Consider the following 144,179-nt stretch of genomic DNA (forward strand, 5'->3'; position numbering starts at 1 on the left):
TTTAAGTACTTGTAGATCAAGAAGAGAAATCGAAAAAAAAAGAGGAAGAAGTAAAAAGTGACTGGGGAATTTAAAAACGAGTAGGTAGATATTTAGTTTGGTGTAGGTACGAGGCAACACAGGGTCCATAACACGTTGAATGCACCATTTCTCGACCGATCACTAATGTTAAGCAAACTTGTGCGTGGTTGGTAGGTGAACGACTGATCGTCTGGGGTAACACGCGCTGCTGATACTGAAATAACAGGACTTAATCTTAATTACCTATGACCACTAAGGGTACTTTTCTTTTAGAGGTTTGGTAGAGGAAACTGTAACTACCAAAGCTATGTCCACACATAGTGGACGGCCGTCGACGACTGATCGTCTGGGGTAACACGCGCTGCTGATACTGAAATAACTGGACTTAATCTTAATTACCCATGACCACTAAGGGTACTTTTCTTTTAGAGGTTTGGTAGAGGAAACTGTAACTACCAAAGCTATGTCCACACATAGTGGACGGCCGTCAATCGACATCGTTCGACGAGCTGAAGAGGTGAATCTATGTTGTCGAGACATTGTTTACGGTTTCAGTCGACCACGTGTGGACACATCTTAAGATCTCATCGTCTTAGCGCTCGTAGAGTCAACACCTCTCTCGCGATCTTGGTCTGACGATGGGAATCTGAGTATTCCCGAAAGCTCACCAAACTTTCTTTAGTTGAATGTCGAATCTCAATTGTCTTTTAATATTTATTTTTTAATTTGTGAAGATTCTTTTCTAAATAATTATACTGATAATTATTTGCATTTATTTTGTCTTATTTTTACTTATTCTTCTCCCTTTTCCGCCTAAGCACCTATGCTGTCTCAGTTTCTCACCCCCTGTTATCACATTCTCCAGCCTAAATGAAGTCTCTTTCTACCTCCCATATACTCCCCCCTCTAACCCCGTTCTCAACAGAATACTATGTCTCCCTCCTTTCTTGTAAAGTATGTAGCTAGGTATGCGTTTTCCAGTCTATGTTGCTGCCACACTCCCCAAGGGGTCCGCGGGTGAAGATAAGTTGAAAATCGCTGCTCTAGTGCATTATTTTTTACGTTGGAGCACTCACACACTTCTCAACGTTATTTCTCTTCTTATATCTCCGAATCCAAGTTCTGCTCTTAAAAGTGCTTGTGGATCTCATATCCTAGATGGCCTGAATCTTGTCGTGTGCTCATGTGTGGGAGTTGGAACTGAGAGGAATTTGGTTTGGGATGGAGAAGTTTGTCTGTGCAAGGATAGAACTAGGCAGAGGTTGTATTGTAGCTGTCTGTCATTAGAATGCACGGGAAGTGTTGTTTCAGAAATAGGATCTGACCTGAACTCAGGCTTGGGTCAGAAGCCCAAGTTAGGGTGGAAGAACTCTATTATTTGGTTACTTCCCCTGATTTAGGTTGTTGGAATGCTATATTACAGTGTCGAGCTTCCCGATATAGAGTTCCGGAACCCTAGTTTTTTTTTCTCTCAGTGTGGGATCTAGCCTATACTCTTATTGTAAACCAATCTTAGGGGCTCTCAGCCCTACATCGTGAACTAAGTAAATGAACTAATGCTATTCAATAGTTGTTAACAATAGAACATGGATTTCACGAAAAATCAACACATGTAGGAAATTTCATATATTCTTTCCAATTTGTTTCTTTCGATCGCCCGAGGTTCAGTTTTGGACCGCCCTGCGAGTTCCAAGCGTTAATGCGGTTATCAGAAAAGAACTGGTTGTGTAGACAGGGAGAGGGACACATTATGTTACGGCGTGGGACGCACATGGTTGTGCCATAGGAGTGGTTCAACCCGGGCTCTCCACAGCCAGTACAAATGTACTAGACTTGGAAACCGGTTGTATTGTCTGGTACTTTTTGTACAGTCTTCTTAAGATTTCTTTTCTTGGAGGAGCTCTTCTACCCAACTGCGATTTTCCGCTTTCGTTGTGTCTATTTTATTTCGGTTCTACCACACAGTGTCATATTAATTTCATATTAGACAACCAGAACATCTTTCAAGTTTTTTTCCTTTTTTCCGAGCCCATGTATCAAGAGTTCTTAGTTTGCTTGAAATGAAAGGATGGGCTTGAGCAGCCCTGGTTTGTTGGTATTTTTTATTTAATTAAAAAATAGATAAAAATAACAATCTTATCTACATCGTAAAATTCTTATCTACCTCATATTAACATTTATAGTATCTATCCTTATCAGTTAGTCATAGACTAGGAGCCTCATTAGGTGGTCAGTACATTCAGTACTTTTTTTCCCAAGTCTCGAAGACTCACCATTTCTTGGTATCAGAGGACCAGTCACACTTGCTGTACTACGGACATGCCAGATATCAGTAGGTAGTAGGTACGAGTGTCTGGCGCCTAGGACCAGAAATTACGAGACTCAAAATTGCTAGTAAAAAATAAGCAGAAGGTATTTTGTGGTATTTTTACGCGTGCGACACTTGTGGCGGTGTGATCGATATTACTGCTATCAAGAGTTTTTGTAGTTTTGGTCTTTTATTTTTTAAAATGTAAATTTTTGAATTTTTATTTTTAAGAAGTTTCAGTTGATTTTGGAGCCTATGCTTCAGCAAAGGTTGGTGATGGAGAAAAAAGTTTTTGTGTTTTTTTTTTTGTGTTTTTTTTTGTGTTTTTTTTTTTTTTTGTTTTTTTTTTTTTGGAAATTTAATTAAAGACCCATCTAACTACTTACACTATTAATTATGTATTACCTCCTAGGTTTCAAAATTCCGGTTATGTAGTAATAATTTTTATTGGTCAATTATTGACAGCCGTTATGGTCGGGGGTGGTCCGTGCTCCAACTGGGCTGTTCCAGGGCTTTTCATATTGATATTTCTCTTAAGTGTCTACCGCGCTCTTTCTACCACCTAACCTCTTTCTGGGCTTTCCAACACAGTAACGAGTATCCATTGATAAAGTAACTAAGTCTATAATATGATATTATTGATAACCTATTTGGTATGTTCGAAACCGTTTTCTGATCTTCTATGTTTCAGTATGGTCTCTGCTCAGGAGTATACTCTGCATTTGCCTGCTGTCCTGTCTATGTCTTGTATCATGCTACAAACCTCTGCAGCCTGAACTATGGCATACCGACCACTTCTACGTTTGTCGGCAAAGCTGTTCTTTTTCAGTATCCTATTCCCCGATAATGCCGTTCCTCTGGAAACCAATATCCGATACAAGGTATGTATAAGTGCCCAGTTTTTCTGTGTCTTATATATGAATATCAAGAAGACGCGGCAGCTAGTAAAATGAATTTACATCTTTCTTATTATGGCCTTTATTACCTTGCCATACAATCGGTAAGAACGGCGCGGTGCACACTACAGCCATCTAGTCCGGGACAAACAAAGTTCTAAAGGATAGTTTCTTAAGGAAAGTACAACTTTCAAGGTGCCGCATCAGTTCGATTAATATTTGTAAAGAGGTTTGATGGAGGGTACTGTAGTAATAAAGGTCTTATTGTCCTGAATTCGAATATTGAAAGAGGAGAGAATAGGAGAAAGTCAGCCTTTCGAAGAACAAAGCTTAAGGGCCGCCCGGGCGGAAACCTAGCACTTACAAGGATACAAGGCAGGCAGGCTACTCTCCAGGCTAACAAGGCTGGCTCATTACCTCATTGGTCTTAGGAAAACTCTCTACTACTCCCTTGTAGAACCGAAATATTTCATTATTTATTATTATTTTATATGTAGATCGAAAACCATGTCGGCAAATTCCTACCGTCCTGGTTGATATTTGACGAGCGGCACAAACTTCTGGAGGGAGTACCCACACCGGCAGACCTGCGAGATGTATATGTCCGAGTGAAAGCTAGAGATGAAGAGGGGGATGAAGTAAGGGATGCCTTTGCCATACAGGTTCAGCCGGGGAGTTTGCTTGAACCTAACTCCAATGATAAGGTAAGGGTCCTTAGGCCAGCCAATCACTATCAGGTAAACCTGACAGGTACAGCTGATCAGGTTCACCTATCGGGTCTACCTGATACCGGATGAGCACACACATTGCACTATCAGGTAGACCTGACAGGTACAGCTGAAAAGGTCCGCCTGTCAGACCTACTTGATAGTGAGTGGCTGGCCTTAGAAGATAAGTGAGGTAGAGTTATGAGCTGAATGGTTGAATCATACGATTGATTGTCCAGATTGTTTTGAGGAGTAGAATCCAAGCCTTGGGGAGCTAAAATCCCTCTCTTTGCGAGAACACCTTAGCTATTGAAAGTGACTTTTAGCCCTTGAAAACAAAATCTGGACTCTATGTATGTAATAAACACTAACTTGAGGCAATATGCATAACTTTACTAAACAATACTCTCTTTACTTATTCATTTGCAGAGGAAGTGTAAGGTGGGTGAGAACATTGCAATGCTCTCTCTCGTCATAGACAAAGCCATGACTGATATTCCTCCCAAGCAGCGAGTGCTGTCGATGAAAAATTTAGCCGGATATCTTGGTGTTGAAACGGTAAAATATTAATATTTTTTTTTTTTTTTTTAATTTAGGTAAGTAGGTATTTAAATATTTTCAGAAATAAATAAAACGTCAATGGAAATATTTCATTTACTTAAATAAGACATTTGATAGGGTCACCTGTAACTGCTGAGGTCTTATCGTCCTGAAAGCGAAGAAATATGGGACAGGAGAAAGCCAGCCTTTCCAAGAACAGACCTTATTTGTCTAGTTTAATATAGGATAAAATTATTTAGGTGAACGAGCTAAAACTGTTTAAAGTCAGTATGAACCCCGGAAATCATCTGATGTGGGGGGTTTGAATAAAATGCTGAATACGTGAAAATAGTAATAATAATTTCTCTATTCCTATTGTCATTTTGTACATACATAACTGGTTGACCTCAGCTGAGCTTTCTCCTACAGCTTCCTGTATGACACCACTGATGTAATAGCAAAGCTTTCTTTGTTTTTATAGACAGAAGTTCCCGAGAGTAGGAAAAGCTTTGTTTGAAAGATCTAACTATACAATGGGTAACAATAGGACTAAACTTGACTAGAGATATTGAATTTCTATTTCTATAATCTGCCAAGAACCCACTCGGATCTGAGTTTCCTTTAGATATGAAATATTGGTAGTAATTCACGTTATTCATGTTGTAATAGCAAAGCTTTGTTTTTATAGACAGAAGTTCCCGAGAGTAGGAAAAGCTTTGTTTGAAAGATCTAACTATACAATGGGTAACAATAGGACTAAACGCGGGGGTTGAACCCATGCCACCAGGACAGGTAAACATAAGATCAAAAATTCCTAGTGTAGGATCATCAGGATATTAGTCTGAATATTACATCATTACATGCTATAGATATCTGTAACTATGTTGGAAATTTTGAGAAATAAGAAGACAAAGTAATATCATTTCCAATGTAGATAGGAATATTTACACTTACATGGTTCCATTTTATTCAAATGTAGACCTACACAAATAAGTAACTAGTGGTATATGTTTTCCTTTAATAACTTATTTTATTATATATAAATATTTTATCTGTTGTCAGATAAAATGCAAAATAATAATGCATATAATCATTAAAAAAGATCAATGTACATTGTACACCCTTTATAGTAAAAAAATCACCTATTATTTTGTACACCAGAAGTCTATGGATTATTTAATTTTTTTACAGGTTGCAAGGATAATAATTTGAAATCCATGGTTTTCAATAATCATATTGAGGGCTAAGATCAAAAACCTCATTTGTGGAAAACCCAACTTTCCTGGAGGGAGAGCATCAATGTACACTATTGTACACCCTTTATAGTAAAAAAATCACCTATTATTTTGCACACCAGAAGTCTATGGATTATTTAATTTTTTACAGGTTGCAAGGATGATAATTTGAAATCCATGGTTTTCAATAATCATATTGAGGGCTAAGATCAAAAACCTCATTTGTGGAAAACCCAACTTTCCTGGAGGGACAACAAACTTATAATTAATTTCTTACTAGGTAAAACTTAAGTGTGACTTATTTTGATTTGTAATGGGGCTCAACCAAATGACAATTTTTTTCGAGATAGAGTCTTATTCCGATGTAAAAGTACCCAAAAAGTGCATTGGCGCACTCAAAAACATCCAAAACGGTCCCTAAATCCCCTAAAATGTCGCTCAAAGGTCGCAAAAAAATAACGTTGAAGCAGCCATGGTTTACGACCTCGCATGAACTGACGTCATCACGAAAAAATGGCTGCCCGCGAAAATTTTGTGCGTTTCAAAATTCGAAAATTTCAAACGAAGATTTCTCCTCTTAGGAAGCCTCAAATGAAATTTTAAGCATTTCTATTGCAATCAGCGTGTTTCGAACTTCCTTTATCAGCGAAGAAAAAAAAAAGTGGTTGAGCCCCATTTGATATAGATTTGAAATTCCCTCTCATGATACCAAAAATACATTTTCAAAAATTTGTTCATACAAGGTTGTTGATCTCAGCCATTGATATTTAAATAGAATCCAAATTGTTCATCCGGGAGTTTGTTGTCGATAACTTTCATTATTCTTTCATTTAATATTTTAGTGTAGAGCTTATATGCAGTATCTAGTAATGATATTCCTCTGTAAGAGTTAGCATCTTTGGTGTCTCCTTTTCCTTTATACAAAACTTTCAGGTATCTGATTCTAATTTTCATCCCAAACCCTAAAAAATATCACAAGCTTGATACCTAATATAAAATGGATAATTAGCTGGATAATGTAATTTCAAAATCAGGCTGGCAAGAAATGACTTCTGTCTGTTTATAGTATTATCCTCTGAAAAGGCAATGGTCAGTTATTGCCATCATTCTTGGTCTTGCAGTTGAGGAAAACCTCACTGTACTATTGCAAACCATTATACATATTAATCATGTAGGTAGGTACCTAAATGTCTATCTGTCTGATTCACAACATTGTGTTGTAATAGATGTACTTAACTAATACTAAGTTTGTACTTCAACAGCATCTGTTTTGATTTTTTCATCATCAAATTTCCATTCTATTGTATTCACTTCAACACTTGAATTAAATGTATCATTTATATTGAACATACATTCCAACTCATTATTGATCTCACAAACATTTGACTCATTTAAACTCAGTGCTGGCCTCAATAGCTCTGGTAGCATTACAGAACATTTCTTTGTTTGTTTGAAGAAAGCATGTTGCAATAGATTACATGCTAATGGTCTTTTATCAACATCTCTTGATAAACATAGTTCAACGATTGAATGGAAGCTGTCACTGAATCTGCAAAATAAACAGAAACAAAATTTTAAATAAAATCTACAAGCATCTAACTGAACTGAAGGCAGCAGTACCTACCTATTTACTTATGCCCAGTGGCCTAAATCACCAAAGTATGGAATAGTATTTACAATTCCATATTTCAATATGATTCGTCCAAATTCAAAATTCTGCTTTTCCATTGGCTATTACACTTGTAAGATACTTTTCCATACTTTGGTGATTTAGGGCACAGATTTGACACCTCCATTAGCTTTCCACAGAACTCACACAGCTTCATCTTCCTTGAACTGATCTCGTACCAACACAGACACACGTTAGATATCTCAAACAAGGCAATCCAGCAGGGACTATAGAGAATTAGAGACACTGACTACTGACTTGATGACAGTAGACAAAAAAGAGTAGGTACTTTATAGTGGTAACAGAAACACTCACTTGTGACTTGAATTAGCGCAAGAATAAAAAGAGGTTGAGAAAACTAAAGAAAACTCTACGAAAAACGAAATTTTACTTCAAATTCTTCAAAAGTTGTGAGGTCTTGACAAACAGAAAATAAAATTACAAGTCAAAAATAAACAAAGAATTTATGGTGGGAAAGGGACGTTTTATGAAAAATAAAATCCCATCCCCCTACTGTTGTCATGGGATTTTTCTCGAAAAATCTCGTCCTCAACACGCTCCCCTGTGCTAGATCCGTGAATAGTGGATCCAAAAGTTAAAAAAGTTTTTCATTTGGAGGAAAAACACTTTTTCCGAAGAGCTTTTACTGTTGATTATTCTTTGAATTCCTTTTCGTATGAAGACAGACCGACTTTAATTTAAGGTGTTAATTTGTGCTTAAAATGTAAAAAATGTTCATGGGGTGTTTACTGATTTTGATAAATCAACAACTGCTATGAAAATTTAGAATATCATTGGAAGGAAGGTAAGGGTTGAATCAGCTTTTCTTATCTTATCTTTTGCACTTATTTGTAATGCATGTGAATCATGTTTCCTATGTGCACTCACTAGTTGTTAAGCTGGATTATCAAGGATGTACCTAGGTTAGTGTGATTTGCAGTAGATCATACCTATCCAATAACATTAATTTCCGTTGGAGCTTTGTGGAAAAGGTCACTCATTTTTATTTCTGTTGCAAAGTCACAGTGAACTCAGTTGAGTTCCTTCCTAAATAATTGGGTTAATGAAAAGAAAAGGGGAATGTAAAACTTTTCTTTTTATTTAAAGATTATCCCCCAGCACCACCAGAGAAACTTCAAGAGAGGATGCTATTTATTGTTTACTGTTTGATGGTTTGGTCAGGTAGCCCCAAAGTAGGTTCTAGCTAGATCAATCTTCTCTAGATCTATCTAATCAATGTTTACCTGTTGGTTATTATAGTTAGAAAAAAAGCCCAACAATCCCACGCTATCCTCGCTTAAGTTACCACTCCAATGCAAAACTGTAGAAACAATATCGTCCGGAGTTTATTGTCTCTGAATTGTTTACTAGTTAAGTTATTTGAAATTTGAGCTGAAAACTAGTTCCAACTAGGCACCCATGTACAAATTGGATCGTAATCTACATACTTAAACACTCTAAACAGTTCATCGATCTATTTATAGCTAACCTTTTCATGTATTTCCTAATCCGTCTTTATTTTCCTGTCCTCATACCCAGTTGCTTCCTCTCACTACTTGTGTCGACTCTGTCCTATAAGAGTAGAGCCTGAGAAATTCTTTTAGAAATGGCTGCCTGATAGGATGGACCAAAATTGGACCATACCTAAACATTCCCAAAATTTACTAACCTGTTTTTTGTAAGTGTATTCTGGACATGATGATTCCTTGAGATTTGAACTTGGAGTCAAAATAATCTCAAGTCAAGTTCCTCTGGTATTCCTCGAGTTATTTTGATTTGGTTGTGATTCAAAAGAAACTTTGATCTTATCTGATCCAGAATAAGTACCTACCTTGGTAGATACTAAAAAGGTCAATTTCTTAAATGAGTAAGTAGGTAGGTACCTATTAAAAAGGTCAATTTATTATTATTACTGAGTGACACCAAGGACAAAATTCCAAATCTTGGCAAATATTGAAGAATGGACCCCATGCCTTCCTGTTTACATCAGACAAGCACCTTAATCACTACAATGCCAAGGCAGGTAAATGCCTAACATAAAAAAAAGAAAAAAAAAAAAAAAAAAAAAAAAAAAACCCCCTTTTTGTCCCCCCCTGCCTAACAAAAAAAAAAAAAAAAAAAAAAAAAAAAAAACATGAACACACCCTGTATGTACCTCCATAGTAATATACTCTCCTTTTGATAGCCCATCCTGTATAATACTCTCCTTATGGTGGAGGGTGGAGGTATTAAAGCATCAAAGCCAACATCTTGCTTTGTCATTGTTGTTATGATTTCATTACTTCATCACACAGAGTTGAACAAAAGCCTTATTTCAACACAATTTTATTTTTTATCACTATTTTATTTTTAGAAATGAGAAATAACCATTTGAGTAGGTAGGTATAAGTACTTGAAACAAAACATGCCTAGGCAATACCAAAGAACATTACCAAATATTTTTTGCCTTTTAAGTGACAAGGTTCTCTCTTGAAGGAGCTCTTCCACCCAACCACTGATCTTTCTTTCATTGGGAGCTTCAAGAATTTAACAGGAAGGTCTTAAACGTTCAATGCATTTTAAAGGAAAGGAAGAAAGAAATAAAGAGAGGAAGAAAAAATGAGACAAAAGAAGAAGAAAAAAGAAAAAAGTCTGTGTCATTGCCATTCTTGTGTTGCACCTTGCAACGTTTGTCTTTCCCTGTACACACATTTTACATTATCTAGGCAAAGTAAGTATGCTGTTTTAAGCTCATTTTATTCTCCTTTATCCAATGTGTATTATGCTTGTGTAGGGAAAGGATTTTCTTTCTCTTCCTCCTCCGCTATCTTTTTATGTGCCTCTACCCGGTAAGTCTACCTAGCTAGTAAGCTTGAAATTTTATTCTTTTCTGAGATAAATCCCTGGAGTGGGTAGATAGGTACTTTGATAGAAAGTGATTGAGAGATTCGTTGAAAAACTTTCAAGTTTGAGTACTCGTAGATCAAGAAGAGAAATTGAAAAAAAAGAAAGTAAAAAAAAAAAAAAAAAGAAGGAGAAGAAGTAAAAAGTGACTGGGGAATTTAAAAACGAGTTTAGTTTGGTGTAGTTAGTTTGGTGTAGGTACGAGGCAACACAGGGTCTTTAACACGTTGAATGCACCATTTCTCGACCGATCACTAATGTTAAGCAAACTTGTGCGTGTTTGGTAGGTGCACGAGTGATCGTCTGGGGTAACACGTGCTGCTGATACTGAAATAACAGGACTTAATCTTAATTACCTATGACCAGTTGACCACTAAGGGTACTTTTCTTTTCTTTTAGAGGTTTGGTAGAGGAAACTGTAACTACCAAAGCTATGTCCACACATAGTGGACGGCCGTCAATCCACATCGTTCGAATAGCTGAAGAGGTGAATCTATGTTGTCGAGACAGTGTTTACGGTTTTAGTCGACCACGTGTGGACACATCTCAAGATCTTATCGTCTTAATTTTACATAATTTTCCCTCTTTTCCGCCTAAGCACCTATGCTGTCTCAGACTCGTATTTATGAACAAGAATGATCGTTCTTAGATCAGTCTCAAGTCAAAATTGACCAATCAAATGCCTTGAGACTATGCTTGGCACGAACTTAAGAGCCAGCATTTTGTTCATAAATATGGGTGTCAGTCTCTCACCCCTTGTTATCAAATTCTCCAGCCTAAATGAAGTCTCTTTCTACCTCCCATATACTCCCCCCTCTAACTCCGTTCTCAACAGAATACTATGTCTCCCTCCTTTCTTGTAAAGTATGTAGCTAGGTATGCGTTTTCCAGTCTATGTTGCTGCCACACTGAACGTAATTCTGTTATCATAATGATAAATACAGGGAGGTCCTAAAGCAGACACGTTCAGTTATCAGCTTATCGGTAAATATCAGGAAGTTGCAAATGTAGGTAGTCAATTTTATCAGGAAGGCAAGGCAATACTCATGTTGATGTTTAAAATAAAGTAAACTAAAAGCACCATTTATGTCTAAAACCTGTTCCAACAATCCCTCAGTTCCTATGAAGGAAAAAAGTATCAATCAACAATTTTCCTCGCAAGGCTGAGTGCACCCGAAACTAACCACCAGAATTAGATGACCTGTCCAGATATCATCCTCTTGCCTCACTTCATGTATTGAGTTCTCGTTTGGCTATTATTCTTCTATGATTATGTATCTCTTGTTGGTAATTTTGAGTCCTTTTCCCATGACCCTTGGTAATTTCACCCCGTATAACGTATGGAAAATTTGATTGAAGTTATGCACTTACGTAGGATATTGTGGAGGAGAAGCGCCATAGTTAGGGTTTAGGGGAGGTAATGTGAGGGCTTAGGGGGAGGTAATATCAACACACACCTGTCTGACTTGATTTTAGAGGGGAAAAGGGTAAAGGTAGGGGGCGAAAATTGAGCTGGAGTAAATTTTGTAAATGTTATTACGTTACGAACATCTACCTTGCTGTCATCCAAAGGCTGAGGAAAGCTAAACGTGTTAGTTTTTGAAGCATAAACACCGAGAGACACATGTCTTTACGTTCGAACGCTTGATAAGTTTGCCTCCCCTTGTTAAATTGGCAATCACCTATGTTGGTAGGTACTTACAATTAAGTACTCACACCTCTGAGTAATAGGAAATAGGGAAAATATAGTGATGAATTTAACTCCCGAAGAACCGCAAAGTGACTTAATAATCCTGGGATTTTCCTTTTTGAAATGCACTGAGAAAAGAAAGACTGATAGGATGTTTAAATTTTTAGGATACTTAAAAGTTTGCAAGAACTCTATTATTGGGTAATCTCCCCTGATTTAGGGTGTTGGAATGTTCTACTAAAGTGTCAAGCTCTCTGTTCCGGTGGGTTCCACTCGATTTCGACACTTAATTTTTTCAAGTTCATTTACTTAAGTACTAAATTTAAAGAAATTTAAAATAAAAGAAAATAGATATTTCATCGATACCCACCACATCATTACTCTTCTCCTTCTCCACAAACGGCCCCGTGATGTTTACTCAAACTAATTCGAGGTGTGCTATGCCCGCGGCAGTTCGAGCCTAATATGGCAAACCGTTTGATTGCCAATTAGACCAAATTTTAGTCATAAGACCGAATTACAGTCATAAATAAATCGAGGCGTTGAAATTCACTAGGGATTACAAAAAAAAAACTCACTTTTGGTGAGGTGTTCGTCACGGGCTGATTTTAAATTGCTGGGCCACAGAAATCTTTCTGAGAATGCCTCTAGTGTTAGGCCGGCCACTCACTATCAATTATACCTGACACCTGATGAGCGCAAACACTATCAGGTAGACTTTGATGTACAATTGTCATGTAAGAGCCAGTGAGCTTAATTAATAACTTTGCAGTTTTGATACAGTTGTTACAGTTCCCTCTGTCAAACTCTTAAAAAAAGCTACTATTATAGAGACCTGACATCTGATGAGCACACACACTATCCGGTAGACCTGACAGGTACGGCTGAAAAGGTCCGCCTGTCAGGTCTACCTGATACCTGATGAGCACACACACTATCAGGTAAACCTCACATTTAAAGTGTCAAGCTCTCTGTTCTGGTGGGTTCCACTCGATTTCGACACTTAATTTTTTCAAGTTTATTTACTTAAGTACTAAATTGAAAGAAATTTAAAATAAAAGAAAATAGATATTTCATCGATGCCCACCACGTTATTACTCTTCTCCAAACCAAACGGCCCCGTGATGTTTACTCAAACTAATTCGAGGTGTGCTATGCCCGCGGCAGTTCGAGCCTAATATGGCAAACCGTTTGATTGCCAATTAGACCAAATTATAGTCATAAGACCGAATTACAGTCATAAATAAATCGAGGCGTTGAAATTCACTAGGGATTACAAAAAAATCTCACTTTTGGTGAGGTGTTCGTCACGGGCTGATTTTAAATTGCTGGGCCACAGAATTCTTTCCGAGAATGCCTCTAGTGTTAGGCCGGCCACTCACTAGCAGGTAGACCTGACTGGTACACCTAATCAGGTAGACCTGACAGGTACGGCTGAATAGGTCCGTCTGTCAGGTCTACCTGATACCTGATGAGCACACACTGACAGGTACACCTGAAACCTGATAGTGTGTGTGCGTGCTCATCAGGTCTACCTGATAGTGAGTGGCTGGCCTTAGTACGGACCGATCTGTTCTAGTAGCAGCTGCTGCTCAAGAAGCAGTTATTAGTTAGACACTCGTACAATAGAGAATTCAGATCATCCGCCTACGACGGAACTTTATCTTCCGTTCTAACCTCACATTTACACCAGATCAAGTCCGCTTGTTAGGTCTACCTGATAGTGTGTGTGCTCATCAGGTAATCAGGTAAACCTGACAGGCGGACCTTTTCAGTCGTACCTGTCAGGTCTACCTGATAGTGGGTGTGCGTGCTCATCAGGTCTACCTGATAGTGAGTTGCTGGCCTTAGTACGGACCGATCTGTTCTAGTAGCAGTTGCTGCTCAAGAAGCAGTTATTAGTTAGACACTCGTACAATAGAGAATTCAGATCATCCGCCTACGACGGAACTTTATCTTCCGTTCTAAATCATAATGCTACTCCTGAGCCAAACAGTCATAATGAGCTTTATCCCCTGTAGTACGTGTGCGGACTGTATGGTTAAGTTCTATAGGTACAGTAGCTCCAGCAGGTCTTTGCATTAGGGTCCGGAGTTTATTGTCTCTGAATTGTTTACTAGTTAAGTTATTTGAAATTTGAGCTGAAAACTAGTTCCAACTAGGCACCCATGTACAAATTGGATCGTAATCTACATACTTAAACACTCTAAACAGTTCATCGATCTATTTATAGCTAACCTTTTCATGTATTTCCTAATCCGTCTTTATTTTCCTGTCCTCATACCCAGTTGCTTCCTCTCACTACTTGTGTCGACTCTGTCCATTCCTGTTACAATTGTTGCCTTATACCCTTTCCTGTTAAAACTGTATTCTACCTTTTCCTGTTACACTCACTTCGCACGGCACTGCCTCTGAATTGTTTACTAGTTCAGTTATTTGAAATTTGAGCTGAAAACTAGTTCCAATTAGGCACCCATGTACAAATTGGATCGTAATCTACATACTTAAACACTCTAAACAGTTCATCGATGTATTTATAGTGTATAACCTTTTCATGTATTTCCTAATCCGTCTTTATTTTCCTGTCCTCATACCCAGTTGCTTCCTCTCACTACTTGTGTCGACTCTGTCCATTCCTGTTACAATTGTTGCCTTATACCCTTTCCTGTTAAAACTGTATTCTACCTTTTCCTGTTACACTCACTTCGCACGGCTCGCGACACGCTTTATAAGCAAAAGGATTCTTGAGCTATAGGTATCTAGTTCAGGCAACTAGAACCATGAATTGACTCTGGACCCTGATACAACTCAAACCAGTGCTGCTCTTCAAAATCTCGTAAATCAAGCAGAAAACAAACAAACCGTGTCAAAATTTAGAAATTATGTCTGGTCTGAACTTATGAAGCTGAAAAACATCTACGGTTTTATGAAGCTAAATATTCATCTACCGTTTTAGCTGCAAGATGAATTCCGGAACTAATCCGGGGTCTTCAGCGGTATGATTTAGTAGGCCTATATGTTACCGCTAGGCGAAGTGGCCTATTTCCATTTCCAGTGTTTTGCTCTGTACTGCTTTACAGAAGATCTCGGGTTGGATCCCCCTAGTCAACAAAAATAGATTCGAATTTCAAGTGCGAATATGTTTCTGAGCTACAGGCTTACTTTCTGGGTTCATTCCTTATACATATATATTTTGTTACCCAATCGCATATATCTTACATGACAACAGGATAGGTAATTCATTATCATAAACATTGTTTTCACATTTATTTTTTCTATTCATTAGATTATTATGCACTCAAGTACCCAATAACCCGACGATAGTATTCTTCATGTAACTTGCTCTTAAAGTTTCTTCCATGTTGTCGTCTACTTGTTCTTCTTCTTGTGGATTCCTCTTGTAGACCGTGTTCGTAAAATGCGTTGGCAGCACTTAGCCTGCGTATCGTATCTCTAGTGCAGCGGTTTTCAACGGGGGGTACGCGTACCTCTGGGGGTACACGAAAAAAGCGTGTAATGGCGGACACGAGCAAATTTTGAATTTTGGCGGCCAGTGCAGTACAGTCCCAAAAAGTACTGGATTTTGAGCTCAAGGTACTGAAGTACTGAATTTTTTCAAAAAGTACTGAGTGTGTTTAGGACTTAGTAGTAAAATGGTACACATCATCCGAGGTTTGGGTACCCGGTACTCATTATGATGGTGGCGGGGGTTCTACCCAAGGGGTCCGCGGGTGAAGATAGGTTGAAAATCGCTGCTCTAGTGCATTATTTTTTTACGTCGGAGCACTCACACATTTCTCAACGTTATTTCTCTTCTTATATCTCCGAATCCAAGTTCTGCTCTTAAAGTGCTTGTGTATCTTATATCCTAGATGGCCTGAATCTTGTCGTGTGCTCATGTGTGGGAGTTGGAACTGAGAGGTATTTGGTTTGGGATGGAGAAGTTTGTCTGTGCAAGGATAGAGGATAGAACTAGGCATAGGTTGTATTGTAGCTGTCTGTCATTAGAGTCATTAGAATGCACGGGAAGTGTTGTTTCAGAAATATCTCAACAGGATCTGACCTGAACTCAGGCTTGGGTCGGAAGCCCAAGTTAGGGTGGAAGAACTCTCTATTATTTGGTTACTCCCCCTGATTTAGGTTGTTGGAATGCTATATTACAGTGTCGAGCTTCCCGATGTAGAGCTCCGGAACCCAGTCACTCGATTGGGCTTCCGGCACCCTAGTTTTTTCTCTCTCAGTGTGGGATCTAGCCTATACTCTTATTGTAAACCAATCTTAGGGGCTCTCAGCCTTACATCGTGAACCAATGCTATTCAATAGTTGTAAACAATAGAACATGGATTTTTCACGAAAAATCAACACATGTAGGAAATTTCACATATTCACATATCCAATTTGTTTCTTTCGATCTCCCGAGGTTCAGTTTTGGACCGCCCTGCGAGTTCCAAGCGTTAATGCGGTTATCAGAGAAGAACTGGTTGTGTAGACAGAGAGAGGGACACATTATGTTACGGCGTGGGACGCACATGGTTGTGCCATAGGAGTGGTTCAACCCGAGCTCTCCACAGCCAGTACAAATGTACTAGACGTGGGAACCGGTTGTATTGTCTGGTACTTTTTGTACAGTCTTCTTAGATTTCTTTTCTTGGAGGAGCTCTTCTACCCAACTGCGATTTTCCGCTTTCATTGTGTCTATTTTACTTCGGTTCTACCACACAGTGTCATGTTAATTTCATATTAGACAACCAGAACATCTTTCAAGTTTTTTTCCTTTTTTCCGAGCCCACGTATCAAGAGTTCTTAATTTCCTTGAAATGAAAGGATGGGCTTGAGCAGCCCTGGTTTGTTGGTATTTTTTATTACTTTCCTTATCCTATAGGAAGGAAAGTAATGTAATCGGGTCAAAATTTCGATGGTCAGTTTTTAGTGCCAAAACACGTTTTGAGGTCCGAGCCTAAATCCAAAGTTTCAGCCATTGGTCCGGTGTGTCTGTGTGTCTGTCTGTCTGTCTGTCCGTCTGTAAACAAAATATCTCGAGAACGGTAAGAGCTAGAGACTTGAAATTTGGTATGTACATAGATGTCAAATGTGACAAGGATGCGACACGAAACTTTTGGTTAAGACCGGTGCAACGCTTGGCGGCATTTTACCGCTTTTTGGCGGTTTTCGGTGTAATTTAACAATATCTCGGGAACGGTATAAGCTAGAGACTTGAAATTTGGTATGTAGCTCACAAATGTGACAAGGATGCAACACAAAGCGTTTGGTTAAGATGGTTGCTGCGCTTGGCGGTATTTTGACCGCTTTTGGACAGATTTCGACCGTTTTTTGGCGGTTTTCAGCTTAGCTACAAAACGGTTAGAGATATTGTAAAAATTAGGGTAAAAGAACACTCAAATAAGAATCATTCAATAGGATAAGGAAAGTCGTGTGTTGTACAAGAAAGAACACTCAAAGTAAGCATCATTCAATAGGATAAGGAAAGTCGTGTGATGTTCACACCAGATTTTTTAATTAAAAAATAGATAAAAATAACAATCTTATCTATATCGTAAAATTCTTATCTACCTCAAATTGACATTTTTATCATCTATCCTTATCAGTTAGTCATAGACTAGGAGCCTCATGAGGTGGTCAGTACATTCAGTACTTCTTTTCCCAAGTCTCAAAGACTCATCATTTCTTGGTATCAGAGGACCAGTCACACTTGCTGCACTACGGACATGCCAGATATCAGTAGGTAGTAGGTACGAGTGTCTGGCGCCTAGGACCAGAAATTACGAGACTCAAAATTGCTAGTAAAAAATAAGCAGAAGGTATTTTGTGGTATTTTTTTACGCGTGTGACACTTGTAGTGATGTGATCGGTAGTACTGATATCAAGTGTTTTTGTAGTTTTGGTCTTTTATTTTTATATTTTAAAATGTAAATTTTTCGAGTTTTATTTTCAAGAAATTTTAAGTGATTTTGGAGCCTGCGCTTCAGCAAAGGTTGGAAAGTGTGTTTTTTTTTGTCTTTTTTTTTTGTACGAAATTCAAATTAAAGACCCATCTACTTACACTTTATTATGTACCTTCTAGGTTTCAAAATTCCGATTATGTAGCATGTTTTTATTGTAATTATTCGACAGCCGTTATGGTCGGGGGTGGTCCGTGCTCCAACTGGGGTGTTCCAGGGCTTTCATATTGATATTTTCTTTTAAGTGCCTACCGCGGCTCTTCTACCACCTAACCTCTTCTGGGCTTTCAACACAGTAACGATTGTCCATGATGAAGTAAGTCTAATTAATATTGATATGTTGAACCGTTTTTCTCATCTTCTATGTTTCAGTATGTCTCTGCTCAGGAGTATACTCTGCATTTGCCTGCTGTCCAGTCTATGTCTTGTATCATGCTACAAACCTCTGCAGCTGAACTATGGCATACCCGACACTTCTACGTTTGTCGGCAAACTTTTTCAGTATCCTATTCCCGATAATGCGTTCTCTGGAACCAATATCCGATATAAGGTATGTATGAAGTGCCCAGTTTTTCTTTTCTTTATTATTAGGGGCAATAGGAAGAAGACGAAGGAGAAGAAAAAGAGGTTTGATGGAGGGTACTGTAGTAATAAAGGTCTTATTGTCCTGAATTCGAATATTGAAAGAGGAGAGAATAGGAGAAAGTCAGCCTTTCGAAGAACAAAGCTTAAGGGCCGCCCGGGCGGAAACCTAGCACTTACAAGGATACAAGGCAGGCAGGCTACTCTCCAGGCTAACAAGGCTGGCTCATTACCTCATTGGTCTTAGGAAAACTCTCTACTACTCCCTTGTAGAACCGAAATATTTCATTATTTATTATTATTTTATATGTAGATCGAAAACCATGTCGGCAAATTCCTACCGTCCTGGTTGATATTTGACGAGCGGCACAAACTTCTGGAGGGAGTACCCACACCGGCAGACCTGCGAGATGTATATGTCCGAGTGAAAGCTAGAGATGAAGAGGGGGATGAAGTAAGGGATGCCTTTGCCATACAAGTTCAACAGAGGTTTGATGGAGGGTACTGTAGTAATAAAGGTCTTATTGTCCTGAATTCGAAGATTGAAAGAGGAGAGAATAGGAGAAAGTCAGCCTTTCGAAGAACAAAGCTTAAAGGCCGCCCGGGCGGAAACCTAGCACTTACAAGGATACAAGGCAGGCGTGCTACTCTCCAGGCTAACAAGGCTGGCTCATTACCTCATCGGTCTTAGGAAAACTCTCTACTGCTCCCTTGTAGAACCGAAATATTTCATTATTTATTATTATTTTATATGTAGATCGAAAACCACGTCGGCAAATTCCTACCGTCCTGGTTGATCTTTGACGAGCGGCACAAACTTCTGGAGGGAGTACCCACACCTGCAGACCTGCGAGATGTATATGTCCGAGTGAAAGCTAGAGATGAAGAGGGGGATGAAGTAAGGGATGCCTTTGCCATACAAGTTCAACCGGGGAGTCTGCTTGAACCTAACTCCAATGATAAGGTAAGGGTCCTTAGGCCAGCTAATCACTATCAGGTAGACCTGACAGGTACAGCTGATCAGGTTCACCTATCAGGTCTACCTGATACCGGATGAGCACACACATTGTACTATCAGGTAGACCTGACAGGTACAGCTGAAAAGGTCCGTCTGTCAGGTCTACCTGATACCGGATGAGCACATACATTGCACTATCAGGTAGACCTGACAAGTACAGCTGAAAAGGTCCGTCTGTCAGGTCTACCTGATACCGGATGAGCACATACATTGCACTATCAGGTAGACCTGACAAGTACAGCTGAAAAGGTCCGTCTGTCAGGTCTACCTGATACCGGATGAGCACATACATTGCACTATCAGGTAGACCTGACAAGTACAGCTGAAAAGGTCCGTCTGTCAGGTCTACCTGATACCGGATGAGCACACACATTGCACTATCAGGTAGACCTGACAGGTACAGCTGAAAAGGTCCGTCTGTCAGGTCTACCTGATACCGGATGAGCACATACATTGCACTATCAGGTAGACCTGACAAGTACAGCTGAAAAGGTCCGTCTGTCAGGTCTACCTGATACCGGATGAGCACATACATTGCACTATCAGGTAGACCTGACAAGTACAGCTGAAAAGGTCCGTCTGTCAGGTCTACCTGATACCGGATGAGCACATACATTGCACTATCAGGTAGACCTGACAAGTACAGCTGAAAAGGTCCGTCTGTCAGGTCTACCTGATACCGGATGAGCACATACATTGCACTATCAGGTAGACCTGACAAGTACAGCTGAAAAGGTCCGTCTGTCAGGTCTACCTGATACCGGATGAGCACATACATTGCACTATCAGGTAGACCTGACAAGTACAGCTGAAAAGGTCCGTCTGTCAGGTCTACCTGATACCGGATGAGCACACACATTGCACTATCAGGTAGACCTGACAGGTACAGCTGAAAAGGTCCGTCTGTCAGGTCTACCTGATACCGGATGAGCACATACATTGCACTATCAGGTAGACCTGACAAGTACAGCTGAAAAGGTCCGTCTGTCAGGTCTACCTGATACCGGATGAGCACATACATTGCACTATCAGGTAGACCTGACAAGTACAGCTGAAAAGGTCCGTCTGTCAGGTCTACCTGATACCGGATGAGCACATACATTGCACTATCAGGTAGACCTGACAAGTACAGCTGAAAAGGTCCGTCTGTCAGGTCTACCTGATACCGGATGAGCACATACATTGCACTATCAGGTAGACCTGACAAGTACAGCTGAAAAGGTCCGTCTGTCAGGTCTACCTGATACCGGATGAGCACATACATTGCACTATCAGGTAGACCTGACAAGTACAGCTGAAAAGGTCCGTCTGTCAGGTCTACCTGATACCGGATGAGCACACACATTGCACTATCAGGTAGACCTGACAGGTACAGCTGAAAAGGTCCGTCTGTCAGGTCTACCTGATACCGGATGAGCACATACATTGCACTATCAGGTAGACCTGACAAGTACAGCTGAAAAGGTCCGTCTGTCAGGTCTACCTGATACCGGATGAGCACATACATTGCACTATCAGGTAGACCTGACAAGTACAGCTGAAAAGGTCCGTCTGTCAGGTCTACCTGATACCGGATGAGCACATACATTGCACTATCAGGTAGACCTGACAAGTACAGCTGAAAAGGTCCGTCTGTCAGGTCTACCTGATACCGGATGAGCACATACATTGCACTATCAGGTAGACCTGACAAGTACAGCTGAAAAGGTCCGTCTGTCAGGTCTACCTGATACCGGATGAGCACATACATTGCACTATCAGGTAGACCTGACAAGTACAGCTGAAAAGGTCCGTCTGTCAGGTCTACCTGATACCGGATGAGCACACACATTGCACTATCAGGTAGACCTGACAGGTACAGCTGAAAAGGTCCGTCTGTCAGGTCTACCTGATACCGGATGAGCACATACATTGCACTATCAGGTAGACCTGACAAGTACAGCTGAAAAGGTCCGTCTGTCAGGTCTACCTGATACCGGATGAGCACATACATTGCACTATCAGGTAGACCTGACAAGTACAGCTGAAAAGGTCCGTCTGTCAGGTCTACCTGATACCGGATGAGCACATACATTGCACTATCAGGTAGACCTGACAAGTACAGCTGAAAAGGTCCGTCTGTCAGGTCTACCTGATACCGGATGAGCACATACATTGCACTATCAGGTAGACCTGACAAGTACAGCTGAAAAGGTCCGTCTGTCAGGTCTACCTGATACCGGATGAGCACATACATTGCACTATCAGGTAGACCTGACAAGTACAGCTGAAAAGGTCCGTCTTGTGTACGGAGTTAAGCTGAAAACGATGGTACATAGGAGATTTTTTTTATTCATTTCTACAGAAAAATTTAGCCCAGCCACCATTAGTGTAAAAAAAGGCATCCATTTAGAATTGACATTTCTTCTATTCCCGTAGGTTGGTTGTGAAGGAGAGATCTGGGCCGAGAAGATGCCACAGGCTCTAGTTCAGGCAATTAGAACCACGAATTGACTCTGGACCCTGATACAACTCAAACCAGCGCTGCTCTTCAAAATCTCGTAAATCAAGCAGAAAACAAACAAACCGTGTCAAAATTTAGAAATTATGTCTGGTCTGAACTTATGAAGCCATTCCTGTTACAATTGTTGCCTTATACCCTTTCCTGTTAAAACTGTATTCTACCTTTTCCTGTTACACTCACTTCGCACGGCTCGCGACACGCTTTATAAGCAAAAGGATTCTTGAGCTATAGGTCTCTAGTTCAGGCAATTAGAACCACGAATTGACTCTGGACCCTGATACAACTCAAACCAGCGCTGCTCTTCAAAATCTCGTAAATCAAGCAGAAAACAAACAAACCGTGTCAAAATTTAGAAATTATGTCTGGTCTGAACTTATGAAGCTGAAAAACATCTACGGTTTTATGAAGCTAAATATTCATCTACCGTTTTAGCTGCAAGATGAATTCCGGAACTAATCCGGGGTCTTCAGCGGTATGATTTAGTAGGCCTATATGTTACCGCTAGGCGAAGTGGCCTATTTCCATTTCCAGTGTTTTGCTCTGTACTGCTTTACAGAAGATCTCGGGTTGGATCCCCCTAGTCAACAAAAATAGATTCGAATTTCAAGTGCGAATATGTTTCTGAGCTACAGGCTTACTTTCTGGGTTCATTCCTTATACATATATATTTTGTTACCCAATCGCATATATCTTACATGACAACAGGATAGGTAATTCATAGTTCAACCGGGGAGTCTGCTTGAACCTAACTCCAATGATAAGGTAAGGGTCCTTAGGCCAGCTAATCACTATCAGGTAGACCTGACAGGTACAGCTGATCAGGTTCACCTATCAGGTCTACCTGATACCGGATGAGCACACACATTGTACTATCAGGTAGACCTGACAGGTACAGCTGAAAAGGTCCGTCTGTCAGGTCTACCTGATACCGGATGAGCACATACATTGCACTATCAGGTAGACCTGACAAGTACAGCTGAAAAGGTCCGTCTGTCAGGTCTACCTGATACCGGATGAGCACACACATTGCACTATCAGGTAGACCTGACAGGTACAGCTGAAAAGTTCCGCTTGTCAGGCCTACTTGATAGTGAGTGGCTGGCCTTAGAAGATAAGTGAGGTAGAGTTATGAGCTGAATGGCTGAATCATACGATCGATTGTCCAGATTGTTTTGAGGAGTAGAATCCAAGCCTTGGGGAGCTAAAACCCCTCTCTTTGCGAGAACACCTTAGTCATTGAAAGTGACTTTTAGCCCTTGAAAACAAAATCTGGACTCTGTGTATGTAATAAACACTAACTTGAGGCAATATGCATAACTTTACTAAACAATACTCTCTTTACTTATTTATTTGCAGAGGAAGTGTAAGGTGGGTGAGAACATTGCAATGCTTTCTCTCGTCATAGACAAAGCCATGACTGATATTCCTCCCAAACAGCGAGTTCTGTCGATGAAAAATTTAGCGGGATATCTTGGTATTGAAACGGTAAGTAAAATATTAATATTTTTTTTTTTTATTTAGGTAAGTAGGTATTTAAAATATTTTTATAAATAAATAAAATGTCAATGGAAATATTTCATTTACTTAAATAAGAGATTTGATAGGGTCACCTGTAACTGCTGAGGTCTTATCGTCTTGAAAGCGAAGAAATATGGGACAGGAGAAAGCCAGCCGTTCCAAGAACAGACCTTATTTGTCTAGTCTAGTCTAGGATAAAATTATTTAGGTGAACGAGCTAAAGTCAGTATGAACCCCGGAAATCATCTGATGTGGGGGCTTTGAATAAAATGCTGAATACGTGAAAATAGTAATAATAATTTCTCTATTCCTATTGTCATTTTGTACATACATAACTGGTTGACCTCCTCAAAATTCCAAAAAACGAAGATTAGCTTCAAAATGAGCCCTCAAAGTTCAAACGAGAGAATAGAAAAAGAAACTGAAAATGCCAGAATGTGAAACGTAAATAGGAAATAAAACAAAATTCAAAATTCAATCACCCGTGTTTTCATTTCTGTGTTCAATACCTGGATAGGATACCCATCACGATAGTAGGGACTAGGCAGTAGGCAGCCCCGGATTAAGACCTATTCAAACTATTCCCGCGAACAAAGCCCCCATCTTAGAAGCACAAATTAAGCTTAGGATAAGAAACTCTTTCTAAAAAAATAAAAATAAAAAAAAGGTGGCACGCTGGGAGGGGGCGGCAAGGCAATGCGAAGCGTCGGCTTGCCCCTTTGTTACTCCCAGTGTCCTTTGCCGCCCACTTTTTGCCATACTCTGTCCTTTAAAGGCCCCCAACGCCCTTTTCCACACTCTCGCCAACTTTGGCTGCCCTCTAACGACCTTTTCCCCCACCTCCTGGAACTTCTCTATTACTATTTGTACATTTGTTTGTAAACAACACATTATTTTTTTCCTCCAGATTCCTGAACAAATCGTGCCGGAAATCCCTTACGGGAATCTATCCGATTTACTAGGCCATACTCTGCCCAGTCTGTCTACCATATCTTCTGCCGAGAATGAAATCGCTTCTTCCTTTCAGTCTTCCCCTACTCTGCCTCCTGATATGGGTAGTACTCGAGGTAAGTACCTACGGAGTTTAACCATAGGTCACATAGTTCATGTTTCAAGTACAGGCGCTATCACTCCAAAAGAGGGGAAACAAACTTGATAAGAGTTGAAATTTGGGAAAGTAAAATACTCCTAAACTGAATGCAAAGTTCTCTAAACAGATGACGGTTGGTCCCGGAATAGCTGGTTTCCTCCTATCCTATTACTAGTATTATGTATTATTATTATTTTCATTTTTAGTCCGTCCTTCCTTTATTATTACAATAGTAATAACAAGCAGGGTCCGTCCCTCCGGGAATTTTTTAGCCCGTAGTGATTAGAGAAAATAAGTACCTATGTACCTACTTAATTTGTTTAATATTCAGTTTATTATCATTCTTGATTTGATTTTTTGATTTTACTTTTATGTAATGATTTAAAATCAAGACTAGAGCCCGATCTCCCTTTATTCCCAATATAATGTTCAAGTCACCCATCCATTTATTGGCCTTCCTCGGCGTAGCTTAACATAGGTAACGCTAAAACCGGTCTTAAATGATCGACTGAAGTGTTATCAAAACTTTCTCGCTTTGAGTTCATAGGTCGTCGCGACAAATTTCAAGATCAGATGTTATCTAAAACTTTCTCGCTTTGAGATCATAGGTCGTCGCGACAAATTTCAAGATCAGAGCTCATTTGTGTGAGAAAATGTGAAAACTGAAGCTAGAATTCATCTTCTGTTTTATGAAGCAATATTCATCTACCGTTTTAGCTGCAAGATGAATTCCGGAACTAATCCGGGGTCTTCAGCCAGGAATCTCGTATGATTTAGTAGGCCTATATGTTACCGCTAGGCAAAGTGGCCTATTTCCATTAGCAGTGTTTTGCTCTGTACTGCTTTACAGAAGATCTCGGGTTGGATCCCCCTGGTCGACAAAAATAGATTCGAATTTCGAGTGCGAATATGTTTCTGGGCTACGGGCTTACTTTCTGGGTTCATTCCTTATACATATATATTTTGTTACCCAATCGCATATATCTTACATGACAACAGGATAGGTAATTCATTATCATAAACATTGTTTTCACATTTATTTTTTCTATTCATTAGATTATTATGCACTCAAGTACCCAATAACCCGACGATAGTATTCTTCATGTAACTTGCTCTTAAAGTTTCTTCCATGTTGTCGTCTACTTGTTCTTCTTCTTGTGGATTCCTCTTGTAGACCGTGTTCGTAAAATGCGTTGGCAGCACTTAGCCTGCATGTCGTATCTCTCTAGTGCAGCGGTTTTCAACCGGGGGGTACGCGTACCCGCGTACCCCTGGGGGTACGTGAGAGACCCTCTGGGGGTACGCGAAAAAAAAAGCGTGTAATGGCGGACACGAGCAAATTTTGAATTTTGGCGGCCAGTGCAGTACAGTCCCAAAAAGTACTGGATTTTGAGCTCCACGTTATTCTTACATACGGTATTACTTCGTCTAAGTTCATTTTTTATGGCTTGTCCTTGTAGTAGGAAAGAGTATGAATTAAGTTGTTGTGTTTTACAAGCATATGGGTGTAAAACCAATATAAAAACTTGCAGTTTTTTATGTGTCAAGTGGAGGTTGTCTCACTTAAGGTAATTTTAAATTCTCCCAAGGTAAAAAAAAAGCATTGTTGGTATAGTGTATTTTTTAAACGTAATCAACATAATATGTTCTGTATTATGTAAAACAGAGGAAAGGACGTTAGCTATGTAGTTATCTACTTCTTAAATTTTTCATATTTTAAAGTTTAAACTTAAACCTTAAAATCTTACCTTTCTTCAACGCTTTATTTAAATGTCTACAAAGGTACAAAGTCTACACTATTGTCATCACTCCTTTGATTTCAGAATCAACTGACCATGTTACCTCAAAGGTATCAGGATTCAAACTCGGACTCTATTCTAGCCTCAGGACAGGGAGATGTGAAGATACGTTATTCTTACATACGGTATTACTACGGTATAAGTTCATTTTTTATGGCTTGTCCTTGTAGTAGGAAAGAGTGTGAATTAAGTTGTTGTGTTTTACAAGCATATGGGTGTAAAACCAATATAAAAACTTACAGTTTTTTATGTGTCAAATGGAAGTTGTCTCACTTGAGTTAAATTTAAATTCTCTCTACCTAAAAAAAAGTCTCGTACTTTGGTGATATAAATAGAGGGAACTGTAACTGCCGACGCGACGTCTTATCGTCCCGAAGAGAGAAGAAGGATAGGATAGGAGAAAGCCAGCTGTTCCGAGAACGAACCTTATCCGTCAGCTTACTTTTTAGTCAGCTACTTTTTACATTGTTCATATTTTAAACCTTGAAAACTTGAAACCATGTGTTTATTTCATGTAAATACAGGTCGAACGGCTCTTTGAAGTCTTGACGTTCGCGCGCCTTCCGGCACGCTTAATACTGTCTACATCTCTACATGATTCTCATCACTCCTTTGTTTTCAGAATCAACTGACCATGTTACCTCAAAGGTATCAGGATTCAAACTCGGACTCTATTCTAGCCTCAGGACAGGGAGATGTGAAGAGGAAAAGATCCGACACTTCCACCGTCATTATGTGGCAAGTAAGTATCATTTTAATCCTTAATTCGTGATATGGGGTCTACTAGACCCAACAGAATTGATTTTTGTTTGAAAATTCTTAGATTTGGAAATTTAAATGGCAATGAAATTGATTCGCAAAAATATTTTTGGGCTTTTTGTTGTAGACGTTTGGAAATATCTTAAGCATTTTAATTCTTAATTTGTAAGGTGGGGTCTATTAGACCCAACAGAATTGATTTTTGTTTGAAAAATCTTAGATTTGGAAATTTAAATGGCAATGAAATTGATTCGCAAAAATATTTTTGGGCTTTTTGTTGTAGACGTTTGGAAATATCTTAAAATGATGGTACATAGTAGATTAATAAGAGCTTAGGTAACCCATCCTTTTCGGAGTGAGATTTATGTGTACGGAGTTCAGCTGAAAATGATGGTACATAGGAGGTATCAATAGATTTTTTTTATTCATTTCTACAGAAAAATTTAGCCCAGCCACCATTAGTGTAAAAAAGGCATCCATTTAGAATTGACATTTCTTCTATTCCCGTAGGTTGGTTGTGAAGGAGAGATCTGGGCCGAGAAGATGCCACAGGTGGAAAGAATGAAGCATATAGCACGGGATGGAACGCTGTCAGAAGTACTGCAGCTGCCTGTCATGGGGTGGCATATTATCAACAATATCAATCCGTTCCGAGAACGACGAGATGTGAGTATAATCTTGAATGGTTAAGACATTTTTCTTGTAAGTAAAAGCCGAAGGTTCGATTCCAGCCTTAATTATTGACTTTTATTTTGTTAAGGTCTTATCTTATCGTCTCGAAAATACTCGAAATCGAAGAGAGAAGGAAGTCAAGATAAGAGAAAGCAAGCTATTTTTACAATAACAAAATAGTAGCAAATTATTTACTAATTGAATTTTCCCTTCGTAGATCATGAATGATGGTACCCGCACTTCAGATGAAGATGGCGTGGGAGAAGAAGAAGATGAAGAAGAAGATCCTGATGCCATTCCCATTACAACAACCAAGAAATCCATACTGGGGCACCGGCATAGACATCGGATCCCAATCGATGCAGGGGACAACTCGTCTCTTATATCCGGTGATGCAATTGTCGCCTCGCGACCTTCCTCGATTAGTTTGTACGAGAAGGAGGCTACTTCACCAATGGTGAGTCTGGCTTTTCCTACCTTATTTCATTATTACCCCCGAGGGCCGTAAAGTGAGTTTAAACTCCGTTTAAGTTTAGATTCGTATAAGCTTAACCCATCCATTGGGGATATTGCCCATCACCTAAGCCTCAGAATAAAATTAAATAAATAAACCTCAATCCAAATGGCCAGAAGACAAATACTTATTTTTCACCTATCAAAAAAGTAAATGTAAGCTGCCTTCTAAATAAATTCATTCAACAACATTACAAATTAAATTCACGAAAAAAATTCAAGTTAAAAAAGGACACTCACTCACACAAAATCTCCAAATCCAAAATACCAACACATCTTCAGACAATGCCGCGACACTAAGTCATCTGTTGAACAGAAAATTAGATGACAGCTCTACAAAAACAATAGACTTACCTATTCAGGTACCAGAAATTCGAAACAACTGTACAACATGTAGGGTGAATGGCCGTTCCTTGGGCATAACGAACCTCGGTTCATTTTTAATAACTATTTTGTGGTGCTACCTAGCGCCCAGCGGGAAAAAAAAAAGTCCAAATGAAGAAAGTATGAACCTCGAAAATTCTACAAGAAAATTTCCGAATTCAAAAAAGTATGAATCTCCAAAATTCTGCAAAGAAAATTTCCAAATTCAAGAAACTATGAATCTCCAAAATCCTACAAGAAAATATCCAAATTCAACAAAGTATGAATCTCCAAAATTCCACAAGAAAACCTCCAAATTCAAGAAAGTATGAATCTCCAAAATTCTACAAGAAAATTTCCAAATTCAAGAAAGTATGAATCTCCGAAATTCCACAAGAAAACCTAAAAACTCAGGAAACTATGACTCTCCAAAATTTTACAAGAATACCTCCAAATACCTCCAAATTCAAGAAAGTATGCATCTCCAAAATTATACAAGAAAACCTCCAAATTTAAAAAGTACAAATTTTAAAATTCTCAAAGAAAACCTCAAAATTCAAGAAAGCATGAATCTCCTAAATTCTACAAGATAACCTCCAAAATTCAAGAGAGTATGAATCTCCAAAATTCCACAAGAAAATCTCCAAATTCAAAAAAGTATGAATCTCCAAAATTCTACAAGAAAACCTCCAAAATTCAAGAAACTATGAATCTCCAAAATTGTACAAGAAATCTCCAAATTCAAGAAAGCATGAATCTCCAAAATTTCAAATCCGCGAACATAATCGCGAAATCCGCGAGCATAATCGCAAAATCCGCGAACAAAATCGCGAAATCCGCGAACATCCTATTCAGGTACCAGAAATTCGAAACAACTGTACAACATGTATACCTGAAATTGGAAACAGCTCTACCTAGTTACCTATGAACCTTCAAGAAGAAAAGAAACAAAATTCTTGAAGAACGCCTCCAAATTCAAGAAAGTATGAATCTCCAATATTCTACAAAAACTCCAAATTTCGAAGTCCAAATTCAAGAAAGTATGAATGTCAAAAATTCTACAAGAAAATTTCCAAATTCAAAAAAGTATGAATCTCCAAAATTCTGCAAGAAAATTTCCAAATTCAAGAAACTAAGTATCTCCAAAATTCTACAAGAAAATATCCAAATTCAACAAAGTATGAATCTCCAAAATTCCACAAGAAAACCTCCAAATTCAAGAAAGTATGAATCTCCAATTTTGGGCCTAGAAGACTATTTGTGTAATTGGTTTACTGCTGTCAGTAATTCAGTATCGATCTTCTTTTTTATTTAAATTTTATTTTCACAAGTGATTTTTTTTTCTTTTTTTTTACTGTTAGTGACATTAAACACCTTGAGGGCAAAATATAATGTACTTACTAATGTGTCTTATTCAATGTCTCCAGGTACGAGATCCCAGCCAATACGTTCCATGATGATGAAGATGGAGATACACGTCATTTGAGACTCTCAATCAAACCCACTTCCCCTAACTATTGGATTCAGTTCAATAAGACCAGACAAGAGATTTACGCACTGTAAGTATCGAATTAAATCTCCCCAAGTCCACTTTCTAATGTTAAATATCAAGGGGGCTATTTCACCAAGTACATAACTTTGACGTCATTATCTGCACTTTTCCTCAGTAATAAAATTCACTATTGCATCGATATTATTACTTTTTTTTTGCGATATCATTTTATGAGAAGACCTTTGAACACTTTTCCTACGTGTTTTAGATCTGACACGTTGACTAAGTACCTATTCCACTGAAAAGAGTACTTCTTTTTTATAACTCACTCACTTTTTACACATCAAATTGTGAAGTACTTCTTTGAATGGGCCTCTAACTTTGGTTAGTTTATTTCATCACCAAGAAAACCTAAAAACTCAGGAAACTATGACTCTCCAAAATTCTACAAGAATACCTCCAAATACCTCCAAATTTAAGAAAGTATGCATCTCCAAAATTATACAAGAAAACCTCCAAATTTAAAAAGTACAAATTCTAAAATTCTCAAAGAAAACCTCAAAATTCAAGAAAGCATGAATCTCCTAAATTCTACAAGAAAACGTCCAAAATTCAAGAAAGTATGAATCTCCAAAATTCCACAAGAAAACCTCCAAATTAAAAAAAGCATGAATCTCCAAAATTCCACGAGAAAACCTCCAAAATTCAAGAAACTATGAATCTCCAAAATTGTACAAGAAATCTCCAAATTCAAGAAAGCATGAATCTCCAAAATTTTCCTCAAAATTTAAGAAAGCATGAATCTCCAAAATTTTCCTCCAAATTCAAGAAAGTATGAATCTCCAAAAATATACAAGAAAATCTCCAAATTCAACAAAGTATGAATCTCCAAAATTATACGGGAAAATCTCCAAATTCAAGAAAGCATGAATCTCCAAAATTTTCCTCAAAATTCAAGAAAGTATGAATGTTCAAAATTCTACAAGAAATCTCCAAATTCAAGAAAGCGTGAATCTCCAAAATTTTCCTCAAAATTCAAGAAAGAATGAATCTTCAAAATTCTACAAGAAATATCAAAATTTAAGAAAGCATGAATCTCCAAAATTTTCCTCCAAATTCAAGAAAGTATGAATCTCCAAAAATATACAAGAAAATCTCCAAATTCAACAAAGTATGAATCTCCAAAATTATACGGGAAAATTTCCAAATTCAAGAAAGTATGAATCTCCAAAATTCTACAAGAAATCTCCAAATTCAAGAAAGCATGAATCTCCAAAATTTTCCTCAAAATTCAAGAATGTATGAAACTCCAAAATTCTACAAGAAACCTCCAAATTCTAAAAAGCATGAATCTCCAAAAATATACAAGAAAATCTCCAAATTCAACAAAGTATGAATCTCCAAAATTATACAGGAAAATTTCAAAATTCAAGAAAGTATGAATCTCCTAAAGTCTACAAGAAATCTCCAAATTCAAGAAAGCATGAATCTCCAAAATTTTCCTCAAAATTCAAGAAAGTATGAATCTCCAAAATTCTACAAGAAACCTCCAAATTCTAAAAAGCATGAATCTCCAAAAATATACAAGAAAATCTCCAAATTGAACAAAGTATGAATCTCCAAAATTATACAGGAAAATTTGAAAATTCAAGAAAGTATGAATCTCCTAAATTCTACAAGAAATCTCCAAATTCAAGAAAGCATGAATCTCCAAAATTTTCCTCAAAATTCAAGAAAGTATGAATCTCCAAAGTTCTACAAGAAATCTCCAAAATTCTACAGAAAAATCTCCACAAAAAATTTTCAGAAGGTATGAAGATTCAAAAATTAAAAGAAATCCTCAAAATTCCAAAAAAACGAAGATTAGCTTCAAAATGAGCCCTCAAAGTTCAAACGAGAAACTAGAAGAAGAAACTGAAAATGCCAGAATGAGAAACGTAAATAGGAAATAAAACAAAATTCAAAATTCAATCAACCGTGTTTTCATTTCTGCGTTCAATACCTGGATAGGATACCCATCACGATAGTAGGGACTAGGCAGCCCCAGATTAAGGCCTATTCAAACTATTCCCGCGAACAGGGCCCCCATTTTAGAAGCATATATTAAGCTTAGGATAAGAAACTCTTTGTAAAAAAATAAAAATAAAAAAAAGGCGGCACGCTGGGAGGGGGCGGCAAGGCAACGCGAAGCGTCGGCTTGCCCCTTTGTTACTCCCAGTGTCCTTTGCCGCCCACTTTTTGCCATACTCTGTCCTTTAAAGGCCCCCAACGCCCTTTTCCACACTCTCGCCAACTTTGGCTGCCCTCTAATGACCTTTTCCCCCACCTCCTGGAACTTCTCTATTACTTAATGTACATTTGTAAACAACACATTATTTTTTTTCCTCCAGATTCCTGAACAAATCGTGCCGGAAATCCCTTACGGGAATCTATCCGATTTACTAGGCCATACTCTGCCCAGTCTGTCTACCATATCTTCTGCTGAGAATGAGATCGCTTCTTCCTTTCAGTCTTCCCCTACTCTGCCTCCTGATATGGGTAGTACTCGAGGTAAGTACCTACCGAGTTTTACCATAGGTCAAATAGTTCATGTTTCAAGTACAGGCGCTATCACTCCAAAAGAGGGGAAACAAACTTGATAAGAGTTGAAATTTGGGAAAGTAAAATACTAGACTTTTCCTACCTTATTTCATTGTTACCCCCGAGGGCCGTAAAGTGAGTTTAAACTCCGTTTAAGTTTAGATTCGTATAAGCTTAACCCATCCATTGGGGATATTGCCCATGCTAAACTGAATGCAAAGTTCTCTAAACAGATGACGGTTGGTCCTTGGTCCCGGAATAGCTGGTTTCCTCCTATCCTGTTACTATTATTATGTATTATTATGTATTATTATTATTATTATTATTATTTTTTTTCCTTCTATTTCGGGACGATAAGATCTTCACTTTTACAGTTCTTCTATGGCTATCAACCAAGCTAACTAGGCTGGCAAACCTGTCCATTAGGTATAACTTGTATCCAACTTACCTGTATGTCGTCTCCTATACAGCAGACACGCAATGAGAGCTGGAGTCTCAATATGTCCACAGTTGTGAATGAAGTTAGTCGTAAAGATGCCTCCTAGCAGGGTGTACGATTTATGTCGATCTTGAAAAACACCTTTGTGTCTTTGAATTGTTATGTGGTGATAATATGAAATATGATTCGGATTGAAATATTATTGTATTTTTGTGCGGAATCTGTCCACATCGGCGAAAAAAGGTAAGGTAAGCTAAAATAAAATGGTTGTCTCTTTCAAAACATACTATAAAAACAAATGATATAAGAAACACATCTTGTGCGTTTGGGTTACACATTTACCACAGGAAGGGAAGAAATCTGGCGAAGTAGAAATAATTATTAGTACATGTAAAAAAAAGGAAAAATATTAATTATTTAAAAAAAAAAATCAAAATACAAAACAAAACATAAATAGGCGGAGGGGATGAAAAACAATTTAAAATTCTAACATAGGAACACAAAATATAAAAAATGACACATATCGTAAAATATGAGTACATACGAGTATATTGACACGTGAGTCTTTTGCAAAAAGGACTTTTTGACCTAGCTAATATTCTTTTTTAGGACTTGAAGTTTTTTAAACTTGACTTGAAAGTATTTCTATCAAGGCGTATCAATCTTTTCAGACTGTAGTTATAGTATAATACGAGACCTAAAGGCCAAATCTCAACAAAATGTGCACTCGATTTTTTCGCCAAAAAGTTGGAAGATTTAAAGCTTTTCAAAAGATCTTTATATTGAATTAATCTGTATGTTTTCCCAAACCCAAAGTCAATAGAAGTCCAAGATGTTCACAATATTATCTTATAGCGATTACTTAAATGTAAATTCAATGTCAATATAAAAAATTGTCCGCGATTTAAAAATGTCGAGGAGCTTTCTTGAAAAGAAACTACACTATAACTTTTGACTATCATGCAAAATTTCAACATAAAAACACTCACATACGTGATTACGTACAATGTCATACACATAGCAAGTTGACTACACAAAGATTTGGCAGTAACATATGGCTCAAGTCTAGGGTTTTCTATAATGTGATGCTGATAAAGGAAGAAGTCGTAACTGAGGTCATTTCTGATTTTAGCTTTGTATTCTCTAATTAACTCCACAATAATTTTATCTAAATGTATTTGGCACTTTTAGTGCAATATTTCTCAGTTCTCAAGTTCAATGAATCTCAGTTCTCAAATTCAATATATCTCAGTTCTTACGTCCAATATATCTCAGTTGTCAAGTTCAATAAATCTCAGTTGTCAAGTTCAATATATCTCAGCTCTCAACTTCAATACATCTCAGTTCTTACATGCAATACATCTCAGTTCTCAAGTTCAAATATCTCAGTTCTCACGTCCTCTATCTCTATCATCATCACACTCATAGGAAACTCATTTAGACGAGCCTATCAACACACTGTTATGGAGGGGAATACGGAGGTGGTAATCTATAGGTAGGGGCAGGACGAATAGGAGGAGGGGGGTGATAAGGGGAGGTGTCGTCAATGTCCGACAGCAAGGCTGTGGTCGCGTTCGGCTGAGATCGGGAATAGTCGTTTTTGTCTCGCGAGAAGTCGTTTTTGTCTCGGTTATACTCGGGTGGGGGGAGTGGAGGCTTTTCTTCTTTGAGTATGATGGGGGATTTGGTGCCACTGGAGACTTCTAGTCGCTCTTCCAGTTCGTCTTGGAAGATGACCGGAATACCTTTGGATCGGATCAGGATACCACTGTCTACGCCGTTGCCCACACTCATTTTACCTGCCGCGACGAGAGAGGGAGAAATGCATTGTTAGTTTAAACAAGGTTGATAAAGTAGAAGTAAATAAGTGTTTCTCCAATTTCATTACAAATTCGGCATTTTTTCTTTTTTTCTCCTCTAAGAGGTTCGATAGAGGGAACTGTAACTAAATGCTAGACCTTAGCATTTAGTCCCGAAATTGAAGAGAAAAGGAAGACAGGATAGGAGAAAGCCAGCCGTTCCGAGAACGAACATTATGATAAAATCCACCCCGGGCGGTAATCGAACCCGCGGCCTAGCTCCTACGCTATCAAATGGAATCATACAGGGATAAACTATAGGTTCACGAAATCATTATAACATTTGGATTGACAACTAGTACCTATTAGGGGAAGATATCCATACGACATAACTGCTTCACAATGTCTGATCATTATAGAAAAAGTTTCAATTTTCAACTTGTTATTTTCATGAACAAAACCATTCTGAATAAAATAATAACTCATACAAAATGTTAATCTTTCATACAAACAAAACCAACAAATGTGTTCTTACTTTCTATTTCTTCTAAGTAGGTATGTAATAAATAAATTTATAAAAGATGGCACCATCAAGATTAGATTACGAGCTAAGCATTTCTTTACAACAGCAGAAGAGATTGAAAAGTACCGATGTCTGACGTTGGAAAAAGTCTTTGGGGTAAAATTTAGGGACATGATGAGAGCTGCGCACAGCAACATTATCACAATCACCACCAGGGGCGCCACAAACGTGATCAAATATTCCACACTCGCATTGGCCGGCGTATTCTTGCCACTGTAGGCGGGTTTTCTCTCCACCCCGGGGGTGTGCAGGGGGGTTTTCAGGCCCTCGCATATTCCGGTGGGTATGACTGAGGCATGCTTCACCCCGTAATCTTTCTCCAGGCTGGTGACTAGGGATTCTTGCAGAAGGTCATCTTCAGTAAGGAGAACCTGGGAGATAGAACAATACATGGGTTGTTGTTGTTGTTGTTTTTTTTTTTTATAGCAAAAAACAAAGGATCCATTTTGTTTATTATTTATTTGTATTTATTAAAACCATTGTTTTGTTCTCATTTGCTCATTGACTTGAATACTTTTGTACTCAAAATAATCTCTCTCTTTCAAGGCTCAAAATACGTTTAAATAAATCAATGGAATTTGATGCACAATCATTATTCAGTAGAATTAGGAAAATGATTATTTTATAAAGAGAGACTCCAAAAGATCAATGTTTCAGTTTCCAAAGGGGACTGGAACTGTTTCCGAAAGTTTCCCGAAAGGAAGGTACACCTGATCTGACCTTTGTTTGTTTTGTTTAATTAAAAAAAAAAAAAAAAAAAAAAATTTTATACAGAATTAGGACAATGATTATTTTATAAAGAGAGACTCCAAAAGATAAATATTTCAGTTTTTAAAGGGAACTGATTCCGAAAGTTTCCCGAAAGGAAGGTACACCTGATCTTACCTTTGTTTAATTTAAAAAAAAAATATATTGTACCAAATACATAACACCTTGCTTAGACTGCGGAAGTAAAGGGACTTTTCAGTCTCATTGTGGCAGTATAAGCAGGGTATATTCTATTCTACCTCCTTTATTTCTAGTCATGTCCACTTTTGATCTTACCTCTCTCAGAAGACCAATAGTCGTCTCCGGGCACTCCACATTGCTGGCTAGGGTACGGTTCGCCCATCGTAAAGGGACTTTTTACTTTCTTAGTCTCATTCTGGTAGTATAAGCAGGGTATATTCTATTCTATTCTACCTCCTTTATTTTTAGTAATGTCCACTTTTGATCTTACCTCTCTCAGAAGACCAATAGTCGTCTCCGGGCACTCCACATTGCTGGCTAGGGTACGGTTCGCCCATCGCACCACCGTGCTCTTGCCCGGCTCCTGCGGATTATCTTCGAACTCTATATTGACGATCTTGGACGCATTCCTATCACCAAACAGACCGGCTAACTTCTCGAGGAAGGCTCGCTGGGCCGCGGGTTGGGCGAAGGTGGAAGAGGGCCGGGCCAGGGTGAGGCTGAAGCTGGCACTGTAGTAGGCCGGGCCTGGGGACTTGACGATCACTTCAAGACCGTCGTTGGCCATTAGGCCGTTGCTGTCTTTGCAAACCTGCGGGGAGATGGGAACCTTGTGAGACACAACCATTTGCTAATTTTCATCAGTAAATGTTTCGTCAAACCAAATTCAAAAGGTTTTTTCCAAGAGGTTTCATAGAGGCAACTGTACTTCCTAATTTCGAACGATTTTTTTTTAATGAGGTTCCTTTTTACCAGCCATTCCAAATTTGCGTATAAAATTAAAAATTTATTAATAAAATGCACTCACCATAGCAGACAAAGTTAATAATATTTCAATCCGAATCATATTTCATATTATCACCACATAACAATTCAAAGACACAAAGGTGTTTTTCAAGATCGACATAAATCGTACACCCTGCTAGGAGGCATCTTTACGACTAACTTCATTCACAACTGTGGACATATTGAGACTCAGCTCTTTATCTTACTCGACAGTATTAATAAGGTAACCATACTCAACTCATACTAAACAATGATAAATTGATCAATAAACATTCTCCGTTAACACTGATTGGAGCCAAAGAAACAAGAAAGCCATATACATACACAAGTAAACTGAACACACATTATATGCAGCTACGAACATGTTTACATTAAAATATCACCATGGAATCTAATCAGACAAAGAAAGGTAATCAATACAAAAAATTATAAACAAATAGGTAGGTATGTACATATCTTAATGGGAATACTATCAGCATTAAAAATCTTTTTCAAAGAAGTGGACAGTAATCAGTTGAATGCAATATACATATCTTGATGGAGACAAATGTAACAACGGAGTTCTTATCGTCCGAAATCGAAGAGATAAAGAGAATTTTATTTACTTAGCATAAAAATAATAATAGAAGGCAAGAAAAAAAGTATCGTATATTTATAGGAAAATGCCATTTTTTGTTTGTTTGTTTGTTTTTGCGGGAATTGAACCCGCGACCTAGCGCTTGCAAGGCAGACGTGCTCATTTGTACTAAGTATGTTCACCAATGTTAACGTTACTTTTTCTTCTCCTTATCTCTCAGGAACACTCAAGTTTGGGTCAATGGTGGACTGGCAAATATTCGTGTACAATATTCTGCTAGACCTGTACGGTAATAGTGGTAACAGCTCGTACATTACCGTACGCTCTGTAGTGACCAATAAGGAACCGTATGTGTTTACCTACACCAATGAGTCTCTACCTCGCAATGAATGTCCTACTGCTCAGATAAACAACTTACTAGAGGTGAGATATCATAACCGTACATATAAACGTATGGTAATAAAGCAGACAGCTCGTACATTACCGTATTACTGTCTGGCTGGGGGATGTTAAACAGGGAGTAGTTAGACCAGCTTAGTCTGACTGGAGAACTTTAAACAGGGAGTATACCAGCCTGAATTTCCCTTGCTAAGAAACAGGAAAGGTTGAGTGCAAAGAGCCCAAAGCAGTCACCCTAGTTAGGGCTGATTGAGAGGCTGATGAAAAACTCCGACCCCGTCTGTACACGGGAAAAGGCGAAGAAATAGAAGGCACAGGTATTAACACTTCCATTTCTTTCGCAGGTGATTTCCAACACCACCACCGGCCAGGCTAAACCCGTTCTCACTCGGGCTCTAGGCAGACTAATGACCGTAAAGAACATCACCTGGCGAGGTATAGGTCATTGTGAAGACTCACCGCCTCCCCCTGTGGTGAAAGTGAAGCTGGAGAACCAAGTGCCGCTGATTCGGAACCCTATTGATCATTTGGAAGCCATTAGCGGAGAACTGCTAGTGTACCATGTACCCGAGGTAAGATACAAAGCTTTTTTCGGTGTAAAAAAGAACACAAAAAGCCCACTCTGAGGCTTACTTAGGTGTAGGGGTAAACTCTCCTAAAGGTTGGATAAGCTTATACACGAATCTACCCGCGGTAAAAAAGAAAGAAGCATTTTTTCAGTGTAGACATTTGGGTTTGGGCTGAGGAGATGAAATCCTTAATTCGGATTAACAAAATGCCCCCCCCTCTCAATTGTTCACAGGACACCTTCTTCGATCACGAGGATGGGGGAACAAGAAAGCTGAAGCTTCATCTGATGACCATGGATCGCTACGTATGGTAATAAAGGAGACAGCTCGTACATTACCGTATTACTGTCTGGCTGGGGGATGTTAAACAGGGAGTAGTGAGACCAGCTTAGTCTGGCTGGGGAACTTTAAACAGGGAGTATACCAGCCTGAATTTCCCTTGCTAAGAAATAGGAAAGGTTGAGCGCGAAGAGCATCCCCTCGTAAAATTTGTAGCCAAAACCAAATGGCAGCCCAAAGCAATCACCCTAGTTAGGGCTGATTGAGAGGCTGACGAAAAACGCCGACCCCGTCTGTACACGGGAAAAGGCGAAGAAATAGAAGGCACAGGTATTAACACTTCCATTTCTTTCGCAGGTGATTTCCAACACCACCACCGGCCAGGCTAAACCCGTTCTAACGCGGGCTCTGGGCAGACTAATGACCGTCAAGAACATCACCTGGCGAGGTATAGGTCATTGTGAAGACTCACCGCCTCCCCCTGTGGTGAAAGTGAAGCTGGAGAACCAAGTGCCGCTGATTCGGAACCCTATTGATCATTTGGAAGCCATCAGCGGAGAATTGCTGGTGTACCATGTACCCGAGGTAAGATACAAAGCTTTTTTCGGTGTAAAAAAGAACACAAAAAGCCCACTCCGAGGCTTAGGTGTAGGGGCAAAACTCTCCTAAAGGTTGGATAAGCTTATACACGAATCTACCCGCGGTAAAAAAGAAAGAAGCATTTTTTCAGTGTAGACATTTGGGTTTGAGCTGAGGAGATGAAATCCTTAGGTAAAATTTCAAAAGAAAGACTCGTAACTGCAAGCTTAGTTGTTGTGGCGAAATTGTCAAGTTTTATTGAGAACCATATTCTACACCTCGTCTGGGATTGAACCCACTCCCTCCTTTTTACCAAACGAGCGTTTTGACCACTACACCAACGAGACAAGTAAAAGCTTTATCAAACATATTAATACCTTAGTTCGGACTAACAAAATGCCCTCCCTCTCAATTGTTCACAGGACACCTTCTTCGATCACGAGGATGGGGGAACAAGAAAGCTGAAGCTTCATCTGATGACCATGGATCGCACAACCATCCCTCCAACTCACTGGTTGCAGTTCGATGCCAAGAATCAAGAGTTTTATGGAATACCTCAGCTAACGGATTTGGGCAGACGGGAATATCAATTGGTGAGTCATTTTTTCCTTGTATTTTACCTAGAGATGAGTAACGAGTAAATGAGTGAGTTACAAAAAAGAACTACTCCTTTGTGGACTACCGAGTTTATGAGTCATAGTTGAAGAATATTTTTATTATTATTATTATTTTTATGCTAAGTAAATAAAATTCTCTTTATCTCTTCGATTTCGGACGATAAGAACTCCGTTGTTACATTTGTCTCCATCAAGATATGTATATTGCATTCAACTGATTACTGTCCACTTCTTTGAAAAAGATTTTTAATGCTGATAGTATTCCCATTAAGATATGTACATACCTACCTATTTGTTTATAATTTTTTGTATTGATTACCTTTCTTTGTCTGATTAGATTCCATGGTGATATTTTAATGTAAACATGTTCGTAGCTGCATATAATGTGTGTTCAGTTTACTTGTGTATGTATATGGCTTTCTTGTTTCTTTGGCTCCAATCAGTGTTAACGGAGAATGTTTATTGATCAATTTATCATTGTTTAGTATGAGTTGAGTATGGTTACCTTATTAATACTGTCGAGTAAGATAAAGAGCTGAGTCTCAATATGTCCACAGTTGTGAATGAAGTTAGTCGTAAAGATGCCTCCTAGCAGGGTGTACGATTTATGTCGATCTTGAAAAACACCTTTGTGTCTTTGAATTGTTATGTGGTGATAATATGAAATATGATTCGGATTGAAATATTATTAACTTTGTCTGCTATGGTGAGTGCATTTTATTAATAAATTTTTAATTTTATACGCAAATTTGGAATGGCTGGTAAAAAGGAACCTCATTAAAAAAAAATCGTTCGAAATTAGGAAGTACAGTTGCCTCTATGAAACCTCTTGGAAAAAACCTTTTGAATTTGGTTTGACGAAACATTTACTGATGAAAATTAGCAAATGGTTGTGTCTCACAAGGTTCCCATCTCCCCGCAGGTTTGCAAAGACAGCAACGGCCTAATGGCCAACGACGGTCTTGAAGTGATCGTCAAGTCCCCAGGCCCGGCCTACTACAGTGCCAGCTTCAGCCTCACCCTGGCCCGGCCCTCTTCCACCTTCGCCCAACCCGCGGCCCAGCGAGCCTTCCTCGAGAAGTTAGCCGGTCTGTTTGGTGATAGGAATGCGTCCAAGATCGTCAATATAGAGTTCGAAGATAATCCGCAGGAGCCGGGCAAGAGCACGGTGGTGCGATGGGCGAACCGTACCCTAGCCAGCAATGTGGAGTGCCCGGAGACGACTATTGGTCTTCTGAGAGAGGTAAGATCAAAAGTGGACATTACTAAAAATAAAGGAGGTAGAATAGAATAGAATATACCCTGCTTATACTACCAGAATGAGACTAAGAAAGTAAAAAGTCCCTTTACTCCCGCAGTCTAAGCAAGGTCTCATGTATTTGGTACAATATTTTTTTTTTTTTTAATTAAACAAAACAAACAAAGGTCAGATCAGGTGTACCTTCCTTTCGGGAAACTTTCGGAAACAGTTCCAGTCCCCTTTGGAAACTGAAACATTGATCTTTTGGAGTCTCTCTTTATAAAATAATCATTTTCCTAATTCTACTGAATAATGATTGTGCATCAAATTCCATTGATTTATTTAAACGTATTTTGAGCCTTGAAAGAGAGAGATTATTTTGAGTACAAAAGTATTCAAGTCAATGAGCAAATGAGAACAAAACAATGGTTTTAATAAATACAAATAAATAATAAACATAATGGATCTTTTGTTTTTGAGAGGGAAAAAAAATGCCTTGTTTCATCTTCCAGGTTCTCCTGACTGAAGATGACCTTCTGCAAGAATCCCTAGTCACCAGCCTGGAGAAAGATTACGGGGTGAAGCATGCCTCAGTCATACCCACCGGAATATGCGAGGGCCTGAAAACCCCCCTGCACACCCCCGGGGTGGAGAGAAAACCCGCCTACAGTGGCAAGAATACGCCGGCCAATGCGAGTGTGGAATATTTGATCACGTTTGTGGCGCCCCTGGTGGTGATTGTGATAATGTTGCTGTGCGCAGCTCTCATTGCGTGTCTGCTGTATAGGAGACGACATACAGGTAAGTTGGATACAAGTTATACCTAATGGACAGGTTTGCCAGCCTAGTTAGCTTGGTTGATAGCGTAGGAGCTAGGCCGCGGGTTCGATTACCGCCCGGGGTGGATTTTATCATAATGTTCGTTCTCGGAACGGCTGGCTTTCTCCTATCCTGTCTTCCTTTTCTCTTCAATTTCGGGACTAAATGCTAAGGTCTAGCATTTAGTTACAGTTCCCTCTATCGAACCTCTTAGAGGAGAAAAAAAGAAAAAATGCCGAATTTGTAATGAAATTGGAGAAACACTTATTTACTTCTACTTTATCAACCTTGTTTAAACTAACAATGCATTTCTCCCTCTCTCGTCGCGGCAGGTAAAATGAGTGTGGGCAACGGCGTAGACAGTGGTATCCTGATCCGATCCAAAGGTATTCCGGTCATCTTCCAAGACGAAAAATGCCGAATCTGTAATGAAATGGGTGAAACACTTATTTACTTCTACTTTATCAACCTTCTTTAAACTAACAATGCATTTCTCCCTCTCTCATCGCGGCAGGTAAAATGAGTGTGGGCAACGGCGTAGACAGTGGTATCCTGATCCGATCCAAAGGTATTCCGGTCATCTTCCAAGACGAACTGGAAGAGCGACTAGAAGTCTCCAGTGGCACCAAATCCCCCATCATACTCAAAGAAGAAAAGCCTCCACTCCCCCCACCCGAGTATAACCGAGACAAAAACGACTTCTCGCGAGACAAAAACGACTATTCCCGATCTCAGCCGAACGCGACCACAGCCTTGCTGTCGGACATTGACGACACCTCCCCTTATCACCCCCCTCCTCCTATTCGTCCTGCCCCTACCTATAGATTACCACCTCCGTATTCCCCTCCATAACAGTGTGTTGATAGGCTCGTCTAAATGAGTTTCCTATGAGTGTGATGATGATAGAGATTACAGCCTTGCTGTCGGACATTGACGACGCCTCCCCTTATCACCCCCCTCCTCCTATTCGTCCTGCCCCTACCTACAGATTACCACCTCCGTATTCCCCTCCATAACAGTGTGTTGATAGGCTCGTCTAAATGAGTTTCCTATGAGTGTGATGATGATAGAGATAGAGGACGTGAGAACTGAGATATATTGAACTTGAGAAATGAGATATATTGCATGTAAGAACTGAGATGTATTGAAGTTGAGAGTTGAGATGTATTGAACTTGACAACTGAGATATATTGAACTTGACAACTGAGATACATTAAACTTGACAACTGAGATATATTGGACGTAAGAACTGAGATATATTGAATTTGAGAACTGAGATACATTGAATTTGAGAACTGAGATACATTGAACTTGAGAACTGAGATATATTGGACTAAAAGTGCCAAATACATTTAGATAAAATTATTGTGAAGTTAATTAGAGAATACAAAGCTAAAATCAGAAATTACGACTTCTTCCTTTATCAGCATCACATTATAGAAATCCTAGACTTGAGCCATATGTTACTGCCAAATCTTTGTGTAGTCAACTTGCTATGTGTATGACATTGTACGTAATCACGTATGTGAGTGTTTTTATGTTGAAATTTGCATGATAGTCAAAAGTTATAGTGTAGTTTCTTTTCAAGAAAGCTCCTTGACATTTTTAAATCGTGGACATTTTTTTTTTATATTGACATTGAATTTAAATTTAAGTAATCGCTATAGATAATATTGTGAACATCTTGGACTTCTATTGACTTTGGGTTTGGGAAAACATACAGATTAATTCAATATAAAGATCTTTTGAAAAGCTTTAAATCTTCCAACTTTTTGGCGAAAAAATCGAGTGCACATTTTGTTGAGATTTGGCCTTTAGGTCTCGTATTATACTATAACTACAGTCTGAAAAGATTGATACGCCTTGATAGAAATACTTTCAAGTCAAGTTTAAAAAACTTCAAGTCCTAAAAAAGAATATTAGCTAGGTCAAAAAGTCCTTTTTGAAGGCAGACGCGCGATCAACCAAGCTAATTAGGCTGGCAAACCTGTCCATTAGGTATAACTTGTATCCAACTTACCTGTATGTCGTCTCCTATACAGCAGACACGCAATGAGAGCTGCACGCCTACATCAGGTGTATTTTTCTTTTGGGAAACTGACAGGTCTGACCACTACTCCAACTGAATGGAGCAGTGCAGTGGTCAATTATAAAGTGGTTCCAAAAGGAAAATACACCTATTTTAAACTTTTTACCAAGCCAACGGACACATCAATCATAAGGTAAAGGCATTTATCATAAAGGGTTACAAAAAAGGGAAGAGTATTATAAAAAGCGTAGAAAAAGGGAATTTATACACTAACGTCACATAATTTGCTATACAACTTGTGTTATTATAAGTTGCAAGACATATTATTGAAAGAAGAAAGGCTTCAAAAGTTCAAAGATATGTGATTACTGACTTTACGTGATTATTGAAGGATAAAAGTACCTATACCAATAAATTATCATTTTATGATTTTTGTCAGGCAACCTGCTATAATAAAAAGGTAAGGGACGTAATTTGGGTATCATATTTGACATCAAAGTGATTTTCTAAGTACCTGTAAAATGATACTGACTATACAGCTACAAGCATGGTTGTAGCTGTAAAAGTGATTATGTAGTGGTAAGCTGGTAAGTACTAGGGGGAAATTTAAGTACGGAAAACAACCCCTGTTATTGGTGGCGTAGGTATAGCTAAGTACAAGGTTAATTTGAAAAGTTACATTAGTTCCTACCTGAATTTTAAAGCCATTTTATATCTGTCTGTATCTGAAATTTAACCAAAGAGTAGTTGGAACTCTGAATTGATGGTTGGCTTTACATTTCTTACCTAGAAAATCTAAAACAATACTAAATGTATGATTTGTGCGTGTTAGGTTACTTTCAGCAGAACATCGCTTAAGCAGAATACAGCTTTACATTTGAAAGAAAAAAAAAAAAAAAAAAAAGAAGAAATATTGGTCGAAAAGAAGGTATTTTTGGGCGGAATCTGAGAAGAAGAAGAAGAAGAAGAAGAAGATATGTGTCGTAAAGAAGGTATTTTTGTGCGGAATCTGTCCACATCGGCGAAAGATATATACGTAGGGTAAGCTTAAATAAAATTGTCTCTTTCAAAACATACTATAAAAACAAATGATATAATAAACACATCTTGTGCGTTTGGGTTACACATTTACCACAGGAAGGGAAGAAATCTGGCGAAGTAGAAATAATTATTAGTACATGTAAAAAAAAAAGGAAAAATATTAATTATTAAAAATAAAATCAAAATACAAAACACAACATAAATAGGCGGAGGGGATGAAAAACAATTTAAAATTCTAACATAGGAACACAAAATATAAAAAATGACACATATCGTAAAATATGGAAAAATATTAATTATTTAAAAAAAAAAATCAAAATACAAAACAAAACATAAATAGGCGGAGGGGATGAAAAACAATTTAAAATTCTAACATAGGAACACAAAATATAAAAAATGACACATATCGTAAAATATGAGTACATACGAGTATATTGACACGTGAGTCTTTTGCAAAAAGGACTTTTTGACCTAGCTAATATTCTTTTTTAGGACTTGAAGTTTTTTAAACTTGACTTGAAAGTATTTCTATCAAGGCGTAGTATCAATCTTTTCAGACTGTAGTTAGGTATAGTATAATACGAGACCTAAAGGCCAAATCTCAACAAAATGTGCACTCGATTTTTTCGCCAAAAAGTAGGAAGATTTAAAGCTTTTCAAAAGATCTTTATATTGAATTAATCTGTATGTTTTCCCAAACCCAAAGTCAATAGAAGTCCAAGATGTTCACAATATTATCTTATAGCGATTACTTAAATGTAAATTCAATGTCAATATAAAAAATTGTCCGCGATTTAAAAATGTCGAGGAGCTTTCTTGAAAAGAAACTACACTATAACTTTTGACTATCATGCAAAATTTCAACATAAAAACACTCACATACGTGATTACGTACAATGTCATACACATAGCAAGTTGACTACACAAAGATTTGGCAGTAACATATGGCTCAAGTCTAGGGTTTTCTATAATGTGATGCTGATAAAGGAAGAAGTCGTAACTGAGGTCATTTCTGATTTTAGCTTTGTATTCTCTAATTAACTCCACAATAATTTTATCTAAATGTATTTGGCACTTTTAGTGCAATATTTCTCAGTTCTCAAGTTCAATGAATCTCAGTTCTCAAATTCAATATATCTCAGTTCTTACGTCCAATATATCTCAGTTGTCAAGTTCAATAAATCTCAGTTGTCAAGTTCAATATATCTCAGCTCTCAACTTCAATACATCTCAGTTCTTACATGCAATACATCTCAGTTCTCAAGTTCAAATATCTCAGTTCTCACGTCCTCTATCTCTATCATCATCACACTCATAGGAAACTCATTTAGACGAGCCTATCAACACACTGTTATGGAGGGGAATACGGAGGTGGTAATCTATAGGTAGGGGCAGGACGAATAGGAGGAGGGGGGTGATAAGGGGAGGTGTCGTCAATGTCCGACAGCAAGGCTGTGGTCGCGTTCGGCTGAGATCGGGAATAGTCGTTTTTGTCTCGCGAGAAGTCGTTTTTGTCTCGGTTATACTCGGGTGGGGGGAGTGGAGGCTTTTCTTCTTTGAGTATGATGGGGGATTTGGTGCCACTGGAGACTTCTAGTCGCTCTTCCAGTTCGTCTTGGAAGATGACCGGAATACCTTTGGATCGGATCAGGATACCACTGTCTACGCCGTTGCCCACACTCATTTTACCTGCCGCGACGAGAGAGGGAGAAATGCATTGTTAGTTTAAACAAGGTTGATAAAGTAGAAGTAAATAAGTGTTTCTCCAATTTCATTACAAATTCGGCATTTTTTCTTTTTTTCTCCTCTAAGAGGTTCGATAGAGGGAACTGTAACTAAATGCTAGACCTTAGCATTTAGTCCCGAAATTGAAGAGAAAAGGAAGACAGGATAGGAGAAAGCCAGCCGTTCCGAGAACGAACATTATGATAAAATCCACCCCGGGCGGTAATCGAACCCGCGGCCTAGCTCCTACGCTATCAACCAAGCTAACTAGGCTGGCAAACCTGTCCATTAGGTATAACTTGTATCCAACTTACCTGTATGTCGTCTCCTATATTTTCTTTCAAATGTAAAGCTGTATTCTGCTTAAGTGATGTTCTGCTGAAAGTAACCTAACACGCACAAATTATACATTTAGTATTGTTTTAGATTTTCTAGGTAAGACATATGTAAAGCCAACCATCAGTTTAGAGTTCCAACTACTCTTTGGTTAAATTTCAGATACAGACAGATATAAAATGGCTTTAAAATTCAGGTAGGACCTAATGTAACTTTTCAAATTAACCTTGTACTTAGCTATACCTACGCCACCAATAACAGGGGTTGTTTTCCGTACTTAAATTTCCCCCCTAGTACTTACCAGCTTACCACTACATAATCACTTTTACATATACAACCATGCTTGTAGCTGTATAGACAGTCAGTATCATTTTATAGGTACTTAGAAAATCACTTTGATGTCAGATATGGTATCCAAATTACGTCCCTTACCTTTTTATTATAGCAGGTTGCCTGACAAAAATCATAAAATGATAATTTATTGGTATAGGTATCCCTCAATAATCACTTAAAGTCAGTCCTCACATATCTTTGAACTTTTGAAACCTTTCTTCTTTCAATAATATGTCTTGTAACTTATAATAACACAAGTTGTACAGCAAATTATGTGACGTTAGTGTATAAATTCCCTTTTTCTACGCTTTTTATAATACTCTTCCCTTTTTTTGTAACCCTTTATGATAAATTCCTTTACCTTATGATTGATGTGTCCGTTGGCTTGGTAAAAAGTTTAAAATAGGTGTATTTTCCTTTTGGGACCACTTTAAAATTGACCACTGCACTGCTCCATTCAGTTGGAGTTGTGGTCAGACTGGTCAGTTTCACAAAAGAAAAATACACCCGATGTAGGCGTGTTTTAGTCGATATCCATCGACAATAGAGAAGACGCTGCCTTACTGACGAGAACCTTGTGGTTTTCTGAAAAGTTTGTTTCGACACAGTTTGAACGTGTCATGTGTTATCTTCTAAACCACATATTAACCGTAACTCAGTGATAACAAGATATCAATTACATGGTGAATTACACATGTCAATATTATAGGTACAAGGTTCAACAAACCTACACTTAATCTCTTCCAATTTCAACATAATCAAAAATAGATATCTCACTTTGTTTTTTGATTTTTCTCTATTTTATATCTAATATTTATGTTTTTATATTTTTTATCTCTACATCGTATAACGTTTTAATGAGTTTTAAGTATCATTGTTACAGTCCTCCTGTTTTAATTTAGATTATTTTTGTTGGAAATGCTTCTGTTTTGTATATTTCTTCTTTGGAGGTATTTTCGACATTATCAACCTTTATTAACCTGTTATTTAACCCTTTAGTACGCATTGAACGAGATTGAACAAACAGTGATTTTTAGAGACCTAATGGGCTAGTTTGTAAAAAAAAAAAAAAAAAAAAAAATCTTTCTTGGGTTTTTTGGAGTTTAAAGGCTCGCTGGGCCGCGGGTTGGGCGAAGGTGGAAGAGGGCCGGGCCAGGGTGAGGCTAAAGCTGGCACTGTAGTAGGCCGGGCCTGGGGACTTGACGATCACCTCTAGACCGTCGTTGGCCATTAGGCCGTTGCTGTCTTTGCAAACCTGCGGGGAGATGGGAACCTTGTGAGACAAAACCTTTTGCTAATTTTCATCAGTAAATGTTTCGTCAAACCAAATTCAAAAGGTTTTTTTTCCAAGAGGTTTGATAGAGGCAACTATGCTTCCTAATTTCGAACGATTTTTTAATGAGGTTCCTTTTTTATCAACCATTCCAAATTTGCGTATAAAATTAAAAATTTATTAATAAAATGCACTCACCATAGCAGACAAAGTTAATAATATTTCAATCCGAATCATATTTCATATTATCACCACATAACAATTCAAAGACACAAAGGTGTTTTTCAAGATCGACATAAATCTTACACCCTGGATAATCCGAGTTTAAAATTCGGCCCTTAGTCGATATCCATTGACAATAGAGAAGACGCTGCCTTACTGACGAGAACCTTGTGGTTTTCTGAAAAGTTTGTTTCGACACAGTTTGAACGTGTTATGTGTTATCTTCTTAAGCACATATTAATCGTAACTCAGTGATAACAAGATATCAATTACATGGTGAATTACACATGTCAATATTATAGGTACAAGGTTCAACAAACCTACACTTAATCTCTTCCAATTTCAACATAATCAAAAATAGATATCTCACTTTGTTTTTTGATTTTTCTCTATTTTATATCTAATATTTATGTTTTTATATTTTTTATCTCTACATCGTATAACGTTTTAATGAGTTTTAAGTATCATTGTTACAGTCCTCCTGTTTTAATTTAGATTATTTTTGTTGGAAATGCTTCTGTTTTGTATATTTCTTCTTTGGAGGTATTTTCGACATTATCAACCTTTATTAACCTGTTATTTAACCCTTTAGTACGCATTGAACGAGATTGAACAAACAGTGATTTTTAGAGACCTAATGGGCTAGTTTGTAAAAAAAAAAAAAAAAAAAAAAAAAGCTTTTTTTCCATCTGAAGTAAAATATGATTTCGAAAATAAATAATCAGTCAACCAATTTTATTGGGATCCTTCATTCAAATATCTACCAATCTAAAAGCGGCTTTGAAATCAGTTCTGAACTACTGATTTATATTATTATTGTTATTGAGCTTCCTATATTTTTAAATGACTCTTATATTATTCTGTTTTATTATTTCTAATTTAGTGTAATTGAAAGATTTTTGCATGATTAACCTAATAGTTTGCATTTTAATTGGTCAGATAACGAATTGATAGAAATGGAAAGTACTTTTGTGCAGCAGTGTTTTGTGGCCATTCCTTGCATATGTAATTATGTATGTCTCGTAACTGATTGACGAATCTGGATACACAGTGAATTAGAAAATTTTTAAAGAGCAAATAATCGTTAGTTGGCCTCACAGTCATCATACTGAGAAAAATGTAACACAAGACAAGACAAGACAACTAAACATTTTTAATGTAATCCATTATTGGCCGGGCGGCGCGGCGCTTTGAACTCTTGACGTTCGCGCGCCTCCCGGCATTGATTTGCATATTTTAGCTATATTGTTTGATTATTATTTTAAATAATATCTAAGCAATTTGTAATAATGAAACGTTAATTATATTAATGTCTCGTAACTGATTGCCAATCTGGATACACAGTGAATTAGAAAATTTTTAAAGAGCAAATAATCGTTAGTTGGCCCCACAGTCATCATACTGAGAAAAATGTAACACAAGACAAGACAACTAAACATTTTTAATGTAATCCATTATAGGCCGGGCGGCGCGGCGCTTTGAACTCTTGACGTTCGCGCGCCTCCCGCCATTGATTTGCATATTTTAGCTATATTGTTTGATTATTATTTTAAATAATATCTAAGCAATTTGTAATAATGAAACGTTAATTATATTAAAAGTTATAAACATTTAACTACGCATAAGTTAGTCAATTAGAATAAAATAATTATTTCATTAACAAAATTAAAAATATTTATACTCGCTAGGTAATAATTTCGGGACGCCCTCGGGTCTGCGGTTGGTGTTGTTGTTTTGTAGTTCAAGGGTCGGAGGATCTTCTCCTTCCTAGCTCAACATTAATGGTTTGACCTGGATCTTCTGGGCACCCGATTTGTCTGATCTAAAATTTATAATTTACTTTAATTGTGTAACTTGCTTATTGTTTTAGGCTCTAGTTTTGATCGTGTATTGATTGTTATACAAACATATTATAAGTCAATAATAAACTGTAATATACATTATACTCACATGTCCAATATTTACATATCTATAGAAAATTTCCAGCTTTGAGCCCAATAGTTAACTTTAGAAGTAAAACAATATATCGGATCATGTCCCTAAATTTTACCCCAAAGACTTTTTCCAACGTCAGACATCGGTACTTTTCAATCTCTTCTGCTGTTGTAAAGAAATGCTTAACTCGTAATGTAATCTTGATGGTGCCATCTTTTATAAATTTATTACATACCTACTTAGAAGAAATAGAAAGTAAGAACACATTTGTTGGTTTTGTTTGTATGAAAGATGAACATTTTGTATGAGTTATTACTTTATTCAGAATGGTTTTGTTCATGAAAACAACAAGTTGAAAATTGAAACTTTTTTCTATAATGATCAGACATTGTGAAGCAGTTATGTCGTATGGATATCTTTCCCTAATAGGTACTAGTTGTCAATCCAAGTGTTATAATGATTTCGTGAACCTATATTTTATCCCTGTATGATTCCATGGATTATTTAGGACTGTCAAATGCTTTGTAAACATCCGTTTTAAACTTCCTGCCTTTTTATATTAATTTTAATTGACTTCTTCCAATTTTTGTCGTCAATATTTTAATCACGTAAATGATAAAACATGCGTGAATAATCTGAATAATATGTTTATAATTAATTGACAGACCTAAGATTATCGTTCTTTATCAAAATGTAGGTACAAACTAAATAGTTCTACACTTCTACAGAAAGTTTATTAATATTTTTGCCACCTGTTTTTACTTTTTCTTCGAAAATGAAACCTAAAATGTAATAGGTACAAACTAAATAGTTCTACACTTCTACAGAAAGTTTATTAATATTTTTGCCACCTGTTTTTACTTTTTCTTCGAAAATGAAACTACAAGTTCTTATCTTTAACTAAATTTCACTAAAATTAAATGGTAGGTATATCTAATTAAATAACTTAAAATTAATTGCACACTTGGCCGTTATGTAATCTAAGTAATACATTAATTTGATATGTTTGTTCGTAGGTAATTGCTTGTGGGACGTTTGGATTTAAATAATAAAATTAATATTTCAATTCAATTTTTCCCCGACACTTATTTCTAGACGAAAACATCCCAACAGCCAACTACCTATTCTATGGTTAATATTATGCCCCCAGAACCTTTGATTTTTTTTATAAATATGTATAGTATAATTCGTTAAAGTATTAGGATTATTTTTTAAGGTCCAATAAGAAGACTTTATCTGAAATGATTTATAAATATGTATAGTATAATTCGTTAAAGTATTAGGATTATTTTTTAAGGTCCAATAAGAAGACTTTATCTGAAATGATTGTATACAAACGCAATATTCTGATGGTTATATTGTCTCTCTCTAAAATACGAGAAAAACTGTTACTTGGAAAACCATTAGTCTCATTGTTGGTCTGTTTTCATATCTAATGCCTAAAAAGCAGTCTGAATTTTACGTCAACATGAAACTGTAGACTTTGGTGTGAGTGTAATAAAGAATAATCCAAAGTGAAATAATAAATTTCTAAAATGAAATTAAAATTATAAAATAAAATCCAGAAATGAGATTATAAATTTTGAATTTCATACAAGCATAATAATCTAATTCCCCAAGTAACAGTTTTCGGCTTACAGCTAAAAAGAAAAGGATATATTACAAAAGAGCCTCTAAGACAGAAATAAGAAGAACTTAAAGAGTCTAAAACTGCACAGGTTAAAGAATTCAAGATTAGATTGTAGCCATTTGTGCGATATTGGAACGAAACTTTTTCTACACTTTAAATTGATTTGATTGTCACATTTATAGCTCAAAATTTCAATTCTTTATTGTAACTCGAATTTTCACCCATATACACATGTTAATTCTTCAGTTGAAAAAAAGCTATATTTGTAGAACCCAATTTTGAACGAACTTAACAAGCATGGGCGGCAGAATTTCGGACTTTGCCATGCCTAACTTTCACTGCTGTTCTTGATATCGCTGCTATGGATCTAATCTTGTTTTCTTTTGGTATTGGTAACACGTATATAAATTTTGAAAATGAAATGAAAATTATAAAATAAAATCCAGAAATGAGATTATAAATTTTGAATTTCATACAATCATAATAATCTAATTCCCCAAGTAACAGTTTTCGGCTTACAGCTAAAAAGAAAAGGATATATTTTACAAAAGAGCCTCTAAGACAGAAATAAGAAGAACTTAAGGAGTCTAAAACTGCACAGGTTAAAGAATTCAAGATTAGATTGTAGCCATTTGTGCGATATTGGAACGAAACTTTTTCTACACTTTTCTTGAGAGTTTAATGGTTCTAAATTTGATTTACTGATCTGATTGTGAATGGGTCACATTTATAGCTCAAAATTCTAATTCTTCACACTTGCAAGTTTTTATTATAACTCAAATCTTAACCCATACACATGTTAATTATTCAGTTGAAAAGTGCTATATTCGTAAAGCCCAGTCTTGAGCAAAACTAACTTAACAAGCGCCGTAGGCGGCAGAATTTGGGACTTTGCCATGCCTAACTTTCACTGCTGTTCTTGATATCGCTGCTATGGATCTAATCTTGTTTTCTTTTGGTATTGGTAACACGTAACCCACCGTCAAATCCAAGTTTGACACGAATAAAAATAAACATTAACAAATATATAAAAGAAGAAACTATTTACAAAAATACATAAATCTAATCTACAAGAGTAAAGATAATAATGTATAGTGGAGTCAAAAATAAGAACTTGTAGAAACCTAGTTAGAGTAGAAGATCAACTATGAGATTATGAAGTGAGGTGAAAGCAACTGTGATTCAAGTATGGCTCAATATTGAGTAAATGAAAGAAGAAACTATTTACAAAAATACATAAATCTAATTTACAAGAGTAAAGCTAATATGTATAGTGAGTCAAAAATAAGAACTTGTAGACACCTAGTTAGAGTAGAAGATCAACTATGAGATTATGAAGTGAGGTGAAAGCAACTGTGATTCAAGTATGGCTCAATATTGAGTAAATGTTTCAGATATTGTGAATCTTTTATGATTTTGTTATAAACCGTCTCGTAAAAATAATTTAAAATTACATTTTTCGTAACGCAAAATAACTCTAACTAAACATAGTATTTAAAAATAGTTCTTAGTATCTAATTATTTTTTTGGTTTTAATCCACAAATACAAGTAACGTTTCCACACACGGACAAAATTATATCGGGTTTCATGAGACAAATGACGATTCCAATTGAAATTGTCATCGATTTTGTGTGGTTTATATTTCATTGTTTCTTGATAGGTAGAATTCTTTTATTTTTAATTTCATTTTCTTTTCATTTTCAATTTCTTTAAGTTCGTCTGGTAATTCGTTTAATAATATTGTCATCGATTTTGTGTGTGTAGGAAAGCGTACCTCGTGTTAAAGATAAATTTAAAGCTATTTCCCTATTTCTGGCGCACAAATCCAAAAATATGACTAGATTGCACAATGGAAATACGTTGCCTTCTGAAGGCAAAATTTAGAAAACGAAAGTACCGAAATCAAAATGAAAATCCCTCTAATTTTGAAGAAGAATGAAAAGATAAAGAACTTTATAATAAACTAAATGAAAGACGACTGTAAATTTCAAGCAAAGTGAACGTTATTCAGAAATGGTTTCGAGAAATCTAGATAACCAATCTCTTTTTACCTATGAACAAAGAACTTTATAATAAACTAAATAAAAGACGACTGTAAATTTCAAGCAAAGTGAACGTTATTCAGAAATGGTTTCGAGAAATCTAGATAACCAATCTCTTTTTACCTATGAAACTTCAATCGTTCTGAGAATTTTCAAATTTCATGAAAGTCTGAATTGTAAATGCTCAGACATAACAAATTTGAAAACTCCAATATCCATGAATAGAACCACCACCAAGCTTGCAAAATACCTAAATCTAATTTTAACCCTATAATAAAAACCAAGCTAAAACTTAAAACCTAATTAATTTTGGCAGTGATGCAAACTTATAAATTAAATATTAAAGCTAAAAAATTAAAAGGTACGTAAACTCTGCAAACTATCAATAATTAACTATGTAGGTATGTCGTTGATTTGTTTTCTATTTTTCAATTATATTGAGCCATACTTTGAAGAAAACTTTTAAAAAGTCTGAATTGTAAATGCTCAGACATAACAAATTTGAAAACTCCAATATCCAACCATGAATAGAACCACCACCAAGCTTGCAAAATACCTATATCTAATTTTAACCCTATAATAAAAACTAAGCTAAAACTTAAAACCTAATTAATTTTGGCAGTGATGCAAACTTATAAAATAAATATTAAAGCTAAAAAATTAAAAGGTACGTAAACTCTGCAACTATCAATAATTAACTATGTAGGTATGTCGTTGATTTGTTTTCTATTTTTCAATTATATTGAGCCATACTTTGAAGAAAACTTTTAATGTTGTCACCGATTATTTCTACCGAAAGCTGTTCTTCCCAACTCAACACATGGTAAAAGATTTGCCACAGTTTTAGGGCTGATAGAAATAAATCGGGCTGACAGCATGTCGACTTTATTATTGCCGTCACCTAGTTCACGTTAGGCGTAAAAAATAAGTGGCAAAAATACTGGCATTTTTTAATTGGGGCCAAAAAAATCCCATCTTTCAGGAATATTCTAAAACGATTTTGATATTTGTTTAACCTATGATGACGAATAGCTTCACTAAGTTTCTTATTCATCTTTAAACCCCCTGACCAACCTATCACAACGTTACCTTATTCTGTTTTTTACATACCGGGTGTTCCGGTTGTAAGATGTTGTGAGTCTCGTGCACCACCCTGTATTGTTGGACGTAGTTGCATTGCCTTGGAGAGTTTTCATTGGCTGAGGGGATGGAAGGTTGTGTTGGTGAGGTGTGACAGTGAAGTACGATCTAGGTCTGCTTTTGTTGTTATGTTTCCGCTGTCAGTTGCTGTTGTGTTTCGGCAGTTTTGCTGGGTTACCTAGGTTGACCATTTTTGCTCCACAAGAGGTGTGCTTATACTGGAGTGACGGTCTGTTGTGCTACTCATTGAACACAGGAGTGATGGAGGAATTGCTGCCCCTGTTGGTCAGTTATTGATTAAAGCTTTCTATTGGTTATTGCTTTCTATTGGCGTTCTTTGTTCAGTGGATACCCTCTAGTGGGGAGAATGATTTGTACTGGTACAGGTCAGGCCCGCCATAGCCATACAGAAGTTTGCCAGTTGACGTGGACTGTATGTATCTGTAGAACATTAATTACTTACTTTATGCTGTCCGCCCACACTCGGACTGTCTGACAGACCCAGATAGTCGGAGCGCGTGTGTCGGAATAAGCTTGAGACCTACCTAGGGTCTGTCAGACCGTATGAGCGTGAGTGGCTGGCGACAGACCCAGGTCTGTCAGACAGTCCAAGTCGGAACGTGTGTGGAAAAATTGAATACAATAATTTCCTACTTTGCACTGAAAAACTAAGGAAAAATAGAATAATTTCCTACTTTGCACTGAAAAACTAAGGAAAAACGGAATAATTTCCTACTTTGCACTGAAAAACTAAGGAAAAATGGAATAATTTCCTGCTTTATAGTGAATTACTAACTTACCTGATACCTACTCGTATGAAGTAGGTAAGTAGTGTAAGTACCTACTGCCTACTGATACCGTCCTTTGATCTTTGACATAAAATTTGACGCATTTTGATTAGTAGAATGTTTATTAGGCACTAAGGTAATGCTTTCATCTGATATTCTTATCACTAGCAGCTTTACAATGGTGTTACACCCTTTACAAGAAAGTTTGGTGCGTTATTTTTTAGGATTTTCGTTGCATAGCTTGTGCTATGAAAACTATTGAAGTTTGGTGCTTACTTTTCATAGTATTGAAAGTTGGGAGCTCGGGGTGTCAGGGTGGAGGTAACATGTCCTACCAAGAGGAATAGAGCCAGGATACTCTGGAACAGAACAGAAATAGTACAACATTAACATACTCGTAATCATTTATTAAGGTCTGGCTGGGGGACTTTAAACGAAGATAATACCAGTCTGAAATTTCCCTTGTTAAAGAAATAGCAAGGTTGAGTGTGAAGGGCATTCGTAAAATTTTTCTAGTCATAACCAAATGTCAGCCCAAAGCAACCACCATAGCTAGGGCTGATTGATTCCTGAACATTTCTAAAGAAGGACATCACAAACATCTAACGTTACTCGACAAGAACACTCAAAATAATGTATTCATCTTAAACCAACTTTTAGGGCTGTTTGCCCCTACACCTAAGCCTCATTTTGTATCCGGAGAACAAACCTTATCTGTCTGCACCCCGGGCCCCGGGCGGAAATAGAATCTGCCATCTAAGTAATGGCTCTTTTTTGGGCTTCATTAGGTAGGTACCTATTCCTGTTTCTAGGGCACAGTAGATAACAGAATTTATTTGCGAGTGTACCAAAGAACAAAGTAAATATTTATAGATCTCTGGAAATTGATGATTTGTTTTTCATTCCCTGAAAACCCCATAAAGAAATATTCTGACCAAACTTTCCCAATTAGGCTTGGATGAATTTTTCTGACTGCCTCGAAGTATTGCAAAAACGGTACCGTCTTTCTTTTGAAAACCAAAACGATATTTTGCCATCACGTCATGCTATAGAGCTCCAAGAAACGACACTTGAGACTTAGTTCACAGCATAATCTTCACTTAAGGCTCACTTAGTGAGCTTCGTGGGTATCTAAGAAACTCCCAATCTAACTAGGTACTACTATTGGTCAATTTTGCATTGGTAATTATTTTAATTTGAACACTCCCTATCAATTCACTCATTGTACCTATGTAATGCACAACTAGTTTTGCACATTTGAAAATCCAGGCCAAGGTTGTTTAGGACGAAACCAGTTCTGATGTGCTTTCAGCTGGAATGACCTTTGCGTTTTATGTGTACGTAACTACGAATCTTGGAGTGTACCCCTTATAGGTATTTAATAGAGAATTGGAGAATCGTAAATGGACCTTTATTTTTACTAGTATGTATGCACCAACTACGTCGGAGTTGGGAGGATTTTTCAAATGAGGAAAAAAAGATTTTAAGTGAGCAAATCTAAATTTGAGCTGAGAGATAGTGGATTTTCTTGAGAGAGCTCTGACATTAATGTAGAGTTTTTACTCAATTTGTATGACTACGGAGATTGAAATGGATAATTAGAATCTACCTATGATATAAATCACTAGAATTTAGGACGGGAAATTACCTAAGGGTAAAACCCGTAGTCTGTAACTAGCAGCGATAGTACGTTTCCCTCTCTCATCCATTCATCTTCTCTAGTGTTCCCTGTTCTTTCCCTCCCTCCTTTTCCTTTTTCCCTCGTTATTCCTTTCTTTTATTATATTTTGCACCGATTCCCAAGGGATCACTGAAGCTAAGCAAATTCTTCTCTAGTGTTCCCTCTTCTTTCCCTCCTCCCTCCCTCCTTTTCCTTTTTCCCTCGTTATTCCTTTCTTTTATTATATTTTGCACCGATTCCCAAGGGATCACTGAAGCTAAGCAAAAAGAAATAGCAAAGGTTGAGTGCGAAGGGCATCCACTCGTAAAATTTCTATAGCCCAAACCAAATGTCGACAGCCCAAAGCAACCACCCTAGCTAGGGCTGATTGATTCCTGAACATTTCTAAAGAAGGACATCACAAACATCTAACGTTACTCGACAAGAACACTCAAAATAATGTAGTTTATTATTAAGTGATTTGTTTTTCATTCCTTGAAAACCCCATAAAGAAATTTTCTGACCAAACTTTCCCAATTAGGCTTGGATGAATGTTTCTGACTGCCTCGAAGTATTGCAAAAACGGTACCGTCTTTCTTTTGAAAACCAAAACGATATTTTGCCATCACGTCATGCTATAGAGCTCCAAGAAACGACACTTGAGACTCAGTTCACAGCATAATCTTCACTTAAGGCTCACTTAGTGAGCTTCTTATATTCATGGGTATCTAAGAACCTCCCAATCTAACTAGGTACTACTATTGGTCAATTTTTGCACTGGTAATTATTTTAATTTGAACACTCCTTATCAATTCACTCATTGTATGTAATGCACAACTAGTTTTGTACATTTGAAAATCCAGGCCAAGGTTGTTTAGGACGAAACCAGTTCTGATGTGCTTTCAGCTGGAATGACCTTTGCGTTTTATGTGTACGTAACTACGAATCTTGGAGTGTACCCCTTATAGGTATCTAATAGAGAATTGGAGAATCGTAAATGGACCTTTATTTTTACTAGTATGTATGTACCAACTACGTCGGAGTTGGGAGGATTTTTCAAATGTGGAAAAAAAGATTTTAAGTGAGCAAATCTAAATTTGAGCTGAGAGATAGTGGATTTTCTTGAGAGAGCTCTTTTGTATGACTACGGAGATTGAAATGGATAATTAGAATCTACCTATGATATAAATCACTAGAATTTAGGACGGGAAATTACCTAAGGGGGGAAAACGATTTAGGTCCGAAATAAAATAAAATTAATAAAAATAATTTTATACATGAAAATAGAATTAAAGAAATAAAATATGGGAATAGGTACAACAAAAGGAAAACAAGTTTATACCCATTTACGTACATATAAAATTACTTATACCTTGTTAAAATCACCTTATTTATGATCAATAAAAAGTAGGCAAAAAAAATCCAACATAAAAAGTAAAAACAATCATTTTAAAGATAGTAAATATTCTTATCAATAGACTCACCCAAGGCACAGCTCTATGGCTACATGTTGCGCGGTTCAGTGATGTAATGCAACTAACAACTAGCATAACTAATTTACTTGAAACATAGCGCTTAGCGCAGCATGTGAGCGCGCAGTACTAATTGTTATCACTACTGATAACAACTCTCTCTCTCTCTCTTATCAAAACACATGTTGCGGACTGTTCGGTCTTTGTGTGACAACGCACTGTAATTTTTTGCCCTGAATGCAATCCAAGGACTTGTTTGGCTGAGGGACTTTTAACAGGGAGATTTCTAGCCTGAAATTTCCCTTGCTAAAGAAATAGCAAAGGTTAAGTGCGAAGGGCATCCACATCGTCCCGAAATCGAAGAGAAAAGAAAGACAGGATAGGAGAAAACCAGCCGTTCCGAGAACGAACCATCTCAGTTTAGGATAAAGTTCGTCCCGGGTAGGGATCGATACCGCGACCTAGCGCTTATAAGGCAGGCACACTACCCTTAATAATAATAATAATAATAATAATAATAATAATAATGAGAATGGTTTATTTTAATATAACTATAAAGATATCTTCCTTTTGTTCCTATATAAGTACCCCCAATGGTACTTTTCAGGAACGGTTTGAATGATTTATTTCATTAAATACATAAATCTAATTTACAAGAGTAAAGCTAATATGTATAGTGAGTCAAAAATAAGAACTTGTAGACACCTAGTTAGAGTAGAAGATCAACTATGAGATTATGAAGTGAGGTGAAAGCAACTGTGATTCAAGTATGGCTCAATATTGAGTAAATGTTTCAGATATTGTGAATCTTTTATGATTTTGTTATAAACCGTCTCGTAAAAATAATTTAAAATTACATTTTTCGTAACGCAAAATAACTCTAACTAAACATAGTATTTAAAAATAGTTCTTAGTATCTAATTATTTTTTTGGTTTTAATCCACAAATACAAGTAACGTTTCCACACACGGACAAAATTATATCGGGTTTCATGAGACAAATGACGATTCCAATTGAAATTGTCATCGATTTTGTGTGTGTAGGAAAGCGTACCTCGTGTTAAAGATAAATTTAAAGCTATTTCCCTATTTCTGGCGCACAAATCCAAAAATATGACTAGATTGCACAATGGAAATACGTTGCCTTCTGAAGGCAAAATTTAGAAAACGAAAGTACCGAAATCAAAATGAAAATCCCTCTAATTTTGAAGAAGAATGAAAAGATAAAGAACTTTATAATAAACTAAATGAAAGACGACTGTAAATTTCAAGCAAAGTGAACGTTATTCAGAAATGGTTTCGAGAAATCTAGATAACCAATCTCTTTTTACCTATGAAACTTCAATCGTTCTGAGAATTTTCAAATTTCATGAAAGTCTGAATTGTAAATGCTCAGACATAACAAATTTGAAAACTCCAATATCCATGAATAGAACCACCACCAAGCTTGCAAAATACCTAAATCTAATTTTAACCCTATAATAAAAACCAAGCTAAAACTTAAAACCTAATTAATTTTGGCAGTGATGCAAACTTATAAATTAAATATTAAAGCTAAAAAATTAAAAGGTACGTAAACTCTGCAAACTATCAATAATTAACTATGTAGGTATGTCGTTGATTTGTTTTCTATTTTTCAATTATATTGAGCCATACTTTGAAGAAAACTTTTAATGTTGTCACCGATTATTTCTACCGAAAGCTGTTCTTCCCAACTCAACACATGGTAAAAGATTTGCCACAGTTTTAGGGCTGATAGAAATAAATCGGGCTGACAGCATGTCGACTTTATTATTGCCGTCACCTAGTTCACGTTAGGCGTAAAAAATAAGTGGCAAAAATACTGGCATTTTTTAATTGGGGCCAAAAAAATCCCATCTTTCAGGAATATTCTAAAACGATTTTGATATTTGTTTAACCTATGATGACGAATAGCTTCACTAAGTTTCTTATTCATCTTTAAACCCCCTGACCAACCTATCACAACGTTACCTTATTCTGTTTTTTACATACCGGGTGTTCCGGTTGTAAGATGTTGTGAGTCTCGTGCACCACCCTGTATTGTTGGACGTAGTTGCATTGCCTTGGAGAGTTTTCATTGGCTGAGGGGATGGAAGGTTGTGTTGGTGAGGTGTGACAGTGAAGTACGATCTAGGTCTGCTTTTGTTGTTATGTTTCCGCTGTCAGTTGCTGTTGTGTTTCGGCAGTTTTGCTGGGTTACCTAGGTTGACCATTTTTGCTCCACAAGAGGTGTGCTTATACTGGAGTGACGGTCTGTTGTGCTACTCATTGAACACAGGAGTGATGGAGGAATTGATGCCCCTGTTGGTCAGTTATTGATTAAGGCTTTCTATTGGTTATTGCTTTCTATTGGCGATCTTCGTTCAGTGGATACCCTCTAGTGGGGAGAATGATTTGTACTGGTACAGGTCAGGCCCGCCATAGCCGTATAGAAGTTTGCCTCGCCCGTTCTCATCATAGTACGGATATCTGTACTTGGGCCTGCAAGAAAACAAATAGACCGGATTATAAAACCCGTCTGCCCCTGTTGGTCAGTTATTGATTAAAGCTTTCTATTGGTTATTGCTTTCTATTGGCGTTCTTTGTTCAGTGGATACCCTCTAGTGGGGAGAATGATTTGTACTGGTACAGGTCAGGCCCGCCATAGCCATACAGAAGTTTGCCTCGCCCGTTCTCATCATAGTACGGATATCTGTACTTGGGCCTGCAAGAAAACAAATAGACCGGATTATAAAACCCGTGGTTATTGTAAGTTGCAGGTCTCAGGTAGGATTTCCACTCGGGGGGCGAACTTTATTCTGAACAGATAAGGTTCGCCCTCGAAAATCCTGCTCTCTACTCCTTTCTGTGTTCGATTTCGGGACAATCCCTCTGTAGGGTCGATAAGGCCCTTCATAGGGAGAAAAAAAAAATGTTGGGACCCGCAGTCCCAAAGTCCAAAAGGCACAAAAGTCCCTAAAATTTGAGTCCACTTCCTGATAAATCTGATAAGGGTCTCTATGATTCATGATGTCGATGACTTCTGACCAAAACCCCAAGTCCTAGATTTATGAAAGGGGTCGAGAAGTGAGTGTCCTCTCTGATCTTTGACCTGTAGAGGTAGCACTGTGAAGCTAAGCAACCTTTGCGCGTGTTTAGAATCTGGATGAGTGACCATCTGGGCAAGGGCTCACTCGGGCTGGTCGTTCGTTTAGCTTGTCGTCGAATGAAGTTAAAACCCCCGTCACTAAAGACCCTAGCAACCAGCCTAGTTAGCTTAGTTGGTAGTGTGTCTGCCTTGTAAGCGCTAGGCCGCGGGTTCAATTCCCGCCCGGGGCGGATTTTATCCTGATGGTATAATGTTCGTTCTCGGAACGGCTGGCTTTCTCCTATCCTGTCTTCCTTCTCTCTTCGATTTCGGGACGATAAGACTATAGCAGTTACAGTTCCCTCTGTCAAACCTCGTAAAAAAAAGTAGGTATGAAAAGTCTGGTGCTTTTTGTTGAATGTGGGGTGGAAAGCTTGTCGTATACTATTCAAATCAGGCGTATCATTTTTACTGAAATTTAGCTAGAGTCTTGTGCTCTATTATTCATGTTTTGTACTTACTTTTCATAGTATTGAAAGTTGGGAGCCCGGGGTGTCAGGGTGGAGGCGACATGTCCTACCAAGAGGAATAGAGCCAGGACACTCTGGAACAGAACGAAAATACTACAACATTAGCATAATCATTTATTAAACTCTGGCTGGCGGGTTCGATTCCCGCCCGGGGCGGATTTTATCCTGATGGGATAATGTTCGTTCTCGGAACGGCTGGCTTTCTCCTATCCTGTCTTCGGGTTCGATTCCCGTTCGGGGCGAAAAGATAAGGTTCGTCCTCGAAAGGGCTGACTATCCTGTCCTCTCTTCGATTTCGGGTCTAAAAAGATCCCAATTGTCACAGTACCTCGCCTTCTTTCGCTAAAATGGCACCTGCACTTCCGGATTGCACTACAACACTACTTAACCTCAAGTAAGCCAGCGCAACGGTCAGGTCGGTCACCGATCCTGACACACACCACGCTCAAAAGTGCTTAACTTCAGTGTGTTGTGTCTTGACTGAACAAGTGAACAGTCCCTCTCATAAAAAGTGTCTAGAAAGAAAGTCCTTTCCCTGAAATATGTATTCAAAAGTCCATTGTCTTTTGGACTATTGTGTCTGTTGTGAAGTATACAGACAACTATCTATGATAATATAGGTACCTACCTACCTAATAAGCGCCCATATTATGAATATAGGTGCATATCTACTTAAGTATATGTATTAGGTAGTAGTAGGTACAAAGTATATACATATATTGGACTAGCAGGTAGTAATAAGAAGGTTAGGAACGTAGAGTGACCGTCATATTAGAAATTCATGCAGCTGACATCGGAGCTCAAGCGTATTTAAATTTTAAATTCTCGTTTTTTTTAAAAAAAAAAAAAAAAAAAAAAAAAAAAAAAAAAGGTCTCTTATCAATACACATGTTGCGGACTGTTCGGTCCTTGTGTGACAAAGCACTGTAATTTTTTGCCCTGAATGCAATCCAAGGACTTGTTTGGCTGAGGGACTTTTAACAGGGAGGTTTCTAGCCTTAAATTTCCCTTGCTAAAGAAATAGCAAAGGTTAAGTGCGAAGGGCATCCACATCGTCCCGAAATCGAAGAGAAAAGAAAGACAGGATAGGAGAAAATTAGCCGTTCCGAGAACGAACCATCTCAGTTTAGGATAAAGTTCGTCCCGGGCAGGAATCGATACCGCGACCTAGCGCTTACAAGGCAGGCACACTACCCTTAATAATAATAATAATAATATTCAAGTTTATTTTATATCACATTAACAATAAAATGTTCTTTTGGAATAAATCCCTCTAAGTACTAGAGTACTTTTAGGGAATTCTTCTTAATTATTTTTCTTCTTAAATTTTCTTCATCTTCTTTACATCTTCTTTATATCACGACGCATTGTTTCTTGATTTTAATTTCATTTTCTTTTCATTTTCAATTTCTTTAAGTTCGTCTGGTAATTCGTTTAATAATTTAGGTATTTGATGTTCGAAAGTTGATGATCCATAATTGTTTTTAATGTTGGGTTTCCTTCCAATTCAACTACTAACTAGGCTGACTAGATGTACAAAGGTTTTGGTTATAATCTCGTGATTCTTAAGCTGCGTCCACGATAATTGTTTCTAATGTTGTTGTTGTACAAGGGTTTCCTTCCAATTCAACTACTAACTAGGCTGACTAGATGTACAAAGGTTTTGGTTATAATCTCGTGATTCTTAAGCTGCGTCCACTGCTCACACATAGTCGACGCCCGTCTGAACTGAAACTGGACTAAAACCGTCGACAGTTCACACTGCCTCGACATCATAGATTCACGTCGTCGACTATGTGTGGACACAGCTTAAAACCAGAAGACTGAAGAGGAGTGTAATCAGAATAGTATGATATGACACTTTCTGTCAGAATCACAGAGAGATAAAGTGCGTGCAGTGTTTTCTATGTACTTATTTATCTGATAACAGTCATATCTAGTGGATGACAAGGAGTTGAATAGATAAACTATTCTCTGCTTCCTCCACTAGAGAGAGTTTGGTGGATGAGAAAGATCAACATTTTTTGATGGACTGCCCAAAATTTGGGTTGCCAAAACGACAGCATAAATTTCAAACAAACTTACTAGCGATTAAAATAAAATTCTAATAATCAATCAATGATTCGTCCGAGATCAATCCAAGCGCTGAAATTGTTGTTCAATCAGAAATAGTAAAGAATAAGAATACTGTTCTAAAAACAAGAAAGTTCAAAGAAAGGATATCTGCTATGGTTAGTAGGTAGATAGTAGTCCAGAAAACTGTCCTAAGGTCAAATGACACCCAAAAACTCATAAACGCATCCCATTTCTTTGAATAAGGTGTGTAATGTACCAAATCTCATTCATTGTCAGTAAATTGTTGGCCTGTTGGTGGTCTAAGCAAAACGTTGGTCAGGTACTTATTTCAGGCAGACACAAAACAAGAAGGGTAGTACCTACTTAGTACTTATAGTTACGTAGACTATTCGAAAAAAGTGGGTGGATAGCTGTTTTAGTTTCCCTTCCTCTAAATAATAAATATTGGAGTAGGAGATGTGCTTTTGACCAATGTTTTTGGTTGCTTCTGCCACGAGCTACTTTGTTTTAACATTTTTTATGATTCTGGGTAAACATGCTTTGTATAATGTTTTACTGATGAACAACAAAATATGAATGAAATCATCAGATCATCTCTAAGGCCCATTCCCACTTGTCCGATTTTTTTCCGAATGCCCTTGTAGGCATAAGCAATTTAAATAAGAGTGTTCTCGGGAACCAGCCTAGTTATTGTAAGTTGCAGGTCTCAGGTAGGATTTCCACTCGGGGCGAACTTTGTTCTGAACGGATAAGGTTCGCCCTCGAAAATCCTGCTCTCTCCTTTCTGTCTTCGATTTCGAGACAATCCCTCTGTAGGGTCGATAAGGCCCTTCATAGGGAGAAAAAAAAATCTTGGGACCTGGAGTCCCAAAGTCCAAAAGGCACAAAAGTCCCTACAATTTGAGTCCACTTCCTGATAAATCTGATAAGGGTCTCTATGATTCATGATGTCGATGACTTGTGACCAAAACCCCAAGTCCTAGATTTATGAAAGGGGTCGAGAAGTGAGTGTCCTCTCTGATCTTTGACCTGTAGAGGTAGCGCTGTGATTTCAGGACATCACGGTGTTTTCTCTCTATTACAAACATAGTACGTACAGTCCACTTCAACTGGGAAGTCCGATGACCTTTGGGTGCGCACTCGTCAAAAAATAGCTCGTTGATTAACAAGTAAGCATGTGAATAGTTGATGCCATGGAATTTTTCACGCTGAATCGAATGGTGAAACTTTTAGAACTGTCCGACTTACAGTTGAGAAGTTGCGGTTCCCCTCCATGCGCTTCCATCGGACTTCCCAGTTGACGTGGACTGTATTCACACGAACATATCGCACATCTCATGGATTAAGATTAAAATGACTTCTTCAACTGTGATTTCAGGACATCACCGTGTTTTCTCTCTATTACAAACATAGTACGTATGTATCTGTAGAACATTAATTACTTACTTTATGCTGTCCGCTCACACTCGGACTGTCTGACAGACCCAGATAGTCGGAGCGCGTGTTGCGGAATAAGCTTGAGACCTACCTAGGGTCTGTCAGACCGTATGAGCGTGAGTGACTGGCGACAGACCCAAGTCTGTCAGACAGTCGAAGTCGGAACGTGTGTGGAAAAATTGAATAGAATAATTTCCTACTTTGCACTGAAACACTAAGGAAAAATGGAATAATTTCCTGCTTTATACTGAATTACTAACTTACCTGATACTCGTATGAAGTAGGTAAGTAGTGTAAGTACCTACTGCCTACTGATACCGTCCCTTGATCTTTGACATAAAATTTGACGCATTTTGATTAGTAGAATGTTTATTAGGCACTAAGGTAATGCTTTCATCTGATATTCTTATCAAACAAAGCAAAGGTTAGGGGCAGGACTTACCGTCCTAACAAAGGCTATCACAAGGCACATGTGCCTGACATTCGTTTTCTCTCATTTAGGCTTCTCCCATATAGGCTTATCCTTATCACCATCGTATGTTCATCTAATCTTAAACCAACTTTTAGGGCTGTTTGCCCCTACACCTAAGCCTCATTTTGTATCCGGAGAACGAAACTTATCTGTCTGAGTTCACCCCGAGCGGAAATAGAATCGGCCATCTAATGGCTCTTTTTTGGGCTTCATTAGGTAGGTACCTATTCCTGTTTCTAGGACACAGTAGGTAACAGAAATTATTTGCGAGTGTACCAAAGAACAAAGTAAATATTTATAGAACTCTGGAAATTGGGTCGTCATAAGGCGAAGGTGGCGAAGTCAAAAATAACCCGCACACAATGATGATTCTATTTTTAATGTGGCGTCGGGCCAAAAATACATGAGCAGGCCAAAAGTAAAACATGTGGAAATTTCGGTCGGTTCGGTTTCTAGGAAGCGTCCAGACATGTTGAGTGATATCATGCATGTGCATATTGTGCATGCATTGAAAAATGATTGTTTTTTTTTTTTTTTTTTTTTTTTGGGGGGGGTTTTAAAAAAATCCCTTTCCGCTAAAAAAAAAAAAATCAGACTTTTTTTTTTTTTTTCTTGGGTGAGTCATTAAAAAAATCCCTTTCAGCTATGAAAATTAAAATCGTATCAAGTTCCATGGCATATAGATAAGAGCACGCTTGTTCACGGGTTCGATTCCCGTTCGGGGCGAAAAGATAAGGTTCGTCCTCGAAAGGGCTGACTATCCTGTCCTCTCTTCGATTTCGGGTCTAAAAAGATAAAAGATTGTCACAGTACCTCGCCTTCTTTCGCTAAAATGGCACCTGCACTTCCGGATTGCACTACAACACTACTTAACCTCAAGTAAGCCAGCGCAACGGTCAGGTCGGTCACCGATCCTGACACACACCACGCTCAAAAGTGCTTAACTTCAGTGTGTTGTGTCTTGACTGAACAAGTGAACAGTCCCTCTCATAAAAAGTGTCTAGAAAGAAAGTCCTTTCCCTGAAATATGTATTCAAAAGTCCATTGTCTTTTGGACTATTGTGTCTGTTGTGAAGTATACAGACAACTATCTATGATAATATAGGTACCTACCTACCTAATAAGCGCCCATATTATGAATATAGGTGCATATCTACTTAAGTATATGTATTAGGTAGTAGTAGGTACAAAGTATATACATATATTGGACTAGCAGGTAGTAATAAGAAGGTTAGGAACGTAGAGTGACCGTCATATTAGAAATTCATGCAGCTGACATCGGAGCTCAAGCGTATTTAAATTTTAAATTCTCGTTTTTTTTAAAAAAAAAAAAAAAAAAAAAAAAAAAAAACACTAGGTAGGTAGGTACACACATAGAAAAACTCCTCTGAGAAATGTATCTACATATAGGAATAGATAGGCATCTATAGGAATCAGTTACATTATAATTAGGTCTACAAAGGTACATTGTGTACTTATACATACGTAGTTTATAGGTAGGTAATATATACCTACGTCCTACTCTGTCCAGGTATTGAGGAAAATAGCAATCTCTTCTCATCGGGGTACATACCTTATTAAATCTATCCCTGTAGGTAAAGGTATCTACACGATTTGATGACCTACCTGGTATCAAAGTATTTTTTTCTTCCTCTATTGTCATCCTTCGCGGCACACTATTCATCACCGGCACAATCAACCACTACCGGGCAGAATTTCCGCGGCCCCAAAGCTCACTCGCCCGACACTTCTACTTTCTCCCGGTCCCGAGACCTCACTACGGGTAACGACTGGGTAACCTGCTGAACCACCAGCGTAGCTCGACTTTCGCCGGCTCCGAGGTTCTCTCGCCCGACACTTTTACTTTCTCCCGGTCCCGAGACCTCACTACGGGTAACGATGTGGGCAACCTGCTGAACCACCAGCGTAGCTCGGATTTCGCCGGCTCCGAAGCTCTCTCGCCCGTCACTTCTACTTCCCCCCGGTCCCGAGATCTAGCTCGAATTTCGCCGGCTCCGAGGTTCTCGCGCCCGTCACTTCTACTTCCCCCGGTCCCGGGACCTAGCTAGGATTTCGGCGGCTCCAAGGCTCTCTTGCCCGTCACTTTTCCTCGCTGCGGGCCACTACTGGAATAACAGCGCTGGTGCTCGCGAGGAGAACGCTACTCATTCATTTAATTACTATGGAATTGAGGTCAGTGGTTCCCCTACCTCGTCTCGCTCTCACTCTCTTTCTTTCATTCACAATGTACGGGGTGGGACTGATGGTAAAACGGACGCTTTTTTTTAAGATTTCACCTTGAAAAACTTTCGCATTACTCGAAAGCTCGAAACTTCTTTCGCATTAGGGCACATTTCTTTTGCATCCATGCCTACCTATCCGAAATCAGAAAGATAGAGGGTAAAAACCCCGTGTCTAAAAACCTTAGCCGTTCTGGAATAAACCCCCTTCAAGACAAAATATGTAAAAAAAAAAAAAAAAAAAAAAAAAAAAAAAAAACAAAATAACATACGCTTTCCTTCTTACAGGATATACTTAGGATAAGAAAAGTAATAATAAAAATTAATAAATAGAGGGGACCTCTGCCATATACGAGATTCCGGAACAATAAGAAATCCTGGGCCACCTTGTATAAAACCATATGTGCATAATACTTAATACATTACTAGCTTAATGTGCTACCTGTATACCTGTTTATCTACACAGTAGCATGCTAAGTGATATACCTAATGCTTAACATACATTATTCCTTATCACAACTTTTACTGATAACTCCACACAACAACTTGGACACTGATTGTGCACGGATTTGCTGTTAGCTTGCCTCGTAAGCTAAGCACGCGGGTTCGACTCCCAAACGATTCTCAAGCGGATTTTATCTTGCTGATATGTAATAGTATCCAGCCTAATAGGTTGTTAGCTTGGAAGGTAGCGCGTCTGCCTTGTAAACGCTAGGTCGAGGGTTCGATTCCCACCTGGAGCGGATTTTATTGTAAACGGATAGGGTTCCTACCTACTTATGTACGTCATATAAGCACCCATTTCTATAACTTGCATAAGTACATAAGGGTATAGGTACCTAATTGAACATTTCCCAGAAACAAATCACACTCAATTCCCATGAATCCTTCATCTTTTACCCAAGTTCCAAATAAGGAAGTACCCACAAGGTATAATAGAGGTACTCATACCTATTCCATGAAGTAAGTATTAGGTATACATACATCCTATTGTAACATAAATCAACAACTACTCCTCACTTCACCTCGTTATAACTTTCACTGATTCCTTGTATTGATCTTATGTATACGCGGTGCATACGAGATTAGAGTGATGCAATCCAAGTACCGTATGCGAACTCACAAGAATCTACTTGTAGGGAAGGTCCTGTCATTAGATACTAGGGAAGTTAGTAGGGGAGGCAACTTTTTGTAAGCTAACAGTCTAAATAAGGCGCTACCTATGCATTTTGCAGGCTTGATGACAAACATGTCTTTTGACAATGAGTTTACCTAATGCTGACAAGAATAGCTTGGCAGTTGATTCTCCTCGTCAAAAGCTTGAAGCTTGAAAAGGTTATACCTATTTATACTTTACCCATAATTATTATATCTGGGGGACTTTAAACAGGGAGGATACCAGCCTGAAATTTCGCTTGTTAAAGAAGAAGCAAAGTTTGAGTGCGAAAGGCATCCACTCGTAAAAAAATTGTAGCCCAAAACAAATGTCAGCCCAAAGCAATCAACCTAGTTGGGGCTGATTGAGAGGCTGACGAAAAACGCCGACCCCGTCTGACCACGGGAAAATCAGGCGGAGGAAAAGAAGAAGGAGATTTCATTTTCCTTTTTGGGGGACAAAGCTGATTCTGGGACCCCTTTGGTAGCCTAGATTGGGTAGAGGAATGGGACCGTGGATGGACCCCCCTGTAGACAGCCCTGCTTATTATGTGATAATCGGTATTGTTCAAGCATGTTTATTCAGAGGTTTTGCTTGGGGGTTAAAGTTGAAGAGAAAGTTAATCCGACGGAACATTTCACACCAATGAATATTAAATTTAGAGAATAATATACATTGGAACAGGTTTTGGAGCGATTCCCGCCCGGGGTGGATTCTATCCTAAACAGATAAGGTTTGTTCTCGGAACGGCTGACTTTCTCCTATCCTGTCTTTCTTCTCTCTTCGCTTTGGGGACGATAAGGCCTTAGCAGTCACAGTTCCCTTGATCAACCACCTTTAAAAAAGGGAATTTAGCTAGAAAAAAATCGTCATCCAACGCAGATCCCAACAAATCTAAGATATTTCGAAAACTTTCGAATAATTTATTTTCATTACCTATCTGTTTCGCTATAGAGTTGTCCACTTTCCCTTTGATAAGCCACCATATGGATCAGAACAGTACGTAGATAGGTATCTACCTAACATGAATGTACGAGTCTAAGGAACAAATGATTATTCTCCTTTACAACATTCACATAAAACCTCTATAATTATCTGTCATAAAACCTCTTTTTACTTGTCAATTTGTCATAATTATTATTTTCCTATCATCATCAGACTCTAAAAGCAAATATTTAGTCCGTGATGTGATTAAATCATTCCTTGATTCCCGCCCGGGGTGGATTTTATCCTAAACAGATAAGGTTTGTTCTCGGAACGGCTGACTTTCTCCTCTCCTGTCTTTCTTCTCTCTTCGCTTTGGGGACGATAAGGCCTTAGCAGTCACAGTTCCCTTGATCAACCTTTAAAAAAGGGAATTTAGCTAGAAAAAAATCGTCATCCAACTCAGATCCCAACAAATCTAAGATAGGTATTTCGAAAACTTTCGAATAATTTATTTTCATTACCTATCTGTTTCGCTATAGAGTTGTCCACTTTCCCTTTGATAAGCCACCATATGGATCAGAACAGTACGTAGATAAGTATCTACCTAACATGAATGTACGAGTCTAAGGAACAAATGATTATATTCTCCTTTACAACATTCACATAAAACCTCTATAATTATTTGTCATAAAACCTTTTTTTATTTGTCAATTTGTCATAATTATTATTTTCCTATCATCATCAGACTCTAAAAGCAAATATTTAGTCCGTGATGTGATTAAATCATTCCTTTCGAGCTAATCTTATGGGTTGGTATAAGAATAGGGGAAGCCAAATAGAGCGCTCCAACTCAAAACTTACCAGCAAATAAGGAAAGTAAAAATAGGGAAGCAAATAGACCGTCCCAAGTCAAAAACTCACCATAAAGAGAGTAATCCGCACACTCGCCATTTTCCTTTCAAAATGGTAAATCCAAACGGTTCAAAAAACGGTTTTCAGCCAAAAAATAAACGTTTTTCAGCCAAAAATAAACTGTTTTCAGCTAAAAATTATGGGAAAAAATTCACTAGATTCACTTTCTCTCGCGGGATGGATCCAGCAGGCAAAATGTTAAGCGACTACATCGAGACTGAAAGGTAGATCCATACCTCGCCAGTCAGAAGCCAAGGAGAAAGTTTTGAGAATACTTTCATTTTGTACATTCTGTTCCCCGGTCTACTGCACGAGTATCGTGTAGGACTCAAAAATGTACTTTCCTCCAAATTATCTCGAAGAATTTTTGGAATACCGAAATTACCATATAGGTATATAGCATCGGCAGATGACCTGATGAAAGGATGAAACACATTACCATTTATGTATTGTGAATATGCCAAGGTATAGGTACAAATACATATATATTTTATTACCTGCTTCTAGGCTAGGGATTATACCGATTACCTCTGGAAAATACCTGTTTTAACCCTCCAAATTTCCACATTCCATCTATTTTCCTTTCTCTTTTACCTATGGGCGGTTTTATTACCTACTTCTAGGGATTATACCGATTACCTATGGAAAATACCTGTTTTAAATCCTCTAAATTTCCACATTCCATCTATTTTTCTTTTTCTTTTACCTATGGGCGGTTTTATTACCTACTTCTAGGGATTATACCGATTACCTATGGAAAATACCTGTTTTGAATCCTCCAAATTTCCACATTCCGTCTATTTTTCTTTTTTTTTTTACCTGTGGGCGGTTCAACACCGAATTAAAGTGGGTCATTCATTCCTTTTTCTGAGAACTTCTCAACAGTTGTATAGAAAATCCATGAAATTAGTTCTTTTGAAAATTTTCATCCAAAAATGAAAAAAATCAATCCTCCGATTAGCCAAGTAATCCTTGGCCACTCCTGACGGTCACCCATCCAGAAAGTCGTCGATTTAAAGGTTGCTACAGGTTGCAGAGTTTCAGTGATCCAACGAATAACTATACCTACATAATAATTATGTACCTATGTACCTAGTTGATAAAGTTTTCAAAGCTGGAGGTTGTGCCGCAACGACATTTTTTTCTTTCTTTTTTTCTGAAGAGGTGTGATATGCAGATATTTCAGTTGTTCTTTTCCTGTCTGAGTGAGAATAAGGCAATATGCAAAACGGCGGTTTACATCGTTTGGCGAAAGAAAATTTCGGAAAAGTCGTACCATTTTCCAGTAGTCGGAATCGTACTCCTTATGGCCAATCAGTTGAGTTTTATGATCCCGAAATTGGTTTTTCCTGTACTACTGAAAAATGGTAAGACTTTTCCGAAATTTTCTTTCGCCAAACGATGTAAACCGCCGTTTTGCGTATTGCCTTATGGTCAGTCAGCTAATTTTCGCACTCCTTATGGCCAATCAGTTGAATTTTGTGTAATCAGTTTTTTGGTACATGTAGCGTTTCCTCTCTGGATGGCCAGACCAATCTTTTGAACAAAAAAATGCTTAGAACGGGATTCGAGAAAGCATTAACATAGTCGAGACTGAAAGGTAGATCCATACCTCGCCAGTCAGAAGCCAAGGAGAAAGTTTTGAGAATACTTTCATTTTGTACATTCTGTTCCCCGGTCTACTGCACGAGTATCGTGTAGGACTCAAATGTACTTTCCTCCAAATTATCTCGAAGAATTTTTGGAATACCGAAATTACCATATATTATAGCATCGGCAGATGATCAGATGAAAGGATGAAACACATTACCATTTATGTATTGTGAATATGCCAAAGTATACATACATATTTTATTACCTGCTTCTAGGGATTATACCGATTACCTATGGAAAATACCTGTTTTGAATCCTCCAAATTTCCACATTCCATCTATTTTTCTTTTACCTATGGGCGGTTCAACACCGAATTAAAGTGGGTCATTCATTCCTTTTTCTGAGAACTTTTCAACAGTTTTATAGAAAATCCATGAAATTAGTTCTTCTGAAAATTTTCATCCAAAAATGAAGAAAATCAATCCTCCGATTAGCCAAATATATCCTTGGCCAGTGGCCACTCCTGACGGTCACCCATCCAGAAAGTCGTCCATTTAAAGGTTGCTACAGGTTGCAGAGTTTCAGTGATCCAACGAATAACTATACCCCATATACCTACATAATAATTATGTACCTATGTACCTAGTTGATAAAGTTTTCAAAGCTGGAGGTTGTGCCGCAACCGCAACGACATTTTTTTCTTTCTTTTTTTCTGAAGAGGTGTTAGAGGTGTGATATGCAGATATTTCAGTTGGTTGTTCTTTTCCTGTCTGAGTGAGAATCCGTCTCACAGACTGTTAGAAATACTGGTAGGTACTCTAATAATGTAGTGAGGTACTCGACAAATGAAACATCGTGACTTGAGATAGTGAAAGTGAAATACCTTCGCTCTCCCCTAAACCGTCGGTTTTCCTCGAGTTTTATGAATACCAAAAATCAAAAGTAAAACTCATCATTGTCTTGTTAGAAAGTAAAAGTAGTTAGGTAGGTACTTTCTTTAATTGTTTTCCAATAACGATAATACACTTTTTTTTTTTTTTTTTTTTTTTTCATTTAAAATATATACAGCTGGTATCTTCACGGTTTAATTTAAAGTCCCTTAGCCAGACAAAGCTGGTCTACTTTCTGTTTAAGGTCCCCCAGTCAGACCATAGTTAGGTCTAGGTCTATAGGTACCTATAGGAATAGGAATCTGTTTATTTACTCCACAATATCTACAAACATATCAAAACCAGAATCTGGAATCATTCATATCAGACTCCCGTCCATTGACCAAACGAGTAGTTTAGTCATAAACTTGAAATCTTGTCATGGATTTCAAACATCTAGGTCTCCGTTGATGAGGAGGTATCTATCTCAGTGGTTCTTAACTTATGGTCCGCGGACCACGAGTTGTCCGTGGGCCACTCAAAAGTGGTCCTCAACCTCAACCCGGGATTCAAACCCGGGTCTCCTGCGTGCAAGACGAGGGAAGTGATCACTTTGCCTTGGAAGCTGACTGCATTGGTATTAGGTGTACCCAGATACTTACTTATTAAACTCATTTCAATAAGTCAATCTTCTTCTTCTCCTTTTTCTTTACTTCCTCCTCCTCTTTCTTCTTTTCTTCCTCCTCCTCTTTCTTCTTCTTCTCTTCCTCCTCCTTCTTCTTCTCCTTCTGGTCCATATCTGCGTTGGATGTTTGCGATCAGCAAGGCTATCTTGACTTCGTCAAAAATCTGTCTTAATCCAAAATCATCAACTGGTCAGCAAATATTTGGATTTGGTACTAGTAGTCAACCACTTCAAAAAAAAAAAAAAAAAAAAATTAACCACTACACTACACCACCGAGGTGTAGTGTAGTGTTTACTCCACAATATCTACAAACATATCAAAACCAGAATCTGGAATCATTCATATCAGACTCCCGTCCATTGACCAAACGAGTAGTTTAGTCATAAACTTGAAATCTTGTCATGGATTTCAAACATCTAGGTCTCCGTTGATGAGGAGGTGTCTATCTCAGTGGTTCTTAACTTATGGTCCGCGGACCACGAGTTGTCCGTGGGCCACTCAAAAGTGGTCCTCAACCTCAACCCGGGATTCAAACCCGGGTCTCCTGCGTGCAAGACAAATAATATAATTATAATATTTATAAATACGTAGCTGATGCTGTCAGCCTCCGATTGATTGCCAAACATACACCATACCAATCCGTAGGTACAAATAGGGACAGATATCTACCTAACAATGAAAATTAAATAGGTACAAAATGCATAACAGGTAGATAGGTAATTATGTTTAATTTATTCAAGTGTGTGCGAAAGAATTCTCCCCTACATACCTAGTGTACGAACTGATCGCAATAAATTATAGACCCTGTGGAGTGTGGACCCTCAGAATCACACATGAATTAAGACCCTGGACCCAACGTTCTATGCATAAATTAAAGACCCTATGGACCCTCCAAATCGCACACACGAATAAGACCCTGGATTGTTACAAAATAAGGAGCAGGGTCAAATCGCGTGCAAGACGAGGGAAGTGATCACTTTGCCTTGGAAGCTGACTGCATATTCTAGGTATTAGGTGTACACAGATACCTGCTTATTAAAATCATTTCAATAAGTCAATCTTCTTCTTCTCCTTCTTCTTTTCTTCCTTCTCCTTCTTCTTTTCTTCCTCCTCCTCTTTCTTCTTTTCTTCCTCCTCCTCTTTCTTCTTCTTCTTCTCTTCCTCCTCCTTCTGGTCCATATCTGCGTTGGATGTTTGCGATCAGCAAGGCTATCTTGACTTCGTCAAAAATTTGTCTTAATCCAAAATCATCAACTGGTCAGCAAATATTTGGATTTGGTACTAGTAATCAACCACTTCAAAAAAAAAGTTAAGAACTCCTGTGCTATCTGGTTTGAATCTGTCTAGAATCTGGTTTAAAGTCCATCTGGTTTACGTGCCAGTCGACCAGTCCATCGAGTTGTAACGCAAGATTCGCTCCCGGGTACTTACGCAAACTCACGTGGGTATTTATTCATATTTATAGCTATTAAAGGTAGGTACCTAGGTATTTATAGTCGTCTTGTTTATGTTATATCTACATAGATAAATAGGAACATAGGTAGGTACTTATGTAGTATTTACTTATTTATCAAGCAAGGGAGACCGAAGACCAAACATTCCTCAGTTCTGACGATCATTGAGAAATCCTACGTAATTTTATTCGAAATCATTATGACATTTATGACTATTTATTATGTGGTGAAGCTCTAAGTTGTTAAGAGACAATATTTTTGTATCTATGAACGTCTCTTGATCAACATTGGGAATACCACACTAGCTTGAGACATAGGTTTATCAGACCTAGGTCTGATGTCAGATGGTCTGAGTGTGAGAGGGGGGCATAACTCGTAATATATCTCAGTATAACTCATAATAATCTCTTTCTATTCTTCTAATAATTACATTGGTACAGCGATGCTCATTTGCTAATCTCCTTGCAATTCTATGTTCGGTCACCTAAAAGGATTGTGAGGTGTGCGTAGGTTAAAATTACTTAGGTAATCTTAATTTTTCATCTTGTGCAATTTGCCTTAATGGCGTTTTCATGATTTTTAGCTAATTTCTGCATGTGTTTCCTAGTTCAAGGTCTTGTTTTTCCCAAATAGGTGCATAAAGTACCTACTGACCTAACTATTAAGAGGAATAATTTAATTTTTCCCCGTCATCCCATATACGAGTAGGTATTATGCGTATGTGTGTTTTGAGAATTTTCCTACTGAATTCCCACATTGACTATAATTTTGCCTAGATAGGTTAGGTTTGTGCTGATATAGGTACTTACCTAATAAGCAGATACGAAATAGAGAAAATAGTCGAAATACTTAGATACCTATATAGTTATAGACTAGGTAGGTAGGTACATCCCGTCATTCGTCATAAAATTATCACATCCTATTCAGATAATAAGAGGATATGTCTACAAAATTAGGTATTTACCTAGATATGTACCTTACCTCTCTATTGAGTAAATGTACCTATCTTTGGTATCTGAGCTATCGATGAATCTGAATTGTATATGCAGATATGTTGGAGGAACCAAAGTATGTACATAGTACACACCTACCTATCTGTTTGACATTCTTCTCATTCCTACAATGGTGGATGACAATGTTACCTAATGTAATGACAGCTATTTATCATTATCACTGTACAGGACCTTCCCTACCAGGAAATAGTTTCTAACGTATTGAAAAAAGTAGGTACCACCTACTCGTCATATTTCTCCACCGTCGTTGATAAGGGTGTATGGTCCTATCAATATCCGTTGGTAGGTCTAGGTATGGTATATCATTGCAGTGACTCTCGGGTACCTATATTGTTATCTCCCCTATATTGTCTTAGATTATCTACCTGATTGCCTAGTGTCTACCTATCATTCGTCCTTATATCAACTGTTCCAGAACGGAGAGGAAATTCTGGCCGTGTTATGCTTCCATAGTTCACAATGAGCATTTCACTTTCAACTGTCTATTATTGACAGACTGATAAGAAGGTATCTGTGTATTCAAATTAAAATAGGTAGGTCTTAGGTCTTTGTATAGGTAAGAAACTAAGAATGGATTATGTTCTAACTGATGGCACAAAAGAGGACATCAAAGGCAGAGGGTTAAGATTCCAAAGGCCAGCCACTTACTATCAGGTAGACCTGCCAGGTACACCTGATCAGATCCGCCTGTCAGGTCTACCTGGTAGTGTGTGTGCTCATCAGGTATCAGGTAGACCTGACAGGCGGACCTTTTTAGCCGTACCTGTCCTGTCTACCTGATAGTGAGTGGCTGACCAAAGGAATGAAAAAAGATCACGTACCCACAATTGTTGACTGGTCTGACACCCCATGGTTTCACCTCCTATAGGCGCCAAAGGCAGGATACGAAGGTGTCACCCCCAGCGAGGGTTCTGGCTCACGTGGTAACGTGTGGGGCAGCTGAGTGGGCACACCCAAGTCCCGAATCCTTTGCTCCTCTCTTCTAAGCTCCTGATACCCGTCAGTGCCAAGGCCCAGCTTCTCTATCGTGATGGCCGAGTGGTACCCGTGAACTTTGGTGAATTCGGGCATCCGCCGTGCCCCTACATCGGGGTCAAAGTGCCACTTCTGTTCTCGGAAGAACTCGGGAGTCCCGATGAGGTTGTTTCGGATTAGATCGTACGCGAGCTTAACTATGACGGACTGGGCGGATGGCACTTGGACTAGGAGAATGGCGGAGCCGATCGCCTGTGAAGAAAAGAGACGAGAGGTTTATTGAGACATTGAGATTGGTCTGACTCAGAGCGTTTTGAAACTCTTGAAAAGGGCTTTGTGTGACGGGAAGACAGGATTGTGAGAAGGAAACTTGAGGAAAAGTGGCGTATCTATCGTAGATACTGCACAGAGTTAGAAGCTCATTATCCTAGTCCAGATTTGACCCATTAGCCCAGTCCGGAAGTTGCTCATGCCAATTTCTGATCTCGATCTGACAGCGATTTTTTCCTTCCATTTTTTTTTTAGAAAGTGGACTTGTATTCCGCTAGTTACCTAGGTGATACGGACGTAAAAAATACAACTTTTTACTTGTGTCTATTTCTCCCTAATAATTATGAGTTACCTACCTACTTTCATGGTACACGACATGTCAGCACCTGTACATATTTGTATTTCATATTAGGTACATATTTGAATTAAATTGATGTAAACACTTTTGGTGGTGGATTTTTTCTTAGACCAAACACTAGTAGGTAGGAATTGTAGGAAAGAGTCCTTATAGGCAACACGCAATGACTGCCCTACAAGTCAAGTAGGTATTCCTGGTTCACTTCTGCATGCTACGTGACTTGATGGCCTCTCCAGTTTGAATATTTGATCAAACAATTAAATGAAAACAGAAGTGAGTTATTAGTGATATTGGTATTTGTCAAGAGAGGCAACAGGCAATGCGTTACCTTGGTGCATTCTGAGTAATTCTGAGTCAGTGTATCAGGCTCGATCGTTTGGACAAGCGCCTACTTGTACTTCTGTCAATGGGAATTCTACACAAAAAGCCCATGCACTCTGAGGCTTAGTTGTAGGGACTTACACCCATATTTATGAACAAAGCGCTGGTTCTTAAGTTCGTGCTAAGCATAGTCTCAAGGCATTTGATTGGTCAATTTTGACTTGAGACTGATCTAAGAACGATCATTCTTGTTCATAAATACGAGTGTCACTTTCCATGTCCTCTTCTTTCTCATCAAGTCTTTCTTCAACTGAAATTTGAGACGTAACGTAGGGACAACCGCCCCAAAAGATGGTTTAGGCTTATACGGATCTACGAACGGGAACTCTACCATCTAAAGAGGTTGTTAGCTCCGAACATTCTAAGATACTATGACCAAACCGTCTCCGACTATGCTCAGAGATGACTACCACCTTCAAGAGGAGCTGGTAGAGCTGGTATTCCACTCTTGCGTTCTAACCTTGCTGAGTCCCTGAAATCGTCCTGACAAACTAATAATCCTGGATACTAGCTTGCAAGTCACCCTTGCACGCCGCTTAGGTTTTACTCCATAGTCATTCTCGGTGATTATTGTCATTGTTAATGAGCATAATTCCAAGGCCTGAATGCAGAGGGGAGTAAACCAAAATGGAAAACTGAGAAACACCAAAACGGAGGGATAACGAGTTCTGAAAACATCGAATTTTCTATTCAAAATCTTTAGACTAGTTGGCAAACAAATTAATATAAATATGAGAATCATATAGGGGACATAGCTGATCATAGCTAGTAATATATGTTTTTATTGTAAGTATAAAATTTAAATTAAAAAAGACACATTTAATTTTTCAATAACTCCACATCCATGAATTACCTAGCCTTTTCTCACAAAGATGAAATAAGGGAACACTACAGTTAGGGTACTAAGGCATATAAACATCTCTGCACAACAGACTTCGTTTTTACGTCGGACGAAATTAGTACAGGGCCCTATTTCACGAACAACTCTACACTCCACACAGAATAAACTTCATACTCCACAGAATAAACTTCATACCGTGTTTAAATTTAAAAAGACACATTTATTTCCCGTGCGTGAAGTAAAAAGTGAGGAGTGAAAAAGTGATAATGTGACTTTCGTAACCAAAAGGTTTTTAATAGCCTTGAACAAGAAGAATCCATCTTACATAAAACCTAGATTCTTTCCAATGCTCCAATGGAAAATAATAAGGAAATAAGGATAAGGAAAGTAAAAATAAACAAAATTCAAAAACTTGGATTTCTGTTAAGAAAATATCTCCAAGTTAAAGGAATGAAAATTTTGTTGACAATAGAACTTCATTGCAGTCAAATGACTCCTCATTTAGTCATAGAGGAAGGTAGATTAGATTATTAAATAGCACTAAAATTAGGGTAGATTATTAAATTATTTTTTCAATTACCTATTAAATATTACCCATTCTGCCCAGATTTAACCGCAAGTACTCGTGAAGACAAAAAAAAAAAATCAAGATGGCAGAAGTCCGGTAAGTCTTGAAGAGTAACAGGACAACCCAACAAAACTTGAGGGGAGGGGGGATGAAAAGAAAAGAAAAGGTACCTACTCAACTTGTTTAAACTTTGGTTACAAACAGGAACATCACAACAATAATCTCAAATTACCAGATGACTGCATTGTAAGTACCACGCTACGACCAGAATTTTTCGAATTTTGGTAAAAAAAAAGAAAAAAAAAAAAAACATCAAGTATAAAAACAGTAGGTAGGAATAGCTAAATCTTGAAGGTATGACAGAGAACTTAATTTTTCTCTTATAGACACTAAGGATAGGCAAATAGTATATCTTAGCTTACGAAAGCAATTGTTAGACAATGCAACTGATGGCGTCTCTCAGGGGAGGTGCTGAAATATTACGAGGCCCATGCTTCTAGCTCTCGGATTTCATCTTCTACAGAGCGCTCCTTGGTACCTGAAAACAATGGAAAATAGGACATTAAGGAGGGATTTTACCAATATTTTTTTTCTGGAAAGCCTGTTAAGTTCCATTTGATTTGTATATCCTTAATTGTTAAGCTAACAGACTGTTAGGGGATGAGAAACCTACAATAATAATTTATCATTATTTTCAGAACTGACCAATCTGACTTGCACTTTGCCATGGAAATACAACTTGCTGAGTATAATAATTATGTCTTAAACACCTTTTTGTGTGAGTTTTACATAGCCCATGTTATTTGGGGCTCAAAAAAAAATCATTTCCCAGCTTAGTTAGTTTGGAAAGCAATGCAACTGCTTCAAAAGCACCAAGTTGCTAGTTCAACAACAACAAATTACTTACTGGCTTTTTCTTTTGGTTTGTCTTTGGGCGCCGTGGAAGGTATTTCTGGTAGTTCTCCACCGGGGGTGCTCAACTTCAGTAGATCCTTGTCCAGTTCTTCCTGTTCCAAAGCTTCCAATTCCTTCTCAAGCTCATCCTATGAGAAGAGAGAACAAAGTGGACATGGTTAAATGTAGGGTAAGAAAAACATTGAAACTCCATTTCATGTTAATATAGTCTGAGGAATGCTTTGAACTCTTGCACACTTGATAAATCATGAAGTATTGAACTTCTTGTTTCCATTCAGACAATTTTCAACCAAGTTTACTTTTCAAGACTGTCATGGCTACCAAAATCATCAAATCTTTGTCTTCCACCTAGTTTTTTTTTTTTTTTTTTTTTTAAACATAAACTATAAAACTCCATTTCATGTTAATATAGTCTGGGGAATGCTTTGAACTCTTGCACACTTGATAAATCATGAAGCATTGAACTTCTTGTTTCCATTCAGACAATTTTCAACCAAGTTTACTTTTCAAGTCTGTCATGGCTACCAAAATCATCAAATCTTTGTCTTCCACCTAGTTTTTTTTTCAACATAAACTACATAAATCAAGATTTTAGGTACCTATATGTTTTGGTTGAGTAGGTTGACTACTATGGTAGGTACCTACTGCTTAACATGACAAATATTTATAAATATACACCTAAACACTTGGTATTCCCCCAACAACTGAGGATAGGCCGGGATTCACTTGATTTAATAAAATCAGATCTTACCTCATCCACATCATGACCGAATGCCACAGGGTTGGAAATAGCTTCCGATATTTCCTTGGCTACGTCTTGTTGTTCCGCAATGTCATCCATCATATCGTGTACTTGGTTCACGTCCCTGCAATTACAGACGAGTGATTGTCAAGAAACAGGTAGGATAGAAAAAATGTAAAAAGAAACTCTTCCTAAATGGATTCTAAAAATAATAATAATAAGAAGAAAAGAAGAGAAATTATGAATGAAAAATTGCAATAACAATAATGATATTTCAAATAAAACAAGTACAATTTTAGGTATCAAATTTCCAAACACCAAAAAGTTGTTGTAGAAGTTTGAAACAATGGAATTATTTCCTCTACTTACTGATTTTTCTTTTATTTTTGCTCTTTTACTTCCTTTTCCCCCTTTCTATCAACCGTAAGGCCAGCCTTCACGATCAGTTTTAACTGACAGTTTGAACTGTCAGTTAAAACTGATCGTGAATGGCGGTGAACTGACAGTTCGATTGAACTGATGGTCTAAACTGAGGATTATAAAAATTTTATATTTTTAACTGAAGATACTTGAACTGACAGTTAAAACTGATCGTGAATGGCTGGCCTAAGGAAACCAACAAATCCATGGATTCATCATGTAACCTTGTCATATTTTTGGAGTTTTGTCACTTAAACTAACAGGGTATGAAGCATCTTGCTGTTCCGCAATGTCATCCATCATATCATGTACTTGGTTCACATCCCTGGAAAAACAGACGAGTGATTGTCAAGAAACAGGTAGGATAGAAAAAAAATGTAAAAAAGAACTCCTTCTAAATGGATTCTAAAAATAATAATAAAAAGAGAAGAAGAGAAATTATGAATGAAAAATTGCAATGACAATAATGATATTTCAAATAAAACAAGTACAATTTCAGGTATCAAATTTCCAAACACCAAAAAGTCGTTGTAGAAGTTTGAAACAATGGAATTATTTTCTCTACTTACTGATTTTTCTTTCTATCAACCCTAAGGAAACCAACAAATCCATGGATTCATCATGTAACCTTGTCATATTTTTGGAGTTTTGTCACTTAAACTAACAGGGTATGAAGCAAATCTTATTGAAGTGAATCATAGGATGATCACAAGTAAATGACAAAATGAACATACATGTGCTTGTGAGCTGCCTTGAGTGCATCAGCGGCATTCTTCATGGTGGTAAGAACAGCTGTGTTAGTATTAGCACCTTCCAGAGCTTCCCGCTGCATCTCAATTGTTGACAATGTGCCATCAATCTGCTGCAATTGTTTCTCATATCTTTTCTTTCTTTTCAAGGCTTGAATTGCAGCTGTGAATGAAAAAAATACAATTTTGGATGACCTTTGAATTTGAACGTTTTCATGGTGTTCAATAAATCAAGAGGGACTTGACTTCATGTTGGTCTCAGTGAGGTTACTTCAAAATTAAACTGTAGAGTAGGGACACTAGGGTCCTATTCAAAAAGCAACTTTACACTCCTCACTTTTTGCTCCATGCACAGAAAAAATGTACAATTTGTCAATATTTTCTGTACCTGGAGTGCAAAGACATTTGAGGATTAGGTCACAAGGTCTTAGAATTGCTATGTATTGTGCTATTAAAGTTGATTGTACCCATAGGTACTTGTCATGATCGTACCAGCTCTTATCTCAGGCCTCGTCAATTGTGCCGAGAGACGGCTCAGTTCATTCCGTCACTTACCTCTCTTATTTTTTGTTCCATTGGTCCTGGCTATGTTGATTTCCTCTCCTATTTTCTTCTCCAGGAACTCTTGCTTCTTTATCAACATGTCTTCAGTCTCTCTGAGTTTCTGGATAGCCTATGGACTATGGGAGCGTTTGGTAAGTTTGGTTTTGGAGTTACGCAAACCAAATTGGGTTTAGGTAGGTGATTTCTCAATTCCCACATGATTTGGTAGTTACCTTATCTGAATTTGTGGACGGTATGAATGTAATATTTGTACCAAACGAAGGTACCCATAGGTATATCTAGCAATAGGTAGGTAGGTAATTATTTAATTAAAGAACTTTCAGAAACGTGTAAGTAATGAATTTAATGATATATGGAGTTAATTAGGGTGAGATTGGTAAGTGATATCACACCGGACTAGGTACCTACAAGTAGGTATCCTAGGTAAGTATTATACAGTCGAAGCTGAATGGCTGAATAAACGGGAGATTTAAGTGATTGAGGACTCTTTATTTTTTGTCCAAGAACCTCGTTAAACGAGAAAAATCGAATAGTAAGTGCTTAATTACCCTGCTCGATTAGGTCTGAGGCTAAAAACAGAGTGAAACGGAGAGCATAGAGCTTTATTCTCTCTGCTCTAAGCGGATTTAATTCGTCGATTTTAAGGCTCGGTGCTCTCCGCTCCACACTGATTTTAGTCTAAAAAGTCACTCTACCAACTAGAAGTTTACTTATTGTGGTCAAATTCTGAAACATTGTTGATAAAATGTTTCTCAATGAACCACGTTTGACTGTAGTTACTATTACTACACTCCGGTCTGGGATAGCCACTATGCAAGGCTACAATTTATCTAAGTGTGATGTGCAATTTTAAGAGAACGCAAGACTAGAACCTGATTTGTACATCATGCTTCAGGTCCTTTAGGACATATATAAAAGTAATACCTACGTATAAATAAGTACAAGGTAGCACTTTATTAAGTGCGTATATTTATGATTGTATAGTTTTGCGATACGTAAAGAAAAAAATACAATTTTGGATAAACTTTGAACGTTTTCATGGCAAGAGGGACTTGACTTCACGTTGGTCCCAGTGAGGTCACTTCAAAATGAACCTGTAGACTAGGGACACTAGGGTCCTATTCAAAAAGCAACTTTACACTCCTCACTTTTTGCTCCATGCACAGAAAAAATGTACAATTTGTCAATATTTTCTGTACCTGGAGTGCAAAGACATTATTTTGAGGATTAGGTCACAAGGACTTAGAATTGCTATGTATTGTGTTATTAAAGTTGATTGTACCCATAGGTACTTGTAATGATCGTACCAGCTCTTATCTCTGGCCTCGTCAATTGTGCCGAGGGAAGGCTCAGTTCATCCCGTCACTTACCTCTCTTATTTTTGGTTCCATTGGTCCTGGCAATGTTGATTTCCTCTCCTATTTTCTTCTCCAGGAACTCTTGCTTCTTTATCAACATGTCTTCAGTCTCTCTGAGTTTCTGGATAGCCTCCCCAGTGGTAGGACCTTTCTCTTCAGTCTTTCCGAAGATGTTTTTGAAGAAACTCATGGTCGTAGGTAAACCAGCGTTAGGGGACTAAAAGTACGAATAAAGCTCAAAGTATTTAACGCTAAAATAAAGCACAAGTTAGGTTTTAAAGTGATTTTAAACCTTTAATCAACTTGAGAAAGAACTGATTCATCAATCAGAGGAGAAAAACAGAACTTTTGTTTTGATAAATCAGCTGTTCCAAACAAAATGACGATACTTGACCTTGAATAAGATTCGTTCACAGCTGTTCGCTTGGTGCGCTGTCTAGTGTGCGTTAAAAGAACTCGGCATTCATTTTGCAGAGGGGCAAGTTACATCTCCACTAATTTTACATTATCTGAGAAGGGAAAAGTGCGATTGACACATCCACCAATTTTACATTTGATTCGATATGGAACTAAGTGAATACGACACATCCACTATTCGCTAGGTTTATTGAAGGGCGAGCTTATGTTGGTCCATTTTTAGGGCGTTTTTCATGATCTAGTGTGCGTTAAAGGAACTCGGCATTCATTTTGAAGAGGGGCAAGTTACATCTCCACTAATTTTACATTACCTACCTGAGAAGGGAAAAGTGCGATTGACACATCCACCAATTTTACATTTGATTCGTTAAGGAACTAAGTGAATACGACACATCCACTATTCGCTAGGTTTATTGAAGGGCGAGCTTATGTTGGTCCATTTTTAGGGCGTTTTTCATGCATCTAAGCTGGAATGGGTAGAAGAGTTGATGTACCTACATAGGTAGTAAATACCAATCTAGCTTTTAGAAAGGTACCTACCTATTTTCCTCCAAATATGTATATTCCATTAGGTAACTCTGTCTGAATATCTCTGTTAAGGTACTATTTACCTATACATTACCTAGTATTACCGTTGCGCTGCGTGTATACCTAAGTAGACGAAAGAAAGACAGTGGAAGTTTCATCTTTTCTGCTAAGGAGCTAAGGGATATTGAACTGAAAAATTTTTCTCCTCCTTTAGTTCTACCTAGCCCAGGTCCCGGGTACTAGGTAATTTTCCAAAGTAAACACAAATCCAATCAAACCGATGCGATGATCAAACTATCAAGTTACCTACCTACCTGTTTTCTAAAATTCCAAGTCAATAATGTATAATACCTGCCTATCTATCTACCCGGTAGGTACCTACCTACAGGAAAGTCTTAATAATTAAAGAAGAAGAAGAAGGAGGAGAAGAAAAAGAAGAAGAAGAAGAAGAAGAAGAAGAAGAAGAGAAAGATTTATCTCCGTTCTTGTTTCGTTGTAACGTCAGGCGTAGGTGCCTAGCTTTTAGAAAGGTACCTACCTATTTTCCTCCAAATATGTAGGTACCTATATTCAATTAGGTAACTCTGTCTGAATATCTCTGTTAAGGTACTATTTACCTATACATTACCTAGTATTACCGTTGCGCTGCGTGTACCTAAGTAGACGAAAGAAAGACAGTGGAAGTTTCATCTTTTCTGCTAAGGAGGAGCTAAGGGATATTGAACTGAAAATTTTTTCTCCTCCTTTAGTTCTACCTAGCCCAGGTCCCGGGTACTAGGTAATTTTCCAAAGTAAACATAAATCCAATCAAACCGATGCGATGATCAAACTATCAAGTATCAAGTTACCTACCTACCTGTTTTCTAAATTAATTCCAAGTCAATAATGTATAATACCTGCCTATCTATCTACCTGGTAGGTACCTACCTACAGGAAAGTCTTAATAATTAAAGAAGAAGAAGAAGAAGAAGAAGAAGAAGAAGAAGAAGAAGAAGAAGAGAAAGATTTATCTCCGTTCTTGTTTCGTTGTAACGTCAGGCGTAGGTGGTGAGTGCTTGGTTCATAAAAGTTACTGTTCGCTTATGCACTATGCACATAATTTTATCAGATACCTAGGTAGGTAGGTACTATTATTTTTGTGCACAAAGTCGAATTTTGGAGGGTCATGGGTACCAGGCCCCCTCTGAGATTTCTATCTACCTATTATCTCAATCAAAGGATTGGTTGGCAACTCCATGCTTCTCTGTCTTGGCCGAAAGCTGTAAGTTACTGCTTATAGGATTCTGCCCCCCCCCCCTCGCTGAAATACCTCCAGGCCTGGCTGTGCATGTGATCCTCGAAGTATATCCGGGAAACTCTTTTTATAAATAATTGAGCACGTACCTACTAGCTACTTGACGTTTTCATTCGTATCAATTTTCAAATGGGACTTCAATGTATGTACGTAAAATAATAATCAGAATTGAACTCTTCAGTGTAGTCTGTTCCCTTGTGTCCATAAATAAAGAGTTGACTACAGTCACTTATGAAGAATATTAATTTATGACCTTAGAATATAGAATAGGTACAGCTCATTTATACCTACTGCTAATTAGGATAGACTAAAAAGTCCCTTTATTTGTTAATTTTTATTAGAATTTGAATCTCAGTGTATCTTTTAGACATGGAGAGATAAATACTTAATTAAATTGTGTTTTAGGTAGGCAATAAAAAAAATACATTTTAATTGCCTAATATTATTTATACCTAGGTAATTGTTATTATCTATTGATTTTACAAAGTTTTAATAGTTAGTTTTATTGTTATATTCTTCTACAAGCTCTCTCTAAACAAAATAAATCTACTTATTTGTAAAACCTACTCATTTTGGAATCTGAACTAAATTAAATTTAGGCATCAATTAAGCTGGTAACTAGTTAGATTTCGCAGGGTTGAAAATAAAGAAACATTGTAACAGATGGAAAAAATCGAAAAATAGAATTTTGCAAATACCTATGATCACAGGTGATCCTATGACCACAAATGATATTTTTATCGATAGGTAGGTAAGTATTAAAATAAATAATTTACCTAGATTTAATTACTTACTTATTTATTTTTATTCTCTTTAGATTTGTTTAGCATCTTTTAGTACTAAGACCAGATGTGTAGGTATTATTTATTACCAATAGATTATTTACCTACCTATATTTATGTTAAGTTTAAGTTTTTGTATCCTTTCATTTCTTCTACAGTTATAAAAATAAAATTACCAAGTCATTGGTGAAGTATTGATTTAATTTATTTCCTTACACATCGAACACTACTTGAGTTTTATTCTATCTTTTTTTTTAAAAAGAGGTTTGACAGAGGAAACTGTAACTGCTAATAGAAGAGAGAAGGAAGACAGGATAGGAGAAAGCCAGTCGTTCCGAGAACGAACATTATACCATCAGGATCTGCCCCGGGCGGGAATCGAACCCGCGGCCTAGCGCTTACAAGGCAGACGCACTACCAACTAAGCTAACTAGGCTGGCTTATTCTAGAGATTCCTAAATGAGTAGGTTTTTCAAATAAGTAGGTAGATTTATTATGTTTAGAGAGAGCTTGTAAAAGAATATAACAATAAAACTAACTATTAAAACTTTGTAAAATCAATAGATAATAACAATTACCTAGGCATAAATAATATTAGGTAATTAAAATGTATTTTTTTTTTTTTGCCTACCTAAAACACAATTTAATTAAGTATTTATCTCTCCATGTCTAAAAGATACACTGAGATTCAAATCCTAATAAAAATTAACAAATAAAGGGACTTTTTAGTCTATCCTAATAGCAGTAGGTATAAATGAGGTGTACCTATTCTATATTCTAAGGTCATAAATTAATATTCTTCATAAGTGACGGCAGTCAACCCTTTATTTATGGACATAAAGGAACAGACTGTAGGTAGTGTCGTAAAAATATGAAGGGTTCAAGTCTTCAGGTTTTCGTCATCTGGACATTCAATAAATTTGAGAGCTCGTCTTTCCGTGGACTTTAGGTAGGTCCTTGGGAATTTGAAATGTAGGGTACCTACCTGCTTTCTTAAATGTAGAATTATTAAAAATTTAGGCTAGGTTATTCCAGGTACTGCTTATCTAACATTATAAAATCAATGTTTATATAATATATACCTACCAATGTCTTCTATTATCAATGTCTTCTATCAAAAAGGTACCTACCAATACCAAATAAGTTGATAAGTACCTCGTATATGCATTGGGTCCGTAGGTTCTCTCTGCTGAAATAAGAAGTAGGTATTTTATAAAAAATGCTTCTATTTCAAGATAAAATTTACAATCTAGCATGAATCGCTTTTAGTCTGACGAAATTCGTTGCACTTTAAAATGGCGTTTTTCGGACGAAAGTTTTCTCATTACAAAAAAACTTTAACCACCGTCATTTATTTAACAGCTGACGAAATTAGGAGTAATGATAAAATGCAAACTGCCGTTACCAAAACTATGCGTTTGGGGATAGATATTCGTATAAGTTTTTATGCTGTGAAAATAGGGATGTCTATCTTTATTTTAGAAAGTTCTTTATAAATTTATTGATACATGCAAGTATGTAGGTGCCTATTTAGCTCGAGTCTTTCAGCATTAAAAAGTGAATTAGAATACTGTTGTTTTCTTCTGGTTTTTATTATTTTTAAAACTACCTACCTAAGTTCTTAATCTAAGGTTTTGTAAATTGCGTTCTTTATAAGCAAAAGTGCTACTTTTTATTTCATGAATTCCTTTTATTTTGTAGGAATCTAAAATTAAAAGATACTTACAATCACCAGGTTTAACCAATATATCCTGTGAAACTACGAGATTTCACCCTACACCCGAGAGAAAAGAGAGACATTTGAAAGATCAAGACAGATTGGGCAAATTCTTTACCTAGAGATAGGGACACATTAAAATTTTTAATGTGAGCTATAAACTAAAAATAAAATGTCATGAAGTTACCTAACGACAACACAAAGAGCTTTCTTATGTCCCAGATTTGAAAAGAACAACAAAGATGAAAATATTCCTAACTTAAAATTACTTTTGTGCGTTCTTTTTTTAGGATTAAAAAAGAAAAGAAAAGAAACCCCAGTTTCTTATTCGATTTTAACGAATCGATTTACTCAATACGGGGTGGTAAATTTGATCCCACATTCCTCTTGACAAAACTGTTGAAACTAGATCGGTCGATTTCGTCAAAGTTGCGCTTCACGAAGCTGTCGAATCCGGATCGGTCGATCTCGTCGAAGTTCTTCTTCTTGAAGAAACCGGAAAACGAGCTGCGATCAATTTCATCCATGCCATTCCGCTTGGATGTGCCGAACGTGCCGCCTCTGTAAGCAGAAATCATATAAAATTTATTATACATAAATTCGTAATACAGTCGAACCTGGATATAAGGGAATCCTGGATATACGCACGAGAAAATTTTCTGGGTCGTTCATTTTAGAGCCAAAAATCTGAATTTTGTGCACTCCATAATTATCATTATTTTATTGAGAGTTATTTACAGAGGGAATATAACAATCAGAGTCTTTGTCTCTAATGGGTAAAATATTATTAAATTTTATTGATTATTTTTCAAAAGACATTACACATTTAGAGATACAAGTGCACGATTTATAAAAAATTCATCTGCTTCAAAAAGGATTGGAAAGTTGTAATGGAAAAATCAAAACTTACCTAATATCTATGTATTAGAGCAGTGTTTCTTAATTAGTTTGGCCTGCGGAACCCTTTTCAAAAGGTGAACATCTTTGCGGAACCCTGAACTTTCAAGATTGCACCTCCCACCCCCACAGTTCCCTCTATCAAACCTCTAAAAAAAGCTGTATAAGATGAAATACCTAGTCTAAGATGGTCATTTTGAAACTGCATTTTATCTAGTGTATGATTTTTCCAAAATATCTCGCGGAACCCTTTTATTGATTATTTCTCTCAGACAAAAGAAGAAGAAGAAGAAGAAGAAGAAGAAGAAGAAGAAGAAGAAGAAGAAAAAAATAGACTGGGAAAATGTAGATAGAGCTGTATGAGTAGGTACATTATTATGTCTGACAAAATGTTGAACTTCTGTGGCCATGTTGGTAGGACCTTTTTACGAATCTGAAATAATTAAATTCATTAGGTATTATACCTACCTACCTACCTTTAATTAAATGCTAACAACTGACATCAAAATGTAGGATAGAGTACATTATTATACTTTTATACTTAATAGGTACTCTAAACCAGCGTTAGCGGACTAAAAGTACGAATAAAGCTCAGTATTTAACGCTAAAATAAAGCACAAGTTAGGTTTTAAAGTGATTTTAAACCTTTAATCAACTTGAGAAAGAACTGATTCATCAATCCAAATGGCCCAGGGGTTTTGTTTGACTTTGTGAAGAGAGAGAGAGAGAGAGAGAGAGAAATTTTATAGATTGTTTCTCGCACAGGTAAAAAAAAAAACTCAGACTGGGGAAATAGGTATGAAACTTCTGCGGTAGGATCTTTTCACGAATCTGAAGTTTTAATTAAATAAATTATTAATTAAATGCTAACAACTGACATCAAAATGTAGGATAGAGTACATTATTATACTTTTATACTTAATAGGTACTCAGTTTGGCCTAAAAATGGCCCAGGGGTTTTGTTTGACTTTGTGAAGAGAGAGAGAGAGAGAGAAATTTTATAGATTGTTTCTCGCACAGGTAAAAAAAAAAAAACTCAGACTGGGGAAATAGGTATGAAACTTCTGCGGTAGGATCTTTTCACGAATCTGAAGTTTTAATTAAATAAATTAACTAGGTAGGTAGGCAGGTACTATACTCGTATCTTTAATTAATTAAATCCCAAAACAACAGACATCAACATGTAGAAAAGAGTTGTGCGAGTAGGTAAATTATTAAATTACTATACCTACTCAATATACCTAATCAGCTTGGCCTAAGAATGGCCCAAGGTTTTTTCTACTTTGTTTTGTGGATTTCCTACATTATTAAATTACTATACCTACTCAATATACCTAATCAGCTTGGCCTAAGAATGGCCCAAGGTTTTTTCTACTTTGTTTTGTGGATTTTACATTTTCCCATTTTTCTGAGAGAGAGAGAGAGAGAGAGAGAGAGAGAGAGAGAGAGAGAGAGAGAGAGAGAGAGAGAGAGAGAGAGAGAGAGTCGATCTTGTCGCTCAAAATATTCTGCTCGGTTTCTCAGAGCGTCCAAATCTCGCATTAGATTGAGTGATGCTGAAAAAATAGAAATTTTTGCTGATTAGAACGCTAGATATTTGAACGAACGGAGTAGGTTTCAAGTTTTAACTTGGAGTAATCAATGTGAGAAATCACATTTATTGATCTCAGGTACCATAAGCTTTGTACAAAACAATACAGTTAACTTGGAGATTTTGCATTTATTTTTTAATATAAAATCAAAACATGAATTATTTGTTGTAAAGCAGAGAGCTTCTTTACAATTTCTGTGGGTATACCATGTCAGGAATCGAACCCGGGACCGGGACCTCCGGCATGGAAGTCTAGTGTGATCAATGGCCCTCACGAGGCTCAGAAATTCAAGCAGAAGGACGGAAAAAATAACATTGTATATGTTATATGACAATTAGAAAAGTTCCCCTTTTTAACTGTAACAAACACTCTGAAACACGCAATACAAATGTAAATAACATTACATACCTATTATTATGTAACCCAAACATAAACAATAGACAGACATAACATAAACAACAGCAGGTTGCAGCGTACTCATCAAGTGATACCTACAATATCCCACTTGTAGGGAACAAAATAATACAATAGTATGTCATAAGGGAAAATTCTGTTCATAAAGCTGGAAAAAGTCGTGACATATCAATATGGAAATAACAGACTAACAGAGGGAAACGATTGAAAACAATGATTGAAAAAAAAAAAAATGCAAATATCTTAACATGACAAACATGGGAAAGAACAAAATGGAAATGTATTGTGTGTTTTTAGAGAATGAAAGTGGCAGAGAGAGAGAGAGAGAGAGAGAGAGAGAGAGAGAGAGAGAGAGAGAGAGCTTGGTGAATAAAAACAATAGACTGTGTGCAATGAAAACTGTCAACTATATTAAATATGTAGATACGTCCCTCAAACCATTCAACAAATGAAATTATATAAAAGCATGAATGGACAATTAGGTACAATAACTATTTACTTACATGATGACTGTGCAAGTGGCAAACATAGGTAAAAACGAAGGTAAACACTACCGAGTATCATGCATAGGATGTTATGATTATTTAATGCCCCAGGACCAACAATTTAGCCAAACAGAAATATGTTTACCTTAAAAGTTTATACCTGTCACCAATCATAGTCGTTGATGTGTTGGACTTCGTATCTGAAGGTTGATGGTTCGTGTCTAAGTCAAGTCATAAAATTTAGCTGCAGAGGTTACGACAGGCACAATTTATGCTTACCAAAATTAAAGTTCCTTAGTAATATTTAGACCTGCCTCGGTGACATAGTGGTCAAGACTCTCGCCTGATAAACAGGAGGGCATGGAATTTTGTCCTCAATATAATTTGAGAATTTTAGCTCAATATGAATGAGAATTTTACCGCATCACAGGTGAAACGGAAACAGTAGGTAACTCTTCTGAAGTAGGTAGGTATATCTTTGCAGATGTCCAAAATTTCGAACAAAATCATTTCTTTTTTCCAAGGTCTTCCTGATGTCCCATGATAAGGTCAATTCTTCCGCCTTTCAAAAGGGGATGAAATGAACAGAAAACATGACCCAGACATAAATTACTGTCAAAATATTTCTGGACCACACCCCTCAGAGAAAACACGAAACATTAGTGCTGTTATAATTAAAACCCTTTACATCAAAGAACTACCTAATAGAGATAGAAAACATAGGGAAAAAATCTGAAATGAAAAGCTCCTGAGTTGTGGGATTGTGGTTTTATACCAACTGTATTTTTTTAATAGCTAGATTTTTTAAGTAAGTATAGGTTGTAGGTGGGTTTATTTTAGTGACCCATAATCATCTGTTCTTGCATTATTATTACTATTTTTTACATTTCCTCTTTAGAATTTTCCTAGTTGGGATATCAATTTCTGAAGTATGGCTTCCGATTGATATCTGTTTCATAAAGCAAAACCCTTTCCATGAGAATTAGTCGCATGGACATTCCCATAGTCGTTGATGTGTTGGACTCCGTATCTGAAGGTTGATGGTTCGAGTCTAAGTCAAGTCATAAAATTTAGCTGCAGAGGTTACGACAAGCACAATATTTATGCTTACCTACCAAAATTAAAGTTCCTTAGTAATATTTAGACCTGCCTCGGTGACGTAGTGGTCAAGACACTCGCCTGATAAACAGGAGGGCATGGAATTTTGTCCTCAATATAATTTGAGAAAGTAAGCTCAATATTAATGAGAATTTTACCGCATCACAGGTGAAACGGAAACAGTAGGTAACTCTTCTGAAGTAGGTAGGTATATCTTTGCAGATGTCCAAAATTTTAAATAAAATCATTTCTTTTTTTCCAAGGTCTTCCTGATGTCCCATGATAAGGCCAATTCTTCCGCCTTTCAAAAGGGGATGAAATGAACAGAAAACATGACCCAGACATAAATTACTGTCAAAATATTTCTGGACCACACCTATTTTTTTGAAAATTGGACTCCCATCTTTTTTCCCGAGGGGTCTTCATTTTCATAAATTAGGTTATAGGGCTACCTACCTATATTATCTATTGAGGACTTTAGAGAAGGGTATGAGGGATTTGCTGTCAAATTTCAAACTGAAGCCTCATGATAGGTATGAGAGAGAGAGAAAGGGAGAGGGAGCAAGTAAAAGATGAAGGAAAAGAGAGAGAAAGGGATTAGTTATTTAATTGTGAGTATAATACGCATTTCATACCGGATTGCTAAAAAAAGGTAAAGAAAATAGTGTGAGTAAAAAACTTCCGACATCCAAATTTAGCTTAGAAAAATAAATTCATGAATGTATTGCACATTGCATATACATTGTGGAAAGTAAGGCAGTCATAAAAATAAATCCCCAAATTTGTTTCTCCCTTTTGAATGGTCCCGTTTCCCTATCTTATGTATGTCTACATAAATAATAGGGTAGGTACCTAATGTCACTGACCCAAATAATATATATATATAGATCTATTTATCTACCTAATCTACTAAAAGAAAGACATCCTTTCATTATACATGTAGGTACAGACTTCCTATGGCTAGGCAGTATGGTTACATTGGCTACTGATACTACTGAATTTTCAATCCAAATTCTTGTCCATTTGATTTCAATTTCCAATAGACTGAACGCATGTTTTCTTCTTCTTCTTCTTCTTCTTCTTCTTCTTCTTCTTCTTCTTCTTCTCCTTCTTCTTCTTCTTCTTCTTCTCCTCATGTCATTATATTTTCAATTCCAGAAGGGCAGCCTGATTGTCTCTCTTTCTCAAACTTTCTTATTACGTGAGGCTGCCATGCGGTCAAATCAATAGTCTGTCTGCGTCTTGATAAGCCTATAGGCAAAGTCTACACGAATCAAAAATTAACCGATATTCAATTTAAATGAAATTTGAACCTTATTTTGAACTCGTGCCTATACCCTACATAAGTTGGTAGGTAACTCTGCATGCCTATTCCTATCACCATCACAAAATAGACAGTAACGTAACTTGATGATTGAGTCTTTACTATAAGTTAGATATAAACTTTACTGTCTCATCTCCACAATAGATCAGTTGCGCTTACTTGGGTGATGTTTCAAAGTCATAGAGCAGGAAAAATGAGGACCAACGGAATTTTTCTTTTTCTAAATCAGATTAGAAGAAGCAAAATACCTAGTTACTAAAAGTGTATCAGGTAATGACTTTGAAATAAGATAATTTCTATTGTTGTAATGTTGCCAGAATTCTATAAATAATTTCTTTTTCAGAAATGAGCTTTTTATTTCTTAAAAATTATTTACTAAAGAAAGACCATCAAATTGAGTTACATCTCAAAATCCTTTTAACCGTTGTACCTCGCTCAAATCCTTTTAAAACATTTTTGAAAAGCCATATTTAAAATATGAAATATTCTGTACTTATACTTGTATTAGTTAAGTATACGAGTAATTATGTATTATCCTTATATATCTTTCTCAGTCAAAGTAAAGGAACAAGAAAGCAGAATGTAAACTTGAAAATGTTGATTTTAAGTCACAAGATCTGATGCTTCCTTTTATTAATTCGTGTTAATTGAATTACATTCTCGTAAGATGTGAAATTGTGAAAGCTTTCCTAATAGTTTGTGACACTTTAAGCAACATACCAGGTGACAAAGCTACTTCAAATTTTTCGTAAAATTATTATTATTTTGTTTTTCGTAGGTATCTACGGAAGGAAATTTTGTGATTCTGAAAACGAATATTAATCAAATAATAAAAGTTTCTTTTTCAATTAACTGATGAGTAGATATTTTTATATCAGGGTAAACAAGCGATGTACAATTAGACTGGGGCTCAGTGAAAAACATAGAAGAGAAAGTTCTCCCTCACTTTTCTGTCCGACCCCGTATATTAATAAGCTCTTTTTGCCTGGAAAATTTCAGAGAGACATATCATTTTATGAAATGCAAAACTTTGACATAGTTTTTTGAATTAAGTCACGTGGTAACAGATATAGTACGGGGGAATATAGATGAGGGGATATTATTGGCTTGAGTACAGTCAGTCAAGCTTGTTATTTCCCGTTCGATCATAATTATCATAATATCTATCTAATTAAAGCCTACCGAAACAAAATTACAGGAACAGGAGAGAGAGAGAGAGAGAGAGAGAGAGAGAGAGAGAGAGAGAGAGAGAAATTCATATGTGACGAATTTAAGCCCCTTTTATTACAGACCAAAAGACCGTTATCTTTTCTATGAATATCCAATAAGTGACGTTCAAAGTGAATATCATCACTACAAAGTGAGTATTCACTACTTCAAAGTGAATATCATTTCACAGTGAATAGCCTGCACCTATCCAAAAGGAAAAACGCAAAATAAGGACCTTTTGACCCGTTGAGTTGAGGAAACTCTTTTTATAAATAATTGAGCACGTACCTACTACCTACTTGACGTTTTCATTCGTATCAATTTTCAAATGGGACTTCAATGTATGTACGTAAAATAATAATCAGAATTGAACTCTTCAGTGTTTTCACCAGTTTTCCTATCCTAAAATATGACTTCCCTTTTTGGTCCAAATTCCAATCCTCGAAGTATATCCAGTGTCGTAAATTTCGTGACACAATTGAAACATGTTAAAAGGTTGATCTTTTGTAACTCTTTTTGACCTCTCTGCTGGGAATCGAACCCGCAAGACATGACCAATAAATGCACTTTGGGAACTTGGGCATTTTTTCTCCCTTTTTAAGCTCTATTTATCCAGTTGTAGGATTTCCACCTCTGTGAGCTCTTTCACCCAACCCGTCAAAAATTTAATATAATAATACCTAGCTAAATTTATGTAGGTAGGGGTAGGTACCTAGTCAAAGATAGAATAAGCCAGCCTAGTTAGCTTAGTTGGTAGTGCGTCTGCCTTGTAAGCGCTAGGCCGCGGGTTCGATTCCCGCCCGGGGCAGGTACTAATCCTTTTGTATGTCGTTTTTTTTCTGAGCTTGTTGCATGTCCTTTAGGTAGGTATCATGAATTATTATGTTAATGAAATTATTATGTTACTCATTTAGAAACTTTGTAGACAGGTAGGTACCCAAGTTCATTCCTTTTTATCGATATTTACAAGCCTGTATCTTTTACTCGTCCTTCGAATCAGACAGCCCATTTTAACTGTAGTTTCTCATCTTAGTTTTTTTGCGGACAGCCAATTTTAACTGTAGCTTCTCATCTTAGTTTTATTGCAGACAGCCCATTTTAACCGTAGCTTCTCATCTTAGTTTTATTGCAGACAGCCCATTTTAACTGTAGCTTCTCATCTTTTAGTTTCATTGTAGTTTTTAATGCTTTGGGATTTGTTTTAATCGTTTCCATTTTCTTTACATGGAAGAGGCATCCGTAAACAAATCATGACATTAGTATTAAAACTATTTGCTTTACGTCATTTCTTTTCACTCACAACTTTATTCCCCTTTTTTATGTGCGGGGGTTCCGTCAACAGAGAAAGCAAAACACAACTTCAGGATCAGTAAAAGTAATGTGATCAGCAAAAAGCTTCTTTTTATTTTTGTTCACGTCACAATAACTATCGATCACAAATTCCAAATACATGGCCAATTGGCCAAAGGGCACGAAGAAGTACCAGAGGCACAGCTACAGTGTGTGCAGGTAATTTCACTTGAAAATGCTACGAAATTATTCAGCGAGTCAGAAAGTTTCCTCAGCCCAAATCATGAATTTATTAGAATAAATTCCTTTTTTTTCCGCATAGGAAAAAAGCTCCAAGGAAAGGGTCAAAAAATCATAAATATTATAAACGTAGGAAATAGCTCGAACCTGAGACCACCTGTAGGTACTAATTTCACAGTCTACATAAGCACAACGATACCTACTCATAATTCAAGGCTTTTAATGCAAGAAGTGCCCAACCCTGCTTAGGTCCTCTGTAAAACAACTTTCCTAATAAGGAATGTAAAAAATCAGTTGCAAGTTGCTTGCAAAAGTAAAAATCAGTTAATACCTATCTCCATTATTAAATTTATTAAGATAATACGAGCTTTCGTAAAATTCTCCCAACACCAATGGAAATAGATGAGGGAGGGAGAGAGAGATAGAAAGAGAGAGAGAAAGAGAGAGAGAGAAAGAAAGAGAGAAAGAGAAAGAGAGAGAGAAAAAGAGAGAGAGAGAGAGAGAGAGAGAGAGAGAGAGAGAGAGAGAGAGAGAGAGAGAGAGAGAGAGATTCATATGTGACGAATTTAAGCCCCTTTTATTACAGACCAAAAGACCGTTATCTTTTCTATGAATATCCAATAAGTGACGTTCAAAGTGAATATCATCACTACAAAGTGAGTATTCACTACTTCAAAGTGAATATCATTTCACAGTGAATAGCCTGCACCTATCCAAAAGGAAAAACGCAAAATAAGGACCTTTTGACCCGTTGAGTTGGGGAAACTCTTTTTATAAATAATTGAGCACGTACCTACTAGCTACTTGACGTTTTCATTCGTATCAATTTTCAAATGGGACTTCAATGTATGTACGTAAAATAATAATCAGAATTGAACTCTTCAGTGTTTTCACCAGTTTTCCTATCCTAAAATATGACTTCCCTTTTTGGTCTAAATTCCAAATAGGTATACATGGCCAAAGGGCACGAAGAAGTACCAGAGGCACAGCTACAGTGTGTGCAGGTAATTTCACTTGAAAACGCTACGAAATTATTCAGCGAGTCAGAAAGTTTCCTCAGCCCAAATCATGAATATATTAGAATAAATTCCTTTTTTTTCGCACAGGAAAAAAGCTCCAAGGAAAGGGTCAAAAAATCATAAATATTATAAACGTAGGAAATTAGACTTGGAAATAGCTCGAACCTGAGACTACCTGTAGGTACTAATTTCACAGTGTACATGTACATAAGCACAACGATACTCATAATTCAAGGCTTTTAATGCAAGAAGTGCCCAACCCTGCTTGGGTCCTCTGTAAAACAACTTTCCTAATAAGGAATGTTAAAAATCAGTTGCAAGTTGCTTGCAAAAGTAAAAATCAGTTAATACCTATCCTCCATTATTTATTAAGATAATACGAGCTTTCGTAAAATTCTCCCAACACCAATGGAAACAGATGAGGGAGGGAGAGAGAGAGATAGAGAGAAAGAAAGAGAGAGAGAGAAAGAGAAAGGAAGGGAACGAGAAAGCTAGAGACATAATAGGACTAAACCTTTTGAATAGCTAATTTTAAAAACTGTCAGCGGAGTGAAAAGTCACAAAATAAGAAAATGTCCTTTAACGTGTCTCTCTTCAGAGAGAAGGAGGGAGAGAGAGGAAGGAAAGGAGAGAGAGAGAGAGAGAGAGAGAGAGAGAGAGAAAGAAAAAGAGGAGAGGGAGAAAGAGAGAGGGAGAGAAAAAAGGGGGGAAATCTCCAAAAAAGTCAGTGTTTCAACTCGTTACCGTGTGAAATTCACTGGAGGTGAAAATTAGAATGCAGACATGCCATCAGAGTGTCAGAGGGTAACCCTAAAACGTCCTACCCTCTCTCTCTCTCTTACTTTCTCCTTCCCTCTCTCTCTTACTTTCGCCCTCTCTCTCTCTCTCTTTTACACTCTCCCTCCTTTTGTCTTAGGCTAGAAAATTGTCCTCCTTCATAGATACCCTGCTCCTTTCTCCTCAGATTAATACGAGTACCTAATTATGTACAAGTACCTATAAGAATGTATAAAAAAGGTAAATAGAAGAAAAAAAAAGGAAGAAGGAGAAGAAGGAGGAGGGAGAGAAGGAGTAGAAGAAGAACAAGAAGAAGGAGGAGAAGGAAGAGCAGGAGAAGAAAAAGAACAACTAAAGAAGAAAGGTAAAAAGAAAAAGAAAGATAAAAAATAGCCTTACCCAGAATTTTCCTAAAGTCTTTTCAGTGAGACATTGTTTTCAGTGATAAGTGATAAGAAATGGAGAAATTCATGTTCAACCAGGGATTTCGAAGTCCTGACAGTAGGAGTAGGAATTCATGAAATATTATGGTTAAATGTTCCCTTTATCTCTCAATTTTCAACACTTTAGAGCTTGTAAATGTCTTGTATGTAAATCAAGAGCCTTGTTTTTCTCAAAATTTGGGATTTCTAAAGTAAAAATATGTACCTACCTATAATATAAAAAAATAAAATAAATAAAATAAAATCCTAAAGCTCCTGAAAAGCACCCCATAAATCAATCATCGAGGATTTGATTAGAGATAATTATGTAAAGAGTGAGTCATAAAAAAGAACAACTCTTTTCAGTTTACTACTCAGTTCATGAGTTAGATCCTAACTCCCTACTGAAACTATGGAGAGGTGAAGAGTTAGGTACAAATGTTCTAGGATCTGAGTCATTGACTGAGTAGTTTTAGATCCTAACTCCCTACTGAAACTATGGAGAGGTGAAGAGTTAGGTACAAATGTTCTAGGATCTGAGTCATTGACTGAGTAGTTCACTGAAAAGAGTCGTTCTTTTTATAACTCACTCACTTTTGACGCTTCATTGTGAGAAGCACTTCTCGACAAACTTACTTGAGAGGATCTAATGGTTCGAACTTTTTGGAGATTCCAAAGCCGTCTCCAGACAGGGCGTTGATTTGTCGATCTTGCCGCTCAAAATATTCTGCTCGGTTTCTCAGAGCGTCTAAGTCTCGCATTAGATTGAGTGATGCTGAAAAAATAGAAATTTTTTGCTGATTAGAACGCCAGATATTTGAACGAACGGAGTAGGTTTCAAGTTTTAACTTGGAGATTTTGCATTTATTTTTTAATATCAAATCAAAACATGAATTATTTGTTGTAAAGCAGAGAGCTTCTTCACAATTTATGTGGGTATACCATGCCAGGAATCGAACCCGGGACTTCCGGCGTGGAAGTCTAGTTTGATCAATGGCCCTCACGAGGCTCAGAAATTCAAGCACAAGGACGGAAAAAATAACATTGTATATGACAATTAAAAAGTTCCCCTTTTTAACTGTAACAAACACTATGAAACACGCAATACAAATGTAAATAACATTACATAATAATTATGTATTATGTAACCCAAACATAAACAATAGACAGACATAACATAAACAACAGCAGGTTGCAGCGTACTAATCAAGTGATACGTACAATATCCCACTTGTAGGGAACAAAATAATACATACAATAGTATGTCAAGGAAAAATTCTGTTCATAAAGCTGGAAAAAGTCGTGACATATCAATATGGAAATATCATAGTTATTGACTAACAGAGGGAAACGATTGAAACATATCGACAGAAGCCCATTGTATCACGACGTGTGAGTTAATTTTGTAGTTAGCTTATTTCTTTTCTAATCTCTCACAGATTTTATGTTTTTTTCTTTCTGTAGTTCCATCTATTTCTTTATTTTCCATTCTATTTTTATATTCCAATTTGATTGTCCTGCTTTTTATGGCATTTTCGTCCATTGTATTTGTCTAATCTCTGGACAGGTCTCTCTCTCCCTCTCTCTCTCTCTCTTTGATGTTAATTCGAAATATTATGCTGACAAAAAAGAAAAAGAAAAGAAAAAGCTGAATGCTTGAAAAACTATGTAGATTCGTACCTACCTACATTAGAACATTATCTACATTACCAAATTTCTGATGGTTTTTTTTTTTTTCTCAAAACAGCAGAAAATTTAATGCTAAACGTACTTAGTAGGTATTTTCGTGGATGTTCTACCCATTCTTCAGACCTCCTACGGTCTACCAGTTTACGTGAATAATGTTCTGTCTACCTACATACCTACCTAGTACCTACTGTGTTGTCTGAGGGCTCAGGAATTAATACCCGGTTTTAATTTCCAACATACATAGGTGTGTATCTCTGTACAGTGTACATAGGGAAGGTACGTAAAAAAAAATCTTGACTCAAGGGATTTTATATTTTTCTACCCTTGTATAATAATATCCTCTGGCATTCCTCTCCAGGGCCCCAGAAATACCAGGATGGAAGCAGGAAAATCTACGTACTACGTAGTATGTACCTACATACCTAGTAATATATGTACTCATACGTAGGTAGGTATCTATATAATAATTACTTGTGTAATATGAGTGTCTTTCACCAAAAGCTTATTTTCAATATTGTGTTCTCACATGTAGGTAGGTAAGTACGTAGGTATTAGTATTAGAAGAGCCTCAAAACAGCTGAGGATAATGTGCTTTTGTATTTGTGGACAAAATAGCAATGCCTACATCTACATGATTATTGAATAAGGACTTCTAAAATTGATTAAATATTAATTTTATTAATAAATATACCTAGGTACCTACCTATTTTTTTTTTTTTGAATTTTCAATAAATTCATACATTCACCATTCATACGTTATATTCGTCTATTAATCACAGCAAACAATACAAAATTTGAAGTAAAGAAAAGAATACAGTACCTAGATAAACTCCAATAGATGCCTAAATTGAGTTTTACAAATTTTTGATACTTCCATCAACAATTTTTTTTTTAAAGAGGTTTGACAGAGGGAACTGTAACTTCTATGGTCTTATCGTCCCGAAATCGAAGAGAGAAGGAAGACAGGATAGGAAAAAGCCAGCCGTTCCGAGAACGAACATTATCCCATCAGGATAAAATCCACCCCGGGCGGGAATCGAACCCGCGGCCTAGCGCTTACAAGGCAGACGCACTACCAACTAAGCTAACTAACTCAACCTTTGCTGTTTCTTTAGCAAGGAAATGTCAGGCTGGTATACTCCTTGTTTAACGTCCTCCAGTTAGTATTCTATTCTATAAAATGTTAGTTAAGCAATATACTGCCCTAGGTATTTCACGAAAAGTCCGCCACTGATCGAAGTTATTAATTTATAAATAGCGATTTTATAGCTTTAATAACAGTTATCAAGTTATAATTAGGTTCTTAGCTCGGCTACCTAATGACGAATACTAGTACCTAATAAAAGACTAGTATGTTTTGATACCCAACAGTTACCTAGATTGCTCATCATCCTCTATAAATGCAAAAAGCACGTACTTTTACGTCAGATAGCTTGTAAAAAAATCTTAAGTATCCCCAAAAATAGATTAACAACCCCACTTGAAATCGCAATGTCCAACTTCAATAATATGTACAACAACTTGGACATTAGCATGAATATAGGGGAAATCATAAAAAGATTAAAATGTAATATCTAGCTAGGTAGTCAGTACCTTGACTACATAGGTAATTTTAGTTATATTATAAGCTCCAAATTCACTTAATTGTATTTTACTGAATTGTATTGTAAACTATCCCATCTGGGATTTTTAATAAATAAATAAATAAATAAATTTTTTTCAAAACATTCCAAATCAAAACAAAAAGCCCTCAGGAGGTGCTGCCACCACAGTGGTGAAAATTGGTACTAATTATTTTTAAAAGCGGGATTTTGATTTAACCCAACAGAAATGTGTAACTCTTTTGAATGACAAGTATTGTACGAATGTGCACACGCCACCACAAGTAATATTACCGTCAAGGTAATCATGCCGATTTAGACTATGTTTTGTTGAGGTGGCCTTTGATGGGTAGGTTTTGGTTTTGCCTAGAATTCTCGAGACTTCATCTTTTTCTTTGTTTTTTTTATCTTTGCTGCTGGTTGCTCATAGCCTCCTCTGCACATTTACAATGGTTAACTATATCGTCAAGCCGGTCATCTGCATTTTGTAATAACCTCTGTTGTAGCTCTCTGTCCTTCAGTCCTAATATTATTCTCGACTTCACGATATTTTCTTCTTGCTCCCCAAACTCACAATCCTTGGCTAATCTCCGAAGTGTCGCATAGAAGTTCTGGAATGACTCATCATGTTTTTGATTGATTGAAAAAAATTGAACTGAGCCATGACGATGTACTTTTTAAGGCTCAAAGTGCTTTTCTAATGCTTCTAAAAGTTGCTCATGATTGGGATTCTGGCGACGAGGATGGATATGTAACCCAAATCCTAACACTTATAGGTAGGTAGGTACTTTCTAAAGAGGAGTTAAGGTAAGTCCCTTATACCTAGGCTTGCCAAATATCCAAAATGTCGATTCGGGACGCGAATCCGCGAACATAATTGCCAAATCCGCGAACATAAGCGCAAAATCCGCGAACAAAATCGCCAAATCCGCGACCATAATCGCCAAATCATAGGCGGTTCTTGCCTAAATTTTTGGGGGGGCTTGATTTTGAAGGTACACCTTCAAAATTTTGATTTAGCTTTATGTAAAAATAGTACCCATTGTGGGATGGGCCCACCAAGTGTTAAAATTTGACAATAGGTACCTAGGTACGTAGGTATAGGTTCTAACTTGACAAGAAAATTTTCGTCTTCAGAATTCCTTGGAGAAAACACTACACCTGTCGAGAGGTGAGATTTACCTATTTTTTTTTCACTGTCCTCCCATTTTAACTTTTACTATTCTCTCATTTATTTCAATCTCTCTCTCTCTCCCTATCTCTCTCTCCCCCCTTTCCCTCTCCCTTCTTCGATAACAAATAGCATCTAGAAAGATAACGGTTAATTGCATTCCATTAGAAGTAAGAAATGGTGTAAAACTAGCTAAGCACCAATAAAGTAGAACTTTCGAATATTTCTTACTAAATGACCCCGTCCTCTAAATTTCTTAAACTTTTAATTCCCCATCAATCCTTCCACCCTTCCAAAATCCTGAGATAGGTATGTACAATGTACTTTCTCACTGAAACGGATGTATTTTGTACCTATAAGTAGGAAGTAGGTAATTAGGTAAGAAGGTATTTTGCTAAGTAGGTTTTACTGACTTGAGAATTTAACTTTCCCGCCCATTGCAGAATTACCTATCCGCTTATTTCCTGTCCATAAGATATTCCTGGAATCGATCGAATTTCTTCTTCTCTTGGGTTTGCTCTGCTTTTTATAACGAGTTTGCTTTGCTCTTTATAACGATTTTTTTATTTTTTATTTTAATTTATTATGGTTTTGCTTTTTAAAATGAAGTTGCTTTGCTTTTTTATAACGAGTTTTTGAGTTGTGTTTCTGTAAATATTTTATCATAATTTTTGGTTATAAAATATTCATTAAATTTTTGTCAAGACAATACCAGATTTTTATTATTATCTACATTTATTATTCATACGATGACTATTACTATTATTGTTTTTACTACTATTGTTATTATCATTAATATTATTATTAGGCATTATCGCCTTAAAAAATCTACAAATCTTCGTTTTCAATCTTTGCGACGCTTCCAAAAGCAACAATATTTGCATTTTGTGTTTCCCTCTGTCTTCGTATTTTTCTTTCGCCTTTTGATCTCTTTCTTTTGTTTATTTTTCTTTCGTTCTTTTTTTCCCCCTCCGTCAATTCTTCATGGATTACTACTTTTGTGTAAACATCTATTTTATTCCATTCCTGCAGGTTACTTTTGTGTAAACATCTATTTTATTCCATTCCTGCAGGGTACTTTTGTGTAAACATCTATTTTATTCAATTCCTGCAGGCTTTTTTTTCTTTTTTTCTCAGAGTTTTTAAACATTGTGAGATTTTCAAGCAAGTGTTCCTAAAGTTGTGGATGTGGGTTACACACGTACTTTGCCCTTTCGCTACAGCCAAGAAAAAAGCAATAGGAAAGAAAAAAGCTTTTTTTCTTTTTTTAATATTTAAACAAGGTTTTTTTGTTTACATATGTTTAAACTATACCTATGAAATATATAAGACCTTGTTTAGAATATTTGAACTCTTTCATTAGAAAGGAAAATAAAAATTGAATTTTCGACCTTTTAGAGTTATTTTTTCGGAGTTTTGACCTCAGATTTGGATTTTTTCCAACTTTTTACATAGGAAACGACCATTTATTTATAATTTTTACCCATTTGCAACTGCTCCATTGCTTACTCGAATTACTGCTGAATTCCCCATAAAATCAATCCCTTTCAGGAAGAAAGGCTTAGCACCCCAATATCTATTATCTAAATAAAGGTAGGTTAGAAACTCGTACTTATGTGTAGATACCTGGATGAGATGTAAATATTTCCTTTTATACCCTGTAGCTTGATCGTTAAATCGGTTTCTGAATTTCAATTTCAGTCTTAGAAGAAGAAATAAAAAAAGACATAAATAATATTGGTGAATACCTGTATTAGGTAGCTAGGCACATACATATGCACAGGTTGGATTTTCTACCTTTTCAGACAAAAGAAGAATGGAAATCGGAGATCTTTAGCAGGCCATTTCTGGTACTTTTTGATTGTACTATTCGTTTTATTGGATACCTATCGTTCCCTCATGGGAAAGGGATTAAATCAAGCGATTGTATTTATTCTTCCTATCTATTTCAGTTCATCACCTATATATTTTTTTTTTTTTTCCATGTAAAAATTTAATCCATTTACATAGGTAGGTACTGTAAATGTTAACATTGGTAGGTGTCGTCTTGCTGGAGTACGTTGAACTCAGAAACTGCCAGCGTTGTCAAGCAACAGAAATTCACATATAAAACATTGCCAATGAGCGATTGAGCATCATTATAAGTAATTGAGCATACGTTCCTTCATTCTGTGGAAGAATTACCTAATGGATAAAAATAAAAATATAATATTATACAATGAAAATAATTAATTATCATTTTCTCCGTGGTAATTTATTTTATTCCCCGATTTAATTCAATTGAATAATGCATATTTGGCACTTAAAAACATTTTAAATATTTCAAATTCTATTAAAAAGAAAATTACAGGCTTACTTTGTATTTTTGTAATTAGAGTAGGTAGTAAAATAAATACTAAAGCCTTAGAAAATGGGAATCTACAAGCTACTTTTAGAACGAGAACGTGTTTAAATATTAATTCAATTGAATAATGCATATTTGGCACTTAAAAAACATTTTAAATATTTCAAATACTTTTAAAAAGAAAATTACAGGCTTACTTTGTATTTCTGTAATTAGAGTAGGTAGTAAAATAAATACTAAAGCCTTAGAAAATGGGAATCTACAAGCTACTTTTAGAACGAGAACGTGTTTAAATACCTAATTTATGTAATTAATTACCTACTATTACCTACTTTTCTCCTTATTTTCTCTGTATACCTACTTACGTACTTACAAATCCTACAAGTCACCTACATATGATTAGATGCCTTTTCATACATTATTATTCATATTACCTATACCCACACTACCACACATTCAGGTACAAGTACTCACTGCTCAGGTTGTTTTTCTTATTTTCAATGCTTTTTTTCTCGTTTATTTCTTCAATTTGCCTATTTCTCTTTCAATATTTTTTGGTTCGATTTGTTTCATTATTTCCTTCTTCCCTTTCCTTTTGTTTTACTTCTGTTGCAGATGATAATGTTTTACTTTATTTGCTCTCCAAAAGTGGCGCCAATAAAAACGCTCGTCCCAACTCCTATTTCCATTACGCCTCCAAGAAAAGTCTCGATAAAATAGGAGGCGGCAATTTGATCAAACGAAATCTGGTTGGCAACGCACACGACCTGGCGGAGCTGGAAAACGTCCTGTTTAATAACGAGTTACCGTGTGTGTTTGAATACTATGTGAACGGTAACAATGAGGTTGTTATGGTTTGTAAACATCAGAGTTCACAACAGCAAGATTAAATCAAGACTAAAAAGTCTTATAAAAAAAGGTCTTCTGACTACAAATAGTTTAAGAAGAAAAAAATTCTGGTACAGCCAATTTTCTAACTTACAAAAAACAGTCATACTTATTTTGTTTCTACCCAAGGATTAACATATCAAAAACATATCAATGAAAATTAGTACTGAAAAAGTTTACTTACCCATAATACAGACAGAACTACAGCCCTTAGGTATCTTTCATAAACATAACCGAGCCATTAAAAAGATACATAATAATTATAAATATACCCTCTACAGGAATTTACAGTAGTATGAAAAGGCATCTAATCATATGTAGGTGACTTGTAGGATTTGTAAGTACGTAAGTAGGTATACAGAGAAAATAAGGAGAAAAGTAGGTAATAGTAGAGAAGGAGGAGGAAGAGGAGAAGAAGGAGGAGGAAGAGGAGAAGGAGGAGGAAGAGGAGAAGGAGGAGGAAGAGGAGAAGGAGGAGGAAGAGGAGAAGGAGGAGAAGGAGGAGGAAGAGGAGAAGAAGGAGGAGGAAGAGGAGAAGAAGAAGAAAAAGAAAGAGGGGAGAAGAAGGAAGAGGAGAGAAAAACATTTTCTGGGTATATTATTTCCATATGCACGACAATATTAGGACCCATAACTTTTACATTAGGACTCGTTAACTTTGTAAAGGTCCATATTAACAGTATACCAGTGTAGAGAACGTAGGGTGGAAGACACGAAAGAAAAATTTTAGTGGTTAGGTGGGAGAGCCCTGGAGCCACTTAAAAGAAAGCCACAAAAAAGCTAAAAATGAGAAATAACCTATATCATGTATCAAAGTGCAAAAAGCTCATGAAAAGTGTTAGATTTTGTGCTACCCTCAGAAAGATCCTAAAGGATTGTTAGTCTGTTTTTTTTTTTCAACTGTAGACATACCTATTATTACTTAATCTCTTTTATTAACGCTTAATGTCTCGACTTCCACGATTTTATGTTCACAGGTGATGTTTTGCATGCTAAGAATGCACTTTGTACCGGGAAAATTCTCCAGACTTCAGTTTTGCAGTCATTAACAAACGAGCCATTATTTTCTAATTCAAGCATGTGTAGCTTTCTACCTTCTAATGGTTGCCTACACAGTAATCTAGAGTTTATGGGCTTAAATCCTGGTGGAGGCATTGAATTTTATCATTAACATTTGGGACTAAAGGTAGAAACCTAGAAACACATCACTACCTTCACGTCACGTCACGTGAGCTCATGGGGAGTCATAAAGATGTAACTCAAAGTTATCCCATAATATTGTAGGTAATATCGTGCAGGACAGCCACACTACTGTCACATCACGTTAACTCACGTGACGTGACGTGATGGTAGAGTGTTTCTACCTTAAGAAGCTTCCGATTATGAATCCAGACCTCCAGATAGTGAAACAAGGAAACAACTGATGAGGACCACAAGAGCTACAGTTTTCAGAGGTCGAGCGATACATGGTTGCTTTTAGTTTCCTAAATATAGGAAACTTGATACTTACTGTTGTAAGTTGTAAAACTTAAGTTTCCGCCTGTGAAAGTCAAAGTTTTCAATCTTTCTTGTTTTTCTCTCTCTCGGTTGACAGCAATTTATTATTCCCTCCCTTATTCTTCTCCCTTTTTCTCTCCCTCTTATTTCTCACTTTCTATCTTTTCCTCTCCTTGAATTTGTAATGTTCCTGTCCCACTCACCTGTTCTTTGCCAATTTTTTCACTCCTTCTGCCCCTCGTTTTTTGATTACGTTTTTTTCCCAAATGAGCCATTTTTACTTTCCTTATCCTATAGGATAGGAAGGAAAGTAATGTAATCGGGTCAAATTTTCGATGGTCAGTTTTTAGTGCCAAAACACGTTTTGAGGTCCCTAGTGTGTCTGTCTGTAAACAAAATATCTCGAGAACGGTAAGAGCTAGAGACTTGAAATTTGGTATGTTTCCGTGTGTGTGTCTGTCTGTCCTTCTGTCTGTCTGTAAACAAAATATCTCGAGAACAGTAAGAGCTAGAGACTTGAAATTTTGTTTCCGTGTGTGTGTCTGTGTGTTTGTGTGTCTGTCTGTAAACAAAATATCTCGAGAACGGTAAGAGCTAGAGAGTTGAAATTTGGCATGTAGCTGTCAAATGTGACAAGGATGCGACACGAAACTTTTGGTCCAGACCGGTGCAACGCTTGACGGCATTTTACCGCTTTTTGGCAGTTTTCGGTGTAATTTAACAATATCTCGGGAACGGTTTAAGCTAGAGACTTGAAATTTGGTATGTAGTTCACAAATGTGACGAGGATGCAACACGAAACTTTTGGTCCAGACCGGTGCAACGCTTGACGGCATTTTACCGCTTTTTGGCAGTTTTCGGTGTAATTTAACAATATCTCGGCGAAAAAAAGTATGCCTATCTCCCTACCTCAACCTACCTCATATTCAATTGTTCACACATGATTTGAATTTCATAAATTACGTTATAGGGCTACCTACCTATATTATCTATTGAGGACTTTAGAGAAGAGTATGAGGGATTTGTTGTCAAATTTCAAACTGAAGCCTCATGATAGGTATGAGAGAGAGAGAGAGAGAGAGAGAGAGAGAGAGAGAGAGAGAGAGAGAGAGAGAGAGAGAGAGAGAGAGAGAAGAAGAAGAAGAAGAAGAAGAAGAAGTAAAAGAAAAAGGGAGGAAGAGAAAGAAAGTGATTATTCGTTATTCATTTATGAGCATAATACGCATTTCATACCGGGCCATTAAAAAAAGATAATACCTATTATACCTAGGTAAAGAAAACAGTGAAAAAAAAAAAAAAAAAAAAAAAAAAAAAAACTTCTGACATCCAAATTCTGTTCAAAATCAAAATAGATTGATGGGTGTGTTCCACATTGCATATACATTGTGAAAAGTAAGGCAGTCATAAAAATAAATCCCCAAATTTTGTTTCTCCCTTGTGAATGGTCCCGTTTCCCTATCTTATGTCTATGTAGGTAGATGTACCCTAATGTCACTGACCCAAATATATCTATTTATCTGCCTAATCTACTAAAAGAAAGACATCCTTTCATTGAATATGTACAGACTTCCTATATAGCTACTGAATTTTCAATCCAAAGTCCAAACCAAATCTTTGTCCATTTGATTTCAATTTTCAATAGACTGAACGCATTTTTTTTCCCATGTCATTATATTTTCAATTCCAGAAGGGCAGCCTGATTGTCTCTCTTTTTCAAACTTTCTTATTACGTGAGGCTGCCATGCGGTCAAATCAATAGTCTGTCTGCGTCTTGATAAGCCTATAGGCAAAGTCTACACGAACCAACAAAAGATCTCCGCGAAATGACGCCGAAATTCGAAAACAGGAGCCCAAAATTTGCTGTTTCGTAAAGAAAATTGAAAATAAAGCCAGAATCACTCAGACAGAAAACTTTTAGCCATCTCATTCAATAAACTTTGAGCCTAATCAAGCGACGAAAAAAAAGAAAAGCCATATTGAAAACATGTAATATTCTGTACTTATAACTTATACTTATGTTGGGTACAGGAGTAATTATGTCTTTCTCAGAATAAAGGAACAAGAAAGCAGAATGTAAACTTGAAAGTGTTGATTTCAAGATTTTCAAGTCACAAGATCTGATGCTTCCTTTTATTAATTCGTGTTAATTGAATTACATTCTCGTAAGATGTGAAATAGTGAAAGCTTTCCTAATAGTTTGTGACACTTTAAGCAACATACCGGGTGACAAAGCTACTTCAAATTTTTCATAAAATTATTATTATTTTGTTTTTCGTAGGTATCTACGGAAGGAAATTTTGTGATTGTGAAAACGATTAAACAACTAATAAAAGTTTCTTTTTCAATTAATTAACTGATGAGTAGATATTTTTATATCAGGGTAAACAAGCGATGTACAATTAGACTGGGGCTCAGTGAAAACATAGAAGAGAAAGTTCTCCCTCACTTTTCTGTCCGACCCCGTATATTAATAAGCTCTTTTTTGCTGGAAAATTTCAGAGAGACACATCATTTTATGAAATGCAAAACTTTGACATAGTTTTTTGAATTAAGTCACGTGGTAACAGATATAGTGCAGGGGAATATAGAGAGGGAATATAATTGGCTTCAAAGTCACTCAAGCTTTTTATTTCCCGTTCGATCATAATTATCATAATATCTAATTAATTATCAATGATAATATCTATGTAAAATAAAATTATAGGTATCTATAAAGTTTTTAAAAATATAAAGTTTTGATAATTCATTAATTTGCGTCCATTACGTTTTATAAACTGTGTTCAAAATGATTAAAATTGAAATTAGTTTTGATCAAAAATTAAATAAATAAACAGATTTTCAATTTTAATAAAATTTGAACCTCATTTTGAACTCGTGCCTACGAGTATAGGTATCCTACATAAGTTAGTAGGTAAAACTTCATGCCTATTCCTATCACTATCACAGTAACTTGATGATTGAGTCTTTATTATAAGTTAGATATAAACTTTACTGTCTCATCTCCACAATAGATCAGTTGCGCTTACTTGGGTGATGTTTCAAAGTCGTAGAGCAGGAAAAATGAGGACCAACGGAATTTTTCTTTTTCTTCTGTGGTGAGGAAAGTCTGGTCAGTGGACCAATCTGGGTCAAACTTCTTCTCATCTTCGAGCTTGTCATCTATGTTGCCATCTATACCGTCATTTCCCGACAGCCTCAAGTATTGCCTGACACTGTATTCAAAGTACCTCTCGTGCCATTCCTACCGTGCGTGAGCATTTTCATGAACGTCTACCTCATGATGAAACTAGACTTTGCAACGTGGATGCGATTCTTCATCTGGCTAGCGATTGGTAAGTCTATTCCAAATTTTGAGGCCAGCAACTCACGGCGTCACCTATGTTAAGCTACGCCGAGCAAGGCCAATAAATGGATGGGTGACTTAAACATTATATTGGATCACTATCAGTTAGACTTGGCAGGTACGATTGATGAACACACACACACTATCAAGTAGACCTGACAGGTACGGCTGAAAAGGTCCGAAAGTCAGAACTACCTGATACCTGATGAGCACACAAAATATCAGGTAGGTCTACCTCGCAACTCACTATCAGTTAGACTTGACAGGTACGATTGATGAACACACACACACACACACACACACACACACACACTATCAGGTAGACCTGACAGGTACGGCTGAAAAGGTCCGAAAGTCAGAACTACCTGATACCTGATAAGGTACTGATTTCTTTAATCACGATCGAATAAACTACGGGCTAAAAAATTCCCGGAGGGACGGACCCAGCTTGTTACTTTTTATTATTATTTTTGTAATCTCTCAAAATTCTGCTCCAGTACCTACCTAACACTTGTTGAAACTTTTTTCTTCATACATCAACTTTCAGTTTAAGCTTTCATTTTCTTCCCTCATTTTATACACACTTGAACTAAACTTGGCAGGTATACAATTGATGAACACACACACACACACACACACACTATCAGGTAGACCTGACAGGTACGGCTGAAAAGGTCCGAAAGTCAGAACTACCTGATACCTGATTAGCACACAAAATATCAGGTAGGTCTACCTAATAGTGAATGACTGGTCTAATAAATCTAAGTGGCTCTTGCCATTGGTAAGTACCTATTCCCAGTCCCTAATTTTATTAGCCAGGCGACCAGAATTTGGTAAGTGCGTTAGTGCAATAGTCCTAACCTAAAATGGATGCGGCACATAAGGGATCAGGAAGAGATCGCCTTAATATCAGAACATAATAAGTGCATATTTTTTCCAGTCCAACCCCAGGATGAGCGGGAGAAGGAGGAAGAAGAGGAGAAGGAGGAGGAAGAGGAGAAGGAGGAGGAGGAGAAGAAGGAGGAGGAAGAAGAGGAGAAGAAGGAGGGAGAGGAGGAGAAATAAGAGGCAGGAGAAGCAGACCAAAGGAATGGAGAAGGAGGAGGAAGAGGAGAAGGAGGAGAAGAAGGAGGAGGAAGAGGAGAAGGAGGAGGAGGAAGAGGAGAAGAAGAAGAAAAAGAAAGAGGGGGAGAAGAAGGAAGAGGAGGAGGACAAGAAGAAAACATTTTCTGGGTATATTATTTCCAAATCCACGACAATATTAGGATCCATAACTTTTACATTAGGACTCGGTAACTTTGTAAAGGTCCATATTAACAGTACCAGTTTAGAGAACGTAGGGTGGAAGACACGAAAGAAATTTTTTAGTGGTTAGGTGGGAGAGCCCTGGAGCCACTTAAAAGAAAGCCACAAAAAAGCTAAAAATTAGAAATAACCTAGGTATATCATATATCAAAGTGCAAAAAGCTCATGAAAAGTGTTAGATTTTGTGCTACCCTCAGAAAGATCCTAAAGGATTGTTAGTCTGCTTTTTTTCAACTGTAGACATCTTATTATTATTTATTTAAAACACTTAATCTCTTTTATTAAAACATAATGTCTCTTCCACGATTTTATGTTCACAGGTGATGTTTCGCATGCTAAGAATGCACTTTGTACCGGGAAAATTCTCCAGACTTCAGAGTTTTGCAGTCATTAAGAAACGAGCCATTATTTTCTAATTCAAGCATGTGTAGCTTTCTACCTTCTAATGGTTGCCTACACAGTAATCTAGAGTTTGTGGGCTTAAATCCTGGTGGAGGCATTGAATTTTATCATTAACATTTGGGACTAAAGGTAGAAACCTAGAAACACACTACCTTCACGTCACGTCACGTGAGCTCACGGGGAGTCAGAAAGATGTAACTCAAAGTTTTCCCATAATATTGTAGGTAATCTCGTGCAGGACAGCCACACTACTGTCACATCACGTTAACTCACGTGACGTGACGTGATGGTAGAGTGTTTCTACCTTAAGAAGCTTCCGATTATGAATCCAGACCTCCAGATAGTGAAACAAGGAAACAACTGATGAGGACCACAAGAGCTACAGTTTTCAGAGGTCGAGCTATACATGGTGGTTGTTTTAGTTTCCTAAATATAGGAAACTTGATACTTACTGTTGTAAGTTGTAAAACTTAAGTTTCCGCCTGTGAAAGTCAAAGTTTTCAATCTTTCTTGTTTTTCTCTCTCTCGGTTGACAGCAATTTATTATTCCCTCCCTTTCTCATTCTTCTCCATCTTGCTCTCCCTCTTATTTCTCACTTTCTATCTTTTCCTCTCCTTGAATTTGTAATGTTCCTGTCCCATTCACCTGTTCTTTGCCAATTTTTTCACTCATTCTCTCCTTCTGCCCCTCGTTTTTTGATTACGTTTTTTCCCAAATGAGCCATTTTTTACCTGTACCCACCTACTTTTCTTGAGGCTATCAATAATATAGATAGGGATATTAGGTATTAGTTACCTTTTTCGGTGACATTTTTGACCCTATTTCTTGCACATTACATTCTCTTTAACAGTGTAGAGAGCAGATACACATTGACCACATATTTTTAACTGAGTAACATGGTTTTAACTGAGTTTGTTTGTTTGTTTTGTTTTGTTTTTTTTTTTTTTTTTTTTTTTTTTTTTGGTTTTTGGGTCAAAAAAAATTGAAAAGGAATAGTTTTTTTTTTTTTTTTTTTTTTTTTTTTTTTTTTTTTTTTTTTTTAATTAGGTATTTAGGTCATATAACATTGTAATAGGAATATAACATTGTAATAGTTAGTACAGGGTAAATCCCGTTTATTGTATAAATAAATAAATGGTAATTTTAAGTTTTTCAATTTATAATAGTTTACCTACCTAAATAAATTCTTTCTACCTAAATCCTAAATTAGTGATGCTATATTCATATCTGTGCAATAAAACGCACAGATATGAATAGAGAGATCTTTTAGTGAACAAAAATGATACAACAAGTTAATGTACAAAAAATAGAAAAACCCAGACTGTCTCTAATAATGAGCGTTGCTCATTAGGGATCCTACAAAGCCAGCTTTATAAATTCTTTCTACCTAAATCCTAAATTAGTGATGCTATTCACATCTGTGCAATAAAACGCACAGCTATGAACAGAGAGATCTTTTATGATACAACAACAACAAGTTAATGTACAAAAAATAGAAAAACCCAGACTGTCTCTAATAATGAGCGTTGCTCATTAGGGATCCTACAAAGCCAGCTTTCACAAACAGATGATACTTCCTTGATGGATACGGGTAAACAAAAGAAAGAGAAATATAAATAAAAAATAAAGGAAAATTAAGGAGAAAAAATGAAAATTCAGTTCAAACTCATTACAGTTCATAAAATTTCAAACAATGCTAGTAAACTTAATTTCAATTTAATGTGTTTCTCAAAAAAGCCTTCCATTTTTAGTCCGTCCTTCCTTTATTATTATAATAGTAATAAAAAGGTATAAGGGACGGACTATTGTATTCGCTTCGGTGTCGTCTGTCTCTTTTGTACCTATAAGGATATGAACTCAACTTTACGTTTTACTATCTTTTGAAATCATTTATTTGTGCTGGAAGACCTTCTAACTTGAAGGCAGGTTTGTTAAAACGTGCAGGCAAGGTAAACCTACATGGATTTTTTTTTCCAAAACACCCTTTATGTGATCAATGGATTCGTATATAGGAATTAGGAATTTCCAAAGTGAGAATTTTATTCTCTTTGTATCCCCTCGTCCAACTCTTTGTCAAAAGCTGGCAAAGTGACGGGATGTCATTAAAGTTTATGACAAAACTTGCCCTAATTTTCCTCATTAGTGGAAATTTAGCTTTCTGTTTGATAATGATACATTATGTTTCTAATGTAAACAATACTTTCACTACCCTTGACCATGATTAGGTGATCAAGTTTTTTTTTTTATATATATTAATCTTTTCTCTTTCTCAAACCAAGCATTTTGTATTTTTTATTTTATTATTATTTTTTTTTTTTTTAAACTTAATTTCAATTTAATGTGTTTCTCAAAAAAGCCTCCCATTTTTACTTTTTATTATTATTTTTGTAATCTCTCAAAATTCTGCTCCAGTACCTAACACTTGTTGAAACTTTTTTCTTCATACATCAACTTTCAGTTTAAGCTTTCATTTTCTTCCCTCATTTTATACACACTTGAAAACTTTCGTAATCCAAAGCACATGTGTTTCAAAGTTTCCAATGTAAATATGGGATCATTAAAATAAAAAGAAGTGTCTGTTTAGAATGTACCTAAACCTTAAATGTACCTGTCTAAGTATGTGACTTTGGTACACCTTTTGTACCTATAAGGATATGAACTCAACTTTACGTTTTATACTATCTTTTGAAATTATTTATTTGTGCTGGAAGACCTTCTAACTTGAAGGCAGGTTTGTTAAAATGTGCAGGCAAGGTAAACCTACATGGATTTTTTTTTCCAAACACCCTTTATGTGATCAATGGATTCGTATAGGAATTAGGAATTTCCAAAGTGAGAATTTTATTCTCTTTGTATCCCCTCGTCCAACTTTTTGTCAAAAGCTGGCAAAGTGACGGAATGTCATTAAAGTTTATGACAAAACTTGCCTTAATTTTCCTCATTAGTGGAAATTTAGCCTACGCTTTCTATTTGATAATGATACAGTATGTTTCTAATGTAAACAATACTTTCACTACCCTTGACCATGATTAGGTGATCAAGTTTTTTTTTATATTAATCTTTTCTTTTTCTCAAATTTGAGTGATGGAAAATATGACTAGTTTCGAAAGATTGACTAATTGCGAATTATTAGAAATATTAGAATTTGAAAATATGGAACTAATACCAAATAGTCGTAGTAGGTACAGTCATTTAGTGAAAAGTAGACTGTAAGATACTGACTGACGGAAGCCAAGTCAAAGTCTTTCGGAATGAAATTAAGGTTAGTGACACCTAGTATTTGGACAGTAAGGGTTCAATTTTCCGCACCTTAATTTTGCTTTCAATTTGAATGTCAAAGGGGTTTTCCACTGAACTTTTCGAAGGAAAAAGAAAGCTTAGGTACCTATTTGTAAAAGTTCTGACCATTATTTCTAATTCTGGATCTTGAAGTCCCCTAAAAATGGATTTTTTTCACACAAAAATTAAAAAAAAAAAAAAATCCCCATTTTAATGTTTTCCTCAATATATTTTTAATAACTTTGTTGATTTTAACAGAAGGGACACATTTTCTTCTTGCGTCGCGATTCTCCTAGCCCGTACGCTATAACGTTATCGCCATACGGGGACGGGGTTCGATTCCTGGATGGGGTTCGATTCCTGGGTCTGGCTTGATTTCCATTCTGAGTCCCAAGGAGCAGAATGACTCCAAGCATTACTGTGAGAACGTAGAGGATGAACATGACTGTAATGTCCTTGAAAGACATTTTGAATAATTTCTAGATATTCATTTGTGCGGGGTTCGATTCCTGGGTCTGGCCTGATTTCCATTCTGAGTCCCAAGGAGCAGAAAGATTCCAAGCATTACTGTGAGAACGTAGAGGATGAACATGACTGTAATGTCCTTGAAAGACATTTTGAATAATTTCTAGATATTCATTTGTAGAAGACGTCATGTTGAATCCCTGTTATGTGTTCATTTGAAAACTGGTTCCTTTCTTCTTTTGAAATGGTTGAATCAGCATATTACTGGACTTCTTTGATTGTTTCGTCTAAAATCTTTGAAGTTTCAACAAGAAGCTTTCAAAATTTTCATCGTTTAATTTTGGTCTGCTTTTGGTCGTATTTTTTGAGTTATCGAAAATATTGGGTGTATATTATAGATTTGATTGTGAAACAGGTATTAGTGATGGTTTATGTGTGCCTGATCTATTTATTATCTACATTAAGCTACTTTATGGTAGAATATTTATATAATTAATGACTGGTTAAAATATCCTACTCTGTGCCTACTGAAAGGTAAACCTACGCTGTGGCCCAGATTTTTTTAACCCCAATTTGATATGAAGAATCTCATGTTACAAGGGAAGAATAGGCTGTACTATTTTATCCTGCAGGCAGCTGTCTCCAAGGATAACGCTGGCTGAATAGCAGAGATAACAGTGTTGTATTGTGGATATTGTTTGAATGTTGCCGTATACACATTCAACTAGTGATGGTATATTATAATACCCGTAGAGGTGGATTTTGAAGAGAAAATCGAATGAGCTAGGAGATAACTATACTTAGGGGTATTTTACTTTCGGAAAGAGAAACGATTTTCCTTCTTCAAGATGGCGTAAATCCTATGGTTTGGTACAGGTGCTGCCATGTCAAAAGAAGGAAATGATCTTCAGAAGAGGGAAATCGTCTCAGTTTTTGAAAGGAACAATCGACTTTAATATTTACAAACAGACATGGGTACCAATATGGAAATGGATACTTATTATTGTCTTGAAGGAATTTACCTTCCCAAATTTTCAGTGAGAATTTATGCCTTTAAACATCAACTACATATATTAGGAACGGTTGAAGGAAGATACAATAATGTATAATAATTATTACTATGATACCTAGGTATACTATGTATGAATGTTTGTAAAACGAATACTTTCCTGACTCCTACAATCTTTCCCGAAAAATGCATTTCCAAAAGAAACGTTGGGAAAAACAGAGCAATGCACTAATGTCATTATGTACGTCATCTGTGATTAGCCGTTCTATTATTATAATTATTATCTGTATATTATATTTTTATTGTGTTTATGTATTTTCATTGTTTTATTTTATATTTCACGGTCATGTCACCAGACTTTGTGCTTTTGGACACACGCCAGCTGGCTTTTATTAATAGGTCAGTTTTAATACAATCTTCTGAATCTTGTTATTCCTTTTGAATTTAACCCGTTTTGGTCTCATTTCCTCAAAAAACCCTTGTTAAAGATTTTTTGAGTGTGGGTGAGAGAGATAGAGAGAGAGAGAGAGAGAGAGAGAGAGAGAGAGAGAGAGAGAGAGAGAGAGAGAGAGAGAGAGAGAGTCCCAACTTTTTACATAGGAATTGCCCATTTATTTATAATTTTTACCCATTTGCAACTGCTCCATTTCATGTTTTTCTAGGTTTCATCATGTTTTTACTCTTTGCCCTCATAGAGAAAAAATGAGTGGAAATTATCAGCATTCATCTATAAATACTGGTACTCAATTTTACTATTATCATTTCAGATCACACCCATTTTTATGATGATGGACGATGGCCAAGGGGCGGACATTTGCCGGGTGTGCCGCTCTGAGGGGTTACCAGACCGGCCACTATTTCATCCTTGTATCTGCACGGGGAGTATAAAGTGGATCCATCAGGTAATAATAACTTTATTAGATTCACTAGGTACAGATAGATTGAGTACAGAGATGTCTGGCTGGGAACATTAAACAGGGACTAGACAAGCTTGGTCTGGCTGGGCAATTTTAAACAGGGAGTAGACCAGCCTGGATTTCCCTTGCTAAAGAAATAGCAAATAACAGGGACTAGACAAGCTTGGTCTGGCTGGGCAATTTTAAACAGGGAGTAGACCAGCCTGGATTTCCCTTGCTAAAGAAATAGCAAAGGTTGAGTGCAAAGGGCATCCACTGATAAAATTTGTAGCCAAAACCAAATGTCAGCCCAAAGCAATCACCTTAGCTGATTGAGAGGCTGACAAAAAATGCTGACCATGTCTGTACATGGGCAAAGGCTAAGAAAAAAAAGAGGAGGAGGAATTCAGTAAATGTTTGTTTTTCTCTTCCCCCCGACCCCGTCTGTACACGGGAAAAAGCGAAGAAGAAGATTTTTTCTTCTGCAAATGGCCTTGTCACTAAATTCTATTTAAAATAAATTTTGTTTTCTCCTTCTGTTTACCCCTCAGGAGATGATCCACCTGCCCATCCTGCGTCACATCCGCCGGCTCATCGTGTCGGGGATCATATTCGGCACCGTCGTCCTACTCATGCTTTGGCTCCCCATTCGTATCATTCGGGCCCTAATGCCGGCGTTTCTCCCCTATCGGGTCACCCTCACGGCCGAGTCCCAAATTAACGAGCTGTCTCTAGAGTTGCTACTGTTGCAGGTACATAGAACCCCGATTTTATGAACTAATGGAGCAGTTGCAAATGGGTAAAAATTATGAATAAATGGTTCCTATGTAAAAAGTTGGGAAAAATCCAAATCTGAGGTCAAAACTCCGAAAAAATAACTGTAAACGATCCAAAATTCAATTTTTATTAGCTGATTGAGAGGCTGACAAAAATGCTGACCATGTCTGTACATGGGCAAAGGCTAAGAAAAAAAAGAGGAGGAGGAATTCAGTAAATGTTTGTTTTTCTCTTCCCCTTCTTAATTTTGTTCAATAGTAAATTTTATGAGTGTCATTTTGCAGTGCTTAACTTTTGTTTCAGTGCTTTCTATAAAAATCAAAAAAGTGATATTTTCTAGAAATACGAAGAACGGGCAAGATGGCCACTTTGTTAGCCGGGCAAAATGGACAGACTACTCAGATTGTCCATTTTGCCCGCACCACTTAACTACATTCTAAAAGTTGTTTTTTTTTTTATTTTTTATGTGATAGTCTTTTTACTTCTTCTAGGTTTCTAGTATCTATAAAACATTTTGTTAATATAATAACAAGTTGTACCTTTATTTTGTTTCATATGTTTGGAAAATTCTCTGGGTGGGCATTCACACTCAGACACTCCAAAACTCGATGTAGGTTGAGAGCACTTGGGTGTGAAAATTATTCGATTCAGTAAAATGGGAATGAAATATAGAGAGAGAAATCAGAGAGATATAGTTGGTTTTAGTGAGGAAAGAGGTAAGAGAAAGAAGAGGAGAGAAAGAAGGGGAAAGAAAGGAGGGGAGAGGAAGGAGAGAGGGAAACAGGAAAGGGAAAGAGGCAGAGAAAGGACGAGAAAGAGGGACTGAGAGAAGAGAGACTAGAAAAGGGGAAGAAGAGGGAGAGAGGGGAAAAAGAGAGTAAAGTAAGAAAGAGAGAGAATTATTTTCTTTCAACCTAAAAAATTCTCGAATTTGGGAAATAATTATTCTATGCATATTCTATATGAGTCATATTTTATGCATATTATATGTACATTGTACAATTCATGTCGAGTCATAAATATGCATAGAAACCAAGTTTACCATTTTCTTAGGACTTTTTTGTGCCTGGAAATCACGCTCTTCGCTCTTTCCCTTTCTCCTTTCTTTCTACCTCTCCCCCTCTCTCTCTCCCTCTTTTTCTATCTCTCCCTCCCTCCCTCTTTCTCTCTCTCCCCTTCTCTCTCCCTCTCTTCCATTTCAATTACATCATACGTACGTATTTATAACACTAATAAAGCAGAAATAAAAAATTCATACCTACCCAATGCTAAACAAGAGAAAAGCCTGGAAGTCATTTAATAAGAATACGTACCATTTCATGGTACATAATACCTACAAAAAATATACAATAATGTACCTATGTACTTACTTTTATACAAGTACCTACCTACCTAACCAGCTATTTGCCATGTTAGTTCAGTGGACCAATGTTATTGAATATGTCTAGCCTAGAGGTTACAATATTGAAAAAATAATGCTCAGCAATATTAACAAACATAAAATTTATGTTCACTTGTTTTTATTATAAATGGAAACTAATGTTTATTCATATTTCATTTATGTACACCATGGTAAAGGCTGCAGGCCTTACTGGGACTTTTCAGCCTCATTCTGGCAGTGACAGTCTAGTACAAAACATTATAGGTAGGTACATAGATATTATTGTAAATATTATACGCGAAAATAATCCGCATATGTAAATAGACATACATACATATTGGTATACGCTTACATAAAAGTCACATACAAAATAAAATGTTTATGTTAGGCTAGTTAGGTATGTAGGTAGTTAGGTAGGTTAGGTGTATTGATATTGAAATTTTATTCTACCATTTTGCTTCTATTCATGAATATTGAATTTTATTCTTAATCTTTATCTTTTTCCTCCACGTCTTTTCCGGTCAGAATCCAATAATCTTTACCGGATGCCGGATGCAACTTGGCCCACACTACTGATGTCTTTCTCTCTCTCTCTCTGCTCAGTGCTCTAAATGAGAAATCTTGGCAATTCAGACTTTTTTTTAATCAATCATTCTCCTCCAGTGAAAATATTATTCATATCTACATAAAGGGTGTTTTTGTAATAATGCAACCCCCCCATGCTTCAAAAAAGAACTGGAGAAAAGAACTCTCTCTCATCCACTTTGAAATGAAAATCAAAGTGGATGAGAGAGAGAGAGACACCTACCTGCATTCCGAAATTCGGAATCCGAATTGATTTGCGTTGCAGAGTCCTGCTTTGGACTGGGATTTGCCAACTTTACATATATCTGAAAATGATAAGGAAAAAATGGAATTATAAAATGTAATATTTTTCTTTCTAAAAGCCTTTTTTTTAAAAAGATCTAAAAGGGCCGTAGGAAAAAGTAGCATTATATTTAGGTATGTACGTATATTTCATTTGAGAAAAAAAGTCCCTTTTCCAAAATAGATAAGACATTAATGAAATAAATATTCGGAGTACGTTGTATTCTCATGTTCAGAAATCAATAAAAGATTTCCATTTGCCTACACTTGGAGTTAGACCACGCTACGCCACTGAAGGGCCGTAGGAAAAAGTATTAGCATTATATTTAGGTACGTACCTATATTTCATTTGAGAAAAAAAGTCCCTTTTCCAATATAGATAAGACATTAATGAAATAAATATTCGGAGTACGTTGTATTCTCATGTTCAGAAATCAATAAAAGATTTCCATTTGTTAATTAAAAAAATTTCTTGCCTTTTATCAAGATCAGAAGTTGAATGTCAAAATTCCAAATGTCTGAGACTTCTCAGAAAGGGCTCCTTCATATTATTCAAAATAAACATTAAAATAAAATTTCAATTCAAAGGTTTTGAAATACGCAGTTCGAATTTGAATAAAATTTGTAGCTAAGATGAAAAAAAAAGAGTGCATATTTCTCCGAAAATTCTAATTCACTGTTTTATCTTGAAAAAAAAAAAAAACATCAAACGAAGCATTTTAAAATTAAAAATTCAATACGACCCACATGTTCAGAAAGCATGTGAAAGGGAGAAAAAATGTGAATTTTTTCCCTTTTCTACATTATTTAGCAGCTCTTTGTACGATAAAACATTGCACACAGGTAAAATACGGTACAATGAAATACACTTGAGAGTAAAAAATTCGGGCGTCGGAACAGTTGAGGTGTATTTTCCTTTCGCAAACTGAACTGATTCTAATGGCACGCCATCTTGGATTTCCTGAAATTTTTTCCCTTTCCTACATTATTTAGCAGCTCTTTGTACGATAAAACATTGCACACAGGTAAAATAGGGTACAATGAAATACGCTTGAGAGTAAAAAATTCGGGAGTCGGAACAGTTGAGGTGTATTTTCCTTTCGCAAACTGAACTGATTCTAATGGCACGCCATCTTGGATTTCCTATGGTTTAGTAACAGAGTCTACCTCGGATTCCAAAAGGGAACCGGTTCCGTTTTCGAAAGGAACTCTCTAACTCTGACAAAAGTTTCTGAATGTTTAAAAAATATTTTTTTTTTTTTTTTTAACTACCAGCTAGGTGTATGATTATGTTGTTGTCGTCAAAGTACCGTCTTTGAATTGCAAGTTGGTTCTTTTTTCAATGGAAATATCGTTGATGATATTGAAAAAAAAAAATTCAAATGCAGACCAAAATTTTTGCTCGCGAGTGTAGTAGGTAATACAATCTACATTAAAATACATAGCATCACTGCATCACTCACATTATATAAAATACATACATTCCGAGGATGGAGAAATGTTGTATTTACACACCTACTGTAGGTACCTACAAATTTGTCCTTGTTATCAAAGAACCTATTATCTCTCCGCATTATATAAAATACATACATACCTAATATGTAGTACAATCGTACATATTCCGAGGATGGAGAAATGTTGTATTTACACACCTACTGTAGGTACCTACAAATTTGTCCTTGTTATCAAAGAACCTATTATCTCTCTCCCTCACACACTCTTCTCTCTCTCTTCTATTATCTCTTCTCTCTCTCTCTCTCTCTCTCTCTCTCTTTCTCTCTCTCTCTCTCTCTGACGCACATGAAATGTACGATTAGCAATTTTCTCATTTCCAATGTATTTCAGAATATTTACAATTTACATAATTATCCAGAACAAAATGTACACACGTGAGTACAGATTTAGAATTCAATTAATTGTAGTTGTTGTTCTTTTTTTTTTTTTTTAGTTTCTCTCCATCCGTCTTTTTCCTCCTCTTTCTCTCTCTCCCCCTCCTCCTTATTCTTATTATTCTTCTCCTCCTCTTTCTTCTTCTTCTTCTAGTAGGTGTGTAATTTAATACCTACATTAATCGAAGAAATATGCGGAGATTTTCTTGATGAGAACAATAGAAGAATTGCAAAAATCAAAATCAAAGAAAAGCTTGTTGAAGTAAATCGAAGGAACAATTGAAGAAAACAAAGGAATAAAAGAAGAAGAATCACTTCTCGTTCAAGTCACAAAAAAGGGACTTTCTTCTCAAAATAGGGAATACTGGCGGAGGGGAGGGGGGCAAAAAAATCAGAGGGAACTTATAAAATATTGATATTCACTTTCGAAATAAGAAGGTAAAGGTACCCATGTCGGTAGGTATACGAGGTAGGTAGGTACGCCATAGTAAGATTGACATGTAGAATTGCTTGAGACGGACATTTATTATGCATCTAGGTTAGGTACTTGGTATTAGACAAATATAGAATGTAGGTATCTACATTGAATGTGGCAGTTTGTGGCAGTGTGGATAGTAAGTCTCAGTTGGAAGTCCCAGAAATGTGGACACGTCAATTGGATTCAGCCACAAGCCACAAGTCATTGAAGAGGTGAATTGTGTCATGTGGGCCTCCTCCACATTTTGGACATTTGTCATCAATTTTCGGATCTATTCGATGCATATAATGGTTCAAGATCATCCAGAGCGGTGTTGTGCCGATGTGGCTCTTGATAGTAAGTTTCATAGTACCTATGTAGTAAACTAAATATATACATATCTATATACTTACTACCTACTTTTAATGTAGATACCTACAATCTACATTTAAGTAGAAAATTGCTTGAAAACGGTGACGTCAAATCTCCACCAGTAAAATTCGTAGTAGGGATTCAGGCATCCCAAATGGGTGATCCGGCGATCTGAGGCAAAGACAAAGGATTGTAAGATTTGTAAGGGACGAATAAGGACTATGTCTAGAATCCTACATGAAGAATATCAGGATAGACAGGGATTAATTCACCTCCTTAGGAAAAGGATCTGAAGATTTTGAAGTATTCTGGAGTGATTACGATCTGGGGAAACCAGCATCCTGCCCATATTTTTGTTTTGTTAAAAATAAAGTTATTTTCGTTCAGTTCAGTTCAGTTCAGTTCTTCTTCTTCTTCTTCTTCTTCTTCTTCTTCTTCTTCTTCTTCTTCTTCTTCTTCTGGCAAAATGGAGGGTAAAATCTCTGTCAGAAAAGACCTTATCAATTCAACAGTGAAATACTTTCCTTAATAGAAGATAAGGAAAGTAAAAATCGAGGTTTTACCTCTTTTCGCCATAGTTTACCCCAGGTTATGAACCACTGGTATGTACGTATAGGGAAAATTAATTTCTTAATATTTTTTCAATATCCGCCACACCACGCCATTTAGACGCACGTGTAGCAAAGTTCAGACAAATTCACCTTTCGCTTATTAGGTATATGTACCTATATACCTTTAATATTCTTATAGCTACCTAATATAGCTATAATATTGCTATGTGGAGGGATTTTGATGTTGTAGGTGCATAATATTATGTATACGTATGAATATAAAATTTATTGCTTTCTCATTACATACCTACCATTACATAGGTATGTCTGGTTAAGACTAAAAGAGAGAAATGTCGACCCCAAATGAGACTGGGAAAATGGCAAAGTGAAGGAAGAAAATTACCTACTTTGTCTGAGACTGTCGTTCTGTTGGATAACAGTCATACCAGACGCAACGACCTTTAGGTATACATAAATATGGTCAGATTAGATTTCATAAATATTACCATGGAATCCAACTTTATTGACAATCGTAAGTTTTTTTTCTACAGGAATGTGGATATTTTTTTATGTTTAATATAAAAAATGAGGTTAATCTTCTCAATTTTTCGTTGGTTATGGGAGCGGATACTATACATTACTATACATCTTTGAATTTCAAATGGCTAGTTATGGTTATCATATGGGAGATCCTGCCCAGCATAATTTACTTAGCCACATATCTTGACTAGCAAAACGCTATGATATCGTCCCACACTCCGATCTCTGCAATAATACGTGCACAGGATGTTCAAATAGGGAAGAAATTCTCCCCCTGGACGCTTGGCAAGAAAATCTCCCTGCTAAAGATGGAGAAATCTTAGGAGGAGGGAAAATGTAGCCCAGGGAGGGAATTTTAAACGTCTTAATATTTCACTTGAGGGGGCGAGGGAATTATTGGAATACCTCACGTGAAGGCGTTACAGGGTGAACCAATGAGGGTGACTTAGAGGCCCCCACACACGAGTCCATTTGGCTCCATTCCATTCTCAGATGTCCAAGTAGATTCGAGAATCGAGTCACATATTGGTCTCTACCTCTGCACAGTACATGAATTCATAAACATTTACCTACCTGCATTCCGAAATTCGGAATCCGAATTGATTTGCGTTGCAGAGTCCTGCTTTGGACTGGGATTTGCCAACTTTACATATATTCTACCTCTGCACAGTACATGAATCCATAAATATCATTTACCTACCTGCTCGTCAATTGCTCGTCATGTGACCTGTTCAAAGCCGCTGTAAACAAAGTTCGAATTGCTATGATGATAGCCAACCTCCGAGATGGAGAAGGCACCTGAAGAAGAAGAAGAACCTACCTGCATTCCGAAATTCGGAATCCGAATTGATTTGCGTTGCAGAGTCCTGCTTTGGACTGGGATTTGCCAACTTTACATATATCTACCTACGTCACAGAATCATTGTTAACTTCACACGCGTCAATCAATCAGAGCGCAATCTGCGTTTGCACGATGCAACCACAACACATGTCGTAATTTGAACTAAGGGATTTGCAGCAATCGCTACAAACAGCTGCCTAGAATTCTGAACACGAAATGATGATGAATGAATTAAGATTTCCAAAACTTCCTGTTATGGAAACACAAGAGGGAAGGGATAAGCTGGACCTACTCGGTATGCAAATAGGAAGATTACCACAGAGAGGGAGAGGCGAACTCTGATTTGGCCCGGAAATATCCTTCTACCTACGTCACAGAATCATTGTTAACTTCACACGCGTCAATCAGAGCGCAATCTGCGTTTGCACGATGCAACCACAACACATGCCGTCATTTGAACTAAGGGATTTGCAGCAATCGCTACAAACAGCTGCTTAGAATTCTGAACACGAAATGATGATGAATGAATTGAGATTTCCAAAACTTCCTGTTATGGAAACACAAGAGGGCAGGGATAAGCTGGACCTACTCGGTATGCAAATAGGAAGATTACCACAGAGAGGGAGAGGCGAACTCTGATTTGGCCCGGAAATATCCTGAAGGATTATTTGGAGTAGAAACCACAGAAACAAATGTCCTGCAGTTACACTTGTCACTTGACCTCACGAACTTGAATTCTTGAATACAAAATTTAGAACAACTCGCTGCATTTATCATCCCCAACTATGTATTTCTGCCTCTTAACTTGAGGAGGATTTCATAAAAGGGCCGACGATGGGGAACTTTAGTAGCCAAAATGGCTGGAACCTGTAAAAAGTGACACGAAGTTGATAGGTCAAAGTGCAGTGCCAGAGTGGGTACTGCCCTCTGACTCGCTGCATTTATCATCCCCAACTATGTATTTCTGCCTTTTAACTTGAGGAAGATTTCATAAAAGGGATTTTAGGAGCCAAAATGGCTGGAACCTGTAAAAAGTGACACGAAGTTGATAGGCCAAAGTGCAGTGCCAGAGTGGGTACTGCCCTCTTTTGATGTCTCCGGACAAAATCTTGAAATATGGCCTGGCGTGGAGTATTCATTAAAAAAATCTTGCATTTTTACATGTCAGCAAGTCACTCGTGCACTAAATCAGCGTTGTACTGCATCGACGCAAAGTGTGACCCCATGATTCAATTTTGGAAAAATAAATGTTTTATTTACTTTTTCGTGTGTTTTGACTTATGTTATTTACCTATTTAGTTTTTTTTTTAATATTTCATTCAAACATTTTCATTTAAACATTTTCAGACCAAGAAAACTAATGTAAACAAAAACTCAACACCGCGAACACACGCTCAATTAGCGTTTAAAATATAGGAGACTCATTATTGGCAGCTGAGAATACGCCTAATTTATCACGCAAAAAACAAAACAGAAAATATCGGGGTACTTATAAGAGGAAGTCGATTTAAAAGATGAGTGGTTCACCGCCGCTTTTATTTCGTAGCAATGAAACAATTGCTACATTAGACTCGTCTGGTCTGTGTCGTAGCATGCCCATTCCCTAGTATGTCTCTCATCAGAAATGAGAGATAATGAAGGATGTGCATTTGGGTGAAAAAATTGAACGTATTTGGAATGTTGAATCCCGTGTGAAATTGGAATCCAAATTTGAATTCAACAGTGTGAAAAAGGAATTTTCAAAAGGTCAAAAATGCAATTTAAATTTGCCGTACCAAAACCAGTGGTGACGTCAGATATGTCATAGATGGTAAAGTCGTGACGTCAATGACGTCTTTAATCCAATATGGTGGAAATAGATGCACATTTCAAATGCCATCAGAATCAGGTTGCAATAGGTAGGCAAGTGGAGGAGTTGCCAAGGTACACTACCCATTTGCAATTTTAGAAGCGTCCCTGTATGAAGCCAAATTTTTTAGACTCCCTGTTAAATCGAACTAAAAAAAAATGAACTCTCTCTCTCTCTCTCTCTCTCTCTCTCCATCTCGTCTGGGGCATATCTCCCTGTTGGGTAGAAAACACCATGTTTTATTACGTACCTATTATATGTGTTTTCATTTGATTCCAAATAAATTAAAATCTTTCCGCTCTTAAAACACTCTCACACTTTTTTTTTATTGTCTTCTAGTATAATTTTATGTGCTCCCTCCTCCTCCTCCTCCTCCTTCCTCCTTCCCTCCCCTTCTGTTCCGAATGGATTATATTGCTCCTAGGTATATCTATTGACCGCTTGGTGAGAGGAGGGGGGGGAGGAAGAGGAGAAGGAGGAGGCGAAGAAGAAGAAGAGGAGGCGGAGAAAAAGAAGAGGAATTGAAAAAAAAAAGAAGAAGAGGGGAACGGAGTTAAGAGAGAGAGAGGAGATAATGATGAGGCATTGGAGGAGAAAGAGGAAGAAGAGAGGTGGAGAAATGAGGAAGAACAGTGAGGAGTGTATAGAAAAGAGCAGAATTGGAGGAGGAGAAGGAAGAAGAAGAACAAAAAGAAAAGAAGGATGAACAAGAGGAAGGGGAAGAAGATGAAGAAAAAGAGGCGGAAGAGGAAGAAGAGGATGACCTCTTGACCTTTTTTCCCGAGGCTAATTTCACGGCACATAATTTTCACCACATCAAAATTTTAATTGTTCCAATCGAGCACCATGCAAAATGTTGAAAACACCATTCCGGTCAGCTCGTAAAATGATGTTTATTTCCCTCAGCAATAAACATGGGGTGTTCTGAGTATGACTCTACAAGTTGGTGGTGATATTTATGTTCGTACAGGAATGAAATTGAAGAGAATGGAATGAAATAGATTACGAAAGAATAGATTAGAATAGGTGATTAGGGAATTCAAGAGACTAGAATAGAATGGACCAGACTGGACCACAAGTTAGTGGTGCGATTATTTATTCTAAAATATAGGAAAATTTTTATGAGAATAGAGGAATAAACAGTGGTTTATTTAGTCCACAGATTCCAGAAAACCAGACGAGATTGCTATCCAGAGTTCCAGGCTCGATTTCCAAAAATATTTTCTCGCGAAGCTCGGGCCAACCAGCTGGTAAAAAAAAATATGGACCGATTGATGCAATACTGTCTCATTACGTCGTATAGGTTCCTTATACTTGTTGGTAATAGAAAGTAAAAACTAACTTGAAATGACAGCTCTTCTTTCAGCAAATCGATAATCTTAAATGTCTATAGCTTTCTAAATTCTCATCATATTTGATAAGAAGTTCATGAGTTGGAGTAGTACATGAGTTTTGTATTGAGTAGTACATGAGTTTTGTATTGAGTAGTACATGAGTTTTGTATTGAGTAGTACATGAGTTTTCATTGATTGGAACATTTTCAGCATGTCAAGTGCTTCACATGTCTAAAGTAGAATGCCGTCGCAAAGCGTCAATGAGCCTTGAGGATTCCTTTGAGGGAAATTTTCATCAGTTAAAGAGCTTAGTTCGGAGCAGTGGTGCCCAAACCCCGAACGTTTGGCTGTCCAAGTGTCCACCCAGGCTCCGACTGTCTTACAGACTTTTAGGTCTGTCAGATGGCCGAAACGTGTGTGGCGGAAAGTAAATCCAGTTAGATCTCTCAGACGAAGTGGTCTGAAGACGGTCGGCCTTTGGATCTACCCCTCCCCGAATACCTATGTCAAAAGGATGGTAATCGATCTGTCCCCGAATGGAGGTTTTTTTTTTTTAATGAGGTTTAACAGAGGGAACTGTAACTGCTATGGTCCTATCGTCCCGAAATTGAAGAGAGAAGGAAGTCAGGATAGGAGAAACCCAGCCGTTCCGAGAACGAACATTATCCCATCAGGATAAATTCCGCCCCTGGCGGGAATCGAACCCGCGGACTAGCGCTTACAAGGCAGACGCACTACCAACTAAGCTAACTATATAGGCTGGCAAAATGGAGGGTAAAATCTCTGTCAGAAAAGACTTTATCAATTGAATAGTGAAATACTTTCCTTAATAGAAGATAAGGAAAGTAAAAATCGAGGTTTTACCCCTTTTCGCCGTCTCTTATCCCAACTTAGAAACCACTGGTATGTATAGGGAAAATTAATTTCTTAATATTTTTTCAATATCCGCCACACCACGCCATTTAGACGCACGTGTAGCAAAGTTCAGACAAATTCACCTTTCGCTTATTAGGTTTATGTACCTATATAGCTTTAATATTCTTATAGCTACCTTATATAGCTATAATCTATAATATTGCTAGTAAATAACATGTGGAGGGATTTCGATGTTGTAGGTGCATAATATTATGTATATGTATGTGTCGCGTACTTCCTCAATACTACCACCACCTACAACTCGGCCCTGGCATGCCGAGTCAGTACTGCAGCAAAACATGCTGCACCAAGTACCAAGCTAAAACCAATGCGTTGGTTTAGACTCTTCCCAAACGTCAAGGTGTAAGTTTCGGTTCCCTTTTCCAATCTATAAACTTTCAATTCTCCAAAACCCAGCGGCCTTTCTACATACCGAACAGTATGAATATTAAATTTATTGCTTTCTCATTTCATTACATACCTACCTACTATGTCTGGTTAAGACTAAAAGAGAGAAATGTCGACCCCAAATGAGACTGGGAAAATGGCAAAGTGAAGGAAGAAAATTACCTACTTTGTCTGAGACTGTCGTTCTGTTGGATAACAGTCATACCAGACGCAAAGACCAGACGCAACGTCATACCAGACGATACGTCATACCAGACGATAACAGTCATACAACAGTCATACCAGACGCAACGACCGTCACATGCCGTCGTAATTTAGGTATACATAAATATGGTCAGATTAGATTTCATATATATTACCATGGAATCCAACTTTATTGACAATCGTAAGTTTTTTTCTACAGGAATGTGGATATTTTTTTTTTTTTTTTTTTTGTTTAATTTAAAAAATGGGGTTAATCTTTTCAATTTTTCGTGGGTTTTGGGGGCGGATACTATAATGGGAGCGGATACTATACATTACTATACATCTTTGAATTTCAAATGGCTAGTTATGGTTATCATATGGGAGATTGGAATTGGAATAAATTATCATTTGTATTGTCATGTATGAATATATTGAATATGGGAGATTGGAAAAATCCCAGAGTCCAACACACATTTTCTTCCATAACAACTTTCTCGTAGTGTCCTGCCTAACCTTGCACAGAACATGACCATCCTAAACCTTTATTTGTAAAATGTAACAATTATTTATAATTGTTACATTTTACAATTTGCAATTCTTTTGCTCTGTCCAAGTAAGTTAGAATTGACCACGGTATATGTATATACCGTGGTCATATATACAGAGCAAAAGAAGTGACTGTTACAAAGACAGCACAGTCCTGAGTATCAACTTGAGTTTATAAATAAAGAAGTTTGATATTCATTATTCACACCCAAAGCCCTTATTTAATATATGTATCTCAAACATTAAACATACGGTATTACTTACCAAAATGCTCACGTGGCAACACAGGGATCCTCAATTTGACAACTCCGCTTTGTATCAAGAGCGATTCATTGAAAAATCCACCACCACAGTGGTGAAATGAGTCCAAAAGTCAAACCTATTGAACTTGTTAATATTAGACAAAATTGTGCTACTGTAACAAATTTTGTGATTCACAACCACATTGCTATTCTTTGTGGTAAAGCAGAGCTTTTTCACAATTTTTGTGGATATCACATTATTACCGAATACCTACCTCTGTTACTATTAATTTCCACATTTCAACAATGTTTTTACGCTGATAATGCCACCACGGCCGCTTGAATCAGCATAATTAACAACGAGGAACAACTTTGAATCAGCAGAGCACTAACTCAGCACACACTGACTCAAACATATTATGATACATCTAGCGCACTCTGTACACTTGTTTGTGGAAACTTCAGTAACTTTTTACAGGAGCTTCCGAGCTTGAAAAACAGCTTTGAAAGTTTGCAATGTTTGCATAGAGTTCGCACTTTCTACACCAGAATACAGTGCTCGTTACAAAAAAGTTTCCATACGTTCCTGTCAACTGATGAAATCTTGTAACTTTTATTGTTTACGAAAAAGGTGGAACCGAGAACGTTGTTGATTATTTTTCGAAGTTTTTCAAACTTTTTTTAATAGATATTATTGCAATTCAGTACCTACCTACCTATTATTGCAGTTTTTTACATGGGTTTCTTTAGCTTTAGGTGTTTGCCAATGCCACATTTTGAATTTTTCATAACGGACAAAGTATAAAAGTTCGTTAGAACGAATACTAATACTTTACAAGAACGCCAATAGATGGCGCTATGGGTTTCGTTTCTTAAATTCCGTACCTTTCTGACCTGTTGTGCCGTTGTGGTAAAAATATGAATGGGCCAAATTTTATCCCAAGGCCTAACGAGACCAAGAAACCAATGGAGCAGTTGCGCTTACTGATGTTTCATCACCCAAGTCGGAAAATAAAAATTGAACGTTATGTACCTACTACCTACCTATATTTATTTATAATAATGTAGGTAGATATGTACCAAATTTGATCAAAGTCGGACCCATAGTTAGTTCGACTTGTTTGAGGGTAAGTCATGGCCAAACGATGAAATGCCTGGATACAAAATCGTCGAGGTAAATGTTAAAACGTAGAACTTCGTTCAATCAACAACTCATATCCAACTTGTGTAGGCAAAGTACCCGAATAGCTGTCTGCATAGCCCTGAGGAATGCAATGGTTGCATAATTGCATTATGAATACTAAATAAGAGAAGGAGAGATTATGCAAACTGATGTAAGAGAGAAAGAGAAAGAAGGACAAGGTAAGTAAAGAAAGATGAGGAAAGGTACAGAGAGAGATAGAGAGAGAGAGAGAGGGTTAGGAAAAGAGAGATAGAGGAAGGAAGGGAAAGATAGAGAGAGAGAGGAGAGGGTAAGTAAAAAAAGAGGAAGAGGAGGGAGGGAAAGAGAGAGAGAGGAAGGGAAGAAGAGAGGGGAATAGAGAGAGAGGGAGGGGATAGAGGGAGAGAGAAAGAGAAGTACACACGTTGTTTTAAGTAGGTAAAGTAGGTAAGGAGATCTTGAACAAAGAGAGATGGTTTTTGACCCATATAACCTGACACAATGGGTTCCTTGTTCTATCTCTCTCTTCCTTCCTCCCTGTCTCTCTCCCTGGTGTCTTCTTCCTTCTCTTTCTCTACCTCCCTGCCATCCACCCACCTACCCTCTCTCTCTCTCTCTCTCTCTCTCTTTCCATTTTTTACTTTCTATTATTTACTTTAATTTTTCTCCCTAAATTGTATTCCCTAACTTCACAATAGTAGTCACATAATAATAGGAGCCTCCGTGGCCTAGTGGGGGTATCATTTGAAATAGGTATGGGTCATTTAAGTCTTTCGCAGTTGTGAAAATAAACTAGAAATCTGATCCAGTGTAACCGCAGCCTAAAGGTGTGTCCACACATAGTCGACCGGCCGTCGGTCGACGTTCATTCACATCGATTAATGATCGATCGACGTTCATTCACTTCGATCGTTGATCGATCGACGTTCATTCACATCGATCTATGATCGATCGACGTTCATTCACATCGATCTATGATCGATCGACGGCCGTCGACTTTCAGTGGACACACCTTAACGCTGAATCTGAATCCTCAATCCCAGGGCAGTCAGTTTTATCGTTTAAGACCCACAGACTCTCAAGAGAATATTATGAAGGCAGAAATTCAAATTTAATACCTTTGAGTAAATTTGTTAACGAATTCAGCGAGGAAAAAAAGGCTTCTCCTTCCCTGTATCATTTGGAATGGAAATTTTTCATTTTAGTGGTGTGGTCGTAAGTAAAAGCTAGGCAACTCTTAATAAGTCTTGAGACTCGGGTACTTAGAATGGAGGAGTTGCAATTGGGAAAATATTATTAATAAAAGGTCGATTCCTACGTAAAAAGATGTGAAAAATCCAAATCTGAGGTCAAAACTCGGTAGTAAAGTAGAAATTGTGTAGGGTTTCCCACAAACATGGAGCTTTAATGAAACCCTACCAATATTGTAGGGAATATCAGGGGTTTGGAATAATGGTCAGTAGGTTAGGGAGAGAGAGAGAGAGGCGGGAGGGAGGGAGGGTGGAGAGAGAGGAGGATGAAAGTGCATTTTTTTTTCTTTTTTTTTTTTTTACTATACATCTTTGATTTTCAAATGGCTAGTTATCGTTATCATATGGGAGATTGGAATTGGAATAAATTATCATTTGTATTGTCATACTGTATGAATAAATGGGAGATTGGAAAAATCCCAGAGTCCAACACACATTTTCTTCCATAACATCTTTCTCGTAGTGTCCTGCCTAACCTTGCACAGAACATGACTATCCTAAAACTTTATTTGTAATTCTTTTGCTCTGTCCAAGTAAGTTAGAGTATATATACCGTGGTCAATTCTAACTTACTTGGACAGAGCAAAAGAAGTGACTTAGGTACTTGAGTTTATAAATAAAGAAGTTTGATATTCATTATTCACACCCAAAGCCCTTATTTAATATGTATCTCAAACATTAAACATACGGTATTACTTACCAAAATGCTTACGTGGCAACACAGGGATACTCAATTTGACAACTCCGCTTTGTATCAGGAGCGATTCATTGAAAAATCCACCACCACAGTGGTGAAATAAGTCCAAAAGTCAAACCTATTGAACTTGTTAATATTAGACAAAATTGTGCTACTGTAACAAATTTTGTGATTCACAACCACATTGCTACGGGGGGCGAAAACACTGCGAGACAAAAACACGACTGAGTCATCAGTCACCAGTAATGGAGAAAATAAAGAAATCTGTTAGAAATAAACAAACAGTTGGATAAAGAATTCGTTCTAATTAATGAAAGACGTGGTATTATTTACACGTTATTGGACTAGAAAAACATAGGGTAATGGAGAAAATAAAGAAATCTGTTGGAAATAAACAAACAGTTGGATAAAGAATTCGTTCTAATTAATGAAAGACGTGGTATTATTTACACGTTATTGGACTAGAAAAACATAGCGGGGAACAAAGTTTATTTTACATGATTGTGTATGGAGAAAAAAAGTTAATAAATTAGAAATAGAATTAGAATAAAAGCAAAATTAGAAAAAAAGCGTGTTTGTTGAAAAAATAAAATTGGTGTTTGAAATTGTTTCCCGAATTCCAAACGGCGAAAAATCGACTGAAAAAGCACGTTTTTTGTGGAGATTTTTTTTCTGAATAAATAAATTCCAAATTTTTTTTCGTCGCCCGATGGAGATTTCGGCAGCGGGCGGGCACACTCCGGTCGCTGTTGGCTTCTGAACGAGAACTGACGGAGAGATCGTCTCACTGCCGGTGGTCGGAGGTGGCAGAGGGCGAAACGTGAATCACGCGGCGAGAGGGGTTCGCGCGGCGCAACAGATATTCCGTCCTACCCTTCCGTCTCTCAGCCACGGGATAGGAGTCCTCGTGTCAGAGCTAGCATTGGTACAGTGGTAATACTTCTGTGTTGGGTTCAAGTTCAAGTCTCATTAACGAGGGAATTGATGGTAGTAATAATTATGAAACACTTCTTTAAGGAAAGTGGATTTTTTTTTTCAAGTCGGTAGGCGGAGTTGAAAGTTCACCTCATTAAGGTGCGAATTGTTGGGTATAATTTAATTATGACTTTTTCTTTGTTTCTTTTACACGAATCTTCAAGTTTTCAAAGCCTTGAAGGTTGAAGGGTTTCATTCAAGGAGGACCCTTTTTGAGTAAGGAGGCTTTCTAAAACAGAATGTCCTTTTTGAACCTTTCAATAATTGTAGGTCATAATAATTACTGTCAAACTGTTTTGACATGGCAGGGCGGAGTGCTACCGCGCTCCCTAATCATAAGTTCTTTCTTTCTTTCATTTTCTTTCGTTCCTTCAGGAGCAATGGTCATAAAAAATGTGACAACATATAAGTAATTATAATCTCAAACTTCACAAAAATACACATGAACTCGGAATAAACTCAACTTGGGTCTAAAAAAAAAAATCTGCACGTGCTGGCAACATCGCATTGTGGGAAAATTATGTAGGTAGAGGATAACTAGATACCCTAGAAATGGGGAAAAAACTTCATGCAGTAAAAATGCGAATAAAAAACTTGCTACTTACATAATTATTACCAGTCTATGAGGCCACGTGCATCACATATTTACATCAGGTGGAACATAATTATGCAACATGTGGAACATAATAAAGTTATGCGACATGTAGAATCTTACCTGAAACAGAGAGAAGAGTGGTTTACATTAATAGGTATTTACGAATGAGAAGAATTAATTTTAAAAGTATTTTACGAGGCTTATCATTGTTCTTTGGGCCTAACCACCCTAGCTTGTAATCGCGTTTTCGCGAGAAAGTCGAGTAAGGCCGGGCCCACAAAGTTAGTTTAAAAGTTTCACTCTCAGGTCAAGCAAAATGATTTTTAAAATTTTGACTTTCTTAATCCGAGATTAAAACTAAACGGCTTCATATTCATACTTTCATAGTAATTTTGCTCTACCTGCTACCTGTGTTATGCGTTGCTCATTGCATATCCAAATAACTACCAGGCGTTCATACAATTTCAACTAATCCTATCTAGTACAGTCCACTTCAACTGGGAAGTCCGATGACCTTTGGGTGCGCACTCGTCAAAAAATAGCTCGTTGATTAACAAGTAAGCATATGAATAGTTGATCCCATGGGATTTTTCACGCCAAATCGAATGGTGAAACTTTTAGAACTGTCCGACTTACAGTTGAGAAGTTGCGGTTCCCCTCCATGCGCTTCCATCGGATTTCCCAGTTGACGTGGACTGTACTTAAGAGTCATTTATTTTTTACTTTCCTTATCCTAGGTATAGGAAGGAAAGTAATGTAATCGGGTCAAATTTTCAATGGTCAGTTTTTAGTGCCAAAACACGTTTTAAGGTCTCTAGAGCCTAAATCCAAAGTTTCAGCCATTGGTCCGTGTGTCTGTCTGTAAACAAAATATCTCGAGAACGGTATGAGCTAGAGACTTGAAATTTGGTATGCAGTTCACAAAAATGTGACAAGGATGGAACACAAAACGTTTGGTTGAGATAGGTGCTGCGGTTGGCGGTATTTTTACCCCTTTTGGACAGATTTCGACCGTTTTTTGGTGGTTTTCAGCTATACCGACTAAACTGTTAGAGATATTGTAAAAGTTAGGGTAAAAGAACACTCAAATAAGCATCATTCAATAGGATAAGGAAAGTCGTGTGATGTTCACACCATTTTTTTTTTTTTTTTTTTCTTTTCAAAAATAGTAGCTGTTTTACTTTCCTCATTCCTAATTGTTTTTCGTATTTTCCCAGCATTCACTGTCATTTAAAACGTTCCAATATCATGCCGATAATGCAGTTTTGAATCCACTCTAAAGTTGTTAAAACTCACAGTAAAGTAGAAATTATGTAGGGTTTCCCACAAACATGGAGCTTTAATGAAACCCTACCAATGTTGTAGGGAATATCAGGGGTTTGGAATAATGGTCAGTAGGTTAGGGAGAGAGAGAGAGAGAGGCGGGAGGGAGGGTGGAGAGAGAGGAGGATGAAATTGCATTTTTTTTTTTTTTTTTTTTTTTTCCTTGCAGGTATCGAGAGTTTATTTGGTGAGGAGGGTTTAAAACGTCTTGAAATACCTCCAGATCTAATAGCCAACCGCGCTAACCACTACATTACTAAAATACTATGTTTAGCTAATATGTAATTAACTAAAACCTTTATTACAGCCCTGAGTATTACGTCTGTAATAAAGTAACTTTTTTTAACAAACTGAAAGAGGTCCGAGTTTTTTTTATGTAAAAAAAAGCTAGGGAACCGGTGCTTCGAAGCTTCTATGAAGAAAATGCTACTGACTGACAGCTATTAGCTATTAAATATCAATGTTAATCCTGTGTAAGCACATACCCTGCCATGATGACTTCCAAACGGGTGACAACTTCCCTTAGGAGAGTAACGAACACAGAACAAACACAATCCACTTCTGTAAACTAACAGTCCTAAGAAAGATATAATAAGTTCTGACCAATGAGAACCTTAACACAGTTTAGACCTATAACAAAGTTCAGACCAAAGATAGTAAGTCCTGACTAGTTAGAACCTAACCAAGTTCAGACTTCAGACCAAACACAGTTCAGATTTAAAACGATTCAGATCAAAACCTAACCAAGTTCAGACTTGAGACCAAACACAGTTCAGATTTAAAACGATTCAGATCAAGAACAAATCAGAATTTCAGGCCTAAATCTAACACAATCGATTTAAGTACAGTTGGGGCCTATCTGTTCTGATGGAAAGTAGTTCAGATCTGGCTAGGTTGAAGGGTAACAGTTCAAATCAAACACAGATGAAACCCAACAAAGTTAGAATCTAGGACAGGTAGGGCCTAACAAAGTTTAAATCTAACACAATTAGGACCTAACAGATTTGAATCTAAAACAATTAGATCTAAATATTAGGCCTAAATCTAACGCAATTCTGATCAATGGCAATCGAAACCTAACACAGTTAAAATTACAATCTAACACAAAACTGGACCTGACACCGTGGTCAGCAAAAAGTGGACTGAATTAGTTCCCGACCGAGTTGGAAATTTCGAGGGAATCCGTACGAATTCATCCTGGGGGTATGCAATCGCCGATATGTGCTGTCATGCTATAAGTTGCCGCGATAAGGAAGTATAGTATGTCCCGAAAACATCTTGAAATCTTGGCCCACTTGGCATAGCAACTTCACAAATCAAACAAAGCAAAGAAGTTCACACAAAAGAGTCTTACAAAGAAGGGGAGGGAAATGGTGTTCGAAGGCCCAATGGAACCTAAAATTAAATGAGAAAAAATTCCTTTTGAACATTCTTGTTCGGTCAAGAGTTGTCGTGAAATAAACAGGCGTACTTACAAACCAAGAAAAAAATCGTCGACTTGAAACTTAAAACTTCGTTCGTTCCAAGAACGCGATCATGGTAGGGATTTCCAGTGGCGAAAATCTTTTGATGGATTGTTTAGCCTATTGGGAGCATTACATTACCATCCTCTATTTCTGGTATCCAACTGTATCCAACGTCCCGTTCCCCGGGCCTATCCAACGAGTATCCAACTGAATGAAATTGGTAAACATGGTAGTTCAGTTATCCAATCATCAATCATTAATTCATTCCAAAGAGATAGGTACAAAGTGGGTTGGAACTTATGGGACACACTATACGGATAACAGAATTAGTGGTCTGAAGTAGTCCAATCCAATTAGAAACAGTACAGGTACAGGGAGCCTCACAATATGACGTTTTAGATGATTTTCTACATTAGGAACACAGGGTGGTCCAAAATTAATACCTAGAATGTCAAACTAAAGATGATATTAGTCTAATGTCACAAAAGAAAGTATCATGTAGGTACTTGTTCTTTGTGGTAAAGCAGAGCTTTTTCACAATTTTTGTGGATATCACATTATTACTGAATACCTACCTCTGTTACTATTAATTTCCACATTTCAAAAATGTTTTTACGCTGACAATGCCACCACGGCCGCTTAAATCAGCATAATTAACAACGAGGAACAACTTTGAATCAGCAGAGCACTAACTCAGCACACACTGACTCAAACATATTATGATACATCTGTCTTTGTGGTAAAGCAGAGCTTTTTCACAATTTTTGTGGATATCACAGCATTACTGAATACCTCTGTTACTATTAATTCCCACATTTCAATAATGTTTTTACGCTGATAATGCCACCACGGCCGCTTGAATCAGCATAATTAACAACGAGGAACAACTTTGAATCAGCAGAGCACTAACTCAGCACACACTGACTCAAACATATTATGATACATCTAGCGCACTCTGTACATTTGTTTGCGGAAACTTCAGTAACTTTCTACAGGAGCTTCCGAGCTTGAAAAACAGCTTTGAAAGTTTGCAATGTTTGCATAGAGTTCGCACTTTCTACACCAGTATACAGTGCTCGGTACGTGAGAATGAACGAAGAGAGAAAAAGAACCAAGTATTAAGAAAGACCTTACACAAGAGCTGTACAAGTTGGCTTTGGAAGTTGCTGACAAAAGATTGAAGGCATCCAGAGAAATAAACTGAGGATTGTTCTTACACTTAAGTTTGTCTGAAAACTCAAATTACGATTCCTGGCCAGGCTTCTTTTCTGTAACCTTTTCTTCATCAGAAATAACAATGTAGTGAGCATACCTGAAGTTTTTCATTCCAGCTCCCTACACAGTGATATTCCCTAGGGATGAATGACATTGATAAGAAGTTATAAATGATACCAAACTGTAGAAATACAGTTCCCTCTGTCAAACCTCTTACTTCTGTTTTTCATTCCAGCTCCCTACACAGTGATATTCCCTAGGGATGAATGACATTGATAAGAAGTTATAAATGAT

At 37.0% G+C, this 144,179-nt stretch overlaps 5 protein-coding genes and 5 long non-coding RNA genes across 12 annotated transcripts in view; 3 read left to right on the forward strand and 7 right to left on the reverse strand.

Moving 5' to 3' along the window:
• Positions 1–7,918: 7,918 nt before the first annotated feature.
• LOC103507479 (dystroglycan-like) lies at positions 7,919–44,148 on the forward strand. The gene is made up of 20 exons (XM_026822175.1): positions 7,919–8,181; positions 18,282–18,459; positions 18,805–18,969; positions 19,249–19,455; positions 23,369–23,497; positions 27,042–27,161; positions 27,689–27,844; positions 28,068–28,307; positions 29,838–29,950; positions 30,154–30,285; positions 32,029–32,155; positions 32,609–32,768; positions 34,429–34,721; positions 38,084–38,353; positions 38,674–38,901; positions 40,179–40,349; positions 41,296–41,616; positions 42,126–42,414; positions 42,947–43,340; positions 43,505–44,148. Exons 2-19 carry the CDS (start codon positions 18,283–18,285, stop codon positions 43,282–43,284), a joined length of 3,636 nt encoding a protein of 1,211 aa, XP_026677976.1. The 5' UTR covers positions 7,919–8,181; position 18,282; the 3' UTR covers positions 43,285–43,340; positions 43,505–44,148.
• On the reverse strand, positions 35,870–36,732 carry LOC113466701. Its single transcript, XR_003391023.1, has 2 exons — positions 36,664–36,732; positions 35,870–35,990 (listed from the first exon to the last, which is right to left on the reverse strand). It is a non-coding gene; the product is annotated as an uncharacterized LOC113466701 (long non-coding RNA).
• A 1,693-nt stretch (positions 44,149–45,841) lies between the features above and the next one.
• On the reverse strand, positions 45,842–47,554 carry LOC103507301 (dystroglycan-like). The gene is made up of 2 exons (XM_008471760.3): positions 47,542–47,554; positions 45,842–47,191 (listed from the first exon to the last, which is right to left on the reverse strand). The coding sequence occupies exon 2, from the start codon at positions 47,184–47,186 to the stop codon at positions 46,854–46,856; it is 333 nt and encodes a 110-aa protein (XP_008469982.1). The 5' UTR covers positions 47,187–47,191; positions 47,542–47,554; the 3' UTR covers positions 45,842–46,853.
• Positions 47,555–51,576: 4,022 nt separating this feature from the next.
• Positions 51,577–53,203, forward strand: LOC113466693. The gene is made up of 3 exons (XR_003391016.1): positions 51,577–52,023; positions 52,123–52,542; positions 52,624–53,203. It is a non-coding gene; the product is annotated as an uncharacterized LOC113466693 (long non-coding RNA).
• A 1,504-nt stretch (positions 53,204–54,707) lies between these two features.
• Positions 54,708–55,424, reverse strand: LOC113466698. Its single transcript, XR_003391020.1, has 2 exons — positions 55,123–55,424; positions 54,708–55,008 (listed from the first exon to the last, which is right to left on the reverse strand). It is a non-coding gene; the product is annotated as an uncharacterized LOC113466698 (long non-coding RNA).
• Positions 55,425–55,708: 284 nt separating this feature from the next.
• LOC103507309 lies at positions 55,709–79,735 on the reverse strand. Its single transcript, XM_026822290.1, has 4 exons — positions 79,333–79,735; positions 63,668–63,750; positions 62,677–62,783; positions 55,709–56,491 (listed from the first exon to the last, which is right to left on the reverse strand). Exons 1-4 carry the CDS (start codon positions 79,360–79,362, stop codon positions 56,481–56,483), a joined length of 231 nt encoding a protein of 76 aa, XP_026678091.1. The 5' UTR covers positions 79,363–79,735; the 3' UTR covers positions 55,709–56,480.
• Positions 57,221–60,220, reverse strand: LOC113466699. The gene is made up of 2 exons (XR_003391021.1): positions 60,072–60,220; positions 57,221–57,286 (listed from the first exon to the last, which is right to left on the reverse strand). It is a non-coding gene; the product is annotated as an uncharacterized LOC113466699 (long non-coding RNA).
• Positions 77,273–81,981, forward strand: LOC113466703. Its single transcript, XR_003391025.1, has 2 exons — positions 77,273–77,518; positions 81,265–81,981. It is a non-coding gene; the product is annotated as an uncharacterized LOC113466703 (long non-coding RNA).
• A 65-nt stretch (positions 81,982–82,046) lies between these two features.
• On the reverse strand, positions 82,047–87,005 carry LOC103507316 (charged multivesicular body protein 4c). 3 transcript variants are annotated; one of them, XM_026822280.1, is made up of 6 exons: positions 86,665–87,005; positions 84,716–84,893; positions 84,255–84,306; positions 83,571–83,633; positions 82,812–82,947; positions 82,047–82,442 (listed from the first exon to the last, which is right to left on the reverse strand). In XM_026822280.1, exons 1-6 carry the CDS (start codon positions 86,840–86,842, stop codon positions 82,384–82,386), a joined length of 666 nt encoding a protein of 221 aa, XP_026678081.1. In that variant the 5' UTR covers positions 86,843–87,005; the 3' UTR covers positions 82,047–82,383. The 3 variants fall into 3 exon arrangements, with proteins under 3 accessions (XP_026678081.1, XP_008470013.1, XP_008470005.1); XM_008471791.3 differs by lacking the exon at positions 84,255–84,306 and adding an exon at positions 85,286–85,403 and having other exon boundaries at positions 83,571–83,685; positions 86,783–87,004; XM_008471783.3 differs by lacking the exon at positions 84,255–84,306 and having other exon boundaries at positions 83,571–83,685; positions 86,665–87,003.
• A 3,966-nt stretch (positions 87,006–90,971) lies between these two features.
• Positions 90,972–144,179, reverse strand: part of LOC113466706 (orcokinin peptides type A-like) — a 104,846-nt gene continuing 51,638 nt past the window's right edge. Inside the window, exons 2-3 of the mRNA XM_026822317.1 lie at positions 102,794–102,932; positions 90,972–91,951 (exon numbers count right to left, since the gene is read on the reverse strand). Coding sequence (XP_026678118.1) covers positions 91,738–91,951; positions 102,794–102,932 — 353 coding nt within the window. The 3' untranslated portion in view covers positions 90,972–91,737. The remainder of the gene's footprint in view (positions 91,952–102,793; positions 102,933–144,179) is intronic.

This window comes from Diaphorina citri, unplaced genomic scaffold, assembly GCF_000475195.1.
Source record: "Diaphorina citri unplaced genomic scaffold, Diaci psyllid genome assembly version 1.1 scaffold15, whole genome shotgun sequence".
NCBI lineage: Eukaryota > Metazoa > Arthropoda > Insecta > Hemiptera > Psyllidae > Diaphorina > Diaphorina citri.

What these genes read in the sequence shown, in the direction of transcription:
- LOC103507479 (XM_026822175.1), top strand. Translation starts at nt 18,283, where the DNA reads ATGTCTCTGCTCAGGAGTATACTCTGCATTTGCCTGCTGTCCAGTCTA. An exon ending in GGGATGCCTTTGCCATACAA is followed by an intron (nt 18,970 to 19,248) that starts GTTCAACAGAGG and finishes TTTTATATGTAG; the next exon opens with ATCGAAAACCACGTCGGCAA. An exon ending in AGGAGGCTACTTCACCAATG is followed by an intron (nt 28,308 to 29,837) that starts GTGAGTCTGGCT and finishes AAATTCTGCAAG; the next exon opens with AAAATTTCCAAATTCAAGAA.
- LOC103507301 (XM_008471760.3), bottom strand. Translation starts at nt 47,186, where the DNA reads ATGAGTGTGGGCAACGGCGTAGACAGTGGTATCCTGATCCGATCCAAA.
- LOC103507309 (XM_026822290.1), bottom strand. Translation starts at nt 79,362, where the DNA reads ATGGGGTGTCAGACCAGTCAACAATTGTGG. An exon ending in AGACCAGTCAACAATTGTGG is followed by an intron (nt 63,751 to 79,332) that starts GTACGTGATCTT and finishes GTTCTGTTCCAG; the next exon opens with AGTGTCCTGGCTCTATTCCT. An exon ending in AACTTTCAATACTATGAAAA is followed by an intron (nt 62,784 to 63,667) that starts GTAAGTACAAAA and finishes GTTTTCTTGCAG; the next exon opens with GCCCAAGTACAGATATCCGT.
- LOC103507316 (XM_026822280.1), bottom strand. Translation starts at nt 86,842, where the DNA reads ATGAGTTTCTTCAAAAACATCTTCGGAAAGACTGAAGAGAAAGGTCCT. An exon ending in TGGAACCAAAAATAAGAGAG is followed by an intron (nt 84,894 to 86,664) that starts GTAAGTGACGGG and finishes TTTCATTCACAG; the next exon opens with CTGCAATTCAAGCCTTGAAA. An exon ending in ACATTGCGGAACAGCAAGAT is followed by an intron (nt 83,634 to 84,254) that starts GCTTCATACCCT and finishes GAACAACAAGAC; the next exon opens with GTAGCCAAGGAAATATCGGA.